The sequence below is a fragment of the Tachysurus vachellii genome, chromosome 13 (assembly GCF_030014155.1).
Source record: "Tachysurus vachellii isolate PV-2020 chromosome 13, HZAU_Pvac_v1, whole genome shotgun sequence".
NCBI classification, from domain to species: domain Eukaryota; kingdom Metazoa; phylum Chordata; class Actinopteri; order Siluriformes; family Bagridae; genus Tachysurus; species Tachysurus vachellii.
The window spans coordinates 8439886-8571519 of NC_083472.1; the positions used below are offsets into that span (position 1 = coordinate 8439886).

The window sequence follows — 131634 nt, forward strand, 5'->3', positions numbered from 1 at the left end:
ATCCCATACCTCTGCTGTTATAATAACCTCCATTCTTCTGGGAAGGCTTCACACTAGATCCCATACCTCTGCTGTTATAATAACCTCCATTCTTCTGGGAAGGTTTCACACCAGATCCCATACTTCTGCTGATATAATAACCTCCATTCTTCTGGGAAAGCTTCACACTAGATCCCATACCTCTGCTGTTATAATAACCTCCATTCTTCTGGGAAGGCTTCACACTAGATCCCATACCTCTGCTGTTATAATAACCTCCTAACCTCCATTCTTCTGGGGAGGCTTTACATTAGATTTTGGAACTTAACTGTGTGGAGTTGTGTTCATTCAGGTATAAGAGCATTATGGAGGTTAGACACTGAAATCCGGTGTTCAGTTGGTGTTCTAGTTCATTCCAAAGGGTTGAGATCAGGGCTCTGTGCAGGACTCACGAGTTCTTCCACTCAGACCTTGTCTTTATGGAGCTTGCCTTTTCATGCTGGAACAGGTTTGGGCCTCTTAGTCCCAGTGAAGGGACACTGTAACTATACAGCATACAAAGATAAAATTTTATACAATTGTGTGCTTTCACCCTTATGGCATCAGTTTGGAGAAATAGTATATATCTGAATTTCATGTATCTAAAAATATGGCCATATAGTGTAGCCTCTGAACACCTCAGCATCTGAAACATCTGCCACTTGGTGTTGTTTAAAACAGACTGGAACTTCTGTTGGAAATTTACAGAGGCTGATGGTTATTTTCCCATAAAAGTTTTATGCTTCCAAATTATACAAAATAAACAATAAACACAAAGCAAGAGGGTGCAAATACATTCATTCATTCATTTCTGAATCATTCAATCATTCCTGTGCCTATCTCAGGCGTCATTGGGCATCAAGGCAGGATACACCCTGGACGGAGTGCCAACCCATCGCAGGGCACACACACACTCTCATGGTGCAAATACAGACAGTTGTAATTTCATTCATTCATTTTCTACCGCTTATCCGAACTACCTCGGGTCACGGGGAGCCTGTGCCTATCTCAGGCGTCATCGGGCATCAAGGCAGGATACACCCTGGACGGAGTGCCAACCCATCACTGAGCACACACACACTCTCATTCACTCACGCAATCACACACTACAGACAATTTTCCAGAGATGCCAATCAACCTACCGTGCATGTCTTTGGACCGGGGGAAGAAACCGGAGTACCCGGAGGAAACCCCCGAGACACGGGGAGAACATGCAAACTCCACACACACAAGGCGGAGGCAGGAATCGAACCCCCAACCCTGGAGGTGTGAGGTGAACGTGCTAACCACTAAGCCACCGTGCCCCCCACAGTTGTAATTTAAAGGACAATATTTCTATGAAAATATGTGCTCCAAAGTACACAGTATAGGTACACAGGTACAAAACAATGAAATAATGGAATTAATTATTTATAAGGGACACTGCCTGTGGGAAGGGACACTGCCGAGTGACATGATGTCTTGGTTTATTTAGCTGCTGTGAAGCATTTTCCAGAGTGTAATCACTCAAAGAGATGATGGACAGGATGGGAAGGGTCTGCCATGATAGTCTCTGAGCATTTTTGTAATCTACTATCGTGCACTTGTCTGATAGATGGCAGGCATTACCCGATTATCTTTTCTGAAGAGCCAACGATGCACTGCATTTTCCTCTTGGCCTGAGCAGAAGCAGCACCAACCAGACAGTTCTGGAGAATGACAAGATTAACTCAGTGATAGCTGTGTAGAACTGGACCAGTACTGCCAGGGGGAGATTTAATATGTTCAGTTGCTGCAGGAAAAATTGCCTTTTGCTGAGTCTATTTATGATACTTGAGGTGTTTCTGTCCCACTTGAGACGATAGTATTACGGTATTTGTATGACTTGACTACTTCAACAAAGCACTTAGAACAATTTTGGGGATGAAGGGGTTGTTTTTTAGTGAAATTGATAATTCTCTATTGTATTTTGTATTTTCTGCCTGCACCAGGGGGGCACGGTGGCTTAGTGGTTAGCACGTTCGCCTCACACCTCCAGGGTCGGGGTTCGATTCCCACCTCCACCTTGTGTGTATGGAGTTTGCATGTTCACCCCGTGCCTCGGGGGTTTCCTCCGGGTACTCCGGTTTCCTCCCCCGGTCCAAAGACATGCATGGTAGGTTGATTGGCATCTCTGGAAAATTGTCCTGATTGTGTGAGTGAATGAGAGTGTGTGTGCCCTGCGATGGGTTGGCACTCCGTCCAGGGTGTATCCTGCCTTGATGCCTGATGACGCCTGAGATAGGCACAGGCTCCCCGTGACCCGAGGTAGTTCGGATAAGCGGTAGAAGATGAATGAATGACTGAATGCCTACACCAGGTCACCAGATTTATATACGGCGAAATATATGCAGCATTTGAGAGTTGTGTCTGTTGCAGACTTGAAGAGCACGGCGGACGGATCCTTGAGGTGCAGTCATTTGTGTCTAGGGAGAAGAATAGGCAGGAGAGCACACATCAGTGAATTGCACCAGTGCTGAGGGTTATTGTGCCTGACATGCAATTTCCAATCCACACATTCTGCTGTCTGTCTGTCAAGTACTGGATGATCCAATAGCAGATGGAGTTTGGCAGATTGAGCTGTGTGAGCTCTTGTCCTGCAGCATGTCCAGCAGCTCTACAACGATCGGATTAAAGGCTAAGCTGAAGTAAACAAACAAGATTCTCATGTAGGTGCTAGCTGTGTTGAGATGCTTGTGGATGAAACATAGGGCTACATTTGATGCACCTTAAACTGAAATGTTGTCACTCTAAGCAAACTGAAGATGAAGAAGCATTCATTTGTCACACATATTATAGTAGAGGGAAATTCTTTTTTTCCATTTATTCCAGGTTAAGGTCAGAGTTCAGGGTCAGCATTCATATAGCAGTCCTGGATAGAATTAAGGGCCTTTCTCATAAATGGCAGCTTGGTAGTGCTGGGGCTTGAACCCCTGACCTTTCAAACAGTAACTCAGAGTCTTGACTGTTTGAATCACTACTTTAAGCAGGAACTAGAGGGACTCAAGGAAGTCCTTGGTGGTGTTTTTGAAACGTCATATAAAAAATGGCTCAAAAGTCTTTATTTCAGTAAACATTAAAATGGCAGGTCAGAACATGTCGTACACGTCAGAGATCTTAAGCTTCTTTAGAACCAGGTTAATGATGGATGTCTCAAAGCAAGCAGGATCAAAACTATTTAAACACTGGTTATAATTTTTTTGCTCACTGCATGATCATGGAACAGGAGAGGAGATCTGGGCCTGTTACATTCCTGATATAAAGAATGACATCATATTTTTAAATCCATTTAGAGTTATGTTTAATGTTGTGGAATGTCAGGGAAACAAGTTTTCTCTCTTCACTTACATTATAACAAATATAGTCATTCTTGAATACTTTCCAATTTACCGACAGAAAAAAATGCAGCCCTCATGGTACTGGGAAACAGCAAAGATCCTTCATACTGATGTTTGATGCTGTAGAGTCCTTACATAAATGATAATCTCCTTACAGAGATCTTCACCATAATAATGACATATCAAATTTTTTTATCATGTTGAATGAAATAGTCTGTTAGTTTTCTTTTTTTATGGAGCAGCTGTACTGTGAATCAGAGGTTCCCACAGATACAGTGTACTGCCAGGACTATCAGAGCTGCTGTAATAGAAAATAAATCAGTCTGACCAATCAAACAGATTTGAGAATTCAACACCAGGACTTGGGAATAAATATATCAAACCTCATTGCTTAGATACAGCAGGATTCTTTAATGTAAACTTGTAGAACAAAAGGTACATGTTTAGATTAGAAGTTACTTAGATTTCAGATAGGTACTTAGTTAAAAATATACTGATGCCTTTTAATATCTAGTCTCTAAGCAAAAGGGTATGCGGTTGCATATCATGTTACAGGCTTTTATTAGGGCACTCCATCTGTTCTGTGGGTCAATGCCAGCTGAGGAGGACATCTTGAGCTCATGTGGGTCATGGGGTGAAGACTCCAGCATGTGCATGTGATGGAGAAAGGCAGTGGTCTTTCTGAATACTAATTTCACATCACCTGCTGACACATTCACCTCTCGCTGTTGTGGATTTCTACACAGCAGCCACCTACACTTCGCCTTATGAAGCACCTGAGTAATTGGATTAAGTTTTTGCTTTTTCTTTTTTTATTATTTAAGAGAGAGCAAAGATTTCATTACTGCTGTTTATAATAATTTTCTCAGCACATTTACATGGGACACCACCCTACTGTGTACAGGTCCAGTAAGTGGATTTGTGTATAGAAAGAATTTTAAAATCAAGTTACAGTTCCTGTCAAATTGTTTAATTAACATGAGCCTATTCCTAACCAGTCATTAAAAAAACCTGCAGCAGCAAAGTCGGGCTCCAAAGACTCTAATAAGCAGCATGATTAGGTCACAAAAGTAAAAATGATCACTCAAGGTATCAGTGTTAATACATTAAGTGTTGTGTTGACAGTGGTTCGAATTATCCATTTATACACCACAATTAAAAACTAAAAACCTTTGATGTTTTAACCTTGTGTGCAGTATGTTGAGCATTTCTGATTAACAAACCCTTGTTATGCCACCGAATGGGAGCAGAAAATTGGAAATTCAGTTGGACGAGCAAATCTGATTCGACAAGTGAACAAGCCAGAAATGCCAGTTTGGGGTTTTGCCTTGGGGATCTGCAAAGATGGGGAAATTGGCTTTTCCTCTGAAATAGAGAATTTTCCAACAACCAGGCTGCACTTCAAGAATACAGTGTGAAAATACCGAGCAGTGCATCGCAGAACACACAAGGCTCAAAAGAGTACATCAAGTTTATTCTGTTCTCTCATCGGCAGAGTTGTTAAAATATGTAATTCTTGATGAAGTGCAACAGTAGAAGGCAAACAGGATTCTTTACATGCTAGTCACTCAGACAACCATGATTTGACTTGGCGACAATTCCAAATAAAACCATATTTGCATTTTGACCTGACAAGCGGGTGCTAGCAATACACAGGATTGCCCGAGCAGTAAAAACACGTTCCTTTAAGAAACAGGGAGAGAACGTTAAAACAAAACAAAACGCTGGGTTTTTCCTTTTCCACAATTCAAGTAGTTTGTCTACAACAAATTTGAGTTCAAACTCAAATACAGGAGGAGTCCAGATAAAGGGGATGCCACTCTGCATCTCAGGAGCAGCATGGCAAACAGGATGAGGAAAGCTGTTACTCAGGGTGACTTGCATCAGCAGTGACTTGAGATGAGAGCTGCTTCACTGGCGTGGTCCTGCATAACGCCCCTCGCTGGAGCCTGCACCACGACCGGCACCGAAACTTGGTTTCTGAGCCATGCCTCCTCGAGGAGGCGGCCCTCTCGGCCCTCCTATCCTGTCCCTCGGTCCTCCCGGGCCTCTGGGACGGATGTGCCGTTCACCTTCACGTGCTGAACGAGTCTTCTTTTCCTCCACATTTAGACGAACATCTCCCCGAAGCTTAATGGGCTACGACACAAGATGATGAATATTAACATGACCTCATACAATCAATTATCCAGAATACAAAGTAATTCAATCAAATGCTCAGACATACCCGATTGCTCAGGATCTTCTGTACAGGCTCAGAATCATCAAAAACCACAAATCCAAAGTTGGGCAGCTTGCCACCACTGTTGATCCTCAACTCCAGTACTGTTCCATACTCTGAAAATCAGGTGAATACTCAAATCACCACATCAGCACACACAGAAGCTTATGTATAATCATGCCTTTCCCACTGGGTAGTAAAACTTACGTTCAAAGAACTCTTTGAGCTCAGCCCTGTCCACATCATGCGGCACGTTTCCTACAAAGAGCTGCTGGCTGTCAGGATACCGGACCACCCGCCTCACCTCAGGCTCTCCACTTTCTCCTTCCCGTGCTACAAACACAAATGCAGTTTTAGAGACCTAGCTGTGATGAACACCATTATCCCTGCCACATGCAAAAACTGCTTCTGGCCAATTCAAATTTAAAAACTTAATTTGGTGGGAAGAGATGCAATTTTATTTAGTGAGGGCATAGAATGGGTGTTGCACATAGTTAAGCTTGTTGAAGGTAGCTTTAAATCGTGCCAGGAAAAAAAAAAAAAAAAAAAGCCATTTACTCATGAAGCCTGAATCTTATGTAATTACTTTGATTAAAATGGCCCAATTACTTCTGGCAAAGGCAAACCCTTGAGCAGCAGACAGCATTCACATCAGTTGTGAATGAACAATGAAATCCGAATGGATTCAGAGCGCATTTAGGTTTACACATTACGCCTATATGATGGTGAATACCTCCTGGTCTCGGGGCTCTCTGTGCTGGGAGGGGTCCTGGTCTTTGGTCACGTGGTCTCTGGTCTCTCGGAGGTCTCTGTACTGTAGTCTGGGGTTCTGGCTTTACTTCAACTCTGGCCTGCTGTAACAAGATGCAATCAATATACATCCATAGGAACAACAAAAAAGTACACAGCAGGTTGTTCATATTTTAACTATGTATAAAATCTCACTGTTTAGCATAAATAAAGCTGCTATTACAGGAAAACTTCAACCTGAAACAGTATTTAAGTTTTTTTAAACATTCTTAGTAATTCTGGTGAAAGCATGTACCATGATTAATTTGTAATATAACTTTTTACCACTTCGACATGAACTCAAAAAAGTATAAAACTAAAAGGCTGAAGATGAGGTCAGGGTTAAATCCCACTGCCTTCACTATAAGAATTAGATAAGCAAAGCAAAAAAGGAGCAACGCGTTGAAAAACTACAAAGTCTTCAAGATTTACAAAGTAAAATTCAGGACCCTGTTAAAGAATACATATCAATAGTAATTAGAATACAAAGACTAATATTCAGGGTTTTTATTTTGTTAATGAGTGAACCCAGCAAAAGATTTGAAACAAGCAGCTGTTTATGACGGCACACCTGATTTGCTGGAGCTTTGACTACGTGAGGGGGGATTCCTGAAGCAGGCACCACTCCTCCCTGTGGGAGATTCTTACTGGTGACTAAAGCCCATGAGAAAGGCTGATGGGGAAAAAAAAAAAAAAAGAAAGATGTGTTTTAAAGTCCACATTCTAAATTGTATTATATTTTATATTTGTTAAGCAAATCTGCATGGTAATAATTAAAACCAGAAGTTAAATTTGTCCAATCAAACCATATAAAAGCTCCACAAGAGCTTCCAACCCCCTATGTGGAGGCTAGGAAACTAGTATGGGCACATACCCGGTTTTCGTCTGGTATGGTGGCTGCAGACTCAGCAGGAGTAGGTGAGGGAGGAGCTCTTGGGCTTTTCTCCACAGTAAGGGGCTCAACCTGGCTTGCTGACTCCTGTTTCAGCTCCACAACAGCTGCCTCAGGCTCCATCTCAGGCTCAGGTTCAGGCTGGGGCTCTGGAGTTACAGATACTTCCTCCTGAGGAGCCTCTGGTTCCACACTGAAATGATACCATCAATGTTATACTTTAATCTCTGGGATAAATAATTGATGGCTACACTGCATGCTAAACTGTAGACTGCTAGACATAAGGAAAATGACAAATTGATAGAATTTAAAAGTCATGGTAAATAGGACAAATTTATCAAGCAGCTGATTAATTTCAATACCAAGAAAAATTAACCTGGCATTTAAAACACCACCATAAACCAAAACCCAACCCTATCCACACCTACAGTATAAGTCCTATATCCTAATGAATGGTTAGACAAAAAATACCTTATTGCACGGTGTTGGTTAATGTTGCTGTGTGCAAGTGTGTGACTACGCATTATATACAGTACACAAAAAAAAACCTGACAATTCAACAGCCACACTTTCCCCATGGGGATAAATTAAAGCACAGCCATCTACATTCAATTCTGGCCATCAAGCTTAACTACTGTGCTCATGACTTCTTTCCTGTTGAGTGGACGAAAATAGAAAATGGGACATTACCAAGGACTCTGTTCATAGAACGCAGCCGTCTCTTCCTGCTGCACCTCAGGCGAGTTCACCCTATCCTCTAGCTCCTCCACTTCCTCCTCAGATTCTGGAAAGATAAGAGATGGATGAGGTCATCTGCAACACACAGAGGCTGCCTGCATGAAAGCCCCTTAATATAACACGCAAGAGCTCACCTTCAGGAGGTTCAGAGTCAGAGTCTCCAAATACCTCATCCTGATAGCGGAAGATGTCATTGTGTACGTAGAACTTGTTTGCAACAGTGCCCTGAATAATAGGATATTTGGAGAAACATGTAGATAACATGATAGAAACATCATACAGTAAACAGATGAAAGCAAATAAACCTCTAACAAGACTAGCTGCCTAAACAGACATTAACAGTTTAGATTTTAAATGTATAAATCTATTATGGCAAGTTCCATTTCTAAGAACTCCACCTATGCAAAGTGTTAAATGATAGTAACAGCTTTAAAATGCTGGTGTTGTACCTCTGGGGCCAACACAAAGGTCTGCATGAACTTCCTCATGGGCTGCATGTTGTTTGAGAGCTCTCCCATCACCTGCACCACAACCCCCTCATTCAGAGTGGCATGAGCATCAACATGCCTGATCTTGGTGTGACAGTCATTGAAGCTCAGAGCCATCACCTTTTTATGTATTTCCTATACAGAACAAAAAAAAACCCAATTAAGACAATTAATCACACTATTAGGGAACAAAAAAAAAAAAAAAAAAAGGAGGATAGTAAAGGGGAGTTGGCACACATACCGACTGGCCATAGACAGCCTCTACAGGTTTGCCATTGCTGTCCAAACCACCATGCACATAGGAAGAATTCTTGCCATAAAACCTGTACATTTAAATGTCAAAGAGAGACAATTACAAAAAAAAAATAATAATTAAATTCTAAATAACATTTAAACCACAGTATTACTTTGCTACTTCAAATGGTTATACCAATAGATTCATTTCACAAGGATTCTTCTGAGAAATTAAGTTCTTTTAGTAACATTTTGCCAACACGATAAACAATTCTGAACCAGTTTTATAGTAATTTTTAAATGTCATTTTAAAATGTATTTTTAAAATGCATAATTATTCATGGTTCAAAGTAGTATCACTGTCTCAAGCCCTTGAGCTCCTTTCCTTGTGATAAAACCAAAACCATTTTGAATCATTATTTTTATTTGAAACTTTTTCCAGTTTCTTCTAATGTAGAGAATGAGGGATTGAATGATGAGAAGAGATTTATAACCAAAGAGAATCTGTATCTGTTTAACACAACAGCCATAAAAAAGGTGGTTAACATTCATAAACCTGACTCTCTACATGTCACCCACCCTGAGGTCCAGTCTCTGTGTAGAATGAACCAAGGTAAAAGAACCAAAGCAAGAACCCTAACAAAGCTGCACAAATATCAAAATCTTTGCAAAATTAGGTTATACCACATGACCTCAAACCTGAAGCACAGGGAGCCTACAGAAGGAAAAGACTGAAACATTACCATTTAAAATGATACAAACACATGGATTGATCAGATTTACCCAGATATTTAAAAGTAAATCCTGAGTACCGGTTTTAAAATAAAATAACTAAATGTTAACAATGAAGGAATGAGCCGAGTGAGTCACAGCTACGTGTGCAGTCTTGTCAAAAAGAATTGCCAGTAACATTGCACTACAAGCGATCGACTTATTTCCTCCCACAAATGGTTCAGGTGTTAGTTTCCACATATCAGAACCTAAACTGTTAAAAATTACAACGACTATATAATAACTTCAAATTATTTAGTCAACTAAAACTCCTGGTTTTCTAACTTTGTAGAAGACACGGCACACTCTTAAGACCCTAATTGTTTGTTGTAACCTACTTTATTTCAAATAATGAAAATACAGATGGGCTGCTGGATGGATGCGAGGTCATTTACTGCAGGGCAAGAATTTAATATCCAGACATAACTAGAGGTTTTATTTCAACAAGAATCAACACCAATAACATTTTTCTGAGCAAAGAAAGTGGTATGATGTTTCTGATGTCAATGTAATTTAACACAAGTGCTTAATATCTTATTTCCTCCCACAAAAAAAAAAAAACCATACTATTGCATCAAAAATATTTCAAGCATCAGTGATGTTCGTGTAAAATCACCCACCCCTGAAAGAAAACAGGACATTTTGAATATTTAACATTTACCTGTGCAGGTAGTCAGGAGCCTGGTTCAGAAGGGTGTAATACTGTCGGACAAACTCTCGCCCGACAAGCTGGGCACTTGGCTTCTCCATCACCATTTCTTTGGTCAGCTGGTTTAAACTGAAACAGAAAAGCTTTAGATCACACCTGCTGGCAAAAAAAAGCCCATCTACTCCATTACCAATACAAGTAAATCCTTTGTAAGCCAAGATGGAGGCGCATGGCGTGCTCTTATCTAAGGGCAACTCAACGCCCCATCACACCTGTGCTGCCGACCTTCAGTAAACGTCTGTAACCAGGGCAACACAAGACGCATCCGGTTGCTATAGTATAGCGGTTAGATAAAACATTACCGTAGAGACAAACGGTTTTCTTACCAGGCCTATGTGAGTCGGCCATGGGGCAGGAGGATGCCTTGTTAGCACCTTATATATATATATATTTTTTTTTTTAAATCAGCGTGGTTATAAAAATAATAATCAGCTACCTAGAAACAAAATCCGGTTCAAAGACAGCGTCAAGAGATTGGATACGGATACATTTTAAAACACGTGTTCTCCATTATTTCAGAAGAGAGTGTCAGTGGCTAATTAGCTAGCCACTGCTAATGGCTAAATACTAGCCACTGCGTCGGATATCTAACACCGACGATACGAAGTACGTCACGCTCGATATCCAACTACACGCGAGTGAGACTATAAAAATGTCCCGACGCGTAGATAAAGAGAAAGCCACAAACAACGACCCGGCGAGTAATTTTACACAGATATGCTACAGCTAATTGTGCTGTAAGTGAATGCGGCGGCGTTGCTGCTATACAAAGGTTTAGCTTAGCATAGCATAGCATAGCTTAGCATTGCTTAGCCGTTCTCATGGATCAAACAGCATTTCCGATGTAGTAAAATTCAATTATACTAATTAGAAAAAAGTCATAATAAAAAAAATCAGAGCTGAAAATTAATTTCACATAATCAGTATTAGCAATGAAGCTAATTAGCCAGGTAGCATTACACGGCTAGCTAACACACTTGTCGCTAAGACGCAATGTTAGCCAAAACGGCTAACTAATACACACTGCGTTAGTATCGTACATTTCCCCCCCACAATAAAACACCACAAATACAATTTATTTAACTTCTCTACCTATATTTACACCACTCACCGGTAGTAAGATGTTATAGTTATTTAGAAGAAACCTGGTGTAAGCTGAATGAAATCACCTCAGCGCCGGGTGGAGTAAGAATGGCAGCGCGTGCTTTGCTTAGCCGGTTTCAAATTGGCAGTAACGGCGTACAAACACTACAGCGGGACGCAATTAATGAGGACCAATAGACTGCAAAGACGGTATCAGTTCGACCAATCGATAAGCCAGCTGTAGAAACGTCTCGAGTATTAACCAATGATATCTATCGTCCTCATTTCCAGCATCCTATTAAATTCAGTTCAGGGCGTGGTGTAAATCCACAAGCGAAGGTTGTTAGACCTGCGCTCTTCAGGTGGTGCTAAAGACGACGTGAGAAGGACTCAAGTCTAAATATATTACACAAAAGATATTTAATCAGGGACAGGAAAGGGGTGCTTGTGATAAATGACAAGGATTTGACTTTTTTTTTTAATTTAGTTTATTTTAAGAAATGAAAATGAAGTGGAATCCTGTTTTATTTCTATACAACCAACAATAAAGTTATATAATATATTCAACAATAAACATTAGTTACTGTTCCATCCTGGAAGTTGTCAATTACCCTGATCGAGTAATTGACTGTTATCACTTACGTTATAGCAGCTATATACAGTCACTGAGCACTTTATTAGAAACGCTATACTAATAATGATTAGGGCTCCTTTCAAAACAGCCTCGATTCTTTGTGGCATGGATTCCAGAAGATGTTGGAAATATTCCTTTGAGAGTCTGCTGCAGATTGACATGACACAGTTCTTGCAGAATTTCCAGGTGAATTTCCAAGGTGCTGTTCTACTGGATTCAGCCCTGGTGACTCGGAAGGCCACGGACAAACACTGAACTCATTGCCTTGTTCAAGAAACCAGATTGAGACCGCTATTGATATGTGACACGGTACCTTACCATGCTGGAACAGTCATTGGAAGATGGGTAAATTGTGCCCAGAAAGGGATGCACATTTTCTGCAATAATATTTAAATGGGCGGTGGTGTTCATGCAATCGATGATGCGAAAATATGCCAAGAACACGTTCAACAAAGCATTTGCGCGGTTTTCACCAACCTGGACTGGTGACACAGGCACGTTTAGTCCGCAGATTCATTATTCAGTAGAGTAGTGTGACATATCCCAGTTCTAATGCTAATTGTCATGTCCAGGTTGTTTTTTTATGGTTTAAATGATTATGATTTTCAGCGGGGGGCATGGTGGCTTAGTGGTTAGCATGTTCGCCTCACACCTCCAGGGTCGGGGTTCGATTCCCGCCTCCACCTTGTGTGTGTGGAGTTTGCATGTTCTCCCCGTGCCTCGGGGGTTTCCTCCGGGTACTCCGGTTTCCTCCCCCGGTCCAAAGACATGCATGGTAGGTTGATTGGCATCTCTGGAAAATTGTCCCTAGTGTGTGATTGTGTGAGTGAATGAGTGTGTGTGTGCCCTGTGATGGGTTGGCACTCCGTCCAGGGTGTATCCTGCCTTGATGCCCAATGACGCCTGAGATAGGCACAGGCTCCCTGTGACCCGAGGTAGTTCGGATAAGCGGTAGAAGATGAATGAATGAATGAATGAATGAATGATTTTCAGCTCAAATAACTAACAAAATCAAAATGTAATGAATGTAAATCATGAAAGTAATAATGAACACAATAAAATGTCTAGAAATTTACTGCTATGGCACATCATATGACAGGGCTTCCTCACAATAAATGGTCACAGCGGACACTATATTAGATTGACTACACACATGCAATGTTACACCTACTATATAGGAACACTTTGTACATATAAAATTACTGGATGAAGTTGCACCCTCTTTTAACCTCTCCATCAGATACTATAATAACAAGCCAGGTTGGAAATATTGCTTTTAAGGGTTGAATGCACATGACCGGTACTGCAAATTTATAAATGCATGCTAGAAACTTTGAGTTTCTGAGATGGGGGCGCGTCAGTAAGGAAACCTAGTGAAATCAAAGGATGCGATTTCTCTAGTTGATGGTAAATTTGTTAAAATCGTATCAGATACTGAGGTATAAGGTATTATAAGCTTAGGTATTCTTAGCTTTAGGTATTATATAATTTTCTAGAAGTAGAGTTAAAAACACTTGCTGTATATTTTGTAGTTAATTAAGAGATCCATCTCCATCTTGCTCCACCCAAAGAAACATGAACACACTTGACATTGTAATTATGACTTCCCAGGAGGACTTGAAAACAGTAAGATCACCATAAGATATTTATTTGAATGTGCTGGTGCTAGCATAATTGTCAACACCTCATGGCAGCGCTTGGTTACGGAACATTCCGCCAGCCCAAAAATATTCAGACAAACACAGTGTTGTGGTCAAACTGACAGTGATCAAAGACCCAGAGAATGGGTAACACACTGTGAATGATTAACTATATTTCTGAACTGTACACGTATAGAGTGCATGATAGTAGTACCTCATACTCTCAGCAAACCACTATATCATGTTATTCTCAAGGATGTGCTTAGAATGATCCATCACCTAAAAATTTGGTCCCTTACATTGAATGGGAAGAGTAGAGGGTGCTGATAAATGGTGCATAGAAACAAATAGGCTATAGTCAGGGATTATATACAAACTGAATACAAAGTAGGTGTAACTAATAAACCCTCCACTCTGTGTATATGCTTTTAATTTAAATAAGCCATACCATAAGCTTTGTAAACCACAGAATTAGAAAATTAGTTTTGAAGCATCTGATTTATTGAAATATAGACAGTAGGTCTTTTGTGTTTAAGCATTTAAGATTAAATCAAGAACTCTGAAATGTCAGGAGCTCGTTTTTTTTTTTCAGTTGTATTTTCTACCCCTGCATTTTTGTGCAAGTCACAGCACTTGCGTGTATATGTACAGACAGGCGGTTGCACAGGAAATGGGGAACTTTACAAAGAAATGCATCATTCAACCCACTGTTTGTGTTGTCAAATATGTTATGTTAGAAACTGATTGAATCTGTCTGATGCAAACTTCATAGCTTGTGTCTTCCAACTACAATATATACAATGCATTATGGAGAAAGCAAATATTTGTATCTCTGAACACTAAGAGCTTTTTTTCCTCTGCAAATCTGCATTTTTTTTCTAAATACATTCTAATATATCTCCTGCAAAAAGTTATATTTTATATATCTTATCCAGCCTGACTTACAAGTTATTTCAATTTATACAACTGAGCAAATGAGGGTTAAGGGCCTTGCTCAGGGGCCCAACAGTGGCAGCTTGGTGGACCTGGGATTTGAACTCATGACCTTCCGATCAGTCCAATGTCATAACCACTAGTCTACCACATCCCTATTGTTAAAAAGTCCAATTGTGCAACCACAAAATGAATTCTAGTTTTAACAGGAAGTATATTTTGTTGAAATTGTCAGGTGCTCACTGATAAAAGCTTCAGTGCAAAACTGTTCATATCAATTGCAGTCTAAGCCATTGTCATGATTTCTAAATGGTACCATCCACAGTAATGTCATGCATCTTTAGCTCATCCATGTGGTGTCATCCCTAGCAGCAGTGTGCAGCGATTGCAGTGTGCAAGTGATGAGAACTCCAACCAGAAGTAGAGCATCCGAATGGATCAGCCAGGTCCAGGCCGCAGAATAGGCCAAGATCATTGGTATCTAGGAAGTAGCATGTGTAGCACAACAGAGAAAGCGAGACAGGGAAAAAGTGTGAGGGAGTGAGGAGTTTTTTTTATTACGAATTATCACTAGATCAATCTTATAGTTTTGCTGACTCACAGTTCTTCCCTGGTTCTATCAAGAGCAGGAGTTAGTGTTTGTGCAGAATTTCCCTGTCCAGTTTCTTCCCATGCCCCAAAAACCCACTGCTAAAAACTGTCTCTAGATACGGAGAGAATGAAAGTAATATGTGTGTGAATGGGGCTGGTGTCCCTGTCCATGATGAATTACCTCCTCAAACTATCCCCAGGGTTTAGTCCCTGAAGCCACAGTGTCCCTGACCAGAAAGTGTTTTGAAGTATACATTCATTCATTCATTCATCTTCTACCGCTTATCCGAACTACCTCGGGTCACGGGGAGCCTGTGCCTATCTCAGGCATCATTGGGCATCAAGGCAGGATACACCCTGGACGGAGTGCCAACCCATCGCAGGGCACACACACACTCATTCACTCACGCAATCACACACTAGGGACAATTTTCCAGAGATGCCAATCAACCTACCATGCATGTCTTTGGACCAGGGGAGGAAACCGGAGTACCCGGAGGAAACCCCCGAGGCACGGGGAGAACATGCAAACTCCACACACACACAAGGTGGAGGCGGGAATCGAACCCCGACCCTGGAGGTGTGAGGCGAACGTGCTAACCACTAAGCCACCGTGCCCCCGTCAATTCAATTCAGTTCAATTTAATTCAATTAAATTTTATTTGTATAACGTTTTTAACAATGGAAATGGTCTCAAAGCAGCTTCACAGAACATAAGAAATATAATATGAAAAAAGTTTAATATTATAGAAAGATTAATTTTATACAAAAGTTGCAGATTAATATCAGACTTATATTTGTGTTTGTATTTATCCCCAATGAGCAAACCTGAGGTGACTGGGGTAACTGTGGTGAGGAAAAACTCCCTTAGATGGAAAAGGAAGAAACCTTGAGAGGAACCAGACTTAAAAAAGAACCTCATCCTCATTTGGGTGACACTGGAGGGTGGGATATCTACCTTTGATTCCTTTCTACAGTCATATACAATTGTGTATTGATTAAAAGGTTTTTGTTCTCAAAGATCACATGTAGTTGACATCCTCTCTTTGAATGTCCTGGTACACCTCTTGGTGCCTCGGAACCTTTGCAGGGTTGGCCTCTTCTCACTGTTGCTGCATTAAGCATTATTATTTGCATGTTTAACTAGCCTACTTGTCTAATTTGTTTTTGTGTGTTTATGCATGTCCTGTGTGATACAGGTACACAAAGAAATATTCTTGTACTATTCAAATAATTACATAATCATAATGGAAGCTGTTCTTCCACTAGGGGGCGACACTTCCCAGGAGAGCGAAGTCTATGAAAAAGTCTCAGAGCCCTAACAAGGTTAACCATCCAGTCAACTAACTTTTGTCTAATTAGACAATGTATTTGTAATGAATACAGGCAACAGTTTTAATTATTAATGGGTCATAAATAACTTATAAATTCACACGAACAATATTAGACCTAGATCTACACTAATTAGCTAAAAATACCTTTTAGCAGCGTTCTCTGATAATGTATTCCTCTCGTATAGATTTGCATGCACATACACCAAGAATTTTTCCATGAGCGGTTTGCTTATTTGCTGCTCTGTAGGAGGAGGACTGGAAAACTGAGGCTCTCTCCTCCCTGTTATGTAAGGGGATGGGCCTCTCCGTCTCTGTTTCTTTGTGTTTGGAGCTCTGCCATTGTTGAAGATTCCTGACCGGCGTATCTGGTTGGAAGGGTAAAGCTGGAGACCGGGTGAAATTGGTTCCCTCTAGAGCCGGGCCATTCCCATGCCTGCGTTGCTGCACTGTAACTCAACACAGAGCTGTGGCTCACATTTCCCATGATATGGTCTAACAGACATGTGTTCAAAGAATAAGACAAGGACTTAGCTTTTTAGCTCTAGGGAGAAGGGGTATTTAGATTCTGACTGTCTTTAACAATACTGACCACTATATATAATATAACTCTCAAAAGCAGTTATGGTTGTTTTGTATATGTTTGCCCTTACCAGTCAGTGTTAAACTGTGGGACAAGCAGGAAGTTCTGTTTTAAAAATAATCTCTTAAGTATAGGATACAGAAATACACTCTCTGCCTAAGAGATGTGAAACACAAATGCTCACTCCACCCTTGCTCACAAAGGAAATTGCACAAGTGCAAACCTTTACTAGATTTTGTTTTAAACACAGGTTCCTAAATTTTAAATAATTTACTTTTTAATTTCCCTTTTTTTCTATACAGTAGCCCACTTTTATGTAGTCCAATGCACAAAAATTAAACAAGAACAAAAGCTCATTAACGCTTCTAACACAGCTTGTTCATGGTGTTTTGGAAGCTGTGCTGGATATGAACAAAAATATGGGAATTATGATTGCAGAAGCAGAAAGGAGACAGTCCAGATATCCAGAGAAGTAAGATGAAACATTGAGAGAATGCATGCAATGTTTGGGTTTGGACACTTCAATAGTTTTATTTATGTAAAGATGTTCCAAGTGTTCAAATCGTGGCAAATACTGCAAATGCATGTGAACATGTTCGACAGAGTAGTTTCTCATCCTGCAAGATTCTTTCCTCTTTGAGTTCTTTTCTTGTCCAAAGTTTTTTTTTTTAAAAAACACTCAACATTTTGCACTGACAAGAATCAATAGGAAAAACACATAAACCATTTTTCTATTTTGGGCTCAAATATGAAAAAGCTTGTCAAATCTAAAAAGAACAGAAAACAGTGTATCCCCCACCAAAAGAGTGCAACAAACAAAACTATAAGGTTTATAAAGCAAGCAAAAAGGACATTTATTTGGAAACTTTATTTTTTTCCTTTTTTTACAAGTTCTCCTCAGTATCTTTAAATTGACATTAATTTCAAGCCCTGATTCTTTGAAAAATATTTAACTCTTTGTGCATCCAAGTCCAAAAAAAGTCTTCCGACGTACAAAGTCCATCGTGTTTCTCGCCACTGTCTTGTTCAGACACTTGAAGCGTCCACCCTGTTCATTCAGTTAGCTTTACCATTTGTGTGTTTCGGAAAAAACAATGCCAACAGGAAATAAAAAAAGGGGAAGCTGTTATAACTTACTTTGATGGTTAGTGTGGACTGTGCATTTTTCCTTTTTTAATTTTTTTTTTATTTTAGTGGTATACATAGGTTACTGGAAATTGCAAATAGCACCATTAATGTGAATTGTTAGCACCTCGTCCCAATAGCAGGCTAACTAGAAAGCATCAATGGTAGCCAGTTTTTAGACGATAAGGTCCTTGTCGATATCCTCTGCAAACAGAAACAAACAAAATAAATCAAGTCAATAAATCATTTTTAATGCATAAGGAATTATCCTACAAACATGTTTGAAACTCACGATCTTTAATGCCGAAGCAGCTGGCCCACTCCTCAAGAGCGATGTATTTGTCCTGGTCAGCATCACATGCCTCGAAGAAGCTGGTGGTGCAGTGCTCCATGGGAATCAGAGGGGCACGCAGAGGGGACAGCTCAGTGTGGGACAAAAAGCTGAAACACATCATTCACATATTTGTAAAGAAGCCAGACTTTTTTCTTTGTCTTTTTTTAATGCCAAAAATCCAAATATATGCATTGTGACATATCCAGTGACATATACTTTTGATAGTGCTGTACCTGTAATATAAGCAAGCACTAGGTTTATCCGTGAGCAAATACTAAAACCTGTGAGAACATACCCATCAGAGGGGTGCTGGTCGAGCTGGCCGAACTGCCAGTGAACAGGGAAGATGTACATGTTGTAGTTCTTCTCAAAGTCCAGGGCCAGAAGATCCAGTGAGTGGTCACCAGCCTGCAGACGCTTCTCGTTCTCGAAGATCTTCTTCACCTGGAGACAAAACAAAATGAGCTTTGTGAACATTGTAAGAATGTTTATTCTGAAACATCATGGTCTGACTATTAAACCTGCTGAATACCTTACTAAATATTGAAAAATGTTCTTTGTTAGCTGGCATGTTTGTCTATATGTAATACACCTTGAGGAAATCTATAGTTCTCTCACTGGAATTCAAATATTCTGTCAATAAACAACATAAAGTCATGTTTTCTATTGACTTCATTGACTGTAGCTCTGGTGTTTTCAAGCTAATTGTGTACAGTAATGTATTATTGATAGTATGGAGACTAATATGGTTCTGAAGGAAGGGGTTTAATGAGACAGAGAGAACTTGGTTCAACCCTCAGCTTCTGTTTCTCGTTCAGCAGGTTGTTGTCCTCGTCACGTTCAAACAGAGTGACCAGCACGTTCTTCAGCCAGTCCCTCATACGCAGTGGGAACTCACCCAGCTCGTTCTCCAGGCATGGACTGATGTCTGGATTAGAGATATACAAACAAAATAATTAACATGCTTTTGCACACGCACTCTATATTAAATGTCATGACAGACTGTATACCAAATAATTCTTAATGAATCTGCAGCCATGCCCCTGGTGCTTAATATATCATTAAAGCATGGCTTACAGCCCTGGGGCTCTGGAATGCATTAATGCTATTAAGTAATGTCAAAACACATTTTCCTCAGTTCATCTGTAACTATGCTGCTCTGCTTTTTTCATGGCTTTGCTAGAAGAGTAGCTCCATCTGGACCCTTCAGGCCAGACAGTCAGGTGATGTGACTCTGCGGATTTTCCTTGCTATTTGGGGTGGAGTAACGCAGACTAGTCAGGACCTGCCATGTGTGTGGAGCCCTGTTAGGGAAGCCTTGAGCCTGGAGCTTATCAATCACAGTGAATCACTCAACCTTTTACAACTTTTATGGATGATGCACGGACTGGCTTATATGTTAGACATTCTCTGAAGGAAACAGCTCAGATTGTCTGTAAAGTAAAGGTATAGTGTAATTTTTTTATGTCTAAATCTTTGAGGGTCACCAACAACTGTGTGTCCTTGTGTGTGTAAAAAAATACTTGGCCAATAAACCTGATTCTGATTCTGATTTTGGCACTGTTTCATTTTTTATTAAATCTGCAATGACGTGCACTTACATTTGCAGGGTCCGATGTAGTCCAGGTGCAGCTTGTGGCCCTTCTTGGTGCCCTCCAGAGCGCACTTTGTGGCAAAGAAGTGGCAAGAGGAGTCATAGGTCTTGTTGTCAGTGCCACAGACCTGTTGTATTCAAGGAGATAATTGTAAACATGCATTGTCATACATGCATACATACATACACACTGTGAACTATATATATCTTGAATTTTTATTATATTAATTCTTTATACTACTCCTTATGTTTATCTTTTGTTCTATGTTTATGTTCTGTAAAGCTGCTTTGTGACAATGTCCATTGTAAAAAGCGCTATACAAATAAACTTGAATTGAATTGAATTGAATTAAATAGGAGAGCATGGCAGGATTGATACTCCTTAAAGATCTGGGAATGTCTGGAAGAGGATTGGCTGGTTCATTTACTGAATGCATGGAAATAGATATATTCTTTTTTTTCTTGAATTTTATCCTTCTAAAGAAATACAAAAGAATGACATGTGGCTCAGACTCACTGCAGTAAAAACTCACATGCTCAAACTCTCCTACTGGGGCAGGGCACGTCAGGGGGTCCTGGCACACGCACATGGGCTCGTTGCTTTCATCAAGCTCACACACCTTACCCTTCTTGCAGTGATGGTTGAGGCAGGGGTCTGGAAGAGGAAACGAAAAAAAGTCATTTTTTTGTGCCCATTTCTCTCTGAGCTTAAGTAAATTTTTCTAAAGTACATTTTTCTGGTTAAGCCATTCCATAACTGTGAGAGATGCTATGCAGCTGAATTTCCGAAGAAACAGTTTAATGCTCTCCATAATTATAGCTAGTCTAGTTTTGGCTTAAGTGCAACCTGTCATTACCAAAGTTTCCGTGAACTTGCTGCTATGTAATTTCCTCATGTTATCATCACACATGGAGAAATAAACACATTTTCTACAGTAAATAATTTAGGCTCTCTTTAGAGAGTGTTCTGACATGCATCTGTACTCAAGTCTTGTACTCATGTCAACCCCAAGTCCTGAGTTTCTTTAGGTTACTTACTCTCTGCAGCAACATCCTCCACAACCTCAATGGCTTCATCAAACTCTCCAGTCTCCACTTGAACTGGGTTGGATCCTACTTCTACCTGCTGGTTTAGGCGATAAAGAGCAGTGTTGGAACAGTGACTTGTTATTTGTCAGAAATATTCACTATTAAAAATATTCTCTAATATTATTTGCATACTGAGTTTTATTTGAATAACGATTGCATGAAATAATTGCAGATAAATAACATATTTGAACTAGAAAGGCCAGGACTAGAACTGGACAATATCTTTACACACAAAATAGCTGATCCCATATAGAGGATGTTCCCAAAAGCCAAACAAATGAACCGCAGGATATCAATCTGATTGCTCTGTTTTATATCCAGATTAAATAGCACTTACCTCATCAATGACTGGCTCCTCTTCGGCCTGCAAAATAAACATACACAGTATGATGTTTTTTTGTGTGATTAAATGCTCACTTTTTTTTTAATCCTTAATGCTGACCTTAGAAACTTGGGCTTAATTTAATTAGCTTAAGCAAATAAAACTCCTTGTAAAACCACAGAATCATCAGCTTCACTTTTTTTATTAGTGAGGACACTTTCACCTCCAAGTGTGTGTACTTACTTACTACAGTATATTATGGCCCATCAAATGACACAATATTTAATGCAGCTTACTTGTGTTATGCTACACTTAAATCTAAGCCTAACCTAAACCTTAGTAAACAAATAAAACATTATGACTTGCATGTTTTAATCTATTTGATGTTGTGCATTTGTTTAAAAAAAGCTGTTCTCCTCATGATGACCAGCCAAATATCCCCAAATGGAACATATCCTAGTCGGACACTTTGTCCCCATCAGTGTATTAAAACATGCTCACATTTGCACAGAACTGATGTGTAAAGTTAACTTACTGGGGCAGCCAGGGCCTTTCCAGCAAGGCACAAAAGGAAGACAATCCACACCCTCATTATGAGATTCAGCCTGCAATTAAATAAACAATATGTCTTAAATAAATCAAAGTGGTATAGTACATACCTACATATCACAGATGTGACTATATCATCTGGAACTTGTTTTAAGTGTTTTCACGTGACCTTTATTCTGTACAACCTTGACGCATTCAAAATCATGACTGTGACACATCAAACACAAACACGACTCATATGCTGTCTCTGTCACAGTCTTTGCTGTGAGATCAATATCACTCTCCATTTTCATTCTTATATAATACTTATAGCTGCCTCCTTATTTCTTTATCCAGACCAGATTCCCTTTATGCTCTCTGAGATGCAATTATACACACAAATCAGTCAGCTGCTTAACTCTTCACTCTCACATCTGGGACTCCATTGCCAGGAGGTGTTTGAGTTCATAACACTGAGTGCCTGTGTTCTGTTTGCTTCATTTACAGGAAGATCCCAAAAAGAGATGTGCTCTCCTCATGAAACTGCATGCATGCATGCACACAAGCACACACAAGATACACATTTAAAAATAAGATTTTCTAACATCCCAGAACTCCTATTCACAGTATGGTAATTCTGAATATTTAGTATTCTTTGAATACAGGAATAATAACAAGGAAGTAACCTTATGTTTACTGTACTGTAATAATTTATAATCCCACTATCCAGTGGAACCCGGAAGAGAGCGGATTCCCTTTTGAATCTTCATCTTCATCAGGAAGATTTCCCTTAACACTCTCAGCTCTTGCTTATTCTATAAGATCTAAATCGGATCTGTTGTTAAAGTTCTATACAAACATCTTTCCACAGCCAACCTTGGCTGTAAGTATAAAGCACGATAAAAGGTTGTTCTTCCTTGGTATCCTCTCTCCAGTCAATTTGTCAATCAAAGCAATGCTAGCCAATCAGAGTGTCTGTGTATTTTATGGTTATGTATGTGGAAGAGGGCAGTTTGCACTTCCCACTGTGCGTGTTCAGCTGTGAATGAGCGGCACTTTCAAAAGCTGTGGTGGAGGAAGAGGAGGAGGAGTCTGTTAGACCTCCCTCTCCCTGGCTGGTAGTTGTTGTGTGATATTTATGAGGTAGGTAATGAGCAGGAACTGGTGAATGACTAAACTTAGAAAAAGCGGGGGTAAAAATAAGGGAATAAAATAAAAGAAGACATTATTTTTTGGTTGGATACTCAAAAAGGCCATAAGGCTGCTGTGCTGTGCTAATGCCATCAAATGATCATGGTTAAATGTTCTAAAAGTTAGTATCAAAGAAAGCTTCCTTGCACATTGAGAAGCTTTCTCATGGGGCTATGACACAACAGGCATTCTCTTTTAAATGGAAACAGAGACCATTCAAGTGTTCAAGCATTCTCTGTGATCTGTGTAGTGTATTCCCATTGGGAACAAAAGACGCATGTAATCCTCAAACTCATTTTCAATATGCAAAAGCTATACTGTAGAGTATTAATGATTACATGCTGGGGAAAAGCCTTGCAATTATGTGATATAATAGTACAGAGGGATTATCTTGCTTTATGTACACGTATATAATTGCTAGAACTGTACCATTTTTCAGAGGATTTACAGGCTCCTTGATTAACTCAGGGAATAGCAAACTTTTATGGTGCATCGCCACAGACAGAGGAATCCTTGTTCCATGAACAAAGTATTCACAGGGTGTCACACATTCTTTAGGGAAATTAGAGCAGTGGGATGAAATTCAAGATGTGAACGAAGCTTTGTGTTCTTTGTACTGTTATGTCTTACATATTATATGGTAATTAAGTCAAAAATATCCGGCATCTCAATAACTTAATAAATAAAAATAATCCAAATAAATAAACCTTTACTATGTATTAAAATGTGCAATGTTGAAGGAATAGCCCATCATTAGTGTTTAATTTGATGAACACTCCTAATGTGCCTTGACAAGTCCTTTAGATGCAGATGTTTGCTCTTGTGTTGATGTGGCACAATCTCACATTTCTCCAAGCAGCTGCCAAGCAGACTTGCCAAATGGTGCTTTGATTTTGACCTGTCAGACCAGCCAAACTCAAAACAAGCCCAATCCAGGCTCTTCCCCCATCTGTTTGTGTTGGATAGGGTAAAAATGCTTCTGCTCAGGAACTGATGTCAGCCAGCCATGTCTGATGGATTTAGTCTTTGGAAAACACCGAGTAAAAACTGACAACTCCAAACATGGCAAACAAGGACTCTTCTCACCCAGTTGCTCAGGGAGTGGAAAAATAGTGCAATTTCCATAGGAATACACTGTCCTGTAAGAAAATTAAATACTTCACGTATTATGAACCTGTAGTATTTGGCTTGGAAGGGTCATTCTTTTCCCTTTGAGAGACATTTGTACATAAATTTGCATGTTTATTTTCACAGATGAGGCAGAACGCTGTTAGTTCATTGGACTTACTTACGTAAGAGCAAAACAAGCTGTTTTATTTGGAAAGTAGTGCTCATACTCAAGCAGGCTTGAAATTAACTGGTAGAAGAAGCATAAAGGATGCCTTTTTTGCACTCACTATTTGATTTAGAGGTTAGTTAGGTAAGCAAGCTGTGAGATGAAAACAGAGACACAGTGCTGTGCTTTTTCAAAGTCACCTTATTTTTCCAAAGGATCAAAATTAGGAAATACCATCTGCTTTTTTGAGAATGACTTAAACAAGTGGTCTGGAAAAAACAGTGGAGTTGACACACTGTACAAATGCACAAATAAATGGAGTCACTCTTTCTCACTGTCAGAGCAATCTGGCCAAAAGGAGCTTATTTGTTTAAATTTGAAGCAAACAAGTTTATCCTCTAAATGTGAGAGTCCAAAATAATTAGGAAAGAATATTTAGTGTCATTCATGGCCTCAAAATATCCATGCTAATATTTAACCTTCTTAATGAGTCTTAATCACTGTAATTTCTGCCTATTTCTGCATCTGTGGGCACAAAGGGTGGCACAAGAGTTCAGTTTTTGGAACAGGAAACCACTGAGCAAGCCACCTGTCCATTACCAGGTAATTACTGTGCTTCGTCTGCATAATGTTCAGTGGTGAGCACTGATATCTCCACTGCGTTTGCAGAACAGAACACTTGCCAACAAGGCAGCTGGTCAGAAACAAAAATGATCCAACCTGACAAACGCCAGGAAGGTTTTTGAATGAGGTACAAAAACGACCGCAGACAAAACAAACTTGTTTTGGTTTGGCTCTAATGATGTGCAGTTTGCAGGTAACGGATATTTCTCTCTCCTCTTCTCGCATTTTAAGACTATCCTTCAGGTAGCCTACAGAGCCTCTGTTTTATTGTAATTAAAAGTCAACTGAATGAAGTAGGCTTTGTAGTAAATCCCACCCTCTATTCAATGGATTGATAGAAACAAAGCATTCTGATCCCAGGGAGCTCAGACACGGACAAAAGATAGTCGGAGAAGAGCGATGTAACCTGAGTTTCCAGTCAGCTGACCTTTTGGAGCCCTTTCGCCCTTCCCCCAGTGCTGCTAGGACATTAAATGTCTATGTTATTTACTCACTGCTCAAATACTCACATGCCAAAAAGAGCAGCTGTGGAATCTGTGGAAATGGAAAATTTACCACTAAGGAGATCCAGCATTTTTTTAAGAAGTACAGTTTATGCTATGACCCGTCTCTGTATCCCTCAATAAGGTTTAAAGGTGAATGATGACAATGATGACAAGGACAGACAAAACAAGTGGTTGCTGGACCTAATTGTTTATTCATTTTATCTATGTCCCACACCTAGCTACAACGTTTCTAAAATAGTTGAATTTAGACTATGGGAAATATGCATTTTTCATTCTGGCTCCATGCCATGGGATTGGTTTGCTCTACAGGTCAATGTCCCTTTGGGGATTATAAAGCAGAAGCTCTTTTTGCCTTCATCTGGACTTAACTCCGAGAAGACTTCAGGTCACGCTGTTACTTGCTGTTGCAGCCTAAAAACAAACGTATCGTTCCAATTCACAAGACAGTGTAACCCAAGTGAAAAGATGATGGCATGTGGAAAAGCCCTCTCTGCCCTGCACAACAGCTTTACTATACAGGAATTTAGATCAGGATTTTGCATATATGACTGTTTCATATTTGCAGCATAATCATAGCTTTCAAAACATTTATTACTCTTAAGTGACAAATACGTTTGTTTTTTATCCAATAGTTTTTTTACAGTCTAACAAAAACAAAAAGATAAAAATGTTTTTTGGTGCTATTATTTCCTCGCTCATAATACTTTGTACAACATCTGTGCAAGTGTCTAAAGTAAGCTTGATGTTTCCCATTAAATAATAAATGAATATCACATGGACTAAACCGGCTGCTGTGTGATATTTCTTTTTTCCATCATCTCGCTTCCATGGTTTTTATCTGACAGGCCATCCGGCAGCTGTGGACATTCAGTTTGTTCTCACGGCGTTGTTGTTTGTCAAGAGAATTGACATCTGGACAATTTTAACAGCTGGAGAGAATGGCCATGGTAACTCACATTCCTTTTGATGGGAGTAACTTGGAGGGGAGGGAGCTATGTGAAAATTGACCTGCTTTTTTTTCCCCTCTGTCTCTTTCTTTCTGTCTCCCTTCTTTCTTTGTACTCCTTTTTTCCCCTTCCCCCTTTCCCCAAAATCTGTGGTCCCTCCTCCCATTGCCTATGTGGCACACAATGCTTTAACTCTGAGCTTGCTCCTTAGTTGAGTGTCAACAATAGATTGATATGTTCTCAGTTCTGCCAAACATTTTTATTAACACGTCCTCCAATGGTGCCTTTTAAAAGTGAGTGTAACATTGTAATATTTGGATACACAATGTTACATGATACCTGAAATCCGCAGAGATATAACACTACACTGGAACGATGAAGCTGTTAGTTCTCAAGTAATCTATGACAATAACAAAACTGTTTATCTGATATATATGATTTACATATAAAAATAAGTCAAACGGTGCATCATAGCAGTAATGATGTTTGAATGCATGTATTTCTTTTTCTCAAGTTAAAAACAGAAGAATGATGGAGTGCGTGATCTTACCTTAGCTTCACCAAGCAGGCAGATCAAGGGAGAAGTCAGCTGGAGCAGGGGTCTGGAACTATCTAACAGCAACACAAGTTGACACAGAAGACATTTGCAGTGGGCAGGCCCAGTCGAACCCCCCTTGCAGCCCTGGATTGGGACGTCCCACCGTTTAACTCTGTGTAGCCAGCTGAAGCTACAGCTCAGGTCTGCTGTGCATGTTTAGGCGGGTACAGCAGTGGATTATATGACTTCATATAATACTCTAACACTCCATGCCTTCTTTTAAAGCTTTGCATATATTTTTAAGGTTCAAGGTTCAAGGTTTAAACAGGAAAAGCTAAATTATCTTTGGGACATAAAAAGTAGAGTTTGCTAAACTGTTTTTTTTTTCAGACCTGAAAGGACCAGATTTGTTGTTCTTTGAGTCACATGGGTTTTTTTTTGAATATGTATGTGTTTTGTTTTTATTCTACAAATATCTTTGCAATTAAAGACCTTCCAAATAAATGAATTCTTATCTAATATTTCTGTTATTTCTCGAGACTATTATATAAAAAATATAAGGACACTAAGCTTATGTCTAAATTTCTTAATTCTTTAGTTACAAATTTCAAGCTTAAAAAAAGCTTCTGTCTAGTAATGAATCCTCAAAATAAAAATAATAGTCAAATAATTAAATAAGCAAATGTATCTGCCAATAGAATAACAATAGAATACTAGAGCATTTCAAGCTTGTCAGTATTTAAAAATATACTTTTTTAAAGGCTTTGTTTTAAAAGAAAAATGTAACTTAATTTTTAATGTTAAATTTGCATATAATCATGTATTTGTTTGTTATTTTTTGCTAAGATATAGGGTTTTGCAGAGTGATTCTTAGTGTAGATTTTTTAAAGATCTGTTAATTTTTCTAAAATGAAATATTAGGTAAAAAAGGCAGAGGGTGTGATATTTATGAGAAAAAAAAATCCTAATTTAGTCTGGAGTCATTAATGGAGTGTATACTTCCTCTAAACTTGCAAATTTATTTCAATGCTACATTATGCTATTTAAAACCCAGTTGCAATAATTCTGTGTTTCATAGAGAAAAATTTAATACTTTGTCTTTGTTCTGTCTGTCTGTCTTTCTCTGTGTCTGTGTGTGTGTGTGTGTGTGTGTGTGTGTGTGTGTGTGTGTGTGTGTGTGTGTGTGTGGTGACTAAGTGTACTGTGGGTTACTAAGAAATGATCAGGCTAAAGTAATCCTTTCTGCTCTTCCAATCAGTTTTAGCCTCTCTGTCTCGGAGACAGCATTCAGAGACTCTCTGCTCTGGATTGCTAATGTCTGTTGAGAAGCATGTAGAGAAACATCTGGATGTGAAAAAAAAAGGCACGGAAAAAAGTAGCAGCTATGCAACGTGGCATTCTGGCTGCAACAGACTCAGAGAGTCATAGCATATCCGACCAAAGAGAAGATGTAATTACTCACTTCTCCCGAGCTGCAGACGTGGCATTGTCTACAGTAGCTTGACAAGTCTTAACATAGCCATAGACTCAGGGGAACCCAACCATTCAATGCCACCCATTCTCTTCTCCCCTGTCCCCTATCTAATTACAATTAAGCCTAATTATACCTGCTTTCATCTGCAAGCACAAGCACAGGGCTGTGTGAGGTTATATATTATTGGACACTTTTGATGTCTGTTACTTTGATGCTCTCAAAATTTCAATTGTGTTACCATATATAGATAAAGTTTTAGTGGAATCAGTTGTTGCATCACCATTGTAAGGGCTTGATTTATTTGGAAGGTTGCCCATTCATGGTGTTTATGGGAAATACCTCTGTGTAACATAGCTAGATTCTGATTCACGCAGCAAATGGGACGATGTCGACCACAGTTTCCTAACCAGAGTCTTAAAAAGATCACAACCTCAGCTGAACAAGGCTTCTATTCATTCTGGTTCCTGTTTTTGACTCTGTGTAAACTCTGGGCACACTGATACCCTGCAATAGCAAATAACCTAATATTAACATGGGCACAGAATAAACTATAGCACCTGGGCTTATAGTGTAGATAAACCAGCCATACTGTGCTTCTGTTTGGTAAATAACCATATAACTTCATCTTGATCTTTGGTAAAAGATTCTTCATTAAGAATCTTGTAGGGTTATACAATATAACATGAAGTTCCCCTGGGATATGAAACATTCCTGTCAACAAGACATATGATTTAAATTTACATTCTCAGTATTAAACACACGATATTTAACTTAAACACTAATACAAAAAGGCTATAATTTATTGCTGTATTTGATTTAACTTGGAAGTAGGAAATCAGAACTCAGGTTTACACTGTTTTCAGCCTCCAAGTTACAAAGTGGAGGAAAAAAACAGCCTCTATGTTTATAATAACATAATAACAAAGTGTTAGTTTGTTTGTGGTTGATACTCTGAGCAGCCATGTTGATTTGACGTCACATGCTGTACTTGAGGTTTATGTCCTTCCCGACTTTCTTAATATATGTCCTGAAGGTTCTTTGGTGTTTTCTTCTTTAAATCACAATGGGAGTTAGTAAATGATGTGTCATTCTTTAATATGCCACATAGATTGAGTGTTAGTGAAGTGTTTAATAAGTGACTAGGTCTGGAGTCTTCCTTTAAAGACATCATATGACATTTGACATTCTCCTCCTTTACCTCTGCTTAAAAATCAGCCCTTGAAAAGTCTATTTCAGGATTTGTCTTATCACTGTCTCAATGGCTTTCATTCTGAAATGGCCACAATAGAGCTGGAACATTTATCTGCCATTTAGGATGTGATTGAGACTGGCAAATGAAATATCGTCTCATGTTCGTCATGTTTACGGAATAACAACTCTTCACATAAAATAAAGCATCAATGGAACAATAAATTAAAAAAGATAAAGGTGGGACAATGTTTGTTTTGCTTGCAGGACATTTATCTGCTGTTAATGGAGAAAGACACATGAACATACCCAGGGTAACACAATGGCTGCTCATCCTTTCCTTCCCCTGTGCACTTTCCTATGAGGATTGACAGCGGTGAAATGAAAACATCTGGAGAATCTATCAAAGTAGAGAATAATGACTAGGAGCCAGATGGAGGATATGAGCAGAATAGTGAGCGTGGCGGGTTTGCGTTGTCGGTAGCTTTCTCCTGCAGCTGTTAAGTGGGTGTAATAGCAGCAGGGCGGCACTTCTTTTGAAAAAGAAGAGTGGATGAGTGGCATGATGACTGTAAATGCAAGAACTTCGCTGTTGCAGAAGAGGTGACGTGTACAGCAGACACGCGTCCTGTTGCAGCAAATGGGCCACCTGTGCTAAATTAAAGTTCAGATAAAGTCTTAAATCAACAAGAAATACTGACAGTATGCTAGTATAATGAAAGCAATTTTAGCATCTTTAATGGCTTTAAAGAATAATGAATTTGAGATAACGTTGCACAAGGTTGGTTTGGAACAAATTGAGTTTTGAATGTGTATATTTTAGATGACATTTTAGTTTTCAAAATGATTTATAGATTTCTGTTTCTCTGTTTTATTTAATGCCAGTTTATAATTCATCAATTTATTGGAAAATCTGAGATAAGCAGTCCTGAAAAAAGCAGCAAATTCTTTGAAATATATCACTCTTCTAGATCAGCAATAGGATTTGACAGATTGAAATGTTATTACAGGAATAGGAATAAACAGTTTCCCATTTAGCAAATGAAAATGGTTTCGTGATTAAAATGTTAATAAGTAATAAACAGTATAAAATGTCACTTTGCCATCAATCATCAGTCTAAGGTCTAATCTGCATAAATATAAAAATATGAATTAGTGTAATATTGTAGAATAGACACACTTTTGACTTGCTGGTGATTGTAACAAGGAAACATTTCATTTAAAACCTAAACAGTGAAATGTAAAGAGCTTTGAATGTAAAGATTTTAGATGAGGGAAAATCCTTAGGCTTTGCATGCTGAGGAGAAAGAAGTAGTAGTAGTAGTAGAAGAGTCTCCACTGCAGGATTGCACTTGCCTCAACCTGTACAACATGCCTAGATACAAACTCTGTCCTGGAAGATAGGATTTTTTTTTTTCATGTTGCCCCTGAGCAGTGGGCAGGTTTATCAACTAACACTTTCTCAAACATTTACGTTTTTAGTTGCAGCAAAGTGGCTTCAGTTGAAAAGCTGAGGCTGTGACACCAAAACGGAAAAATGAATTTCCGACCCTTTTGCCATGTCATATCCTTAAATTCAAGCTCACGCACACTTTCTGTCAGTTTCCTTGCTGCTGTCTTTTGAAAGTGACTAAAGTGAATACACTTTTATTTATCCTGCCAGTTGGTAAATGGGAATAATGACCTTTATTATCTCCAAGGTGGAACAGATGTATACTGTATAAACATTAGCATTCTAAAACTGCAGCAGCAATAATAAAGCCGGTTAATAAAAATGAGAGTAATCAAAATACAGTATAGAGTATATCAGAGGTGAATGTCGTTTTCATGGTGCAGCAAAGAATGTTAATGTTATCTGGCTTTTTTTTTTTAAGTGTCTGTATCTCTCTGTCCTGATGTTGAAGCCCAACTCTGATCTCTTGATAGCTGTAAAAAAGACAGACTGATTGAACAGAGAGAACACTGTTACAGCATGTCTGTGAATGCTGCTCTTTCCCTTTTCAAAGATGGAGTGCTGATTAATCTGGAACAGAAGGGAGACTAAACAAGACACTGTTAAGACTTTGGCTCCACCGTCTAGTTATCAAATACAATGATCTACTGCAGATTAATTGAGATTAATCATATAGTAACTAGAAAGCAAGCTGAATTAGTGCTATGCTGTGTAGTTTTCTTTATCAGTGCAGGTACAGCCTGTCCTTTAATTCTGCCAAAGTACATGCAATGTGAGTGGATTTTTCCTCTTTGGCTACACACTGCTACCTGCTGGTGAGACAAAGTGTAACTTATCAGCAGCCATCTGCTGTATATCAAATCTCAAAGCGAGGTTAAGGCAAGACACTACAGGTAGATATGACAATTTTGTCCATGTCAATAATTTTAATATGTTTAGTTAAATTACATCTAGATCTTTACTCTTATAATGTAGCAATAGAAAAAAAGACAAACTGTAACTGAAATATCAAAATATTGTTCACTTGTCCATTATCTAAAGGTTTGCCCTGCCTACCTGACATAACTGGATCATGTTATATATCCTTGAAGAGATATTAATAGCATAAATTATATTAACATATACAAGTCATGTTAAGTGTCACTGTGACACAACATGTCAGGTTTATTTATGAGGATACTAGTGGTTAGTGTGTATGTTGGCATTTGGGGATTTGATTCCCATCTCTGTATGTGTGGAGGTTGCATGGATTGCTTGTGTTTCAGGGATGCCTGCAGGTACTCATTTTTCCTACACCAATCCAAAGAGGTGTGTTGTAGGCTGATTGATATCTGATTATGCCTTGTGATAGGTTGGTTATCCCCTGCTATGTGCATCAAGTTCCCACAAAGAAACTAAATTTTCCCATGAGGTTAGAAAATGGATTGATAATTTTTTATTAACGTAAGTAAACCTTACGTACTCTTGTGAAATCAGATTTATTATTAAAACTTATTTGTTTTTCACCAATGGATCCTACAGATCCTAAAAGAATCTCCATTTCTAGGTACCCTGAAGAGTTGTGGATGATATCTTGCTCAATGATATGGCATAAAATACATTTGAGATATTTTATAACATTGAATGATAAACAAGTGATATTCCAATAAACTGTAACTGCAAAAATTAATAGTTCTGGAATTGATTTTTGCTTTTATATCGTATGAAAATGCATAAATATTTAATTACTCAAAGCACATTGCAAAATGAATATTTTGTTTAAAAATCCCACATTTAAAAAACAAAACAAAAACAGATTGTGCTTTCTGTTGTGTACAAAATTGACCCTGTTCACATGAAGTGTCTTGGCTTAAAATTGATTATGTATGAATTCGCCCAATGTCTAATGTCAATGTCTAATGTCTTATTTGTCTTATGATATAGAGTTAGTATATATTTCAAGACCAATTTTATGTGCATAAAAGGTGCATTCTTCCTTTCAGATGGAAGAAAGTGCATTAATGTGTTACTATCATCTATGCTGAAATGTATTAAAGTGTTATAAATAGTCTGTTATCTAACAAGTTATTGTCCTCAGCCAGATAATTCACAAAGGCCATAGAGCAGCGTACATGCAGTATGTGTTTGCAGTGTGTCAATTTGATGTGTCTGTTTGCTGTAAAGCATAAAAGCAATCATGTTTTATCTCAGCTTGTTTACACTCAACACACTCTCTGGATTACAACCTGTGTGACAAGAGCATTAGCACCATTTGCTACCACATCATCAGAATTATTCAGTAAAAAAAGACGACAAGGTGACAATTCTCTTCAAACAGCAATTCATCTCCGGTTGGATTGTCAAGGAACAAAATACTGAAGTCAGCAGTCTCTAAGACAGAAACATGATTAGGATGGTGATGGATTGACTTCTAATTCTGAATAGTCTGAGTTTTGCAGACATTGTCTCTTTGAGTGATCATGAGGAATTCAGTGAACGTGATGAGTTCTCTGGTCTGTGTGGAGTTCCTGTTGTACACCCTGAGTCTTTGCACTCCACAGTGGTTGGTGGAGCCAGAGGGAATGTGTGAAGGCCTCTTTGTTATCTGTAACACTTATGAAGGTTTCTCCAGCTGCGCTACATTTCCAGCCTGGATGGGTGAGTGTGCGTTTTGCATGAATATTGTATATTGCATCATATGTGTAGATGTTCCCGATAGCAAATATCCTTGACAACAAGGAATTCTGTACTGCCCAATCATTACTGTAGCTTATAGTTAATATGAAAAACAAACATGTAAACACGTTTTTCATTACTTCTCCTGATTAGGCTCATACAGCCTGACGTGGATGTTCCTGACATGTTCCTCCATACTCTCCCTGTTCACACTGTTCACCATTAGACCAGCTCTTAGCAACGGAAAACGAGCCATTTTAGCGTTACTTTTAAACATTTTTTCAGGTAAGAAGCATCACATCTCCTGCACATTCTCATTTCTCTTTTGTAATTTCAATGATTCATTGATTTAACAAAACTGCATTCAGGTTTCAGTGCTGAATTCCTCCTAGACCTAACAACATCTGATAAACACCTAATAAAAGAAAATAACGATCATAGACGGTGTCTGTGCACAGTTGCTTAGTTTCTGTGTTGTATATACTCTTTATGATTCACTCTGAAGTGGGTGTAATGAGATACCTGTATGACAGCAAATCTGAAATGGTTTATTTTCCTGTAAAAGCACACCCTGTAGTGTTTGAACCATTATGGAGGTTAAGATTCAGACATCACGAGGACACCACATATACCATGTGACAGTGTCTTGTGTGATCAACATCCCATGAAATTAGTATACTTATATTTATAATATATAATACATATATATATTATATAATATATAATAATATATATATAATACTTATAATATATATCATGTGGTGTACTGACTGAAATGTTTCTATTTTTTCAGTTGCTTTTTGTGTCAGCGCTCTCATTGCCTTCATAGTGTCCATCGAGGAACAGATGCCTGAGATGTCCAAATTCCTTGGCTGGGCTTTTTACATCTGCTGTGCTACTCTTGTCTATGCCTCACTGCTGTCTGTGGCACTGGGGTTTGTGGAAGGCTCTTCCAGCATCGAGCCAGTAAACCCAGATGGAGGTCAGGGCTTGCCAGCACCAGCTCTATCACCAGATCTATACTCTTAAATAATCACTGCACATAAGCCTAATGATTTTATTGCACAAATGAATGACCCAAAGAGACTGGATTTTTGGGTGTGGTCCATTGTACTGCATTACAATAAACTGTCAATATATAAAACAGAAAAGAATTTGACATTGTCCTTTATTTTATTCTAGCAGGAAATATAGTTTGTACCAACCTAGTGTGATGAAAGTGTAATATTGCCCCCCACTGGAAGGTTGAAGGTAATTATATTTATCCTATAATATGCATGAGCTTCGAAGGCTCAGCATATATGCATTATTTAATCTACTGGATTGCTTATATTGTATTCACTCAGGGTTTATTGTTGAGTTTGAGGATGCTAGACTGTAAAATGTAACTCACTGCACTATCAAGATAAGTAATACTTTGTTGTAGTTTGACAATTTAAGATTAAACTAAGAACTCTGGATATCTCAGCTACAAACGACTCCAAACAATATATACTAAAATGAACAACAAAAAGGCAGAAAAGCCAATGTAAAGCATTTAAAATATCTGCATTTAGATGTTTAATACATTGCCTACATTTTCAGGTTACAAGTTATAATGTATGTTAAACTAGCAGGAGCCCAAGTGTCATGGTTAAAGATGTAACACAATCCACCAGCAATATATGTCAACATAACGAACGGATATAATTCACCAATATATAGAGTAGTTACATTGCAAATATTTTGCACAAGGGATTAATATTTCTGTTAGTCAGCTTATGATTACTTTCACATACAACCCCAAAGTGCTGGCCCCAAAGTAACTATTACAAAGGAGTATGACTGAACTAAGCTTAAGGCTAGAGAAAAGAAAAACTGTTATTCCAAGTTACATTTTTATTCCATAGAGTTAGTAGCATAATATGGATAATGTGCAACTTTAACATGTAAATCCAAATCAAGCAGACAGAAGGGTTACTAATGCTTAGTGACAGGACCACAATGTTCCATATGGACAGTTCATGTTTAACATCTGGTCTATTTAGGACCAATATACGTGACAGTTTTTCCTGTTTTCTTCAGGGTTTCCAGCAGGATGTCTGTGTCTTTGTCCGACTCTATAAAGACCTTCTTGTTAGGAAGATCAATGTCAAACTTTACATCTGTTCATAAGAAAAAAAACACATGCAAACGTTTAGAAATGAACTGTATCGTGTACACTGCTAGGCTAACTTCACTACACTGCTGGGGTAACTTCACTTCACTGCTAGGCTAACTTCACTACACTGCTGGGGTAACTTCACTTCACTGCTGGGGTAACTTCACTGCTGGGGTAACTTCACTTCACTGCTGGGGTAACTTCACTGCTGGGCTAACTTCACTTCACTGCTAGGCTAACTTCACTTCACTGCTGGGGTAACTTCACTTCACTGCTAGGCTAACTTCACTTCACTGCTGGGGTAACTTCACTTCACTGCTGGGGTAACTTCACTTCACTGCTGGGGTAACTTCACTTCACTGCTAGGCTAACTTCACTTCACTGCTGGGGTAACTTCACTTCACTGCTGGGGTAACTTCACTTCACTGCTGGGGTAACTTCACTTCACTGCTGGGGTAACTTCACTTCACTGCTGGGGTAACTTCACTTCACTGTTGGGCTAACTTCACTTCACTGCTGGGGTAGCTTCACTTCACTGCTGGGGTAACTTCACTGCTAGGCTAACTTCACTTCACTGCTGGGGTAACTTCACTTCACTGCTGGGGTAACTTCACTTCACTGCTGGGGTAACTTCACTGCTAGGATAACTTCACTTCACTGCTAGGCTAACTTCACTTCACTGCTGGGGTAACTTCACTTCACTGCTGGGGTAACTTCACTTCACTGCTGGGGTAACTTCACTTCACTGCTAGGCTAACTTCACTTCACTGCTGGGGTAACTTCACTTCACTGCTGGGGTAACTTCACTTCACTGCTGGGGTAACTTCACTTCACTGCTGGGGTAACTTCACTTCACTGCTGGGGTAACTTCACTTCACTGCTGGGGTAACCTCACTTCACTGCTAGGCTAACTTCACTTCACTGCTGGGGTAACTTCACTTCACTGCTGGGGTAACTTCACTTCACTGCTGGGGTAACTTCACTTCACTGCTGGGGTAACTTCACTTCACTGCTAGGCTAACTTCACTTCACTGCTGGGGTAACTTCACTTCACTGCTGGGGTAACTTCACTTCACTGCTGGGGTAACTTCACTTCACTGCTGGGGTAACTTCACTTCACTGTTGGGCTAACTTCACTTCACTGCTGGGGTAGCTTCACTTCACTGCTGGGGTAACTTCACTGCTAGGCTAACTTCACTTCACTGCTGGGGTAACTTCACTTCACTGCTGGGGTAACTTCACTTCACTGCTGGGGTAACTTCACTGCTAGGATAACTTCACTTCACTGCTAGGCTAACTTCACTTCACTGCTGGGGTAACTTCACTTCACTGCTGGGGTAACTTCACTTCACTGCTGGGGTAACTTCACTTCACTGCTAGGCTAACTTCACTTCACTGCTGGGGTAACTTCACTTCACTGCTGGGGTAACTTCACTTCACTGCTAGGCTAACTTCACTTCACTGCTGGGGTAACTTCACTTCACTGCTGGGGTAACTTCACTGAGGTAAAAAACTAATTTTACAGATTAAAAACTGCAGCATCTTAATGACACTGACAAAGAATGTTACAGTTATTATTAGTTCAGCTGTTTTGAAACATGGATTTAGGGAACATTCATTAGCTACAATGCTATGGACACAGTACACACAGTACACACAGTACACACAGTACACACAGTGAGTTTAACGTTAGGTCTAGGTTTTATTCAGGCTAATAAGATATCACATTAGCTTATGCTGCATTAACTTAGAAGCCTTACCTATTTTATTCAGGACCCGAGTCACTGCACCAGAGCATCCTTCACATGTCATATCAACAAAAAACTCGTGGGTCTGTGCATAAAAGGAAAGAAAAGAAAAGGAACAAATCAAATACTGAATCGAATCTCAGTAGTTACATATAAACTACTCACAGTAGCTAGTTGCTAAATGCTCTAAATGCAATATAAAAATACGCACTTACTGTCATGATCCGTTATCGTTAATTTGTTTTAAAAAAGAAAAAAGACACACGGCGAAACTACACAAATGAATAAACTCTGTCACTGAACTGACTGTAGCCGTGTGACTCAGGGATGATTTAGGGATGATCGTTAAATTCTCAGAACTTTTCAAAAGCGTTTATGAAAACAGAAACCTGTTTTAGTTTACATGAATATTAGGCTTATTATATAAGTATTATTGATGAACCTATTTTAGATATTTTCAGGTATAAATGGACTGATTATATGTTATCATTTATACCGTGTGGAAAAAATAAACTTAATTTCGTAACACTGCCTAGGCGCTTGATTCGTTCTGCAATAAACACGTGAACAATGACGTTGAAGCTCCGTTTCCTGTGGACACTGCTTTGTGACTCGGTTCACAGAAGCACAAACCATAGCGGAAACAGCGGTTTGTTTGCGTATAAGAACCTTTTCTAAATAGTTTCACTGGCAAAAACAACAAGCACAAACAAATCCTCATATTTTACAAACCACGTAAGCCCACACTTTCCATTTAAAGTAACGAGTCTGGAATCGATTCAATAAAAACGATTCACTATAAATTCATGCCTCCAATGCTATGAACGTCATTTCAGCTCTATTGTTTTTTTTTCCACATTTGTACAGCATTACACGTTTGCGTATTATTTTTTTATTGTCCAAAACCAGCTAAAACACTTGAGTTCCGAAGTATTTTGAATGCATATAGTAGATGAATATCGTCAACAATTCTGCACGCTGAACTAGCTGACAAGTTTTACACAGACGCTCCCTGGTAGTTGTACCAGCTGACCGAGTAGATCATGTGACCGGCTACAAGAAGACTAACAGGGAAAAAGCATAACGAGGAAAAGACAAGGGCTCGTAGTGGACTGAGATGGTCAGCGTTCAGGGTTAAAACAACACCTGATTAACAATGCGTATAAAAATGTGCAGTTTTCTGTAATATTTCAAGCTAGTTACATAATAAGATTGGACTACAGCTGCTCTCGGCCTTGGTAAGTCTGATATAATCAATGCAGTTTACACAGTAAGATCCGGTGTATTTACTGATGCCTTCAAGAAATAAGAGTGACTCATTATTTTGTGGGAACGGATTCAAACTGTAGATGGTAGATGTTGTGAAACTCAGAAACATGAACCATATGCAGGTGAATGATCTGAATGTGTTAATGTGCTGTTGTTTTCATTGTAAAGAAAGCATTGGATTCTTCATTCCTTGAATGAATAAGAGAAGATTTTTTCATTAAACATAACTTGTCAGTCTTGGGAAAAAACTGTTTATATGCTGTCTCAGAAAACCACAGTGATCAGCAGTTTCTTGTGGTGCAAAAAAAACCAAAAACAAAACAAAACAAAAAAAAAACCCTCATTTTTTGTAACTGTTGCATAACATAACTAAGCAAGAAAATATTTCAAACTTTGTCATTTTCAATTTCACTTGCACAATTTCATGGTTAACGTATGCCTTTTACACCCTGACAAAGCAACACATGATTGTATATTATTTATATCATATAGTTCAACAAGTTAATTGTAGATGTTTAAATATCCTTCAGTAGACGGTTAGTCATTTAAGATAGTCAAGCATTAATAACAGAGCTGTTTTTATTCTGAAATACTAGATCAGATTTGTGATATATTTGATCCAACTTTCTGTCGTATGAATGTTGCTCTTGCCTCTGTCACCACAGCAAATCGTCCGATCCACCTATATTTAATTTGGCGCAGGTTTTATGCCGGTTTCCCTTCCTAGGGACCAGCAATGAGCCCCTCAGTGTCTGAGTTTGTTCCCTGCATGGGAATCAAACCCCGACTGTGGCAGTGAGAGCATGAGATCCTGCCATTGGACCACCAGGGACCCAACCCACTGTCATATAAATACTGGTTAATATTTGTATGATAGTGGGTTGAGTGTCAGAATCATTAGACATGTTATAATCTGAATCATCTTTGAAGTATTAGTTATTGCACTAGAAAGACAAATAGTGCATTAAAAGAAAAGCTATGAATTCACTTAAAATAAAAATAAAAAATAAAATTCAATTTGCTAATGATGTGTATTGTATACGTTACAGTAGGCAAAGTGTATATATATTTTTTCTCCATAATTTAATATTATTGGCATTAAGACAAATAATAACAATTCAATAAATCCATACTTGGGGAGTTCATCATGTTTGGGGAATGAATTGCAGTCAGTTTATCTGTCTTGTAGGTGATATAAGTTCAGTCCCTACGATTCATGATAAATTCAGAATGTATGTACCTTTACATCTAAATGCTGATAAATTAACACTTTTAATTGAGATTGTCCCCGTGACCCGGCCCCGGATAAGTGGTAGAAGATGGATGGATGGATGGAATTTAGATTGTCTGTTTACATTTTTTTAGACATTTTTTAAGACCAGGGCCCAAAAAAATTGTGCAAGAAAATGAGTTTGAATTTTGACTATTAAAATTATATTTTAAGTAAATAAAATGTTTTTTTGCTGCTATAAGTATCTTCTAAATAATTGCCATATGACTTACATTTAACTCACACTCATTTATTTTATTGATCAATCACTTTTATTTTAGATATTTTTGCTTATTTTGTATTGAAAATTTGCATTAGCCATTGATGATGATGATGATGATGATGATGCACTATGCATATGGTTGTTTTCATCTAGATCAAAGTTAAAAAAGCAAAACCATTTCTACATGTTCCTGCTTGTCTCACACACAGTAGTCTTTTGTCCTTTCAGCAAATGTTACGTGTACTGATTCTCAACTGATGTGACGTGCGCAGTCTCTGTGTAGCAGATGGCTTAATAAAAAATAATCATATTTGATTTGTCTTTGATCTCAGCGACCGTGGACGCAGGATCTCCACAGTGAAGCTGCAAAGCGGTGAGACGGTTTGAGAAAAGCACAGCTGAGCAGCACAGCCATGGCTTCAGATATCAACTATCAGGACGGTAATTGAACTTGATGTGCATTGGGAGCCGGCTTATTTTAAACATGAGCTGTTTTTTGGGCTTGTTTTAAAATGTGTTTCTTTGTGACTGTTTGTTTAAAGTGTTTTATAGAGATTTGAAAATACACATTTTTTCCACTTCGAAATGTCATTTTAGTTATGCATATTTGTGCAATCATACATTTGTTTTTCCTGTCAATAGGCCCAGTGTTTCCTCAAATAAACGAGAGTCCAGGAGATAATGACGATGAACCCATCCACCCGAACAGTCCAACCAGCCGGCAGAGCGAGTACGAGCGAATTGGAGGCAGAGACGGATCCTCGTGAGACTCTTTCAACTTATTATTCTTGTGTTTACAGTTGGACAGTGTTCAATGTGCATCGCCCATCTAAGGTCCTTCTTTGTCATCTTTGCAGTTTCTTACAGACGTTAATTCATTTACTGAAAGGAAACATCGGGACTGGGCTGCTCGGCTTGCCTCTAGCTGTGAAGAACGCAGGACTTCTGGTAGGATACAGCAAATCTCAACTGTTACTTTAAAAGATGCGTTTTCAGCATCTGTGAACGGAGCTTGTTTACAACCATTTCAGAATCTATTCTGTTAATATTCTCTTTAAATTCTTTTTGTCAGATAGGCCCTCTGAGTCTGCTGGTGATGGGCATCATAGCTGTACATTGCATGCACATCCTTGTGAAATGTTCACATCATCTAAGCGCAAAGTAAGACCAATGATCCAATATTTAAATAACACTTGGACATTAATGTGCCATTCAGAGTCTGTGTGAAATATAGGTTAAAATGAAGAAAATGTAAATATAATATTGTGCTAAAAACAGTGGCTGTAAAAAAATTCAGATTTTATTGGCCACATTCAAAATCCTATAGATTGTGACATGCAGTGAAATTATTTTTCTGACTGTCAGAAATAGTACAGGCTAAGAATAAAAAGACTGGACAGGTAGGAAAGGGGAAAATATATAGTATAGCTGTACAGAATACCAAAAATATTCTGACTGAAATGTATGTTTAAGTATGTTTAAGTCTAGACAAACTACTGCTCAATGAGTGGTCACATGATTGACATGTGCAGTGATCAGCAGTTTCCTGTGGGAGAGCTGGATTTCAAGTATGTGTCTGGAAACCACTGATGACACCAGGAACAAGCGAATTGTTAGCTTTGTCATATTCAGTTTCACATAGGACCAATATTTTATTGACCTAAAGATAAGACACATGGTTATTAAGTCTTATCTCTGCAGCAGTGTCAGAATCATTAGGAATGTTCCAGAATGTCACCGTCAGCGCTGATAATGGACTGAAACACAGGAGCTGCAGTGAATCGATGCGACTTGTTTGATTTTTACGGCCATGTTTTATGCCACGAGTTGAGCTTAATGTTTAGTAGCTTGTTTCTGGAGGCTTAATAACCATCATAACAGTTGATTTGTCTTTGGTCTTGGTGGATATGGATGCAGGATCACCACAGTGAAGCTGCACAGCCATAAAGCAGTTTGTGCTAAAAACAGTCAAGCAGAACAGCCAGATCATGAAATTAAATATAATGTATCTGAAACGGAAACTAATATGTATCTGAAGAGATGAGATGTAAAGGAAGCAAAGCAACGTCTAACTAATTCCCATCACTTACATATATTGTCTTGCTTCTCACACTAAAATGTGTCTAAGTTTTTACTAATACACTGGCATTCTGTGCTCAGTGAGCAGAAATGGGGACCATTTAGTTTGAAGATGGGCAAAAAACCGCCAAAAAACAACTAACTAGATTGCTTTTTTTGGAACCTTCCCAAGAACATATTGCCCCTAGTAGGCTCAAAAAACAGAAATACTTATGAAAAACTGCCAATTCTTCAAGCCCAGACTGTCTAATTTCATATGCGCCATTAACCACCACTGAGAACTGTGACATGAACTCAATAAACACAACAAAACAGGAAGTAATTTCATTTATAGGCCTCTGCGAAAAAGATTTAAAATCTATTTTGAAATAGTGTTTAGAGTTAAGTAAAAATATTTTGAAGTATGGATCATTTAATATTTAAAATGTTAGTGAAAATTCAAAGCAGTTTAGTATGTCAAAAAAAAGAGATGCATAATAATAATAATAATAATAATAATAATAATAATAATAATAATAATAATAAAACAACAATAATAATATTATTATTGTTGTTTTATTATTATTAAGAAGAAGAAAATACTAAGTTTTCTGATAAATTAATTCTTAGCTGTTTTGGATTTTATTCAGTTCTTTTTAAGATTTTAATAGTTTGTACTTGTCTTTTGGTCAAGTTCAACAAGTTTGATTAAAATATTTAAAAGGTCTGTGTTTCTAGTCATTTATACAAATCCTCAAATTAAAAGAAAATCTGATTTGCTAATTTATTTTCCAGGTTAGGGAAGCCATTTCTGTCCTATGGGGAAGCAGTGGAATATGGGATGGAGAATGTGTCTTGGTTAAGAAGGCATTCTTTATGGGGAAGGTGAGTGATTATACGTCAGTTTTATATTTTGAATACATGATACATGAAAATATATGATGGTGTTGTATATCCTCTAATACTCAATTTGTTTATTTTGTGTAAAAGTAAAATGTAATATTAAAATCAGTTAAACCTTCATAGGAATAGTTTGGTGAGAGGTCAATGGTGCAGAATTTCCCAATTTGCCCAGTTGTAGTGGATCAACGAAGACATGATTGGTGTCTAATGCACTGCTTTTGCACTTGTTCTACAAGAGAATCTTCATATACACTCGCATGCTTAAAACTATACAACAATACTGCTTTAAAACCTAAGCTGTGCAAGTTAATATTTTAAAAATTGGAGAATATAGATGACAGGATTACATGAGCAGATTTACTGGTGTTCAGAGTTTCCAGAATTGTCTCTGGATCCACTACGACCCTGACCAGTTACTGAAGATGAATATTAGATAGAATGTCTATTAAATTAATGTTTAATGTGGAACTAAAGTGTCAGACACACAACTTCCAACTGTTATGAATAAGAAAATGATTCTAATAACTTTGCACCAAAGTGGTATATAATTAACAAGCTGAAAACAGTGTAATTTTGTCCTGCCAAATGGGTCTGAGTGCAAAAATAAAGACTTTTAGTTTAACACTGTTGGGACCAGAGCACAGCATCTCTATTTAATCACACACAAAACACTAGTTTAAATAATGTTTCTTGCAATATACTTCCACTCCGAGGTGTGTATCAGGACCTGGTCAGGTATGATGGTTATGGGACAGAAAGTTAGACAGATGTACATTAATATAGCAGTCTGTTAGTGTGTTATTATCAGGAGTTTAGTACTGATCTTAGAGAGGTTTAGCAGATATATCACCTGAGTTTTATATAGCAGACATTTAACAAATAGGAAACAGTAACATTTAATTAGATAGTGTGATGATAAAGAATTTTACAAATGACTTAAAAATGTGGATCGTGGGTGAATTTGACAAAGTACACAAACACATTCAAATTGTTTTTGTGTTGCTATAGACGTTTGGTCAATTTATTCCTGATCATCACTCAGCTGGGCTTCTGCTGCGTGTACTTTGTATTCCTGAGTGACAATGTCAAACAGGTGAGGGACTTTTCAAATGTACTTTGAAAAAATAGAGAGCGTGTGTCTGTGTGTGTCTGTGTGTGTCTGTGTGTGTCTGTGTGTGTCTGTGTGTGTCTGTGTGTGTCTGTCTGTGTGTGTCTGTCTGTGTGTGTCTGTCTGTGTGTGTCTGTGCGTCTGTGTGTGTGTCTGTGTGTGTCTGTGCGTCTGTGTGTGCGTCTGTGTGTGTGTCTGTGTGTGTGTGTGTGTGTGTGTGGGTTTTCATTCCAGTCACACAGGAGCCACATCAGATACTACTTGTTCAATCAGTTGATCTAAACTTTCAATAGACTTTCAATCAGAAGTGGCTTCTGCGTGGTTGGAATGAAATCCAGAAGGGGTCACTGTTGTTGCAGGGTAAGATTGAGGATGTACAGCCTTAGCAGCCATAATCATGCTGATCTAACCGTGCATCGTGCATCTAACGTCTACAGTTTACATTTACATTCCCTAACTATAATAATTTGTCGGACTGTATATTTATAATCACACCCTCCAGTGTCACCCATATGAGGATGAGGTTCCCCTTTGAGTCTGGTTCCTCTCAAGGTTTCTTCCTTTACCATCCAAAGGGAGTTTTTCCTCCCCACAGTCACCTGAGTCACCTCAGACTTGCTCATTGGGGATAAATACAAACAAATTTAAATATATCTAATATTAATCTTGAATTTTATTATGTTAACATTTATATTATTCTATATAATAACCTTTTTTTATGTTTATGTTCTGTGAAGCTTCTTTGAGACAATTTCAATTGTAAAAAGTGCTATACAAATAAATTTAAATTGAATTGAATACGGGTAGATTATGTAAATAGCTGAGTAAGAATTTAGTTTAAGAATAATCTTTCAATTCGTGCATTTATTTAATTTATTAAGCATATTATGGAGTATGTTAAATTTAATAGTTATGTTGTTCTCTTTCCACAAGAGGACGATGGTGCTCTTTTGTTTACGCTCTAGTATTTCTTGGCGAAGAAGTTAGTCATCAACGTACTTACACAACACTGTAATTTCTGTATCGATGCAGAGTACAACTATTTCTCTTTAGCAATAATTTGTTGCCTAGAAAATTACGCATTTGTGTAAAAAGTGTAAAACCTGTGGATTCATATGGTACATATTTAAATGTGTGACTATTTCTTTTTCTTCTTTAACTTATGAATTTATTTTTGAATTACTTGTAGATGCACAGCATCAATGTATTTGTTTAAAATGCAGAATTTCCCCATGCTTTGGTCAGGTAATTGAGGCTGCCAACAGGACCACGATGAACTGTGACACCAATGAGACAGCTATTGTTGTTCCCAGCTTTGATTCCCGCATTTACATGGTTATCTTCCTCCCCTTCATCATCGCACTGGTGTTCACACGTAACCTAAAGTTCTTGGCCCCTTTCTCCTTTATGGCCAACGTGGTCATGTGTACCAGCTTGGTGATCATCTACTACTACTGCCTAACGGTACACACACACACACAAACACAAACACAAACACAGGTGTGCTTTTAAGCTTCTGATAGTGATGTTCAAATACACCGGCTTTTAGCACACTTTGGGATGTGTTTATATAAAAGCTTTGGGATGTGTTTATATAAATGAATTCAATGTTTGCTCACTATAAAAGCCTATAATATGACATGCTTAAGGCAGTAAACATGCGCTGAACTAATGATATTTGAATTTTATTACATCGTTGTGTTTTCTAATAGATCCATTTAATAATTATAAATGTAAAGAATAAACCATGGCATAACATGATGTACTTTGAGCGCTTGGGTTGAATATTTTTCAAAAACAGCAGGTCTGAAAGTGTGTTATTCTGCCATGAAATGGCAGATTTTTTTTATTCATGAACAACATTGTGGTTGTTTACAATTTACTCTTAAAGTTGTGAAATATAGTGGACGTTAGTTTCTGTTGTCACTTACATTATAACAATATGTTATATAAATTGTCGTTCTATCATCAGTCCTTTGTTTCTATAATGTAATTAATTAGACATAAATCTGTCATGGCTGCTTTGTGAACCTCTGTGTCATGAGAATTTCCATTAATGGTAAAGAAATAGCTCCTTTCATACAACTTCACCATATCAACTATTGTTCATTTTTCTATGTTACATGTTCTTATTAGTTCCTGTGAATGAGCTGTTAATGAGCATTAATTCAGCCTGTGATTTGAATTGCAGCTGGCACAGTTGTCAAAGGTGCTGTTAAAGAAAAATGTTATCAACACCCTCTGAATTATCAGATTCGACAATTCAACACCTCTGGAGTATAATTAAGCAATATAACAGTTGCAACAGTGCGGTAATACTGACACAATATGGGCAAATGTTTTGTATATTTTTGCTCCCCTGTAACAGAGTAAGCATCATCCTGCTGTTCCTTAGACAAAAAGCCAATAGGCTTTTTCTGTTGGTTTCTGGATTATTGCAGATAAGAACTACTTCTGTGACCAACAAAAGATTGATTGTTACACTTTTTGTTCATCACAATAATCTTTACAAATGAAAACAACTTTTAGGACTTTTGAAGCCTAAATACAACATCTGGAATAAAAACATCTGGAAAGGATCTGCTGTCCACTTTTCAGGGACGAATCTGAATGAATGAAAAGTTGAAAGTTTTCAAGAGCAGCAAGGCTGTAGCAGTTTAACCTCATTCAGACACTGCACTTTTTTAAGACATGAAAAAGCTTTAAAAAATATCCCAAGTAGGGTATTTCTGGAGATGTGAAAATGTCTCAAGCTTGTAATAAGCACATGCCTTATTCCAAGCATTTAACCACTCATGGAATAGCACTCGACCGATCAGATGAACTCAGACACAGCTAAGTGTTGAATAAATATACATATTATTTACATACTGAATATTAGCTAACCAGCATTTATTTTATTGCATTTTAGTGTAATTTAGCATGTATATAATGTCACAATAACATAATAACTGTAAAACTAGGTGCAATAGTCTTGAAACATCTAGTAGTGTAAAACATCTACTGTAGTAGTGAGTGTGTTCATGCCAGTCCTCTCACACTTCTTCTGCTTCTTGATTGTTAGTGAGGCTGTTCTCTCTGAAGTAATCTGGATGATTTCTTTCTGCCATGGTTGATTTCTTAGTGAAGGACCAGAAGCAATTTTGCCTCACAGACATTTTCTCCCTTATTAAGATTCAAAGGCAGTACACTCCTCCTCGCTACAACATGCTGCAACACACCGTTGACCTTTTCTCCTTGTTCAGTATTCAGATGCCTCAGATGTGAAGGCTTGACTCTAGAATGTGACAAAGCAAAGACCATAATTGCATAGACTTAGCTCAGGAGGTGAAAAAAGTGACCTCATTGTTCTTCAGCAAGAAAGGAGAATTTACATTATGCTAGCAGATAAGCTCTAAATAGGGGAAATAAGCCTCACGGTTTGTGAATAAAGAAGTGAATCCTTTCTCTGTCACAATGTGTCCCATTTTGTTGCCTTTCAGTTTTTGCAATTAAGATTTGTTTTTCTCAGTGCTGTCTTTCTGCCTGCTTATGACACTCCTCATGGGGCTACTAGTGAGCCAGTCTGAATCTAGCTCTGAATTATTTGACCAGCAGCTGCCTGATTGTTGTCCCAAAGTAGAATCCACTCTTTGTTTCATTTGTACTAATCATATGCTTTATTGACTAGATTTGTCAATATATTTAGGTTATTTATTTATTTTATTTATTTATTTATTTATTTTTCCACAGCATATCCCACACCCTGTTAACCTCCCTTTGGTTGGAAAAGCTGTTGACTACCCTTTATTCTTTGGAACTGCTATATTTGCATTTGAAGGAATTGGTGTGGTGAGTGTTGATTATTTGACAGCTTTTAATCCGTTATCTTGCTAGAATTATTCCACCAACAAAAGAGGCATGTGTAGTTTTAAAGGTTAATAGTCTCACATGTAAACCCACAGATCCTGCCACTAGAGAACAAAATGCAGAAGCCTCAGAACTTCAGCAAATTGCTGTATTTAGGAATGGGTATCGTCACCATGCTGTACATCTCCCTCGGGACCATCGGGTACATCTGCTTCGGAGGGCGCATAGGGGGCAGCATCACACTCAACTTACCTGACTGCTGGTGAGTTTCATGCATGCATCTTCATTTTTTCCCCCCAATCTTCCATCTGCTCTTTTACTAGATCTTCAGGGACTCGTCACAGTCACGCGTTCCATCAGTGCTTCATTTCTCACATGCTGAAATGAAAGCAAAACAGTTGCCTGAATTCCTGCTGATGAAGAAAGTGTGATCTTTGTATATTAATCTCCTCCAGACTCAAGTGTGCATTATATTATGTTGTATGGCACAGACAAGCCAGGCACCGTCAGCTGAATGAGTTTTCAGGTGTTGAAGCTGAACCGATTTAGACTTTTTGATCAATTCAATTTGCAGGACCGCACCAACTGCTGCTCTTCGTAATCGAGTTCAACAACGTAGGCAGGAGCTTGCACTCAACCTCGCTCTAGCCAGCTGTGCCAGCATGTGGCCTGAAAGGGTCAGTGAGAATGAGCTGATCAGAATAGCTAGTGCAAAACCACAGCATGTGGCTCAGGATACTGTCGCACCTCTCAATCCGGTCTGTGTGCTTTTTTTAACAGGCAATGATGAAGATGTTTTTTTTTTCACAAACAGATTTGCACCCATCTCCATCAGTAAACAGCTGATAACTTCAACAAGATAGACATCATGTTACAACTTGAACATTACTACATTTTTTGACCACGCAGTACACAGTTAGAGAAAGGAAATTATTTATAATCACACCCAGATGAGCATGTGTTTCCTTTTGAATTTGGTTCATAATCTGAGAGTTTTTTTTTTTGCCAAATTCACTTTTAGCCTGCTCATTAAGGATCAGTTTAAAATGAAAGATTTATAACCTGAATTTATATAGTTATATAAAGCTACTTTGTGACAATGTCCATTGTCCATAAGATTATTATACAAATAAGACATAAACTGTTCCATTCAAAGCCCAGATAAACTTAGAATATTGTTCGTGAGCACTCGTATTTCTGTGTTCCTTTGTATATTAATATTCCTGTTCATCATTTAGATTTGATTTATATTATCAAAATTCGATTTTTGTTTTCCATTCCAAAGTAGAACATGAGTGGCATTGGATAGTGATGTGCTGTCACAAAGCACTAGTCATGACATAATACAAGGTTTTAAAAAAAAAAAAAGTGGAATAAAGAACGGATTGGATTTCAGCGTGCGTGGGATTAAAAAAGCCATGCTTATTTCTTATGCCTTTCAAGGAATCAAGTCAGTTGTGGTTTATTGAAGCAAAATTTAAATAAAATAGATTTGTTTATGTAGTCTTACATAACGCATACTTTACTGTAGAATTGGCTTTATCTTGTCTGAAATAGTTTTGAATATTTTTTATTAACCCTCTTTCTTTCCTGTCTGCCTGCACTGACTGATCGACAGCTCCTAACAGTGTCGACCAATAAATGGACCAGTATGTGTAATTAAAAGCATGTGCCAAATGTTGCCAGGTTTTTGTTGGTAGCACATTTGCTTTGTGATTTATTGAACTCGATTTTCTAAATCAGTTGTTTTTGTGTTTGTGCTTCTGTAGGCTGTATCAGATCGTGAAGCTGCTGTACTCATTTGGGATCTACATTACGTATGCACTACAGTTCTATGTGCCAGCTGAAATCCTGATTCCCCCGGCAGTGGCGCGGGTCAGGCCCAGGTTGGCGCTGCTTGTAGACCTCAGCATCCGAGTGGGCCTCGTCCTCCTTACATGTGAGTTGTAATACAGATCACATAGAGCACATATCAAAAGGCTCAGCACATTCCCACACATAAAATCCCATACATATTATATTTTGTAATATCTACTTATAGAATCTATCTATATTTCTTAGCTTACCTTTGCTGTCTGTCTGCAAATATTATATTGGGAAAGAAGCCAGTTTTAGTTACACAGCAGTAATAACAGTCCTATTGAGGGTGTGTAATTTTATCAAGACAGCAAAAGCCATGCTCTGATCAAGTTGTTGGATAAAACAGAGACAGAACAGAACAGAAATGAATGAATGAATGAATGAATATTACACCTCGGATATATAACACGATAATTCATACCTAATTGAACCTCATATTTGAACTACGGCCAAACTATGGCCAAATGTTTGTGGACACCTGAACATCATACCCATATATGCTTGCTGAATATGCTCACTTCTTTGCTGCTGTAATAACCTCCACTCTTCTAGGATGGCTTTCTACTAGATTTTGGATTGAGGAATTTCTGCCCATGTAGCCACAAGAGCATTAGTGAGGCACTGATGTTGGGCGAGGGGCCTGGGGTGCAATCGGTGATACAATTTATACCAAAGGTTGAGGTTAAGACTCTGTGCAAGACACACGAGTTCAGCCACACCTTCCTTGTCAACATGGAGCTCAGTTTGTACATATTTCAGTTTGCGTGTTATGCTGGAACAAGTTTGGACACATTAGTTGCAGTGAAGGGAAAGTGAAATGTTACAAAATCATTCTATACAATTGTGAGCCTCCAACCGTGTGTCGTCAGTTGTGGGGAAAAACAACATATAGGTGTGAGGCTCAGGTGTCCTCAAATCTTTGACCATATTATGTATTCCATCTCACTACACCATAAATCTACTATATATTGCTATATATCACGTCACACCTCATCAAACCTTGCATAGGAGAATATAGAATATATCTGGTGAGAATTTCATGTCAACAGCAACTTTAGAAATTTATTTACTGAAAAAAATGGTGACGTGTTTAATACTTATTTTAATTGCTGCACATTGCACCTTGAACTCATTAGATCTCACACATTCCATGCCTCTGTGCAAATACTGCACACATCTTCTGCAATCTTGATAATTGTGCTTTTTTTTTTCTGGGGTAAAATTAAATCTGTCTGTTAATGTACGCCGAAGGAGCTAGAAAATGTTTTTTTGCTTACTTTCTTGAAGGGTTCCAATAATTCTGGACTTGTCTGTATAAATGAAGGGGAGAAAACCCCACCTGTCTATAATGGATCACGTTATCTTCAAAGAAATCTGTATGATCAGTTTTCAGGTAGACATCATGGTGGTACAACGAGTTTGATTCTGAGCTCATGGGTTAACTGTCCGTGTGCAGTTTTGCATCATTTCCTTATGTGCTGGGTTCTTCGATCTCGTCCCATCTCCCAAAGAATACTGGAAGGTGGATTGGCTACTCCAAATTAGACTTAAATGTGTGTGTTTGGGGGAGTCTCCTGTATTGGGTTGGTGCTCCAGTTGGGTTAAAAATATATTAAACATATACAATTGTGGATGTGAGCGTAATGATTGTATACCATTGTCCTGAATCTTAAAAATATAAAATGTGAATTGTTCAGGAGTAAATTTTGCTTCAAGCCAAAATCACATTCTGAACTTCTTTGTGTTATGAAGGCATAACCTTCAGAAATATTGTCTCAAAGCTTGGGTCTGCCATGCATCTGCCATGCATTTTTGTGGTCAAGGGTAAAGCTTAACACCTAACTTAATGTAAGGGTAGTTTTTAAATGAAGGACAACTGAATTTAAATGTCCTTGGTGTTGTGTGAAGTTTTTATGATGGTTTGTGGAGTGTGTGTTTTCTCAGCATGGCGCTGTCAGTTACGTTTGGTCTGTGAGTGTGTGAGTTGTATTGTCTGAGTTAAATAGAATCACACTCAGTTCTTCTAAAAACACAAGATTGGTAGTGATTAGTGTGGCACATGTGCTCTGTAAGTGTGTGACAGCCTTCTATACCCACATGGGCCCATTCCTATTTTTAAGAAACTAAAACTCTAAACTACTCCAAAGCATGACATTTTATTTTTATTGGGGTTTCTTAATGCCAGTCAAGCTGTGAAATGTTCACGTTAGCTCTGGACCAGGCTATATCATGCCATGGCAGCTCCTATGGACCATAGCATTAGTAGAAGGCAGTATTGTGTCTCCAGCTGTCAGTATTGTAAATGCTTTTAAGCTATTTACTTTTGTTGTTCCATTCTCAATTTGGTGGGAGTTACAAAATAAGCCTTTTGTAACCAATGTATAAGAAGTCAAATTTCATTGCAAATGATTTCCACTTCCGACGCTCTCTGATTCATAAAATTGTTAACATATTCACACTTGGCATAAACAGACCAAAAATATAAACATAGTCATTTTGTTAAAAAAAATTGTTTTTGTGAACAGATGGCTAAATTGCAGGAAGTGGAGACACTGAATGTAAGACAGTCTCCTGTATTTTTTTTCATATGGACTGTAAATTGTTTCTGTTGCTTTGTGTACAGTTCAAGTTGAAAACCTCTAGGAATAATCTGTCTAATCAAACCTTGGAGCTACTGAGAATTTTAAATTAGATCCCCAGTAGCAATTGCAAACTCAGGGATCCACAGATTTGCAATCTATTTAAATGTAAATTGGAATAGAGAGCGAGGTGAAGACCAGAGCACACTAAATGTGCTTTAAGATACCAACAGCACCAGATGTGTAATGTAGTGTCTGTATCTGTAATTGTTTAGTGGTCCAAACATTCATATTTTTATTTAGACGTGCAGCTGGCATGGTCTAAACCATTTTTAGATAGATAGATAGATAGATAGATATATGCATACACACATACATACATACATACATACATACATACATACATTCTTTATTGATCCCGGAGGAAATTCAAGCATCCAGTAGCAACATCAATTAGCTACGTCACAGTAAGCCCCCTCCGACACACACAAAGAGAACATGCAAATGAGGTAAATATATATTTTTAAAAATATTTTATTTTATTAGATTTTTTTTAGTTTATTAACCCACCACTATGCCTCCAAAAAAAAACATTAAAAAGCAAAAAGTATAATTGCTGTGAACATTGTGTCAATTCTCCTTACTCACTGCTCTTTACCTCATCAAGTTTATATCAAGTTTATATCTCAGTTTCAAATTACAGTTTCATTGGACTGTTATTTTATATTTATTCTTCTGGATTTGTTATTTTTGTTTCTACCTGTCTGCGATATTTTCTAATTGGTTTTATAGTTCTTAAAATAATAATAAAAAAGAACTTAAAACTGGAAGCCTGACTAAAACCACCATAACCCAGTCCAATTGCTGAGGACTGCCGCGTCTCTGATTGCATTGTATCTGAACCTCCCATCTGACCTAACCCCAACCTCATAGCTTTCTCACACTTTTAAGGTTAAGTAAAAGTACAAACCTCCTGCTCCTGTGACATTTTTCCTTCTTGTTATCCATAGGATACATAGTAGTGTAGTCTCCACCAAATTCCCTGTGACTCTCAAGCTTTTGTACTAGTGCACCTCTGTTTAGTAACTGTATTTGTATCTGTCACACATTGGCTGTTTATTCTCTAATATGGGGGGTGTGTGGGGTGCTGTGTGGGGTTGGGGTGTATGGGTGTATTTAAACCACTAGGGGGCAGTATGCACTGGTTGATGGGCCAAGTGGCTCAAGTCAAGGGTTATATAACAACAGATTGATTACTGATTAAGAATCTATTAACTCTCACTTGGCGTTTGGATTGGACTGGGTTGGCTGGATTTTAATGCTGGAATGAATCATTACCAGCATGGACTATATTCCTCCCCCAACCAATGCCACCATTATTATTGATTTCACCATTATCTTGTTGATTTTAATGAATAAATTGGCAAGACGCCTTGGTATGCTTTGCGGTTGTGAATTCCAAATGACTCCAAATCTTGGTTCACTGAGCAACAATAAAGGGGAACATTATTAAGTCCAATAGGCATCATTGTACACTTAAAGAACTTGTTAGACGTAACAAAAGTGAAAATCTGCTGTACAGTCTGTTAAAGCAACATTCCAACGCTTTTAATATCTTCTATTAAAGCCTTGGCTTCTCTTTGGTGCATTATAATGCAGTACCTTAGATTTACTACTAAGTGCACATTATTATTTGGTTGGTTGATGGTTATCTGTTATGAAATATAACGGTGTGGAATTCACTCAAATATTCAGGGTTTCTTTGAACTGACAAGTATGAAAAATGCGACTCCAAATATTTTGGCATTACAAAAAGCAGAACACTTTGCAACTAGAAGGGCAATATTATTATTAATACAATTTCAAGGAACTTTTCAAAGAATCTCGAAATGTTAATTTGTTGATTCACCTGAACCTTACAGTACATTTTTTACTTGACAAGCATACAGACCACTCTGGGACAGATGTGCTAAGCTGCTTCCATCTGCTTTTTGTGTAATCAGGATGCAGTCTGTGTGACAAAAATTACTGAACACAATCACGAAAGTGGTGTAAAGATGCACAATTTAGCACAACTCAAAAAGTGCACTTATCTCCTTCATACATATGTAATGAGAGACGATCGCAGATAAAGACGGAAGACAGCATTAGGGGTGGAGAGATTGGAAAAGCTGTTAATTATATCTTCTGTTTCATGTACTATAGTTTCCACCTGGTTGAAATGAGTAACATTAACACAATTAGGTTGTTGTTCTTCCAAAATGATTCAATCAAACCCATGACACTGGTGGTTTGCAATGGACACAGCACAGCTATGCTATTCTACCATGCATGTTTTAAATGGCAAATTTTTTTAATCACAATTATATTTCTAATCAGCTCCCACATCCTCATGAGCTTTCACAGAGTAACTGGTTTATGTTAATGCTACATGAACTGATCATGCTCATGATACATCACTCAACCTTGTAATTAAGAATATTGTTTAAATTACTTTTGGTATAAGCAAAAACACCATCAAAATTTATTTGAGAAGTGTAACAGAAGTCATGTTACACAGTTTCCTGGGGACTGTGCAAAAGAGTGACCGCTTAATACACCACAACAAATCCATTGGCTAAAACAGCATTATCACCTACAGCCATGATTGTTAATACAATCTACCCTAATCTACCCTTTCCAGCAAGCCATGCTTAATGTCTTCTGGGATTATTAATTCTCCTCTGTTTAACATGGTTATAAATCATGGCTAATTACCCAAAACAATTTTTACACAAGCCTGATTGGAGGAGTTTGGTAAATTTTAAGTTCAGATTAATTTCTGGCAATAGCCAGAACAGCAGAAAAAGGTGTTAGAGACTGCACTTAATACAACACCAATTTTCTGCCCTTCAAAAACTTTTTCTATTCATTAACCAAACTTTTAATATGTTTTATACCCCCAGGAATGGTTTGTCATTAAAAACCCACTTCTAGAAAAAGAATCCCTCATCATATGTGTGAATATTCACAGTGTAATAACAGCACTGCAAGTTTATCAGGCTCAGCAAAGTCTGAAACCAACATCAAACACCAAAGACTCTCCACTGCATTAATCATTGCAGAGGACCGCTTTGAGCTGCTTTTTTTTATCTTCTGTGGAGATGAGAAGGAGGAGGGAAAGTATACTGGTATGTACTACAGAATCTTCAGAACTGCTGAAAATGCCACAGGGCTTCATCTGGCATGTGGTGCTGGAGCTCTGTTCACACCTCAAATGGCCACAAGTGTACAGTAAAGAAAAATCTGTGCCTGGGATGTGCTGATACTGTGCAAAGCAATAAGACACATAAGGAAAAAAAAAACTCTTTATAAAGACCTGGATACAGGATCGGCATATTGAGGGCTTTATATTGAGCAGTAGGGTTGCTAGCTGACTTACAGGTTTCACTGCAACTAACAATGGAACTAACAATGCAATGCAAAATCATTTTGACTTCACAAGTCCATGTCTTTTGCCTGTAGATGGATCTGCAAATTAAAGCAAAAAATGCAGTTTTAGCAATGATGTCAAGAAAATGTACATCAGGAAAATAAACTGTGCAATACAACACACAGCTACAGTACAACACCCAGTGCACACTGCTTAATATTCAGCCTCAGACAAAAAAGTGAAGGTTCATTAAGCACATGGGTCATTAAGCAATTTTATATGAACTAAATATGTATGTTTTTTGAGTCTCTAGGGGAGTAGGGAGTAACCAATTTCAATTTGTAGATGTATCCTACAAGTGTGAATTTTTATGTGTTAAACAAAAATATTACTTTTTATGCAGTTTCTAATACCTCAGTATCAGTGTTGTGTAATTCTGCACATTGTGCAGAACACAGTGATCGATATGTTTTAGGGTTTTGCTATAAAAGAAACATAATTGATTGTCTATTAGACCCGACGTTATGTATTTCATGCTTTGACCATGCTTCTTCATGGTGCTCTGAGGTTTAGCACCTGAGGTATGCCTGAGTTGTCATTTTCACCTGCAATAAAATGTAAGCTTCTCACAGTCGTTGTAGCACATGGTTAAACTGAACATATATCATATGACTTAAATGTCTTTCCCCGGAGTTACCAGTACTTGCATGCTGAGTAGCCACCACTTTATTTACTGTTCTTTTGTGTTTGTTAGCGGGTTAAGCCATGGTTAAGTTAAGTCCATAACTAGTGAAAGTTTTTTAAGGTTTTCTGCTGTTTGTCAGGTCTGTAGTGCGCCTCTGAGCTGTAATTGGTTAATCAGCATGGAGCAAAGATGTTTATTACCACAGACTAATGAACAAATAAGTCTTGATCTTCTGCTCTACATACAAGAGAGAACTCTGATAAAACCAAAGCTTATCAAAATGTACAGCTAAAACAGGCCAAAGCCAGAGTTTATCATTCTTCCTTACATTTCAGTGCTCACAGGTTGAGCCAGTTTAAGGCTTTAAGATGAAGAGATGGCTACAGCAGTAGTGTAATTCTCCAGTTGCCAGTGATGTCTGACCTCTGATCGCAGTAGCACTTAGTTGGCTTTACAGATTGGAACAATGTATTTTCTCATGCATTCTCATTACTCTCCAGGTTCTTTAATCAACCCTGCTGTTCCCATGTACACCAAGAAGGACAGGTTTTGTTTGGATGGTTTCTTGTTTGCAGTGATGCAGGCACCCAGAAATTGAACAGTGTTGTGCCTCATATCACATGCTTTGTAGTCAAAGGAACCCTGTGTGTTGTGTAATCAGAAGTTGAGGGAAAAATAAAAAAAATATTGATAAGATGAGTACAGAGCAGTAAACAATGATGCTGCTGTACAAGTAAGCACATGTTTAAAATGTTCATATAATTTTCTTCCCCGTGTTTTCTTTCTTGTCTTTGTATTATTGCCAAGGAGGAGTAACGTGATGACACTTTCTTATTGTGAAAGCACAAGACACATGGTGCACTGCTATATAGGTTCTGGTGCGTGAGCTGTTATTATAGAAATGATGACATATTAGAATGAGCAACTAGAGTTAAAGTTGCCACTTTAATGCTCAATCCATTAACGCATCCAAAAGGGGTCTTTCCTCATATAGATCTGTGTGTATGTGCATTCTGTTGATGGAAAATGGAGGGGACGTTTCCCGTGCCCCACTCTTGTCAGGTACCTAGTCCTGGATTATACAGTCATCACCGGAAGAACAGTAACAACTGAGCACCTGCAACACGGTGTGTCGTCTGCCCTGGAGCTGGCTGACTGACCTCCTGTAGATTTTTCCCTTCGTCACAACTGAGTGCCATTCAGCCATGTGTGGATCTAAACAGACGAGTGAAGCTAGAGAGCCTCTGAAAATGGCAGATAAGAACAGGTGAACATTGCTGAAATAAATACATCCTCCATCAGATCACACATTAGGCACAAGATGCACACCTGTGTGCTGGGGATTAGTATGTTTTTATATCTTGGTGGGGACCAAATATCTCTACAACATTGAGTTTTGACATTGGGTGGATATTTGGATAATCATTCAATCTTTTTCAATCAAAAGCCACAAAGTTTCCATTTGGTTTCAGAGGTTTGGTTTTTGGTCTAGGCCTAGGTGTAGGTATAACATAAATGAGCTCCATTAACAAGTAAGCCCATGGAAGACAAATGTATGTGTGTGTACACTATGACCCATGGCTGAGTTTGCAAATTCGAAACTGTCCCAATGGAATGTACTTCTGGGCAATTTAGCATTTCACTAACTAAAGTCCATTTGCTATTTGTACTGTACTCAACTATCTAGTGTAAGAATATTAGAACGGTAGTATAGTCTACCTGTGCTTTTGTACTTATGAACTATATATGTATATACCCTTTTCTAGTCAATGGCAAAACACATTAAATGCATGTAATGTGATACCACTATCTTTAGCAGAATACAGTAAATTTTTAAAATGTTTAAAAAATAAATTGCACAATGTGGGCTAATTGAAAAGACATTTGTAAGTTATCTTGTCCACTGGAGTGTTGGTTATCTTTAATTTTAGCCCTGCCCCACTGCTACCCCAAACCCCCCCATATGTAAGCAAAACTATGACTGTTGATTCAATTACACGTGCATCAGTTATTCATTCCCAATCTGAATTATTTGATTACTGCAGTTATTTCACTAGGATGTATCGACCAGAATGTAATTCCTCTCGTATGTTTCTCAATTTTCTTTTACTCTGTTTATAATTGAATTTCAAGTATTTACCATTTTACACTATTTGCTTTGCGTTATTTGTGTTCTCTCCTTAAGTTTGAACATGCTTTTTTAGCTTTCATTAGCTTAGCTAATAGTAGAGAATCATTGGCTCCATAACGCCCTGGCTCCTTGAACACTAACATCTGTTTTCACAGCTCATAGGGGTGAAGGTCATAGGTATAGAGAGAATTGTTGTGGCTGGAGCTGAGAGGGTTGATTTTGAATAGAGCTGAGTGGGTTAGTATGGCTGAAGATGAGCGCATTGGTATACATTGTTGGTGTCTGGACCCGAGAGGGTTGGTGTGTAGCTGATAATATTGGTGTGGTTGGCGTTAATAGGGTTTGAGTGGCTGGAGTTAAGAGGGTTGTTGTGTATCTGGCAGTAGTATTGGAAGGTGAAGCTGAGAGTGTTGGTGTGAATGGAGATTTACATTTACATTTCCAGCATTTGGCAGACGCCCTTATCCAGAGCGACATGCATTATCTCATTTTTTATACAACTGAGAAACTGAGGGTTAAGGGCCTTGCTTGGAGATGATAGTGTGTTGGCGAGGCTGAGGTTTTTTCTAGGTTTGAGAGGGGTAGCCTTGCTGGTATGGATGTAGCTGAGAACACCAGTCTGTAGGTTGGATGATCAGATGTGTAGTAGAGCAGAGTGGAATGCTGGATATAAACTTAGTCAGACAACCTTATATCCACTGTATAGCCACTTTGGAGTTCACCTTCTGAAAGGCTAATAAGAGACAGAAAGTCTTGCCCAATTATCTCAAGACTGAATGTTTAAAGACAACCCCAGGTTTTGTTCCATCTCCAGCTTATTGAAAGTTTCTGTTGCTGCCTGCTTTTTTTAAAGCACTCCAGTTCATTTTACTTTTCTCTAAATTGAGAGTGCTTTTTAATGTATAGACAATAGGCATTTGGAGTACTTTCCAGAGAAAATGGAAATGAAAAAACACCTGTTGGAATTGGTTTTTGATCAGTTTTTTTTTTTGGATGTTAAGAGAATTATTGTTTTTGTGAGTTCTCGCTATTATTAAACATTTCATTTCTTGTTTTTTATCTAAAGGGATTTTCACAGGTTTTGAAAGGTCACAGGATTATATTGTGTGTATATATAGTCAATATATTGTGTGCTTATATACTGTATAATATATAATACAGTATTGGATATTTTGTCTCATATTTTTGATTTTATTTTTATTAATATTGTACTACTTTTATGGGTTTTTGTTATTAAAAATCTACTTTGTTGAGGAAAGAATATATTCTTTCAATTAGAGAAATCGGTCAGTGTAGTGGTTTAAGCTGAAGCATTTCAGGCTCACCAGTTTGATAGCTTCTTTACATTTTAAATAAATATTTGATTTTGCAGTGTAGAGTTCATGCTGAAAGAGAAAAGCTGTGTTTATTAAATTGTTGTGATCCATTGTATTTGCCAGTAAATCACCCATATTATATCATGGTCACCTATGGGCAGGGTCATTTCAGCTGAGTACAAATATCTTTTGCCCCAGATAAATATATATTATATATTAGATATTATATTATAGATATTATAAACCAATTCTTCAGTTTAAGTCTTAGTTTATTAAGTGCTATACCATCAATACCATTGAAAAGGTCGTTTCCAGTCTCAGCCACAAAGGGACTGATGTTCTGCCTGGACAAATACATTATCAATGTTTATTATTTACTATAAAGGCAGCCATTTATTACAAAGTTTGTCATATTTCAGTATAAAAGGATTCTGAGTATGTAACATATTCAACAATGAAGTCTTGACAATTTCAGCCTTCTGTCTTCTATTTAACAAAATAGTGAAACTGGGAAATACAACGGATATAAAAGGTCTATAAAGCATAGTTAAAATGATGAACATTTCCCAAGAACATACTTTTTTTTATTTTTTTTTATGTAATTGTTTTGTTTGCATTCATTAATTTCACATTAAGGGTGAAAGAACTTCTGAGATGATTTGGCTGTTTTTTTTACAGCACAAAATCCTGACTTTTTAATGTGGGTGTGTAATTTTTTATTTCCATAGTACATTAATCCTCTAACAGGAATGAATTGTACATTAACACCCAGAAAAGCAATGCTCATTTTTACACCCACATGTACATTATATTATGACAGCCTAACTAGTACATCAAACAAATTCTCTTGGAATCTCCAGGATGTTAAATTACTTAAATAATGTTTCAATTTAATGAATGTAGTGTTTCTCCATTTTTTTTGCCAGGTTTGCATTTTCTATTCTGATTATTAAATTGTGTTTGTGGTCTTAAAGCAGAGATACAAAACATACAGGATGATGAGTCAAGTATGGAGGAAAACTTACACACACAAGTTGTTTTCTGTCTGGTTGTTATCAGATGTTTCATCAGATGTGCATCACCGTTTTCTCTGTGGTTCTTTCTTGGCTTTATTTGGTGTAATTCCTTGCCAGCATTTCAGTCTGCGTAGCACATGCAGATTATGTTCATACCTACATGTAACAAACGTGCAGTGCATTGAACAAAAAAAGTTTTTTTCAACAAAATGGAAAGGTGCTTTCTGAAGTATCTATTCTCTACGATTTTAGTATTTGAAAGCATTTCAATGGCAATCAAAAGTAAACATACTCACACTTGTATACGTAGGGGGTCTGAAATCTATCTACAATGCTGAATGGCTAAATGGAGGTGTTCCAGCAAAGTATTTATTATAGTCGATTTGCTAATACAAGTTCTTATGCGTCTGTTAACAGTAAGCTCATTAGTTCATTCCAGGATCTTCATGCATTAGATCGATGGCATATGATGTATGTTGGTAGTGTTCCAGTAAACGTCTATTATCTAGAAAGACAATATTGTATTCCTAACCAATGACTGGAAAGAAATTCATTTCTATAGCTGTGTTATCCTTGATCATCTGAATAGTTGTTGACAAGTTGATTGCCATGAGATCATCTTAAATGTAACCGTGATAAAGGGGCAAAGTGAAATACAGACAAAACTTAATGGATCAAAAGAACATAAAGCTGTAATTTCTATCATAGATTTAGTGTGACAGGAATGGGCTGAGGCATTGATATATCTCTTTTTTCAACTTGGCTTCTGTTCCTGGTGAGGTTTGATTTAAGCTATTCATGGTCATTTTAATTATGATTTGTGCCCTGACTTGTGAGTTCTCTATATTCAAATACCAAAGTAAATGGTATTTGAATGCTTGTTTACTGTTATCATGTTTGTCATGAACCCAGGTTTGCAATTACTGCAGCAAAATAAAATCATTTTAATTAATATACAACAGGTATGCAGCAGTGTGGCTGTTAATCACATGAGAGTTCTTCCCCAAACTTTTACTACAATATTGGAAGTGCACAGTTATCTAAAATGTCTTTGTATGCTTTAGCATTACAATTTGCCTTCCCTGAAACCAAAAGACATAAACCTGCATGGTTTAACAAGCATGGATTAACAAGGCACAAAGCCCTGACCTCAACCCCACTGAACACCTTTGGGATGAAGTAGAACGCAGACTGCATGCCATAGCCATATTAATGTCCATGGTTTTGGAATGAGATGATCATAATACACACATGAGTGTGATGGTCAAGTCCACGTACTTTTGTCCATATGTTATAAGATTAATTGTTTTAAGTGCTCTCACAAGAACTGCTTTTGAGTCACCTTGTTATTCAATTACTTCACGACCGTGGCCCTGTGACTCAAGAGCTTTCAAAGTGTCAGGAACTTAAAATAGAGTAGCCTTTCTCTGCTTTCAATTTTCCATGCACTACATCTGACCGGCCTTTAAAAGAAGAGATTGGTATGGGCAGGAGTTTCATCACAGATCAGACTCCTTGACCCAGGAAGTGCAGTTTTAGTTCATCTTTTCTGTGTCCCAGTAAGCTGTGGGCTTTGCATTTGGTGCAAGTTGTGTATTTACTCATTTCTGTGATGCTACATACGCCGAGCTGTATTACTGTAAAGTGATCATTGTTGTACAGCATGCTCACTGACCCATATCCACAGAAATTAGTGGCTGCTTTGCACTCTAGGTCTTGTACTTGCTTCATTGACTGGGAATATACAATAGACGGCATGACAACTTTATCTGTCTGAATAGATCTGAAAATCTAAATAAGTCTGAAAAGACTGAGACAGACAGACAGATATCACTAGAATATTTGTAAATGGCTTTAAGCACAATAAAAATGAACCAGTAAATTGTCAAAAAGTTACTGTACTTAAAATTTTAATAATTAAAAGTGATGATGCATTCTACCTTATTTACACTCCTATTATTCCATTATTAAATTGTGTGTAAATATGTATTTTCACATCACAGAGGCTTATATTAGTATTGCTACAATTCTTTATACTGCAAACTAAAAAATCTGATAGAGTGAGAACTAGTACCAAAAGATCAAATAAAACTTTAATAAGTAGTTAATTTCATTTCAAAAGTTTATTTATGGTATCATTATCAGTGATCATGTGAAGATTTCGGCAGGAACGAATTAGAGTTTGGTCTGTGGTGAACTGACCCATCAGTTTCTCAGGAGCTCTTGGTTGCACTATTATAAACTGTTGTAGAAAGGACATTATTTACATTTACATTATTTCCTGTCCAGTGTCACCCAAAAGACGATGGGTTCCCTTCTATGCCTGGTTCCTCTCAAGGGTTCTTCCTCATATCATCCGAGGGAGTTTTCACCATCGTCTCTGGTTGCTCATTCGGATAGATGTTAGAGAGATATATACTAACTTAATTTCACACTTTTTTTATTCTGTTTCTGTAAAGCTGCTTTGAGACATTGGGAATTGTTAAAAGCGGCATACAAATAAATTTGTCAAAAGAAATACAGCTTTTAGTGTTACCATACAAAATAAATGTGCAGAAAGTGCTGACAAAGGAGACTCCTTTCATAAATGCTAAATAAACCAGTCCTTACACAAAGCTTATAAGAAAATTTGTTTGATTATAACTGTTTATTGCACCACTATCAAAGCTGCTGTTATACAAATTTAATCAACACCTTCTGACCATTCAGATTGGATTTTATGGTATAATCTTGCACATGTTAACACCTGATTTATGTGGTATGAGGAGTAATTCTTTGAGAAGTACTAAATGCCATATATTTGTGTGTGTCTGTGTCTTGACCATGATCCTTCTTTGTTGAGCACAAGGTCCTCTGATTTTGATGTCAATATCCACTTAAGTAAATAGACAGTAAATTGCTTGTTTTTTCATGAAACAAGAAACCTTGATTGAATTTTATTGATTTTTATGTTGATGTACCCTCTCTTTCAGTTTGTCTTTTTGTAAGGAATGAAAATGTGATGACACAGACACAAACTGTTTAAGTGACTCTACAAGGTTAGCCAAAGCTGTGGAATGGATGAGTACAACTGAGCCCAGGCAATCAAACAGAGTATCTTTAATGCTGTTGGATGGTTTGTAGTCAGGGTGTTGTGTAGTTAAATCAGTTAAGGCTGGTTTTGTAGGAAAGCCTAAGTAATTGTGAAAGTGATGCAGATCACAAAGAGCTAATACGATGTAAAGTGACTTGTGACTGACAAGTAGCCAGATATGGAAAACGAAAGGTCGATTTCATGAAGTTAAACAAGCCATTGTGAGCAATAATAAAGCTGAATATGAAATTAATTAACTATAAATTTTAGATGCTATTCTCTGAAGAGTAATTCAGCCACTGAATATACATGAGCTTAGATGCCTTGGTAAGGAAAAGAAATTGTGACTCCTCACCCAAGATGCAGAAACCCTCCAGATTTGCATCTGTTTTTGCTCAGTAATGTGCATGTAATTTCCTAGAAAAACCTGAAGCTTAATTGAGAACCATTTTGCACTGGTTTTATTTGATGGCCTTGGGCAAGCTTCCATTTTCTGGCCACTTATCCTACACAGGATTAAGGTGGGGGGATGATGCCAACCTGTCACAGGGCACAATCACTCACACACAGAAGACAGTTTTGAAATTGTGTTTAATTCTGCATGTCTTTGGACAGTGGAAGGAAGTCAGAGTATCCAGAGGAAACCCCTGAAGAACAGAAAGAATATGCAACTTCGCATGCAACGGCACACACACTGGGTGGAGGCAGGAATCAAAACCTCAATTCTGTTGTGTAGCACACTTACTAACACTCACTAAGCCACCATACTTCCAGAACATAATTAAATTCGTTTTTACATTGAGTTCATTTTACACTGCCTTTAAACTCTGTGTAGTGCACCTTGTATTGTCCACATAGGGATTCAGTTTTCTGGATAAGTTTTCTAAGTACCCTGGTACCCTTGTCCAGCAGACCGCTTCTTGACCGTTTTCTTGCTTCTGAGCCCGGTGCTAATAATTTGGCCTCATACTTTTCTTACACCACCACAACCTTAAAGGTATACATTAGATTATGCAGCCTTAAGGTAGATTCCTGTGTGCTAAATAAAGGGCTAAGCTTCTATCCCACTTCTGCCTTTTTATTTGAGAAATTGTCTGAAATTGGCCACGGGCACTAGAGCTAGCACCTAAGTGTCTTTCATCAATTGTGCTAAATGTGCCGGGTTTGCTAGACAGGTCTTTTTACAGGCACTCCAGCAGCAGGTTATAAGTGGCAGCGATGCCCTAAGCAGCTCTGCATGGTTAAGTGCAGAGGGCAAGCTATGAGCACTTGAAATTATGCTGTGGGTTTTCTAATGAGCAAAGGGAGAACCTAGTAAAAGAAGAGCAGCATGACCATAGAGCCCAATTATGTGTAAGCTGCATGATTATACTTCCTCCTGCCTCATTAGTAGTTGTAATGCATTTGTAGTGCATATCAGAATGATTTAGATTATTTATGTATTATTTCTATATGATGTCAGATAAGGAGGATTATAATGCTGGTAATTATCAGTGGGTGGTGCAAAGAGCATTTCACATGAGCTTTCTTGCAGCTAAAATGAAGTAAAAGTAAAAGTTTTAGTTTGTAAAACTAGTAAAAGTTTGTAAATAAAATCCACCGCTATATTTATATACACATCATATCAAAGGAAATAAAGGAGCTCTTTGCCATGGATCATGTTTATGCTACTGTCCTGACTCCCTTTGGTAGGCACTACACCAAGTCGCTCCATATTTGCATAAAGTTCAAATTTCCTCAGCTTTGTTGTTCTAGACAGTGGTTGCTTTCTTTAATGTCACAAGTCGCCAGTTCTCAGTGGGAAATGGATGAACTCCGGTCACTGAGTTTCACTGTGTGTGAGAAAGTAGCTTTACACACAGTGATGTGTGTAATGTGAGCATTTTTAATTGTGTAAATATAAATACTACAAGTACTCTCATGTGCTCATACCTTCTTTGGTGTATAATCATAGAGATGTGATTTTTGATGTTTTTTTTAAGTTAAATAGAAAATTCCAAATAACACACTGTGAATTTCTAAAGTAGTAGGCATATCATTTGTAGGAACTCTTTGCCACTAGGAATAATTTGTTGCAGTCATAAGAATCTTGAGCTCTTATAGTGGGTTGACAAAAAGCTTGAGAACACCTGCTTTGGAAAGCCCACAAATCATATTGTCATCAGCATGAGAAAATAACTTCCGTGCCCTCATTTTGTCCTGCAGGTGCGTTGGCTATCCTGATTCCAGAGCTGGACCTGGTCATCTCATTGGTAGGTTCGATCAGCAGCAGTGCTTTGGCGCTCATATTTCCTCCCCTGCTGCAGATCCTCACCTTCCACACAGAGGGCATTTCAATCTGGCTGCTGATTAAGAACATTGTCATCAGCCTTCTTGGTCTGTTGGGCTTCATCACCGGGACCTACATCTCTATCGTGGAAATCATTCACCGCAATCATTCTAAGCAAAGTGGCACCTTTCAGGTCTTTTGGTGACAGTCAGTCTATAATTTATAGACTGGTTGGTCCGTTTCATATCTGCCCAGCCGATTGATTTTAATGTAATTTATGCTTGAGATAATTTGCGAACTAAAATAATACCTCAGTTTTATGACAAAGAAGCTATTACAGTTGATTCATCTTGAAGCACCAGTGAGTGGTTTATATTGTAATATTCTCCACAGCTGGAATACATTTTATAGTAGTGTTTTAACCTTGGGGTATTGTTTTTTTGTTATTGTTGTTTTGTTTTTATACTTTTCTTTTATTTCATTTAGTTTACTAGATTTTTTTATATGATCAGATTACAAATTACAAGATTTAAAAATACAAGTACAAAATTTCTCATTCTAGAAAAAATAGCCAAACTGAAATCAGCTAGATTTTGAGCTACAATTTAAATGTCACACAAAGTGCTAAAATGACCAATTATATATAATATAATTAATAAAATAATATATAATTATATAATATAAATAATATATATAATTAATTAAATAATAACCATATATATATATATATATATATATATATATATATATATATATATATATATATATATATATATATATATATATATATATATATATATAGCCAATGACTTGCTTTTACATTAACACTGCTTGTTTACAGCTTATGGCACCAGTACCAAATTACTGCTGCTGTCGTTATTATTTACTCGCTTGCTGATTTTTTTTTTTGCCAGTATACAATAAGCCAATTATAATTTTTAACTCTCTCAACTTTACAAACATGTCTTTTCAGTGTTTAAGTTTCTATGGTAAAAGATGATTCATTGGAGGAGACGAGAAAAAAGGTCTTTTATTCAAATCCTCATCTGGAAAAAACAAATAATAGAAATTTAGAAAAAAACAAATGTGTGGTATACATCTTATTTTTCTATACATATAATACAATCACTGAGTATGATCATGCAATGTCAGTGCAAAAAAAAAAAGATTTTCTTTCAGTATCTTGTTTGCTGTAATATATAATTTATATTGCACTACTGTACTGTTTGTTTTTGCTGTTCAGATGGGTTAATAGGTTTTATGGGATGCATATTCATAAAATTTAATTCTGGATGAATGGATTAAATAGTTTCATAAAAAAAAAAAAAAAAAAACATAAAAACGCTGTTCAGCTTTGGTCTAATTCTCCCAAAACTGCAGTGAAGTCTGTTGTGTCTGAATGTAGCGCTTAGTGGAGGATGTGTTCAGGTTTACCAGCTACAGCAGTATGAGCAACTCTGGGTATTACCATTGGTCTTTTGCTGATAGTGAGCTCAGGTTATACACAGACATATCTTATGATTTCAGTCTTCTTTAATGCATGAACTGGTTTAATATGTGACTTCAGTAGACAGGTTCAATATGTTAAAAATGACCTTGTGTGGGTTAATAGTGGATTAATATTAATTTATTGTTGGTGACATATCTGCTTGTAAAGAATTTAAAATATACTTCTCACGTCTTGGATTTTTTCTTATTGTATTTGTGTATTTGAATATAAAGAGTAAGGTCCTAGGGTTTGTTATAAACATATCTGTATACCGTGGATTACACCAGTATTTTAGAAACCTAGCACCACTGCTGAACCCAATGCACACACCTTTCATCATCCACTGGAATACTTTTAAAAATAAAAAACATTCCTGACAAACTGCATGTCAGTTTTTTCCTACTGTTATTATACACTAATATGAAAGAAGACTCCAACTGACTCAAGCCACCAGTGATATGACCTGCTGTAAAAATCCTTTATCCCTTAATCCCATTAGCCAGCACTTTCATAGGAAAAATATTTTTCATTGAAAATATATTCTTCAAGTTCGGTCAGTATGTACACATTATTTAAAAAATAAATGTAGAATCATTGAATCATTGAAATGATGACTCTTTCTGTTTAAAGCTTAACGTGTTGTAATATGTAGTAATAAGGTAATAAGCAGTAATAAGGTCCTGAAATGTGTCATTAATAAATTAAAATATAGAGTTGGCAAAATTCTGTACCCGACTCTTAGACCCTGCTATATGTTCCCTCATTGATATGTAGCTATCCTGCATTAAATGGTTCTGTCCACAATCCAGTGGTAGCTTCAGTGGTTAAAACTGTGGACTACTAATAAGAATTTCGTGAATTAAAATCCCGGCACATCCAAGATGCCACTGTTGGGCCACTGAACATGGCTCTTAACCCTCAACTTCTCAGTTGAAAAATTGTACACTGATATGGATTAGTGTGTCTGCCAAATTATGTTAATGTACATATTAATATACATGAATTGTATAGAAGGTCATTATTTACTCAGTATTACAATCATAGCCACTTTCACCAAAAAGAATATAGATGAGTATAAATCACCAAGTGATACTCTATACATTCTGAAATAACTCAAGCTTCAGTTGCTAATTTGCATTTAGATAACTGGATATGCCTCTTCACACTGGGTTTGTATGTTAGCTGCTTTAGCTGTAGATATAATCTGCTGAATTTTTCCCACCTGTCCCAAGGCATGATTCTACAACCAAAAGGGATCCTACGCTGACTAGATGTCATGTCAGAGATTTTCTTATTTCTGTAAGCTGTCTTGAAATTTGCAGGTGACAAATTACCATTCCACACTGAGGTAATATGTATATCAGAACATTGCACAGTGATGGCCATTATTTTATTCAACAGTTTATGGACAAAGAGACATTGAAGACATTCGAAAATGACTCTCTTAATTGTTTTAAAACTGAAATGATCAAGATTTGCAAAAGATGGAGAATGATATAGTGCTTTTCTATAACTGAAACTATACTATGAGTACATGGATTAAAGTCCAAGCAAAAGCATAAAAATTCTTTCTTGCTTGTGCATATCAAAACACTAATTTCACTAGTTTTTGGGAAGCTGGATTTGGGACTGGAATTTTGCTTGCAGACTCTGATATCCATTTATGATTCTACAGGTTGTCCCAAAAGTTCCCCACTGAAAAATTAACACTTTTGATTTCTAAATTTTTTGATACATAGTGTAGATTTTATGAAGATATACTTTAAGCATGCTTTTGACCAAAGTCAAATTCATATAAATCATTCTTGTGGCTGGACTTGGACTGCGAAACATGGCCAGCACATCACACACAAAACTGCTGCCAAACTTATTCACAAATTCAAAAACACTGGAAGTGTTGCAGACCAACCCGTAAATTGGGCATCCACGAGCATCCACTGATGAAGGCACAACTGACATGCTGCTGGTGTACAAAGTCCTCTATTGACTATATGGAGCCTTTTAGGACTCTTCACCTCAGGTTGTATTTTAAGAGCTCATTATGACCATTTTCAAATGTAAATAGAAGATTCTTACAGATTAATCATATAATTAATTATGAATTTTTTAAGGAAATAAGGTCTTTAAAGTTCTTTTAAGAAAGCTTTCATAATATTAGGTATCAAATCAATGCTCTAATACAATCAATACTAAAATATTTGCCATCCCTTTTGTTATATATGCATATTATATCATTAAGATTAAAAGTCAGTACTCTTTCTTGTATGATAGAATATGTAGAGTCTTTATGCCTACAGTGGATCTACTAATCTTATGCCTTGTTCATCTCTGACTTGGAAACATCTGTGTTTTCGTAGGGCTAGGTTGACCTGAGAACAGTCTGAAATGTACATGTAAAAGACAGCCGTAGATAAAATAGATTTGATCAGAGATACAAAAACATGTTTGATTAGATGTCAGTAGATCTATTTAAGTCAGGAATAACGTGATCTCTTCTAGAGAGAGGTAGACTGCCAGGGTTACATTTGTTCTGCAGGTGGCACCCAACAAAAAAGTCACAGGAGCAGGTGATTTTTACTCTCATGTAAGTCAGGGTTGGCAGAAATGTATGACGATGGTGAGAAAAGTACGGCTGCATTCATTATTGTATGATTAATGTACAGACTGATGGGTTTACTGTGCTCATCTTTTGTTAAATTCCTTGTCATAATTACTGAGGTTTAAATTCATTCTATTTTTAATTTTTTTTTAAGTGGTAGGGGACTAGAATTTTTAATGAACTTGAAATTAAAGTTCGTTGAAATACTGAGGATGTAAGTGTGTGTGGGATTGGTCGTAATGTCTGCAGGAGGAGGTGGATATGGGATAAAAATAAATAAAACAGTCCCTCGTACACAATGTTTTGCTCATCTGAAAGATTCCTGAGAGATTTGCTGCTCATTTTGAGAGAAAAGACTTCTGACAACACTGATCTTTTTTTTTCTTGTTTTTTTTTTTTTTGTTTGTTTTTTTGTTTTTAGAATAAAAATAACAATCTTTATCATAAAATAATTTTAATATTGAATTTTCAAAACCTTCAATTTCAAAACAATTGAAAGACTCATTTCAATACCTTTAGTCAAATTATGGAATATTTATTTGACTGAAGCCACTGTTTCTTCAAATGAAATATGTTTGTACCTGACACTCACTTCACTAATGAAATCCCAGAGTTCTAGCTGTCAGTTTCTGAAGTTGAGATTAACTAAGACATTATACTAACTGAAACTATAATTTGGAGATACAGTTGCAATTCCTCACGTCACAATTGTTTATTATTAGTTTGAGTTATTTCTTGTAGTTCTGAGTATATTGTAAAGGGCCAGTTGAATTATACAAAATCATACAAACCTATATTATATTTAAATATCCATGATTGAGTCTCTGTCCATGTGATTTTTAAAGAAATAGAAAACATTTTAAAAACATGAGCCTATGCAAAACAATAAGTCCACCTCTGTTTGGCTGAATATGATTTGTAATGCTAATAATTCACAGTGCATGTCTCCTCTTTGAAAAAAAAAAAATCAAACCAAAACTTAACAATGGAACTTAAAAAGACAGAGCACAATTCTTTTGTACTCATTTCGAAAATTATTGTTGAGTACACCATAGATAACTGCGTTCAAGCAGCTGTTAAAATAGGCCATAAAGTAGCTGGCTGTGAAGAGCCACACAGGAATGGCCTGGCCCAGCTTGGGCTGGATTGCCACTGCCAGGCCAATGAAGTTCAGTGGAGCCCAGCACACAGCAAACAGCACAAACACCACAAACATCGTGAGAAAGTTGCGAAAGTCATGTGGCTTGATCTTGAGCCGGTTGTCAGGTTTGACCCGTTTGCGCACCTGGATGACCAGAATCCAGATGCGCAGGTAGCAGTAGGTGACAATGCTGATGGGCAGGATGAAGTGCACCACCACCACCATGATGGTGTAGAGCGAGCTGACTGACTGGGCAAATGTGCATGAATAGACACGGGCATCATACTGCAAAGACTCCACAAACCAGTTGGGCGCAATGGCCAGGATGGTGAAGGCCCACACAAGCACCACGTAGCACACAGTGTTCTTTTTGGAGAAAATCTTGTCATAGTTAAGGCTGTGGCAGATGTAACAGTAGCGGTTGATGGCGATGCCAGTGATGTTAAAAATGGAGCCGATGACGCTGAGCCCCATCAGGAAGCCACTGATTTGGCAGTGGATGTTTCCTGCTATCCAGCCATTGTTGAAGATTGCAGTTAAGACCAATGGGTAAGGGTAGATGGCAACTACAAGATCTGCTACAGCCAAACTCACCACAAAGGCATTCCCTAAGGAATGGGGAAAAGGAAACAGTTGTAAATGAATAAATTAAACATCAGTTACTAAAGTACTAAAATGTTTTTTACACTTTCACACAGTTCTGAACCAATCTGCTCCAGCAGTGCAATCAGATTTATTAGCAATCAGCACTACAAAACGTCAGGAAAATCAATTTAGAGAAGATCTAACAAGCATCATTAAGTAACCACTGGTTGCCACACACTCTCAAATTCAATATCTTTTTTTCTTGCTGAGCACGTTCACCTTGATCCCAAACTCTTAATTTAAAATAAATTTCAATTAAAACTTTTTCCATTCCGGAGGCTCTGCTTTGAATTTTCAAAATTACTGACTATATATTTCACACCTAGTCATGGCATGGCTAATCCATCAAAATGAACAGGATAGACTGCTACGTGGACTACATCACTAACAATATATTTACCAGTTCATAAAAAAAAACATGCTGCGGAACCTTGTTACATTTATATATCCAATAAAATGAAAAAGAATATCATGTGTCACCATTTTGAGTTCAGCTGTCTAAATTATTTTTCCAATCTCCACCAGAAGAGACGATTGTCTTTTTTTAGCTATTAGCTTTAACTAACAACTCTATACATATATCGTTACTGAAACTGTAAATATGGAAGATCAGGTATGAGAAGGTTTTATGGCTTTCAAATAAAATGCAGGACAAGTTGTCCTGGGTAATACCTGTGAGCCACAGTGTGAATTTATCATTGATTTAAGGCACTGCCTGAGGTCAACAAACTGAGTTAATGAACAGGCTTGTTGCTGAAGTGCTACGTAGGTCAGAGGTATCTGATTTCTGCAAGAAAGCACTGAATATGAATGTGTCCAATTACCTTTGAGGAAGCAAGAACACAAATCTCTCGTGTTGTAAAAGTGTTGTAAGTCAGATCTGGAATACAAGCTGAGAGAATTTGAATTCCAATTAATTATACAGTATAAGCTATTAAATACACGTTTGTCGTCGGAAATTGAATCATAAAGCACCCTCTGTCTTTGTTAGTTCTGATTTTACATGGGCATTTCACCTCTCCTGCTAGAAAAAATTAGATTAAAAATAAATTTTGAGTTAAGATGTGAAGAGGTCAGGGCTACACGGTGATCATCACTTATGCAGGCAGGCTAGGGTTTCTTTGAGGCAGGAATAATAATAATGGCATTTGAGTATTGTTCCTGACCATGTGCATCCCTTGATGACTACAATTCGCTCATGCTATAATGAATACTTCCGGCATGATACACCATGTCACAAAGTACAAAGTGTTAATGTTATAAATATACCTTATATACCTGCTCAGGGTACAGTGCTCAGTGTACAATGGCTTTTGGTAGAATGAGAGTTTCAAAGTATAAATGTGTCAAATCTGCAAAAATTATGTGACACATTCAAGTCAAAATACATTTTGGAATCCATGCCATTAAGAACTGAGATTGTTCAGAATACAAAGTCGGGGTCCTATCGAGTATTGGTATGAAGTTCCTAATAAAACTTCATACTAGGGGTATATAGAGAGAGTGAGAGAAAGAAAGAAATTAAAATACAAATGTATATAACACGAAAGTGTCTACTAGGAAGGAATAGTACAAAACTGAAAGATCTTTACATGCAAAAAATCAAATATATGCACAGAATTTGTACTGAATCAAGTCTGAGAAAATAAGAACTGAGAATACAGTTCAACATTTCAGCAATGATCTGGTGTAATAATTTGTAATATGGCCAAGAAGATATATGATCCTATACAATATTATTAAGTTATTATTAAAAATATAGTATTGGATTAGTATTAATCCTGCTACTTTTTTTTATCAATATAGCACTGACTGTGATTGGCCAGTCTTATAGCCTCCTACTTTACTCACAATGCACTAACAAGTTAGGAATATTCAAAAACTCATCTTTTGTCACTACAGTAGATATGATGGAAATTAATGGCGATTGATTGTTAGTGCTATCTCACAGGAAACAGCTTTTCTCACTATTGCCAGTAAATTGAAATCAGATGTTTAAAATGGATTTGTAAATTAACATAAACAATTTGGCAGAAGAGTCAGAAATCCAAGGTTACTGTACTTGCCCATTATGGCTATTTAACTGTATATACCCACAATTTTAAAGGGCAACCTGAATCATTGTATTGATTGCACGACTGTGTGATCAATCTGAAGTACAAACAACGCTGTCCTCAGCACTTACAGTAATTCTTATAGCTCTGTATATAGATCCATCATCTGTACTGGTGATGTTTAATATTACTCCTATGGGGTTGCTGATATCATTCAAGATCATGTTTTAAAACCAGTCTAACAAATAAAAAAAATGCAGAGTACAAGCACTCCATGCACAATAGCAGATCGCACAGGCATATGTAACAGGTATTATGATGATAGCACAATGTCAGTTATATATAAAATGCCCTCTGAAAGCTGATTGTGATTTTTAGTCCTACACCCTATGTATGAGCACCCCAAACTGTGCAAAGCCTTTTATTTTTTTCTGTTTATTTTGGTGAAACTGTGAAAGGAATCGTGAGTTAGCTCTATTTGAATAACATAGGATCTGCCTTCTTTGAATTATTTGACAAATAGTGATCATATTATTTATACATTTCCACAGGATTTGTTATTGAGGGTCACTGTTACCTGAGTATTTTGACGTCAAGATTGTAAAGAACGGACCCAAATCCTAGGACTAGTCCAAACTAGCAAAAACATCTGAGTTGGTGGATCCAAATTTTCCTTGAGGCATTTTTTCATGTTTCCATGTAATCGGTGGAAATAAAATTGTTTGTGATACTCACAGTTCATGAAATATGGACCATATATTAAAACCCTGCAGTATAGTGCCACCATTGGTTGATTGGGCCCAAGAAAGAAGAAAGAAAATATCCTATCAATTATAATAAAGTTCTACCTTTAGTGCTTGGACCCCTAAATAAATCTTCAGTATGGTAAGACATTTCCTCATTGGGCAAAACGTATTTAGCAAAATAATTTATCAACATACTACAAACAAAATGCATAGTGCACCTTAGTCCAGGAATACCCCCTTGTCATGCACAATTTATTCACTTTCCTTCTCTAACACACCCATCAACAAGTCAGGAAAAGCTGTTAATAACCTGATTATGCAGGACAAAGTGGTTCTCTGACACTGTTCAGTCTTTAGAAAGATTACTTGTTATTGCTCTTGTTCATATTTCTTTTGCATATTAAATACGGAATAAGCATAGAAAAGAAAACTACCTGTTTTCCTGAGTTTTCTGTTTCTGAAAACCGACACGATGACCAACAGGTTGCCCAGCACGTCTACTACTATAGTGGTGATGAGCACGCTGGCCAGGAGAGTGAGCCTCCAGAGGAAGAAGAGACTCTCGTCGTTTCCACGGGAGGACGATGCGTTCCTGAGAGGGGCGGCCGTCTCCTCCACCATCCTCACTTCATGCTGCGAGCGGCCAGAAGGCAGCACGCGGCACAGCCCTCCGCGCCACCGGCACATAAAGGGCGAGACACCGCTCGGTACCAGCCTCGGACAGCGCGCGCGCCTCACTGCGCTCCGGAAAGCGCGCACGGCGCACAGCTGTAACAGCCCCAGAACACTGTATCCATGAAGCCACACGTGTCATATCACTACAGGAAATATTCATTCAGAGAGGACTCAGCGGTAAGAGCGGCAATTATGGTCTGTTTTAATTCTCAAGCTAGTTTGCAATTGAAAAATTAAAAAATAAATAAATAAATAAATAAATAAATAAATAAATAAATAAATAAATAAATGATGTCCACATAAGAGTTGTGATATTATTTATAAAGATGTCAGGTATCTTTTAGACCACTGTGCTGTGAACGGATTACAATTGATTAGTGTATTATTTATAAAGTTCATTTACTTCATGAAGCTAGGAGAAGTGCAGCGCTTTCCATTCACGACATTGTGTCAAAAAACAGCTGGATGGAAAGAAAAAGAATCACGGGGGAAAAAAATCACCAAATGTCCCGGTTTCTGCATGTCTGCATGTCTTTTCCAGATGTTGCTTGAGCTGATGCTGTTGCTCACTCTGAATGTGCTTCTCGCGCTCTCAGTGCTCCGCAGCCCCGTAATGCAAGTTCCCCTGACTCACACGCTTCCAAGTGATGCCCGTGCTCACAACACCAGCCTACAGAAGCAGCCTAAGCATTGCACACCTACCTTTTAATATTTACATCTACTTTAATACACTGTATGTACTATGCACAACTTGGCTGTACACCTAGTGGCTAGACATAGAATGTGCAACTGACAACAGCTGTTTTACATTCATGCAAGTTTATCGTAGTGGAAGTAGAGATAGTGCACAAAAAATATCGAATTCCTGTAGTTTATACACGCTTATACCTTGAAAGAAGTGTTTCAGAGACCACTCAGAGAGGTCACTCACATCAGTGTAATTTATTTAGATTTTATTCCAATATGCAATTTTATAACAATTCGATGTGTTTTAGTTGTTAGTTACATTCACAATATTTATAGACATCAAGATTTACAAACCAGTACTTTCAACATTTCGTTCTCACCTTGTTAGTCTGATTTCAAGTGCCTGAAATAGAAGGTCTAAGGGGATGCCCAAACAAATGATAGAGCAGTACATGTGTCAGGGAGTTTAATTGGTGTCCCCATAGTATCACAGAGAGCTGTGGGAGCATCTCCCTGTAAATTCCATTGCTGAATAAAAGCTTTCCATGGAAAAAGTGCCAACCTTGTCCTCTAATGTCATTAACAGATGTGTCATTTGCTTTTTGCATTATAATCCAGGACAGGTGCACTCAGATGAGTACGCAAGCTTGTGCACCACTCCCTCATGATCTGAGGTCAGAGTTGCATTAATAATCATAATCATTTATTTAAATAGAATGCTAATGCATGCAAAACAATGCACAAGACATATAGCTTGCACCGAGAGTCCAGATGTGACTGAGCATCATCACATTTTGCAGTGATATTGCAGGTGCAGGTCAGTGCAGGTAAAGGAGGAAGGGGGGGGGGGGTATGAGAAAGAGAGAAAGAGAGAGATAGAGATTGGTATACATTGGGGACGATAAATTGATATACCCATATATGATTAAAATAAGAAAACCTGATTTCATTTCATTTATTTTCATGATTTATGTTATTTATATATTCCTATATTAGTTCTAGTTTGTCATTGACAAGTTGTGTTTGCTTTAGAATTTTTGTGTAAACTGAATCTCAGACAGAGTAGAAGATCAGAAGTGACATAATACACTATTTACTGTGGTAGGCCTTAAAGGGTTTAGTGACAGAAATTATTAAAAAGTCCTAAGTGACAGGTCAGGTGCTGTATATAGATGTTCTGCTTTAATGTGGTATGTGACCTTGCAGTGAGTCACAATTTTGTCATCAGTCTAAATGTTGAGCTGCACCAAAAACAGTTTACTAGAACAACTGCTGCATACCTCGACTAACAGATTTCATGAAATAAATTAAATTAGTAGTTTGTCAAACATTATGCTGGCTGTGAAATCAAAGAGTTGAAATGTTATTCAATGTACAATTTATCAATCATTAGTAGTCAGTGGATGAAAAGCATCTGGAGGGATTCAAGCTTGCAATCTCCTGACTTGCCTATGAGTCAAAGGGAGTAATATTGCCTGGGTTATTTGGCGGGAGGGATGTTGTTACGCTCTACCCTGTCAATCAGAGCAACATTAACCAATCTGTGAGCCCATGGTTGTGAAAGCAGGCAGTTAGAACTTTCCTTCAAGTTTGTTCAGCAGCTCATGTTGCATGATCAGGAGTTTCAAAAATCTTTGCAATGTTTCTTTTGCCTTTGCTGGTTTGCTGATTTGTTCAATTTGTTATGTTTTATTCTATTGTATTTTTTAATTTGTTGTGTTTTCTGATTTGCTTTTTGTTCTCAACTGTTGTGCAGTTGCAGAACACCGTACATCAGTCATATTACTTGAAATCAAAGGATTAAATAGGAAAAAACTGAATCAATGACACCTTTTGCCACACATTAATTAAACATGAACATTTATTAATATAGCATTTATTCATATTATATTTCCAGTGATGATGAAAACCAAAAGGAAATTATTCTCTCACAGAGGAACAGATTTTAAACATGGGATTCGTCCCACATTGCATTTTGAAAATACAAAAATTATACATTCTTTTGTGAACTCACTGGACCACTGCACTCACTGTATGTACAACAAAGACTTTTTGGACAACTGAACTGAGACAGCTGCGATAAACTATGGGCCTAGAACATTTTTGGGGGTCCAAACACTAAGCACAATCTGGCACAATGAGTCATTGATTAGTAGGAGAGATGAGAAGGACATGCAATCACTTTAATGATGGCTCAGCCTCATGCATGTAGCTCTGTGTGTGTTTGTGTGTGTGCACATCTTTAATTCCCTCATGTCCACATCACAGAGTTAAAAACCCAGTGATTCTGTATGGGCTGCAAATCCCTAATGACAGCATTTCACATGTAAACAATTTGGCAAATACAGGACCATACACAACACGGCACAGCAGTGACAAAATTGACAAAGTAACACAATTCTGAAATACCAAATTTTTCGCACAGCACAGAAATACATTGTACTTTGTCTGCCTGGTTACAAATGATTCGTTTTATATTTGAATTTGATTCTTTTTTAATCCTAAACCTCTTCACACTTGCAAACATTAAGGAAAACAAAACAGTGCATGTTTTCACATTCAGAAATACTGCATTAAACTGATAACTATTCACAAAGCACATTTTATATGCTTGTGATGAATGCAAGAATGTATATAGGTCACTTATAGACTCAAAAATTCAAATCTATTTTGATATAGTATATTTTTACAGTATATGTAAATATCCAAGGACCAGCCTCAGCTTCAGTCTAAATAAATGTAATCTACTTTTTACCAAAAAAAAAAAAAACAAACAAAAAAAAAAAAAGGCTCCCCAAAATTAGTCAATTAACAGGTGGTCCTTTTCCCCACAGGTGAAAACTAAAAAATGCCTGACACACAAATTCGAACAATACACTGTTTCAATCCACCAAACACACAGCAATGTCATATCAAGGGCTTCAACATTACTGAATCCTTAGTTATATACAGAATGGGAAAAAGCTCAGATAAATCCTAATAGCAGGGATTATTTCACAATGCGCATTTTACTTAACATCAGTTGTATCTGTGCATATATGTATTTTTTTGTTCAATATGTTGCCTTAATATCTTGCCACTATTTGTGAACTCCTAAACAATGTAGTCTGCTGGTTAGCAAAAGCACACATGAAGCCAAACATGCTCTGGGATTTATGTCTCACCAAAAAACAACAAAAAGAAAAACGTGCATTTTCTTAACAAGACGAGGAACAAACAAATCATTCATTTTGCTACAGCATTATCAAATTAGCGATTTGTCTGTTTCTGGTGCTAAATAGAAGCACTAAAATAAATGCAACACAGGAGAGTTATTTATCAGTTCAAGCACTAGAATATGTCCCTTGACTTTTAAAGTCATGCAACATATAGTATATTACATATCAGTACATAAAACTGTAAACACCGACCACATTTAAAGGTGTGGATACTCTGCTGCCACACAGCTGCCAACATCCCAAAACAGCACAGAACAACATTTGCAATTCTTGGTTGAACATATACAAGAAAGAGTTACTCAACTTAAAAATAATAAGATCATAAAAAATGAATAATAATACTGTTCAGTACAGGGAAATCTAGTGCCTTTGTAGTATTTAGTTGGAGTTATTTCCTGTCAAAAAGTAATTGTAAGTAAATACCTTGATGTGATTGATGAATTGTTTCATTTTCTGAATCTTGAGTCGGTTCTGATTACTTCATCTCCAGTCTACTACTGTGATCGTGTCTCTAAAGATCCAGCTATAGCTAACAACTATGCTAAAAGTCTGTTATAGCATAAAGGTTGATGTGAGAGGCAATTTACAATGAGCATACACTTAAACATTTTTAACGAGTTGCTAAACAAATTTTGGTTTTTCCAATGTACTATTAGACAGGAACTAACTCGTTCAATTTTATCTACCTCAGATCTCCCTGAAATTCACAAATTCATCATCTATTCTTAAAAATCACAGTCCGTAAGGGAGTATTTCGAATACATGTGCTTGCTAGAACATGACCTCTTCACAGCTGCCATAGTCACTCTCCACCATGTCTGAGTCAGCACGACCTCGAGAAGAACGAGTGGCTATAGCAGAGCGTGTAGAAGAGCCACAGTCTGCATACGAGGGCTGGGCCACACTCAGCCGCACGCTCAGCCGTTTATACCCATTTGAGACATTGTCCATGCTCCGTGTGTGATGTGTGGGGTAATAACTGATGGCTGTGTACTCATTAGGACACTGAGAGCTGGGCAGCGGCAGGCCATCCGGTCCTAGGAAGTCATCCAGGTTTTGATGGCTGTAACAGGGTGGCAATGGGGCTCGACGCTCACTGCGCTCCAGTGGAAAGGGAAAACCTCCAAAACGAGAGTTCCGCCGAGAGTCTGTGGCAGGCAATGTGGGGTATGTGCTCTCTACAATGTCAAATTGCGGGAACTCCTGAACACTGGGGCGTCCATAATAGTCAGGATCAGCAGGGTACACTGAAACAGGGAGGAGACATGAACAAGTGAACTTGCTTGCAAGATCGAGTACTACAGTATATACATATGTTCAATACAGTCACCATGTTGGTTGTAAAAAAAAAACTAGTTTTACCAACTTGCTGATTCTTTTATTTGGCAGAAAATAGTTTAATGTTTCCATACTCACCTTCATAGCCTGGATCCCAATTGTTTTTTCTGATGGACTCATTATCTGAGTTGGATGATGGTGGATGAGGAAGGTTAGGAGCTACACTGCACACTACAGGGCCCTGAGACTTATGACCCCGAAGCTTCATCTCCCTCTGCTCACACGGCTTCAAAGAACGGAAAGGGCTGTGGTCCAGGTCGTTCCCAACAATTAGTGTGTTCATTTCCATAGGAGGCGTGTCTCCTCCGTCACGTAGCATAGTTTTGGTCAGGCCCGTAGGGAAGTAACCATTTGAGTCTTGCACGCAAATCGGCTTGTGCTTCTTGTAACTGACGTAGCGTTTTCGAATGTACACAAAAGCAGCAACGAGTACGATGAGGCTGAAAACACCTGCACAGATCTCAGCAATCTCTACATATCCAAAACTTTTTGATAACTGAGGCAGAGGGTTACAACGGATGGAGCCATCTTCCATTACACAGCTAAATCCACTGAGACAGGTATCTGGAGAGCAATCCTCCTCCCTTGACTCACATCTGTATTTTAACAGAGACAAGGGATATATCTGTGAGCCAGAAAGCCTCACAGTTTCAACTTCAACCTCAAGCCAACTTATACAAGATGTTCTAAACAATGTAGTGTGAATGAAGGGTTTAGTTTTATTTATGACTTTATTACTTTTTAATCTCTCAAATTCACTATAGCTCATTAGAATTTTTGAATTTTCTATTCATTACACCTCACTGACTCTCATGACTGATATAAATGTAAACACTGAACACAAAGCTCTGCAACATGCACATCATACCTGCTTCCAGGAATTTGTTCAGAGCAGTTACACATGTAACCTTCAATCTTCGGCACACACAGGCTGCCAGGGCCACAAGGCTGAGTCGCACAAGGGTTATTCAACTCACAGCGTGGACCCATAAACTGCGGTGGACAGCTACAGCTGAACTCTGTGTCAAAAACAATCACAATCATTCACACAGATCCACAAGATATTTCACCGCAGATCAAAGACGGGGCACAGAAATCACTGAGCATGGTGTTCTGATTTTTGAAGGGGAAGTATTTAAAAGGGTGTTTTAGTTGAGTGTCTTTTTAGTGTTGCAGAAAGTAGTGCCAATGCATAGAAATATACATAGAAATTTGCTGAACAGAAAAGAAACAGATGCTTTGATGCTAATGAAATGCAATACTAATTATGTATATAACATTTACATTATGCAAATATGCAATAGTTTGAATCAAGAAAGCATCTTATCAATTGGTAAGATACGTTTACAGCATTTTGGCAGACTCCCTTATAAAGAGCAACTTACATTTTATCTCTTTTAAACAACTGAGAAATTACAAGTTAAGGGCTCAGCAATGGCAGCATAGTGGATTCAAACTTACAAGCTTTTGAATAGTAGCTCGAAACCTTAACCACTTAGCTACAACTTCGACACAAGGGAAACAAGGCTAAGATAGCTGACCACCACACCAGTATTACACAATATTTGCATTCATGTACTGAGATTAATCCTTACCTCTGTTAAACTTTTCCTGACAAGTACCTCCATTCTCACAAGGGTTACTGGCACAGATCTCATCTTTGCAGCATTGGTGCTTTCCAAAGAGTCGGTTTCTCAGTGAGCCCTCATCTGTTCTCACAGTTTGCCCGTTAAAGTATAGTCGCTCCAAACAGCCCTTAAAGCCTGGCGAGTTGGCATTAGGGTTGGCATTGGCAAGCAGCAGGACCCCGTGGGATTGAGTCAGCCTGCAAGGTTCCTGAAGGTCTCTGGAGATGGAGTGTATGTGGTCCATAGTGAGCCTCAGGTTAGTTCCACTGACCTCCAGGGAGATGTCGTGCCATTGACCATCAGCCACCAAATGAGTGCCCAGATGCAGGACACTAGGATGCAGATTTCCGCAGCTGTACTGGAACTGGATCTTCTTCTCCACCAGCTGCACAGAGGTTAAAAATGTTTTTAAAAATACTATATTTTTATCAACACTATTTTTATCAACATTATTTTCATACTGTTTTTTATTTGGAATATTGAGCACCTATTGAATTTCCAAACCAAGACAATAATTATTCAATGTTCCTTCCATCCATCCATTTATCCAATCACTAAAAATAATGTGTATTAAACAAAACATTTGTGTCATAGTCTAGGAAAAAAGAAAATAACACTCGGAAACCTTGGCCTGTTTTTTTTTTTTACCAAAACCACAGTTTCAGAAAATTGGCCGCTGATGCAGCAGCCATTCTTCACAAATAATTGGAGGTCAAGAGATATATATTTTTAAAATGTGCAATGAATAGAACACAGCGTTTCACCCTAAAATACATTAAACTTGGCCCTGACCTTTAAAACACTGACAACCATCAGTATAAGGGTTTAAAGTTGTCATTGTAATCTAGAAGATAATTTTCACGATTAATGTGGCCTTGACACACATACAGAGATTTACCAAATGCAGAATTTGTTCAATATGCTAGTACAAACTAAATGAATACAATGTTTAAAATGGAAATTTGCTGCAAACAATCAAGCTTTCAAGTTGATATGTTTTGCATGGAGTTTTATCTACAACTATAAGAACCACTAAGACTACACTTGATGAGAACCAATAAGACATAAACATATTTACCGTGTGAGTGCAGGGAAGCGAGTTAATTCAGTATCACATGCCATCATGCTAAACAGTATTCCACCCTAGCAGTATGTGCTTTAAACTTGGAGTGTTACTGACAGCTCATGCAGCTTGAGCTCAGAGGAAGCTGACTTTGAACTGTCATGTGCTACTAGGATGATCCAGGTGGTTTAATGGTTTTCAGGCCAACAGCTGCCAAAAAGCATATAAGCCACCTGAATGATTTGATAGTTATTAGACAGTTCACTGGTTAAATAAACTGCTGAGAAGTGTAGCTGTGTATTAAAAAAAAAAAGTTAGGAGGGCAAATAAATTGCCTCTTATTTTTGGATGACGTAGGCCTGAAGGAATTGAATTTTAGTTAAATTATATCCATCCATCCATCCATCTATCCATCCATCCTCTACACTGCTTGGGCTACTGGGTCACATGGAACTCTGAGCCTATCACAGAGACTAAGGTCAAGGCTGGGTACACCCTGGACAAGATGCCAGTCTATCACAGGGGACAATCATACACAAACCATGCTACAGACAATTGTAGAAATGCCAATCAGCTAACAATGTATTTCTTTGGGCTAGGGGAGGAAACTAGAGTACACAGAGAAAATCCCCAAGGCACAGGGTGAACATGCATACTCCACATACACATGATGGGGGTGGGAATCAAACTCCACAACTCTGGAGCAGTACAGTAAGCATGCTAATGACCGAGCTACTGCGTCCCCTGGTTATGCTATGGTATTTCAGCCATCCAAGCATTTTTGGCGTTCAGAAGCCAAGTAAAAGCAACACAACAGTACAGAAAACCATCCACTTCAGCTTCACAAAGGTCATGCTGAAACCAGGACAATGCACGTTGACTGTTTTTTTGCCTCCTAAGCCACTGCATTTATAAATAATGAAGTTACTCGGGTTTGCACACGCATACGCTTTATACCATATTTTAGCTTCTTTGCCTTTAATTAAAAATGCAAAACTTTGCGAATATGCATGAAATTTGTAAGCATAACACTGAATTCAAAGCCAGTCAATGTATTATTAATGGCAATCATCTTGATGTCAGACTTTTAATTGCCGCAGCAGAATTCTCACTGAGAGTGAACTGCGCTTTGATGTATCAGCACTAAGCCTTATGGGATTTGTCCTTCGTTCGCTTTCATTGCGCTGGTCGTTCTCTTTCAGTTCTGCTGTGTTATGTTAGTGCAAGTTGGATAAGCAGTTTTGCCCCAGAGGCTTCATAGAGGAGGGGTATGTTTGATCAGACTTTAAGCTCTTTGTGGGTGCTACTGAGATTGACAGGTAAGAACTTTGCTTTGTTTCCAAAGTCCGCATTAATAACAACAAAAACAAAAAAAAAGTGCTTGGCTTCAATGGAATTGCTGTCTGCCTACAAAATAGCCTGTAGCTTCAATTTTACAAGTTGTAACAGAGAAATCTGCTGCTGTGGGTGCACGTGTGGATGAATGAAAATGACTCTCAATTCACTTAAATTATATAGCTAACTTATTATTTTACAGGAGAGGAAGAAAAGAAACTGATTACATCTCATTGATTCAGTCAAAGCAGATAGTTAGCCAGACTCTGAGCTCTGAAAATCATCAGTGTCTTTTTCATGAAACACTTTCAGATTAACTCACCTCTTGTTTGCTGAATGAATCAGTTAATGAATTAATTTTTCTTTTTTGTAAGACATCAGAAATATGCTTTAAAGATATTAAAATCTAGCTGTCTGTTTTTATATATGTTACAGCTACAGGAAGTTTGAATTGACTGCAAATATTCTGTCATCTAATGCTGTGAATGTCTAATAATTTGCAAATATACTCCGGAGCTTTACCACTTGTAACTTATCACAAATTAGTAGTAAATAAGAAGAAGCTATGGAAACTAGAAGCACTCATTGGAAATGCAGAGACCTGTGACACGCACTTGAATGAAATATACCATTATGATCTTTAAATAAAGGGCCATGTGGGTGAGGTTATATTTCTTTAAAGTGAAGGTTATAATTTTAAGGAGTAGTGCTCTGGGTATAGCTAATCTTTTCTCATGTGTAGAGATGTGGGAATCTTCGATGTAATTTAATCTCTAAACACTGTCAGACCCGCTACATAAATTCTTTAGATAGAAGAGGTGGACCCGCATCGGACCTCTGAGAACATGGAAGGAAAGCAAAACTCATTACAATTTAGCCATAACATTGATTCTATAAAAATGTATCAACTTACTGATATATCAGAAGGTCAGATTGACTGATATGGACCCAACAATAACAACATACTAATCTCCATCTGAATTTTCTTCAATTCAAAAGATTGCCTTAAACAAACCATTAGCAGCAAGAAAATGGACAATAAATGTGAAGACTAAACTCAGCAGACCAGTGTCTCTTATAAACCTCCTGTTGTTATCTTCCCTTGATTGCAGAATGTATTGATTTCCCTCAAATTTATGTCTTTGAGTATAGTGAAGATTGTTGATGGTGAACTGTAATTGAGGATAGTTGATAGTGAGCTGTAACACCTGTAATGTTCCCCAGTCAGAAGCATTAGTTGTCATCACTGTGCCTGCCACGTCAGATGTTTTGATACGAAGAGACAGGTGGAACTTGTCTTTTTCCTCTTCAGTCTCAAAAAGGTATTTTAGATAACCATATCCATCAAATTTCATGGCTGAATCTGAAATGCAAATAGTGTAAATAGTGTAAGTGCAATTCAAACATTGGCTTAAGTAGGAAAACATAAAAAATGCATCTCTTGATAATGTTGATAATGATCACTAAAAAATGTTACCATACAAATAATTATATTTTCATGCTCAATCAGGAACCTGTCATACATGGATTTGGAGACAATATTTTTATGAATTAATCGCATTGTATATTGCAAACTATATATGGACTTTATCCTCTGTTGATTAATCATATTGCAAAGAATATGGATAACCTTTATATAAACATTGTCATGTCTTTTGAATTTATATTTTGACTCAGAATGAATATAGCCCATGATGATTTTAGTCAGTCTGTTAATCATCATAATAATGTGTGTTGATGTTTTGTTGCTTTTCTCCTACCATTACAGCTGCATACGCTCTCCCAGCTATGATGTGGAGTAAAGAAGCTGGCCCGGGCCGTGCTGAAATGCCGCACCCTCTCCTGGTTCATCAGTACAGTACGTCTGCATCCTGGTTGAGGGCAGCCGTCCCCCACACAGCCATTGCCCCTTACTTTGAGAATGCTCAGTCCCAGAGAGGCATTAATGTGCTCCAGTGCAGCCATTAAGCGCTGGCCATCCACAGGCCAAGCTGAGTTGTTCTGAGCCTTGTTCACCAGCAGGACCTGTACCTCCGGGCTGTGAGACAGCTGTTCCTGCTGCAGGCTGGCAATGTGCAGCTCCATTTTGGGTATGTCCAGATTGCGCTGAAGTATCCTCCAGTACTCGGATACAAACTCCTCCGGACTTAGGCCAGCCAAATGCAGGGTGAAGCCCTGATCAAGCTCTTGCTGAGATGCAGCCCATATATGTACTCGAACTCCAGAACGGACAGTGAATTTGCCATCTGTTACACTCACGTTGAGAAAATAAACGCCTGGCCAAAGAGCCTTCTCCGCTACAATCTTTCCGTCCAAAGAGTCCATAGAGAAGTGACCATTGTGTGTAGTTTCTAGCTTGTAACTCAGTACATCCTGGGGGTCCTGGTCAGAGGCATGTAGCTTACCAATTACCTGCCTGGAGAACATTTGCTCAGTTGTAGTTATGAACACATCCAGTGGGGTAACTGCAGGTGGGAACTTGCTCTCTTCTGTAACGTTGATTTTAACCACACATATGGAGGATAGTGGCGGGTGACCACTATCAGTTACCTACAAATACAGATATTCCAATTATTAGCTATTATAACACACATCACTGAATTAGTAGCTGTGCAGCTGGTTGTTTTCCTTTTCTCTCCCACTAAAATGAGTGACGTGAGTTGTAAGGATTTTTTTATAGGCACACATCAAAAATCGATTTTAACACATCTTAATACCTGAATTTTGAGCTCGTGCTGAGACTTTCCTCTATTCCTAAGTGAGGAGGCCAGTGAAAGGAGACCCCCCTGGTCTACATGGAAGTGTCTACCTTCATTTCCAGAGACAATGTGGAAAGTAAAAGGAGGTCCATTCTGAGGTGTGTCCCTGTCGGTGACCAACAGTTGCAGAATGCTACTGCCCACAGCTTCCTCTTCCTGCCACACAATGAAACATTATTAAAAATATAAGCATGTCTTAAACTAGCATAATGTACCTGAGATGTCTGTTGTTAACACTCCATTCAGTATTCCTCTTATTATCTACTATTATCATCCAAAAACAGGAACATTGTGGCTTATTTATAATTTTACCCTGACCAAATCAGTCCTTTTATCCCTAGAGGACCATAATGTAAGTCTGTTCATTTTGAAATGTTACATATTTTGTTAACACCAATATTATAGGCTTTGAAGGGAGAAAATTACATTTTATCAAAACTAGAAGTGTGAAAAAAATCTATCTATTTTTCAAAACTCAACTATATTATGTTAAGAAAGAATTTTAAGGGGATCTCACATGTAATGATCTCTGCTAAGAACATATTGTCCTTCTACATATAGTGTAGGTTTCTAAGCAAACGCTGAATCACACACAGCGTGTTAACAAATGTTTTGTTAGATAGGGGTCTCAGTCCTGATAATGTGAGATGTGAGCACATACATGCATTCAAGTGACATATGAAACACAGCCAGTTCTTAAGCTACAGGACTGCTGTAAAAAGTAGAATAGTCAATACTGGCTACAGTACAGTTTCTGTAGATTTTCTGGATTAAATGATAAAAGTGCCATGCACAACCTGTGGATCTTGGGTTTGACACCTGTGGCTTACAGTATATCATAACCAACAATGCAAAACAACTAGAATTCTTGAAAGAAAGTGAAGAGTGTTCATTTTCTTGTCTGCTTTCCTTTTCAACACATTGTCATAGTAGGTAACTATTCTCTAACGCTACATACTTTAAAAGCATAAATAATATTGAATTAAAAATATCCAAGAAGATAAAGAGGAACACATGTATCAAAGTGTATGAATGTACTGTTCAGACCACATGCTGTAGTTTAGCTTCAATATACTGTATGCACATCTTGCCTCAAGCTAATACAACTGGAGCACCTAATTGAAACAGAGTGCCCTGCTGGCAGAGATGAGCCTCACTACTCCTAACAATCCCCACTGTGCCAAATAGTCTGGATACACAAAAGACACCTTATGTGGATGTAAATATATGTGAGCACGGTTAGGTCTATGATTAGATCACAGGAATGCGGCCGCATCCAAAGGAGTTAACAACCAGAGTAGATATTTCTGCAGACAAACTGACACAGGAGCAGGTCTGTTGATTTATTAGTCTTGGTTGGTTGTCTCCTCAGGCTGCTGTCTAGTCCAGTGTATACAAAGCTTTAAGCCAGTAGTATGTCAAGACAATGATAAATTCCCCCATACCTGGAGCACAAGGCTGTGGCTGGTCTGAGAGAAGACAGGATGGTTGTCGTTGACATCAGACACTGTGACTGTCACCTGGACTGCTGAGGAGAGAGGAGGCTGCCCCTCATCAGCAGCCTGCACAGTCAATGAGTAGTGTGTTATCTGAAAGACATGCGTCAAAGGGATTAACATAGCCGGTTTGTGACATTGCACTCATACATGCTCCAGTGTGTAGAGTGAGTCAGCTTAAGATTAAAATGTATGGCAACAAAAACCAACGGAAACAAGTCTTTACTTGTTAGGGACAGAAAGTCTTTCATTACTTCTGCCTTCTTTTAATTGTAGCATGAATGTGCTCACCTCTTCCCTGTCCAGCGTGGAGTGCACTTTGATGTGTCCTGTCTGGGGATCAATGCTGAACTGCTGCCATGGGTCACCACTCACAATTGAGTAGTGGATGATGTTGTTTTGTGGTCCATCAAGGTCAACAGCAGTCACCTGAGAGAGAGGGAGGGGGGATGTCAGTAAAAGAAAAGTGAGTATGACTAAGAAATCATATACAGGATGGCTGTTTAAATGCACTGCTATATGATAGTTTAGTTCATAATACCACATTATCACAAAATATGTTTATTTGCAATTCCGGAGTACTCACACTTCCCACATTATTGATTCCAAACAGTAGTTTATTTTATGAGATCAACAAGTTCTTAGGATTTAATTAATCACTCCCACATGAAAATATATTAGCATTTAGTTTGAATTGAGTTGTCAGCCCTTATTTATGGAAAAGTGAGGAATTAATGCCACAGTGGGAAATAAGTGAGATAGATGAGACTCACATACTGGTTGAGCATGTTCAAGTGAATTTAACTGTCACTAAATCCAGAAGCGTGAAAAAAAGGCAGGTTAGAGCAGGAAGCTCTGGACCCTGGCCTCATTTGATAACATTATCTTTAGGCACCAGTGACAGGTGAGGGAGCCTTGCAAACATACCTGCATCACTGTATCTCCAGGCTGAAGATTTTCAGCGATTTCTGCGCTGTAGTCTCCACGACTGAAGATTGGTGGATTGTCATTGATGTCAGTGATGTTGACAAGAACCATAGCGATGTCAGCTAATCCTCGGCCTCGTGCCCCCTCCACAGACAGGTAATAATCACGACGGAGCTCGAAGTCCAGAGGAGCGTTCACCCACAAAACACCTACAGCATAGAATACAAAATTACTGCTAGTGGACTGGAGAACAGTGCATTGCTTCAGAATCAAAGGAAAGAGATCAATTTGCTCCCTCTGTTGGATTAAAACTACAGTGTGTACAGTAGAGTTTGTGCATGCAAACCTATTGTGCACTAAGATTAACACAGCAGAGCAGCGGGCTGACACAAAACAAGGCATTAACTTATCAATTTTCTAGCTATGACATCCAGTTTAGGATCGGAATGCTATAAGCCTGAGAAACCCTTTTTTGATGCATGATCTTGGTTTTCAAACAAGCATGAAGATATGCAAGATCTAGATTTCGGATATGTACAGACTGAAATGTCTTTACGGGCAAGTCAGAACAACTTTTACAGATAAAATTCACTCTACAGGGGAAGGATCATTGGGGATTTCCTTGCTCAAAGACAGCTATTAAACCAGAGACACTGCACAAAATCTGTTCATTATGTAGTGTGTTTAATCAGGTGTCTTTAAGCAGAGAAATTCTGCTGGAGTCCAATTTTGCAATACTAGAGTTAGGAATATCTGGAGTAAATGTTAACTCTTTCCAGTGAACCACAGAATTGAGCAATTTTGTGCTTCAAAGCAGGCTGTAAAACGATATTTCTAGAAAGTGCGAGAAAATAAAAACCAACAAAAATACACATTTGATAAATTCATTTAGTTTATGCTTCATATGTTAGTAATGCGTCTGTAATAAACTGCAGTATTAACTTCCATATTAACTTCCATACCACTTGTCCTTCAGCTTAATTCTTCCTCACCTTGCATGTTGAGTTGAGCATTTTTACTCTTGTTAAATCTGATTTAGGACAAATCTGAAATCCTCTCTCTTTTCTCTCTTCTGATCATGTTATATCTGGGCATCTTCACTCTATTCTAACTTATTATTAAATTCTGCATATTACAGTATGTACCAAAAACGGTCTAACAAATCAGTTGTATAACAAACATCAGATGTGGTTGATGTTACAGTTTTTACTATCATTTAGCACACACTGAGCAGCACAGCCATGTATACAATGAATTAGAGTAACTGAATACGATCGAATATGAAGAAAGAATATGAAAATATTCAAATGAATAATGTACATACAATTTAGGTGTCTAAACAATGTTTAGAGTTGGTTAACCCTCTAAATCTGCTTTAGTAAATCTCATGTCATTAGGAGAAACTGTCTTGACATAACAGAATACATAATGAGAACAAATGACTCATGTAAAATGACAGATCCATAAGTCTAATAGGCAAATCGTCAAAGCCACACAATGAAGAAAAAATGTTTTCATTGTGTTCTAATGCTCATTTTAAGGATTATGCCATTTTTGAAATCACACCCATAGCGTCATCTGTGTACATTACACGGGACCAAATGCAGCAAAGATAAAAAGACAGAACTGTGACATCTACTGGCTGATGCCAACTTGCACAAAAGCACAAGCTCATTATTTATTTTTTATATTTTAAATTTAATTAATAAAAACAATCCAATGAGTTCTGCATGATATATTCAGATAATTTTGCATTTCTGAATTGTTTGCCGAATCGCATAAATAATAAATATAGAATAAATAGAATAAATAAATCTAGAAAGAATGTAAGAAAAAAAATTAAAATTTGAGATAAGGAAAACCTAAATCATGTTAGTACAGGCTCTCTAGCTCTGCCCTTACTAATCCTCAAGCTTGGCAGGCTCTGTAGGTGCAGCGTAACTTACCTGTGAGGGCAAAAGTAGACAAAGAGTCTACACTCCCTATCGCTTTTGTGTTTTAAAATCCTATTTCTTGTTGTTGTTTATGCAAAATACCATGTAATGTAATTACAGTGCACAGAGCAGAGGCTGGATTATTATCCATTTACATGTAACACAGTATTTTTGCTGTTCAATTCATTACATATACATCATACAACACAGCAATATAATGTAATTTCATTTATTATTAGTTTTGAATTTTCTAATTGAAATAAATTAAAGATCTACTTGCTGTGGGCTACAGCAATAAATTAAGTATCTTAGAAAATTCTTGAAGCACACATGCAGCATGTCATTAAATAATAATCAGATGCATCAATCCTAATGCATTTCTAAAGTTATATTCCCTTTTGTTGCTCAGGGCACTATTTCATATTTTATGTTCATTATGCTGACCAGCCTATGCAGATTAATATCAGACATACATGAAAGATCAAGTAGCCTCACCTGTCTCAGAGTTCATCTGGAACCTTCCGTCCTCATTGCCAGAGATGATCGAGTATCGGACAGGCTCGGTGCCAGTGCCATCTCTTGTTTGGGCAGAAACACTAATTACCTCTGTCCCCACAGGCAAGGATTCTGGGATTTCGGCCATGTACTCAGGACTCTGGAACACAGGCTGGTAGTCATTCAGATCGACTACATGCACAGTGATGTTGGCTAAGGAGAAGAGGTGATTAGGAAGACCCCGGTCCGTGGCTTTGACTCTCAGATGAAAGGTGGATTGAGCCTCATCAGCCAGAGAGTGCTCCAGGCGCAAAATACCCGAAATCTCATCCAGAGAGAAGAAACCGCTGTCTGCTCCTTGTAGGGAGTACCTTACCTCTGAGTTTATACCTGGTAAAGTGAGAGACACCTTAGATAAAGGACACAAGTTTCTTCTCCTGTTCTATTTCCTGTTCTATCTATCTAATAGAAATAGAAAATACAATTCAATCAGTGTGTCAATCAGTGCATCCGGAATTTGGGTTTCAATCTGTGAACATGTTAATAATCTAAACTTGTTTCATTATATTTAAAACAAAACAAAACAAAAGTGTTACAATTGTTTTTTATGCGTATAAGGTCAGGTAGCTCAAAACAAATAAGAGCCCAGGGCAAAGAACTACAGTAGATCCTGTATCGTATGCATGTTCCCACACACCAGAAGGTGTGTCCTGACACTCCCTTAGTGTTTCTCTGTCCAACTCTGAATCCCAGATCAAACACAGCACACCTTCACTTTGCTTCATTCTGCTCTGTCAAAGATCCATCAAATAAAAGCGTTCAGCAAACTCTAACTTTATAATTTTGGTAGTGGAATGAAAGACAATTTTGATGTCTCATGAGAGAACTAGTTACATTGTGCTTTACAGACATTTTTCATGTACAGTAGTTGTGTGTATACCTGTGTCTGGGTCTTTGGCATAGATGACTGTAATAGGTGTTCTAACAGTGGTGTTGTCAAACACCATTATCTCATAGTGGTCACTGGAGAACCGTGGTGGATTGTCATTTACATCCTGAACCTTAAGTATAATGTCTCCTTGGCACGAACGCCCTCCTCCGTCAGTTGCCTTGACGACTAGGTTATACTCTGTTTCCTTCTCACGGTCCAAGACAGCAAGGGTAAACAGCTCACCTGTTTATGACAAAGACATAATTGTGTCATGGCATACGTGGTAACAAAGAATGAAAACACCTTAAAGGATTTTTTCTGAAACACATACACTTACATTTACATCGTTCGGCATATGCCTTTATCCAGAGCAACTTACATTTATCTTATTTATACAACCAAGAATCTGAGGGGTGAAGGCCTTGCTCAGGGGCCCAGCAGCAGCAGTTTTGTTTCCTTGGGATTCAAGCTTACAACCTTCTAATTAGCAGTCATCGTCACCCCATACACATAAATGAATACCTCTAAATAAGTATTTTAGGTTATTTTGGAAGCCTATATTGCTATATCTTAATTCAATGAAAAGTCCTTCATGCCCAGGATGAACTTTAACATAATTCCAAACCATTTAGATTTGATCTTGCAAACCTGCTATGCCATTCCACAGTGATAATGGGCTTATCCAGGAAGCCCTGAAACCGGTCAGGTCAGATGAAAAAACCTATACAATAACTGATGAAAAGGCTATGTTTTTAAAGGCGAAGGTCAATTTACACTTCCCAGCCTTTTATCTAGTGCACACAACTAAACCAGACAATATATAATAATGATTTTTACCACTTTTGGGGTGAAGATGAAACTTGTCTGCATTTGGACCATGAAGAGTAAAAGAAACTTCTCCATTTGTGCCAATGTCTGGGTCAGAGGCAGAGATCTTCAGGATGAAGTGTTCTGATGGGGAATTCTCCATTACTGCTTCAGTGTAAAGCAACTAGAATAATCACCAAGAGGATATGTTACATTAAATTGCTTATATTATATTCAGTATATAACAGCGCACACACATTTCAATTTCACTTTTAAACATTTCAGTTAAATAATTTTAAAAAATGATTAGGTTAAACAGAGTCATTTTTGGTACTTTTAGAATAATAAAGCATGACTTACTTGTTCACACAATGGACTGTTGTCATTGCTGTCAAGAACATGAACTTCTACTGTGGCAGCACTTTGAAACTTTCCATCTGTGGCTATTAGTTTTAGGGTGTGTTTGTCTTTCATTTCCCTATCCAGTGACCCTTTTGAAACAAGTCTGCACTCTTCTCCAATAACAGTTATTGAGAACTGTCCCAGTGAGTCTCCATCTTTAAAGAATTTAAAGGTAAAGATTTAGAATACAAAAATATTTGACTGAATAATTGAGCGGTTTCACAAAGCAACCATTTATTAAGAACTTGTTACACCTTCATATTCATGCAAATATCCAATCTGTCAATCATAGGGAAGGAAAACAATGCATAAAATCACATAGATAGAGGTCAAGAGCTTCACTTTGGGAAACAAATTTATCTCAGCGACTTTGACCATGCCTCGGGGTGGTTTGAATATTTTAGAACCTTGTTTCCTTGATTTTACATATAGAAAAAATACACAGAATGCTAAAACAATCCAGTGGTTCTGTGGGCCTTATTAATGAAGTCAGAGGAGAATGGCCAGACTGATTCATTCATTCATTCATCTTCTACCGCTTATCCGGACGACCTCGGGTCACGGGGAGCCTGTGCCTATCTCAGGCGTCATTGGGCATCAAGGCAGGATACACCCTGGACGGAGTGCCAACCCATCGCAGGGCACACACACTCTCTCATTCACTCACGCAATCACACACTACAGACAATTTTCCAGAGATGCCAATCAACCTACCATGCATGTCTTTGGACCGGGGGAGGAAACCGGAGTACCCGGAGGAAACCCCCGAGGCACGGGGAGAACATGCAAACTCCACACACACAAGGTGGAGGCGGGAATCGAACCCCGACCCTGGAGGTGTGAGGCGAACGTGCTAACCACTAAGCCACTGTGCCCCCCTCCAGACTGATTCAAACTAGACAATATTTTTCTAATCTTCACCTGTCCAGTTTAAGTAAGCCTGTTCCAAATCTACTCTCGGATTACTTTTCTTGCCTGCCAGGAGAGGATCCTGATTTGGCCTTCTGCTTTTGTAACCCATCTGCTTCAGCGTTTGTCATTTTGTGCATTCTAAAATGCTATTCTGCTTACCATGGATGTAAAGAAGTCATTATTTGAGTTACTATAGCTTTTCTGTCTGCTCAATGTAAGTCTGTTAAACCATTTTCATCTGAACTCTGTCATAAACAAAGCATTTACTATACTCCTAGAGATCTGCCATTTCTGAAGTACTCAAACCATCACATCCATATGCCATATATGGATACGTCATTTATTATACATTCTGAAGTTTGTTGTAAAGATTGTGCTACTGTCTGGTGATTGACTGGTGATTGTTTGAATGAGCTAGTGTAACATACACATTATTTTGTTGATTGCTAGACCATGATAGTACTCACCTGTTATATAGCATATGACTTGTCTGTTGTCAGGTGACACATCATTATCTGTAGTTGTCAGAGTGACTATCAGCTCCCCAGGCCTGCTGTTCTCAATGATGGATCCGAGATAGACTTCCTCTGTGAACTGAGGAGGATTATCATTTTCATCAGTGATAGTCACTTCCACAAGAGCTGATGAAGAAAACCTGATACTGCTTCCATGATCAGTAGCTACTACATAGAACCTATATATTTGTTTGGATTCACAGTCTGCCTCCTTCATGGTGGTTATCCAGCCAGTTTGTGAGTCAATGCTGAAAATATCACTGATATCATCCATGTCTGGCTCCAGAGTATATGTCACGTCTCCGTTAGCATCTTTATCTGGATCATTAGCTGTCACTTGGATTACTGTGGTGGCAGCAGGCAAATTTTCAGCGAGTACAGCTTTGTACAGGTCAGCATCAAAGTTAGGTTGGTTGTCATTTACATCCTGAACCTGGATGTTAACAGACACTAGCGAAGCTACACCTGTGCCATTGTGACTACCTTGAGCAATAACATCAATCTGATACCACTTGGTCTTCTCATAATCAATATTCTTCTGCACCACAAGGGTACCACTGTCTTCATCAAGAGCAAACACTTGGTCTCTGTTGCTTTCCACAGTGTTGCCATCTACTAAGCTATAGATGAGAGGTGTTTCAGCATCAGCCTTGACAGTACCTATCTCATAGCCAATAGGGAAATCCTCAGACACTGAGAATGTGTATAGTGGCTCTGTAAATCTTGGTAGAGGCACCTCTGGAGGGATTACTTTAACCTGGACTGGCACGGAGGAGTTGTAAAATGGAATCCCTCCATCTCGAGCCTTGACTTTGAAATTAAAGATCTTGTTTTCCATGCCAACCAGGCTCTCCTTGACACTGACCACACCAGTGAAGGGATTAATCTCGATCACATCCTCTGTAACCTCCTCAGCTTCATCCACTGTGTAAGTGACATCTGCATTCTTGCCTTCATCAGCATCATAAGCCATTATTTGAATAACGGGAGAACCTTTATTTATTGTGGACTTAATAGATACCTGGTACTGAGAGGCTTTAAACTGAGGCACATTGTCATTCTCATCAGTGAGAATGATCTTCACTGTGCAAAATCCTACTCTTCCCCCACCATCCTTAGCCATGACCTTGATTGCAATCACCCTTTGTTTGGGATTCTCTCTGTCCAATGGCTGAGAGGTCACAATTTGCCCTTCAGCATCAATATTGAATTTTTCATCTGCTAGCTTGTTGATAATGGTGTAATCTACGCTGCCATAAGGACCATCGTCAGGATCAATTGCAGCCAGGCGAATGACACGTGTTCCTGCCTCTGCATTCTCAGCCAGTTCGGCTTCATATAAATCATGGCTGAAGTATGGACTATGCCTGTTGCTGCCAGTCATGTCAATGTTTACAGGAGCAGTGGTTTGGAAAACACCATCCGAAACAGCAACGGTAAGATTGTAAAAAGGATGCAAATTTCTCTTGCAAACATTGGAAAAGGAGATCAGACCTGACGATTCATTCATAGCAAAGTACCTTCCTTCATTACCTGAGAGGATTTTGTACTGGAGATTGTCCTTGATGTCAGGATCTGAGGCCTGGACTTTGATCACAACATGTCCACAGGTGGCCATTTCATCCAACGAGGCTCGATATTGAGGCTCGCTGAAGTTTGGAGGGTTGTCATTGACATCTATAACATTCACAATAATTTGAGCTTCACTGCTGAGAGGTGGTGTACCATTGTCTGTGACTATGATTTTAAAATGGAATTCTTGTGTGGTCTCATAATCCAAGACCTCTGACGTTAGCAAAAGGCCAGTTTGTGGATCAATCCTGAAAATTTCTGTTTCATTTTTTCCTGTGTCAACGATTTCATAGGTTAAATCTTTGTTTCTTCCTGAGTCTCTGTCAAAAGCCGAGACCTGTATTACAGATGAGCCGACTGGAAGACCTTCTAACAAATCTACTTTGTAGGTAAGCTTCTCAAAAACAGGAGCATTGTCATTGATGTCCTCGACGTCTATCTGTACTTTGGACTCACTAAACGAGCCAGTTACAGAATCTGTGGCCCGAACAGTCAACAGGTAATTTGTCTGAGACTCATAGTCTAAAAAGTCAATGACACTTACCATGCCAGTTTTAAAGTCAATGTGAAAATACTGTGTGGCATTTTCTTCTTCCTCAAGGTTGTAGATAAGGCGATAGCCCTCTGGGTTTTTTGCTTGCACATGCAGGATGTTTGTAAATGGAGGAATGTTTTCAGGCAGTCGCAAAGGGTAAAATAGACTTTGAAAAATTGGATGGGAACGGTTTTGCACTTGAACATATAACTCCGCTACTGTTGACAGACTAGGATCTCCTTCATCTGAAGCTCTTACAGTAAGCACATACTTGTTCAAAGTCTCATAGTCTAGAGGTCGTTGTAGAGACAAATCTCCAAGATAAGGATCAATCCTGAAGAGATTGAAGTGCTCCTCTAGTGTAAATATAATAGATGCATTTTCGCCAGTGTCTTTATCAGTTGCTAGCACTTGGAAGAGAACATCTCCAGGTTCTGTCTCATCAGATATCATAAGAGTATAGGGAAGGTTTGATATGATGGGTGCATTGTCATTGATATCATCTACGTAGATTTTGACATAAGTGAGATCTATACGTTGTGGAATTCTCATGTCACGAACCTCCACAGTCACATTGTACTCATCCTGTTCCTCCCGGTCAAAGGCAACACCTGTCGTTTGCAGCACACCTGAAGACTGCACTATTGAAAACTTATCAGTTGGGTTCAGAACTGAGTAGATCAATGGTTCATTGAGGTAGCTGCCCATGGCTCTGAGTACAGTTAAAGTTTTTATAGATGTAGTGTTTTCAAGTACATTGCCTACATGGATCCTGTCCTCAAACTTTAAACTAGTCCTTATCTTTTGACTGATGCTGACATTTACTAACGTGGTGTCTTTGTATACACCATCTGAAGCTATAACCTTGAGCTCATAATACGACTGAAAATCGGATACATTACTCATTGTGATTTCTCCAGTTGATTCGTGTATTTTAAATGTATCATTGTGATTACTAATACTGTACAAAACCACAGAATCTGCATCATGGGCCATTACTTGGATGACTTTCATGTCTTTAAAAACAGGGAGCATGATGGAAGCGGTATAGACAGGTAGTGTGAATTTAGGAGGACAGTCATTAAAGTCCAGGACACGAATGATGACTTTGCATGGTTTGAAAGCATTTAAAGAGGGCTCTCCTGAGTCCCGAACCTGAACCGTGAAGCTAAATTCAGGTGTAGTCTCAAAGTCAAGTGCGGATATCAGAGAGATTGTGCCCATGCTTGGATCTATTTTAAATATTTTGTTTGCCTCAGGCTCTTGGATGTGAAAGATCAGCAGTGCATTAGAGTCCTTGTCAGCATCTGAGGCTTTGATGACCAGTGGGGTGTTGTTCTCTCCCATTACCATGCTGTTTATATGAGCAGACTCAATGATCTGCCCATAGTAACTGTCCTGAAGAAAAACAGGGGCATTGTCATTTTCATCTATGATGTACACATAAACAACTGCATCTGATGAGATTCCTGCTGTATTTGTGGCTCTAATTTGGAGTCTGTAAGAGGTGCGCTCTTCAAAATTGAGGGATTTTTGGACAGATAACAGTCCAGAATTTAAATTGATGTGGAAAGTTCCATTAGGGTCACCATCTTTGATCATATAGTTCACAGCAGAAGGACAGCTAGCTGAAACAGACATCACTGGAAAACCCAAACTACTAGTTTCACTTATTTCAGTAAAGTACTCATCCTTGGTAAACGTGGGTGCTGTGTGCTCAGACAGCCTGATATGGATGTTGACAGGGCAGAGGTCACTGCGCTGGGGAAAGCCCTGGTCAGTGGCTTTCACCACAAGCTGGTATTGTTCTTGGGAGAGCCTGTTTAATGACTTAGCCACACGTATGCTTCCAGTCTCCTGGTCGATGTTGAAAGCTCCTTCTGCATTCCCTCCTGAAAAATAGAATTTCTTTTTATACACTGTTACTAGGTTTATATGAAAATTCCAGTATGCCTCTGCATGATGCGTATGTTTTAATACCAAGGTCATATTTCTCTAGTAATCTGAGTTCAGTTGCTGAGGTATCAAGGATCTTCTCTGTTCAGACTCCTAGATTGTTGTACAAACTTTCCTTAGATGTCCAAACAGTCACTGGCTGTATTCAAATGACAACCTGACACTTCACAAAGGGCTTAAATTAGATTTAGTTGTTCTACCCATCCTTTTTAGGTACCACTTATCCTACACAAGGAGTCTGGAGTCTAACCAAGGGAACTTTGGGCACCAGAAGTTTACACCTGAAGCTCGTAAACAGTGTGCTTTTATTTATTTGTTTGTTGGGTTTTTTTTTGCATACCAACCACACAGCATTTCCAGATTAATAGAACTCTTACTCTATGACATAGTGAACTAATTTGAGGATGTATTTATTGACAGATACTTCAAAGCACTTCTGTAAGTCATTCTAGATTCTGCCAAACAGCATATATTTAAATAAATATAGCTTAAATTTGTTTTTAATAATGATTTTAGTTTTCTATTAGTACTTAAGCATTTATTTTATATGATGTGTATCTATGATGATACATTAGAACATTCACTATAGCAGACAATCCTCATATTTTACTTGCTAGCATTTAAGGCACAATAATTATAGATATGGATTGATTTCCTATAGCTGTTTACAGCCATAATATAGACCAGAGACATAAAACTGTAGCTCTTATATTCTTACCTGAGTGAATAGAGTAGACAATCTCAGCATTACTGCCTTTGTCTTTATCCAAAGCTTTAACTCGTAGCACCTCTGTCCCAGTTGGAGCCAAGTTACTGATGATTCCCTCATAAGGAGTGCTCATGAATGTGGGTGTGTAGTCATTACAGTCTTCCACATGCACTACCGCTTTCACAAAGTTCCTCTTCACAGGGATCTCTTGATCTCGAACCTTAAAAAAAGCATAGATCTTTTTATTTGTCTTAGAGTTTTGATGTAAGTCTTGAAAGTCTTGTCACCCAGGGTCGCTGCTGTATTTAAAGGTTATTTGTATTCGCTAATTTAATTGTAATTACCATTTTATGGCTTAAATATTCATACTACTGTGTTTTCTAATTCTTCCTATTTGTTCAGAAATGTTCTAATTAAATCCATAGAAATATCTGAGAAAACATTTTTCTCAATCTTTGTTTGACATATTTACCCTCACTTTTTTTTAAAAATAAAACCATCTGCATTTATGTGAGCAATTCTGTACCTGAATAGCAAGGCATCTGTGAGAGCTGCAGATATATCCATATGAATAGCAGATCAGCCCAATTTCATTTACCAGTTATGTGTCAATTACATATGGGCATGTGTAAAATCTGAGGAGATGATCAAGCACAGCAGGCAGAGACAAGACTCTGAATTGTGTGTAGACTCCAAATCATTAGAGAAATAATCCCTTATAAATAGCTATGACAATCCAAGATGTTTTTAACTGTCATTTCTGTACTGGTTATAGTTTAAACCTGTTTTATGTGCATCCACCACACACAAACTACATTCCCTGTGCATGTGCCTGGGCCCAGACCCAACATTTGTCACTGCCATAATTCCTACATTTTAATTGCTCAACTATCATCTAATATAACTTGAACAAATCTGCTCTGTAAGCTTAGTTTTAACATGTTAGGAGATAAAAATTATTTTACCATCACAAGAAGACTGTGTGTGGTGATGGCCTCATAGTCAAGCTCCTTGGTTAAGACAAGAACTCCACTCTTTGGATCCAGCTGGAAATGTTTAAGGCTGTCTGGATTAAGACTACTATGGATCGAATAAATGATCCTGCTGTTGATGTCTGAATCCTGGGCACTGATCTGCAGTATCTCCTTCCATGGAGTCGTGTCCTCTGGAACGCTCACCTCATACATACTTTTCAGGAACATGGGTCGATGCTCGTTCATGTCAAGCACTCGGATGAATGCCTGTGTTTGTTAAGATGGTAAAAATGCAATGATGGTTAGTTTGTTCAAATAGTTTCTAACAAATCCCATATATGTGAAATATATTTCAAAATAATTGATTTATTTAGTAGTATAAAAAATCTAAAACCATTCTTTTTGTAAAATTGACCTCTCTTTTGGAGGTTTGTAAGCACATTAACTAGCTGGTCCATGTCTGTTTTTTTTTCACAGTTTTTTCTGCGAAGTGAAATTTCTTCACTGTTCCTATGTTTCTGACAGATAAAAACTTTGCCAGAGGCAAAAAAAAATACTCTCTGTTTTGTGAGAGTGATAGTTATAGTGAGTTTAATGTTTTCACACATGATCTTACCTGAGTTGTTATGGTCTGAAAGCCATCCGTAACACTGACAGTAAGGTTATAATTCGACATTTTGCCAGCATCCAATTGTCTAGCTATCACAATACTTCCAGTGTTTTTATCGATGTAAAAGTCCTGATCTTCATCGCCACCTAAGAGATGATATCAGAATTGTGTTAACACCAGACCCATCAAAGACGTCACAGAGCATATGAAGAGTATTTGTCATTGTTTCTCATCATACTTTATGGATGACTGAAGTGTAAAAAATATTATGACAATGAGGCATGGGATGGTTTCCAGTCTTAATTGAGTTAAATAAAAGTAGAGTGACAGGTGGATTCTTTGTCCACAGTCCACACTATTGATGTTTAATTGACATCCACTCTAGTGTAGTAGACCTCAGCATTAACCATTATCATTTCCGTCATCTAAATTATGACCAAAAGATGTCATATACTATGCTCTCCATGACGTTCAAAGTGTGCAAGAAAAATATTTGATTCTGAAAAAATATTTGGCATGAAAATTCTCAGACCAGCCCTTTTAATCAGTGGGGGTTAAACTCATGCCTGCTTTGGCAGATGGTGTTTATTAAGGAATCCACCTTATGAAGGAACAGTGGTGTTATTTTAGTAAGGCTAAAGCTTCTGGATGGGTCTTTAATTTATCCCACATTATTCATTCATTCTAAATTGATTTCTGTAGAGTGAAAAAAAAGAACTCCCTTTTAGCAATTCTGTGACTGTGACAAATTGTGGTTAATGCTGAGCTGACTTATATCACTGGTGGCTTTTAGGGCATTTCCAAGGAAGGTATGTGTTTTGAAATGGACAATGTTTTTTAATCAATAAATAAGTATTCGCAGTATCAAAGTATTTCAGTAGCACAGTGAAGGCACACACTTTATAGAAAATAGAGTAGAGCACTAGCAGATTTCTGTTTTGGAAAATATATGACTTGGTTACATAATTTCTTATAAGATCATTTTATATAGATTTAAAAGTGACTGAGCTTAATGCATTTGGCTTCAGCATATTTCACTGAGTAACCTTTGATAACATACTTTGTTTGCTATATATTCACAGCATGACCTCAGTGTTAAATGTACATATATTGATTTACTCCAGCTTTTCACTTTTCTTTTCTTCTGTAGTGGATGTATTATTGTGTTTTTTATCTAGTAGTTTCTTTTATCACAGAAACATTACACATAAGGATAAGCATTGTTTCCAGCAGTTCCTTCTCTTGCTGCTGACTATTTTCCTGACTCTCATCTCTATCTGAAGAGTTGCAGGTGGTTGGAAGCTGATCATAAGCTGATCACTGGCATTTGGATGGCTCTGGTCACCCTGCTGTCCGGAGACTGGGGACTTTGGCCTGGCTTCTAAGAAAATATGTCATGGTTCAGCTCTGCTCCTGGTTTGGTACCTACAGCTAAGCACTCAAAAGCACATGGCCAGTAACCCTTTGCATTCTATATATGATGCGCTTAGCACAAATATCACAAGTGTTTAGGGTAAGGGCACTAAGAGCAATAATAGCATAATGTGAATTTGTTAGGAGCCTTTAACATTTGCTTAGCTAATATTTACATTACATAATAGAAAACTAGAAATCGGCATCTATGATCTTATTCGCACAGCAATTCCTGATTATCACTTTGATGACCAAATAATCACAATTCATAAAGCTGTTTCATAATTTACTATTAACCACAATATAATGTTAACTGATAAGTATGTACACACACACAACAACCACAACCACACTGAATTCATTTATATATATAGTAAAAAGGGTGATGACTGAAATATCTATTATTTAATTCTGATGTAAATATACAGCTGCTTACTGGACCTGAGGAGCAATGGTAGAAATGTACCCTGGATGTGACAGCAGTCCATCACAGGCAACCATGCACACACATTGTCACACTGCAGGGGGATTTAGTACAGCCAATTCACTTACTGGCATGTTTTTGTGAGGTAGGGGAAACTAGAGAACTCACACAGGCATGAGGAGAACATATTTCAATCCCCGAAATGTGTGCAATACTTTTTCACTGATATAAATTATGTTATAAATATGTGATTTTTCACTGATTAGCATTGTCAGTGTAGTGCAAACACCACAAAAGTCCCCATATAGATTATTATAATCCTTATCAAACATTATGCTTTTCTTATAAAGGAACAATAGGCTTCTACAACAATGACATTTGTTTTAGCTTTTCCAGATCTGGCAGCTGTCACAGACACAGGATTATGTTGACACAAACAGTGGACTGTGTTCTCGCCAGGCTGCCGTGTTTGTGGTTACTGAGGCATGTTGGAATAGGAAGACAGGATGATACCAGTGTACTTACCTACAATGTCGAACAAGAGGAGGCTCTGTGTGATCTCGGTGCTAATGATTCCCACCATATGAGTGACAGGATCTGACTCCATGACAGCAAAGGTGAAGTGGGCCTCGTCAAAAGCTAGAGACTCAGAACTGGGTTCTGGTTGCGGCAGCCATTCAACATGTAGACGTGCTTTTGAACTTTTTGCAGGACTGCCATGATCTGTTGCTTTTATCTGAGACACAAGAGACATAAAAACAGGGCAAGTTAGAGTCCCCTATTTAAAAAATAATTGTTAAATGTATAAAACACATTGTGAGTTTCCAATAATATAAAGTCTTAACAATATTATTATTTGTCATTTTGTACCGTTAGGATGCTGTAGTTGCCTCGTGCAAACACCCCCCTGACAGTCACCACCCCTGTGCTGGGGTGGATTTCATATCGATCCTCCACGCTATCCTCCAGACTGTAAGTGATCTGGCTGTTTGGTCCATCATCTTTATCACGTGCAATCATTCTGTAGACTTCCTGGGATAATACCTTGTCCTTCCATTCAGGCAGTTGGACCTGAGAAAGCTTGTGACTGAATTGAGGGGTGTTGTCATTTTCGTCTATCACCTGAATGACCACTGTAGCTGTTGAGCGCAGTGGAGGATCTCCATTATCTGATGCAATCACCTACACAAACAGAGATAACACCGGTGATTATAATCAAGGCTATGCATAACATGTAGATGATATTTTTATACTTAGGACCATTAGCTTCCATGGTCATTCTTGGTATATTAAGGTACAGTTTAAGTCCAAACAACTTCTTTCAAACTTCTTCTGCTCAGAGCACAGTGAGAGTTGTATCAGAGTTGTGTTAAGCATAAGATAAAAACATTTGCAGCTCAAGAACTCTGAATACCAAATTTAATGGTTAGTAAAATAGTCTACATATCATGAGTACATTATGATTTCATGAGCTCAGTTTACTTGGTTACGTTTGTGGCTAAAGCTAATTAACAGTGTATGCACTAAATATCTAGTATAAAAAAAAATAAAGAAATCATATTTCAAATGGATACCAGATTTGCAACAATAATGTGTTTATTACAACTATGATTACAGCCAGCAATAGATAGCCAACTTTTCTAGACTCTTGCATACTATACTTCATATTTATGGTCAAGACATAAAGTTTCCATTTCCAAATAAGGCCATAATCAGTAAAAGTATATGTTAAGCTATAAAACAAGAATAACAAGAGAAATTTACATTTACATTTACAGCATTTGGCAGGCGCCCTTATCAAGAGTAAGGTACAAAAGTGCTTTTAAGTTGTTTATTAATATACACGTCAAACAAACTGGGGAGAAAGCTCTACTTCAAGTATTTCATGAAGAAGTAGGTCTTCAACCGTTGTTTGATCAGAAACGATCAGAAATGATCAGACGTTTCCCAATAAGCGACAACTAAATAACAAAGATAGAAAGAACAAGCAGGGAAGATCACCTCAATAATGTGCTCTGCTCTTTGTTCACGATCCAGGGCTGAGACAGTGCTGATCACACCTAAGCAAACACAGGAAGAGGAAAAGAGCAGACAAGCTAATCAATGATATGGCACTCAGTTGGAAGGCACACCTGTTTGCAGTCCTCAGAATGAGGGTTTCACTCTCACTACCTACAGATTTGCTTTCAGTGTTTATCTTGCTCTGCTGTCCAAAGTTATTGCAGTTGCCAATGGAAAACCCAGGTCTTTCCATTAACAATAAAGAAACTTATTATTAATAGGGAGTCACATCAAAAAGCAGAGGTGTCCCAACAAGTACCACGGGCTGAACCGGCATGTTTTTTCAAGTAAGAAATATGCTATAAGGACACAGATACGGTAGTGCTGGAACTCTTTGGCAAAAGAAAAGTAAATGCACAGTCAAAAGTATTTTATCCAGCATTGCTATATGTAATTATCTTTGTAGTCAGGGTGTGATTTGTACAAGACAGAGGAGCAGTTACCAGCAGGGTGCTTCTGCCTTTACAGCACTCTAAACAAACCCTGCTGGGCTTTAACAGTACACTGTATTTAGGCAGATGTCAGTTTGGCATGGCTTTAGAATTACTATACACCTGTAAAATCACTTCAACTTCATTGTTTGCAGAATTTGGGAAATGAATCTAAAATATACAGGACTGCAAGCAAAGTTGTTGCTTAAATACAAAATCAGCCAGTTCAACCAACCATTTTCACTAGTATATGAGTCAGATTGAGTCAGTTGTGAGATGAGGCTCTAATCTCAATATACTCCAGATTTGTTTGTCTTTAGCAATTCCACTTATTACGCTTATCCGAAATGAGAAGATTTTGCTACACTAAGCCTTTAAGTCAGTTAGCTTCGTCACGCTGGTCTCTGTGGATATGAGTCATCTAGGCCCTGTTCTAGCATGGAGCTACTGGCATTGCCAACATCATTTGCCTGAAAAAAAGATCTGAATAAGATACAAGTTAAAAGTCATATTATTTAGTGCCAATTTGGCTTCAGACATCATATCTTTACATACAGACAGTTAACTTTTTTTATCCTTTGGTCTTTTGTACAGTGTCTACAGTTTTTTGTTTGACTTTTCCTTTAATCATTTAAACTTCATAACTTGGCAATGATTGTACAGACTGCTATACAATGCTTCAAAGTACAGTGATGAGGATTACTCTAAAATGATCAGCCCCAGAAAAAACAAAGCAAAAAAAGGATTTGGAGCCTTCCACCATGTGCAACAGACATTTGTTCGTTGAATTCACATTACAGGTTTCTCGTGAGGTGTGCGTGGTCTTGTTTAGCCCGGGGTGGAGCTTATGAAGCAACAAAGAAATGAGAAGCTGTGAACGGACATGTACAAGCTTGTTATGTTGGTTAATGTTCTTCTAATTTTCTAGACACACTTCAAAGGCTCTGACTGAGACCTGTTGTAATATTGCAATCATAGACCAGAGATAAAGTGTTTTAGAAACTTTTTTCCTGCTCCAGGGACTTGCATTACGGTTTCTATAGAATAATAGCATTTTGCACACTGTAATTTTTTTTAGAAGTCTACAGTATGTACTTCTTTCGGTACACCTTGGTTACACCTTGTCTGTGTCTAAACTTGTTGGAATGATTAAATGCTGCAGGTTATTTTTCGACTCTAATCGTTTGTAGTAGATCTGATAAAATACATTGTCTCAAAACAGACAACTTCTGCACGACTCATCACTGCAATTAAGTAGCTCATAGTGGTTAGCACGTTCGCCTCACACCTCCAGGGTCGGGGTTCGATTCCCACCTCCACCTTGTGTGTGTGGAGTTTGCATGTTCTCCCCGTGCCTCGGGGGTTTCCTCCGGGTACTCCGGTTTCCTCCCCCGGTCCAAAGACATGCATGGTAGGTTGATTGGCATCTCTGGAAAATTGTCCCTAGTGTGTGATTGCGTGAGTGAATGTGTGTGTGCCCTGCGATGGGTTGGCACTCCGTCCAGGGTGTATCCTGCCTTGATGCCCGATGACGCCTGAGATAGGCACAGGCTCCCCGTGACCCGAGGTAGTTCGGATAAGCGGTAGAAGATGAATGAATGAGTAAAAACTTTTAAGTTATATAATACCTGTCTTTGGACTGATGTCAAAATACGTTCTCTGAGAATCCGGGATTTGGAATGTTATCTTCCCCTCAGATGACTTGTCCACATCTGTGGCGGCAACTTTCAACACAAATTGGTCTCTAGGCAAGTTTTCTTTGATTGAAGCGAAGTAGATAGGTTGGGACAGCTCAGGAGAATTGTCATTGATATCCAAAACTTCAATATAGACTTCTGTCCAGGCCAGTTGGGGAATAGTGCCTAGATCAGTGGCATATACCGTCAACCAGTAGTGTGTTACAGCCTCCCTGTCCACTGGGTCTGCCAGCTGAATGACTCCTGCAACAGAGAATCGTACAGTTTCCAATTACTGAGGTGTATTATAAATAATAATATACAAACACATTCTCTGTCACTACTCTATGATCATCACAGTCAAACATGATATTTCGCCTGAGGTTTTATACCACTTTAAATTCTTTTGAATTTAACACAATGAAAACAATAAACACAGATATGGGTAAGCTAGGAGATTTATATAATATTTAACAGTATTGTAAAAGGAGTGTCCAGAGACAACACTTCAAAGTTTTCAAACACGGGAAAGTCTTCAGGACAGACAACTTGTCATTTTGTAATTTCTCAGTAACACAATACAGTATTCCATAACAAAAATGTAATTAAGCGTAGTTAAAATATATGATGTGTTAAACATTTTAATCATTGGTAAATTGCTGTGATATAAAAACAATCAGATAGAGATATAAGATGAATACAGTGAATATATTAGATTGAGTGGAATAAATTATTATGAATGTGACATGAATGTAGTAATCAACAATGTGTACCTGTTTCTTCGTCAATGATAAAGACACCAAGTCCTGTCCCATCATGAATGTGATATCTAACGACACCATCTTTGCCCAGATCTTTATCCACTGCCGTCACAGTCAGGACTGACGTGCCTATTTTGGCATCTTCCACAACTGAAGCATTGTGCACAAATGAGCTGAAAACTGGTGCATTCAGATTTTCATTGACATCCAGCACTTCAACTTCTATAAAACATGAGGATGACAAGGACCTGGGTTTTCCATGGTCCACAGCACGAACTGTTAGATTATATAACTGTTTTCTCTCAAAGTCCAGTTCCTTCTCAAGAGTCAGTAATCCTGTGGCTGTGTCCAAGAAAAATGTGCCTCGTTCACTGTTCTTTAGATTATAGCTTACAGTGCCTCCACTGCCCAAATCTAAGTCATAGCTTTCAACCCATAACAGGACTGTGCCTTGAGGGGCATCTTCAGGAACTTTAATCCTGTAGACCTTAGGTGTAAACACAGGAGGATTATCATTGATATCTTCAAGGACAACCACTAAATCTGCTGTTGAGATAAGCTGAGGGTCCTCTTTCGCTTCATCCCTGGCTTCAATCTTTAAGTCATATCTGGGGAAGGTCTCTCTGTCCAAAATGCCTTTCACACTCACCTCCCCAGAGATTTCATTAACTTTGAACAAGTTAGTAAATGTTAACAAGGAATATTTGATCACTCCATTGTCATCTAGGTCATAATCCACTGCATGCACTTTAAAGATACTTTTGTCAATCTCTGTGTTTTCAGGGATATTCAGAACATATCTTGGTTGAGAAAATAAAGGTGGATTGTCATTTGCATCTAGGACATTTACAGCAAGCAATTTCCAGGCAGATATTTGTGGAGTACCTAAGTCATACACAGTTATGTTCAGAATATAGAATTGTTTAGTTTCTCTGTCTAATGGACAGATCAGTTTTAGTTCTCCTGTGTTCATGTCAATTGTGAAACATCCGTCTTCATTACCACTTGAAATTGCATAGACAAGCCAGCCATTAAATCCACTGTCATTATCAGTGGCCTTAAAGTGTAATATGGACACATTGAGAGCAAAATCTTCCCTGACATCAATGGAGCTTGGCATGGTAAGAGCAAACTTTGGAGAGTGATGATTGATTATATGGACATCAGAGAAGGTTTCTTCCTCTTGGGCAGAGAGGACAGGCTTGATGGATTCAATCAGCTTCTCAGTCAGCTGCCGGGACACTCCAGTTTCCTGACAGTGGCTTATAACTTCCTTTCCTTTGTCTGTTATATCTACAGTAACGGTAGTGGACTCTGTGCTATACTTTCCATCAGTTGCTGTTATTTGTAGGTTAAATGAAGCGTGTTTTCTTGCTAGAATTTCATTGGGAATAGGTTGAGCTAGACTGATGCTGCCAGTAACAGCGTTAATTGTAAATAATTTATCCTCATTTCCTGACTGGATTCTGTAATGTATTTGCTCTAGCTCATCATAATCAACAGCAAAAATATCAACAATGCTGTTTCCAACTTTTAAATCTCGTGGTATGGAGACGTTGCACGCCACCTTTTCAAAAAGTGGAATGTTGTCATTCATGTTAATCATAGTTATAGTCACAGCACACTCATTTACACGATTAAAGGGACTTCCACTGTCAGAAGCCCAGATCCTGAGATGGTACCACCTTTTCATTAGCTCATAGTCAAGCTCTTCAGAGGTAGAAATGACTCCTGTTAATGGATCTATGACAAAAGGTAGTGGAGCTGTGTTTGCAATTGCATAGTTGACAAAACCATTGTTGTCCCTGTCCACATCGATAGCGGTGATGGTTAAGACGCTAGTTCCTATCGGAACATTTTCTTGCACAGTGGCCTGGTATGAGGGTGAGGTAAATGACGGAGCGTTGTCATTCTCATCAGTTACGTCGACTATAACATGAGCTTCAGTTTCACCAGGAATGACTGTGACATCAAACTCATAATGAGATTTCTTTTCGAAGTCAAAATGCTCAGTCGTGACAATAATGCCAGTTTTGGGATTCATTTTGAATTTGTGGCTATCCTGGTTATTTTTTATGTGGTATGTGATATTTGCTAATTGTGGCAGGACAGATACTTTAAGTACATGGGTTTTTGGTGGGGAAAATTCACTAAGGCTTACTTGATATATCCTCTGCTGGATGTTCGGTGAGGTGAATTGGGGGGACGGAATATAAATTTCCTTAATCGGTGTTAGCAAAGGGGGATTACTTCTGTCTTTCACCTGAAGGGAAACATTTAATCCATGTGTGTTTTCTGCCCAGTTAATCCGTTTTATTGAGACCAATTGAAAGCCATTACCGTGGAAGGCAGGTGGAATAATCTCAAAATCCTTCTCTGTATCTCCTGCAACTATGCTCAAAGAGACAGCCCGTGCTTTCACATGAGGCTCTAGCTTGATGTTCACGCTTATTCTTTCAGCATCCATTTGAGGAGCCTCTGAAGTCATAGGTGAAATAAGAGTAAAATTGTCTGTGGTCTTTTCAACATTTACGACCACCGTTGCCACATTTCCAAACTTCTGGACACCAGAGATTTTCTTCGTCCTGTCCTCAGCCAGAATTGTGAGATCATATCTGTTGCTCAGACTGGCATTAAGCATTTTAACAAGTATGACAGTGCCCGTGAAAGGATCCACAGCAAATGGATGTGATCTAGTAGTGAAGGAGTAATAAAATTCACCATTGCTACCAGTGTCAGCATCTGTTGCAGTTACTCTCACCACGGTCGATTTTACAGCAGTGTCCTCTCTAATGACCACGTTGTAAGAAGCAGGGTAGAACAGGGGTTTAAGGTCATTTCTATCAAGGACCTGGATCAGTACTTTTGTTCTGGTCTGATACTCATAGGAGTTCTCATTAGCTTCAACAGTCAGCGTGTAGGCATCTCGTACTTCTCGGTTGAGCAGTACAGGAGAGACAGAGCTGCCACTGCCGGTTGCGATCCTCAGAAAGCTGAAATCCCCTACGGTTAACTCCTCTGCCTTGAAAAGGCCATCATCATCACCAGCGACAATTTTGTACTTGATGTTCCATAAAGGATCAGAAACTACAATGCCCATTCGTATGGGACTCTCCACATAGGTCCGGGGGGCAGAGTTCTCATTAATGGTGGCATTATATAAGTGATGGGTGAACCTCAGAGGGGAGCCGTCTTTTCCAAGGCTCCCCTGACATCTGGATATGTGCAGTAGGACTGCTAGAAGGCTGAGCAGTTTAGACCTCTCTTTCAAGGCCATTCTCAGTGGCTCCTCATGGACCTTCAGACCTGAAAATACAAGAAAAATAAGTTTGTGTGTGCTATGTTTGTGAGAATTTCACTATGGTCAGGATCACAAATGCACATACACATACACACACACACACAAACACACACACACACACACACCAAGTGAAAGCCCACAGGCAGGTATTCGCACTCCTGTTCTAACATGCCTAGACAAAAGCAACATTTTATTGTGCGAGCTTATGAAGAACCATGTGTTCAACAGGTCTGTTCTCTTTGACTCCAATCATTTCACCATCTTCTAAAAAAATTATATAGACATTTTATTTCCTGTAGTCCCCCACCAAAAAAAGGTAAATATAATAAATACCCTTTCCTCTGTTATCTTTTTATCTCTCTTTTGTTTTCTGTTTGTGAAGTATATTTTTGATAACACTTGAGCGTTTGCTTGTTACTTTTGGCTGTGTAGTTGAAATATAAACTGTGGGCTGTATATGCAAAACTGTGCACCTCTCCAGGGCAATTTCGGGTTATAAAAGTGGCAGAGCGAGTGATTAAGCAATTGCACATATCTGTTTGTAACAGGATGTGTCTTGTGTCCTTACTCCTAGTCATAGTCTACAGTATCAGCTACCTGTAGCCACATGCTCAGACCAGCTTTTAACCCCATAGCTAAAGTTTGAAGGCATGCAGGCAGATATGAATAAAAATGGTGGTTCTGCTCCTACATATTGGTATTATATTAACTATTTGTATGTGAGAAGCTGATCTGTATTACCATTCTTATACTACACATCTACATAGTTCATCATGACTTTTAAATAGAGTAGGTCATAGCAAGGACTAATCTATTAACTTTAAAATAATTGTTTCTATGCTTACTCTGTATCCTCTTATGATATAGCTTGTGTATATAAAATATGTTCATATTATTCACTAAGAACGTTTTTTAAATAACAGGTTTTTTTTCATATATACTGTATAGAAAAAAACAATAGTAAATTACGATATTTGTTACTAGCACTATCACTAGTATCTAACAAATTCTGTTATAATACTTACAATTTGAGTGCTTTAGCATGATTTTTGATATATTAATACATATATATGCAGAACCTCCTGAAAAGTAAAGATGTAAAGCAAAAATGATATTCAGTAGTAGCACTAGAAGTATCTATCAAAATAATCTAAGACGTTAGTTTCAAATCAAACCCATTAGGGTTTGTCATTTTCATTTTCATAGAAAAAAGAATTCAGGATCTTTTATATTAAATATTATAACTAATTATTATAATAAATATTATCAGTTTTATTGGCTATATCATGCTAATACTTCGGAAGCAACAGGAGGCCATGTGCTTAAACCAGAGACCTACTAATATATATATATATATATATATATATATATATACATATATATATATATATATATATATATATATATATATGTATATATATATATATATATATATATATATATATATATATATATATATATATATACGTATATATATATATATATATATCAGATATTATAACTAGATTAAGCTTTTACATAACAAAATGAATGTAAAGCAATTTCATTAGCAACTTCATTCTGTTGCACTTAAAGCACCTAACAGAGCCTTATTTGCCTCTTTAACCAGTACCGTAATGACCAGTATGACCAAGAACAGACCACAAAAATGACACTTAGGACAAACCATTTGACAGATTCTTTTTTGTTTTGATTTGTTTTGTTTTATTTTGACCTAAAAAAAAGTGAGCAAATGATTTTATTAACCAAATACACCATCATATCATCTTTAGTTTTTAGTACAAAAGGACAAACCTTATTACGTTTTTGTTCAAATATATTTGGATTTTGTTTACTTTCTTATGAATGAGATGTTAAGAAATCATCCAAAGAATAACTTCATCCCTACTTTAGCCATAACCACTGAATTACATACAACTCAGGATGTGCAAATTGTTCTACATTTATAAGTGTTTTCTGTGAGGCCTATTTTAAATGAAATAAACCATGTGTCTGGATTGAAAGTGAGACAAGTGAGACATTTAAATCATTTGCAAAGCTGCTATCTGAACTGTGCATCTCAGGTCAGCTCAAACCTGCATATAGACTTGCATATAGACTTCTTACTTGCAGTGATAACGCAATCACTAACAGGGTAAATTCTTTTAAACCAAACTAAACACGTTTTGCATATTTTATGTAAATAAGAGACATTTATTGCAAGAATGATAACTATGCAAGTTTGCATAACGGTTACATATAATTTGTATTTTCTACTTTCAGATTTCTACAGCATCTAAACTTCTTAAGTCTATGAAGTCACACACTTATGAATTGCTTACTGAATTTCTCTTCACAAAACAGTAGAACAGTAGACCTGAACTTAATTGTCGAGAGGAATAGTCACAATATCAGTTATATTCGAGTCGATATAAAGTCTGAAAGCCACATCCACACCTACTGTGATAGTTGACATACCCGAGGTCCTGAGTGAAAACTCTTCATGGAACCTTTGCCGGAACTCCCTACAGCTTGGCTAATTTCAGATTCCAGTGTGGCGTTACAAGTTGTAATCTTTTGTCCATAACATAGTTTAAAATAATGTGGAAAAAATCCCAACAAATCCAACAGTTGGGCTCCTTGCACCGGCTGATCTGTTTTTACACAAATGAAAAGTGGTATAGAGTGCCGTGCTTGTGAGACACCTTCTTCCCTCAGGACGTTCATCCCTCCCCAATCTGTCCCTCCCTCAACCCCACACCCTCCTCCACTCTCCAACACCCAAGCAGACACCCAGGCACATGTCTGTCTCTCCCACTCTTTCTTTCTATCTCTCTGTGCCTTCCTGCATTTGGGCTTTGGGCTATGGGTGGATGAAACCTTTTTCAGAACAGTACCATGCTGGTAGTAAGGATTAAATTCATGGTCTGCTTTTTTATTACTTTAAGGCAAACCTTAACAGCGTTCACTCCTTGCTCTTCAAGATTACAATCAGACAGCTTAAGTTTCTTTAAAGGCAATAGACTGCTTTGTGAGATCCAGTAATAGCTTTCAGGACTGCCAATGAATAGTTAAAATTTTCAATGGATGTGATTTTTTTGTTTCATTAACATCTTTTCAGAATTAGTCTATATGTGTAACAATACTTAATAAAAATAAAACTGTCCCGAATGCTACTGGAGCATGAGTTTTTATTGGGTCCTTTGCTAGTATTTACACCTAAAGCTAAATATCTTCATTTTATTGTTATGTAAACAAAGCCTACTACTCCTGGTTAGGTTACTTGCCTAAGTGAGGTAAGGTGTGTGAGGCAGGCTCTAGTCAGTTAACTAAAACCTTCAGGTTTATCAAACCACAAGAAAGGCATGCTGATAGGATCTGTTTTACTTTTATCAGCTTCATCCCTGGCCGTTTTAATCTGGAAAGTCAAGTTAACCCCAGAGCTTTGCTGGGTGGTCTCAGTTTTTATCCCCACATATCAATTCAAGTTGAGATTATATTGTCACAGACCAGGAATTATGCCAAAACCTGTAGGAAGGTCACCAAATATGAATGCATTATTTGAAATAACAGATAATGTGTTATACACAAAAATGAATGGCAGATGCACTTACATACTATTTGTTTTTCTTTTTTCCAAATGGTTACAGGGCTTTAGGTTGAGAGTAGAGGTGTGCACCAGGACTATGATTCCCCCCTCGACAGAACAATTTATGTAAACAAGAGGTTTTTACTATCACGCTTGGAGTGAGATTTGGAGATTGAGGCATAGACAAAGACCACATTCATTATCATGCACTCATTCATCCTTAGTAACTGCTTGGTCAGTGATGGCTGATTTTTTGTTTAGATTTAGAGAAATAGAACTAACTATGTTCATAAAAATTTCACAGGCCAGTGAGAACAAAAATAATATGTGCATGGGCAGAGTTTAAAGAACAGAATTATTATATACCTATTTGGTTGAGTTACAGCTACACCACGGTGCTAGCATTTCTTCCTCTGTTTTTTCTTTAATTAAAAAAATTATAATGAAATAATAATGAAAATAAAATTAAATCTGTATACAGATTCAGCCATAGATATTTGTAGCACAAAACAGATTCTGATAGAGAAACCACGTCACTGCATTACTCCCCTATATTGGAGCGAAGTGGAAAGGGATGAGCACATGGACCCAGCAAGCAAGCACGCATGGCCCACAAATAAGACTCAACAGAAGGTGGGCAGCGGGCCACTGGCAGCAGGTGGACCTAGCAAAAGTGCACGTTGAAGACAGAGTGAAAAATGTGCATCCCTTAGGGCATGATAGGACAATTTAGAGAGAAAGGAACTTTCATGTCAGTTTATGCAATGCCTTTAAATGAAGAAAATATTTGGAGTGGATCAGAGCTTGTTTTCATTGCAGCATTTGAATTACACACCAATACAACAGTATCCTCCCTTGTGCTCTGCTGCATTTCAGTGATTTAAATCACAAAAAGCATTAGCTTGCTTGTTTTAAACCTCAGATGCTGATTAATGGATGAGCCATGAATCACAAAATCCTATTATTTACACAAGCAGTCATTTTAATACACCTTATAACTGAGAGGCTTATTGTTTGTTAAAAGAAGTCATTCTCTGGATTTAAAAAAAGAGTTTGAATGTTTGAATGATTCTCATTCTCATTCTCTGTTAGATGTCCTGACATGTCTTCCTACAAATAATACCCTTTCCTTTCAATGATCTATGTCTGGCTTTAGATTTGTCACATCAATAGATTAATACTATTCATTTATCATCAGTTGAAAACAATACTGTATTTGTTCTTCTTGTTTATGAAGTATCGTCTCCTAGATTATCATGATTAATCAACATGTGAAACATGTCGCAGTGGCATAAAAAATAAGTACATAATTTGCAGTGAAGAACATTTTTTCCAGTACCAGTTTATTTGTTAATCACAACTTGACATTATATATTTAAACTCAAAGCTCATTTTTTAAATGTGTAGAATATTCTTCTGGCTATTCACTGACATCATAGAGCTTTTTATAGCTAACATTATAACTTTTTACTCAAAAAGCACATTTAAATTAACATTATTTATTATCCTTATTGTTTAAGTTACTAAAGTTTGGATTAAACCCATTCAATTCAAGTAACCAGTCAAATCAGACCTAATAAATGAATGAATGCAGTAATAAACATAATAGCTTTTAATATAACGGGTTGCAATTTCCAATACTGCAATAAAAGAAAAACCTCTCAGACCCCCGACTATGTTTCATTAGAAACACTGCATAAGAAGAACAAGGTATATAAACACAATGATTAAAAGTTCAGTTCGATGCATAGTACGATTTTCAGGTGTCTGTCAGAATGAGAGTTGGTGGACACAGTTGTCTACACCAAATAAACAGCAATCATGTCCAACAATTATGACCACATGGCTATTATAGACAGGTCCCTCCCCCTGAAAGTAGGACAATTTACATTATTATCACTTAACATTGAATTTAATATTATTAGTTCATACAGTTCATAACTATGAACAGTGGGTATGGTCACAAAGCAGTTTTACAGAAATATATATTTCTTCAGGATATAAATTATAAATTTTATATTGATCCCTATTGAACAAACTATATGTGACTTTGGCAAGGAAAAATTCCCTGAGGTGGCATTAGAAGAAAATCTGACAGCAACCAGATTTCAAAGGGAACCCATCCTCATTTGAGTGGCACTATCCAGTATAATTGTAAAAGAATTTACATGATGTCTATCATGTTAAAGGTATCAAGTGCTTAAAAGTGTTCATTACCTCAAATAGTATTCAGTGTTCCCTCAGTGGCCTCTTTTTCTTCTCTATATCTGTATAATCTGGCCGCAATCAGCATTTCAAATGTCTAGCACTGAGTCGCATCTTTCCATGTCGGTTTGATTGTATTGCTATGAGAGAAGATTAAAAAATATATATAAGGAAAGAGAAAATGAAAGAAAAGCAAACTGACACTATCTATTCAAAGCATAACTTGCATCCTGATTTCTTTTTTCTAAGGGATAAAGGAATTGCAGTGTCAGACCAACCGAAACACTTATTGTGTTTGTTATTTCACTGCTTAGACGGATAGCATACCTTCATACCTTCCGTCATCAGATGAATTGTGGCCATCATGGGATGTAATTCATTTCACACAAAATTACCAAAAACACATATGGTCCATTATCAACACACCAGTAGTTTGAAAAGACAGACTTTATGAAATTTCTCTATAAGCATCTGGACAGCACCAGTTAGGAGATTGAGAAAAGAAATCCAGGGCTGTACATTTACACTATCAAGCAACAAAGCCACAGCTTACTACATATCTGCATGACACAGAGCTGTCATCTTCATTTACAACAAGTGAAAAAGCGAGTGCACAGCAACCGCCATTTAAATGAAGATTTTCTCAATTCTATGCAAAACAGGCAGGACGCAGTAAAGCAACAACTCCAATCGCAAATTTAGTTTCTTCATCCAGTTTTTCACTTTTGTAAAAAAAAATTATACCTTGGCTCAAAGTTACAAAAATAGAATGAGCCATATTGTTATAGTTTTTTATTTCATTCTTGCTTTGTTTTCTCAGCTTTGTTAGCAGATTAGCAAACAAGCTAAGCGTACCAGTTATTTGCACTCACCAGGTGCACCAAGAGCTCACCAGAGATTAGCTATAACATGTTGATGCAGTTTACTTTGATCCAAGGAATATTTTTTATTTCTCTCTCTCTCTCTCTCTCTCTCTCTCTCTCTCTGTGTGTGTGTGTGTGTGTGTGTGTGTGTGTGTTATGCATTATTCAAGTACAGTAGTTATCTGTAGGACATGAGCACATAGTCGCTTGCTCGTGTCAACGTTGAGACTTGAAAATAAGATAATAGGTAGACCATACTTTGATAACAGATTAGTAAAATCCATTGTTTACAAATTTGTTTCCTTCTGGACAGATTTAGATTCAGATTTTTTAAAATAATACAATAGTGCACTCCTACATTAATATTTTTCATTCTTTGTTTTTCTAACAGTGTAGTATATAAAGTTATATGTTTAATGCTTTTCACTGTGTCAGTAATCTTAATCCATTAAAATACATAGCACATATAATTCTACTTTCCCAAATAAGGCTCAGGGTAAAAATAATTAAACTATGGGAATTTTCTGTTCAGTTTGTTTTTACATTACATTCATTTTCATTGTAGTAATACTTGATGTAAGTTGATATATTTAAGAGAAAAGAACTGAAAGGTTATCGGTGTAAAATTTAAAGGTAAAATTTGAATAAACGTTTAAACGCTGTAAATGTTAATAATAAATATCTCAAGAGATCTGAAAATAAAAAGCCAGCAGCTACTGGCATGTGTTCATGCTGAACGTTGTGTCATTACCCTTCCTCCACTTCAATATGCAAATAGACTAGCTAGGTACAGTGGGGTGTCGACATGGCAGGAGTAGGATCAACAGACAAGAAACAACCATTTTCCTGCAGGCTTCTTTTTTAGTCTGTGTGGGCAGGTGCATTCTCTTTAATGCTATCCAGGCATGCCATGTAAACTATGCCTTACAGATGGTGAAAAATTGGGCCTAAATGTGTGACAAAAAATTGAGTAAGAGAAGTTTCAGTGGAACAAGGAGAATGCCAAGAAAGAGTTGGATTATCAGTGAATACAGTTTTTTTCTAAGTTGGTATAATTATTTCTCTTAGCATTTACACACCCACCTAGTATTTTGAGTCTTCCTTTAGTGTACACAAATTATATATATTATAAATATTAAATTTTTTTCCCCAAAGTCAGTGTGTGAATTCAGATATAGTACAGTATAACAGAGCTGTGTTTCTATCTGAAAAATTGCTTTATCTTTTGTGTAATGATATAATTTATGCTGAATGCATTATACAATATAAAGATTTATTTGTTTTAAACAATAAACGTGATCTTTGGATAGTGCTAGTTTTGGAAAAACAGGGCAGTGTTCAAAAAACTAAGTGACAATTATATTCATCCCTTAAATCAGATACATCCCAAAAAAGATTTTATAAAAGTTTAAATCAACAGATGTCATAAAGAGATGTTATCTCAGGTGTTCGATGTTTATCTCAAATTGACATAGTTTTTCCACAATACAAGGCTGTGTTAAGACACATTCTATATTAAAACACATGACTTCCTCTAGCAGGTGATGAGTTGAGTGGAGTATACAGTAGATTAGTTGAGTGTACTGCTGCTATGTCAGAATCACTTGATGGTGATATGACATGCCTTGTTGAAAGATTTTTCTTTTTTTAATGAACAAAGGTGACCTTTTCCATAAGATTTCCTATAGTGTCTCATAAACATAAACTTTCTACTACTAATTTCTACTTGTGCATGTATACATAAGACCATGTCATAATTCATACTGGTATTCCGTGGTATCTTTTCCTGAGTCTTTACATAAAATGCATTTAATTATTTTATTATTCCTGGTAGATACAGAGTCTGTCTCTGGAACCCTGGGTATGAGGCAGGGGCACACCCTGAATGGGACACCAGTCCAATGTAAACACACATTCACACATTCATTCACAACTAAGGGGTAATTTCAAGTAGTCAATTGAACTAGCAGCATGTTTTTGGATAGTGGGAGGAACACATAGAACCAGGGAAACACCTGTGGACACAGAGAGAACTGTGAAACTTTACACAAAGAGTAATCCTAGCTCAGGATTTACCCTGGAGAAGATTGCTTTGAAAACCAATGTCATCACACCATTATGACTAAGTAAAGCTATAGGATGATAAAGAGTTTGTGTGTTTCTGTGAGTAAGAACAATGTGCTTGTTGCGAACAACAATTTATCACTATTATGAAACAGTAATTTTCAAGAAGTGCACATTGTCAGCCAGTAAAATGTCATCAAATGTCCTCCCTTTATTCAAGTATAATGTCATAATAATGAGTATAATGTCATATATAATTAAAACTTTATATTTAACTTTATATTAATAGCTTAAAACTTAAAACTTTATATTATTACTTTAAATAAGATATATAATGTCATATAATGTCATATATAATTAAAACTTTATATTTATTATTATATATATTTTATTTATATTTATTCTAATAATGACCTGTCAATCGTTTTAAGCAGTTGCAATATTTATCAACAATGAACAAAGAAAACTTTACAGAAATTTTAAATGCCATCATGGAGTGCAAGTATACTGTATATGACACTCATTATATACATATATATATATATATATATATATATATATATATATATATATATATATATATATATATATATATATATATATATATATATATATTTATTTTTTTTTTTTGCCTAAAATGTTCCAAAATGTGTGTGTAAAAAAACACACATTGAACTATGTGGCATTGCACTTAATAGTCACGTTTGCATTTTGACATTACAAAAAGTATTTAAAGATGCACTGCCACACGTATTTTATTACTTTTGTGGTAATGTCTGAAGTTTACCATGGACTCTGTAACATTTTTTGTGGAAAAAATGCCTTGGTTACCTTGGCCATTACCTCAAGCCATTCTAGTGTGGTATAGAAAGCCTGTAGGAAGACTCAGCTCGATTTGCGCCAGTTCTCATTAATATTCAATGAGCTATGCTGCTTGGCTCCGATTGGCTAACCGCTAGGACATGAGAGCATGAATATTCATTCACCCAGCGCAATAAGTAGCCTAGCACTGAGCTACACGAATTCTGTGGGCGCGGCCTCAAGTGGGAGAGCTCATGAATAGTAATGAGCTCGATCAATTCCACGTCACTCTGAGCAGCTTTTCTAATTGACCTGATTTCTCCGCTTATTTCTTTTAGTTGCTAGAACTGACAGGGGAGGTAGCAGTTCATTTTCACACTCCCGACACAACACAAGCACATATGGACCTAACACATATAAAAAAATACAAGTAAAAACGGTTTTGTGTGGAAGGGCACATTTAAAGCATTTTACTTCATGATTAGTGTATATTGTAAATATAGGTATTATGATGTATGAATATGGGTTTCATATTGAAATGGCTTTATGAAAGGTGATATTAGTTGTAATAAATCTTTATGAATTTATGAAGTTTATATTAGTTTATGTCAGCTTATGAACTTAGGTCAGTGGACATGTGATCTCATGAACAACAGCCTGTTACACAAAAATGTCTATGGCTCAAGTGCAACTACTGTAGGTCATGTAGTCAATTCATTTCATCATTTCATTTCGGATGGTGAGAAATGTTTTGGGGTGGGATAAAGGACAAGGTTGAATATTAAGAAATGAGTAGTGAGGAAACGCTGTTTGAGATTGCATTCATACCTGCTAAAATGACCCCCAATTGCCCCTGGTAAATTTTTACTGGTGGTTGTTTCATTAATTAATATCATAGGCAAAATGTTTTCTCATTTGTAAATGGGGGTATTCAATAACAATTATGTATGTGCTGGATAATACAGCTCCAGCATTCCTGGTTTCAACTTTGAGATCAGGTTACTGTCTGTGTGGAGTTTATGTAGAATTATGATCTCGCCCTTGTCCAGGTGAGATTCCTTCAAGTTCTCCTATTTCCTCCCACCTTTCAACAACATGCCAGTAGGTGGATTTGCTTGTACAAATTGCCCCAAGGTTTTTAAGCACTCGTTGTAGATTTTGATACCAAACCATTGTTAAACTATTGTTGAATGTAAAGCCATGGGTAATCAGGACCTCTCTGTGTTTGAAGAGGTCACATTATAATCCAAATACTTGGTTATCTCAATAATGGTAAAAGCAATTAATGTACTACAGTATGTATAAGCTACTGCTTCTTATATTATCTCCAGACAATGCTTAAGTAAAAGGGTTTTGTAAAAATTTTTGATTCATCACCCAGTATGATGTGTTTTACAGCAAGTGAACTGACCTGACAGCATGCCTCTGTGCTGAGCAATTCAGGGAAGTTGGAGGGATCCTGGTGTCACATTGGTGCTGAGTGATCCACTGTCATGCTGATGCTGAGTGATCCACTGTCACATTATTGCCGAGTGATCCACAGTCACACTGATGCTGTCTGATCCACAAGCACAGTCAACTCTCCTGTGCACTCAGGTTGTCTCAACACTAATGCATTTGCTTGATTTGGGTTTTGTGTTAAGAGCTTTATTTCTTTATTGCTTAACAGGAATAAATAACAAATATTTATTTCAAACATGCAGGTAATTTACTTAAATTGTACACAAAGAGAGGCAAATGCTGTCACAGACGTATATAATCATTTTGATTTGTTAAAATATATATATATTTTTTTTTTTTCAAATAAACAAACAACATAGTTACAGACACTATATGTAAGGAATAAAAAATATCTACTGCTATTGGGAACAATCACTAATGTTTTGATGCTGTTACTTATCATGGGTTGTTGTGTAACCGAAGCGTGCCAGCAAGAATCAAAGGAAAGCTAGAGAGCTATGCTTTATGGGTTAGAGACTGTAGTATTGAGGAAAAGACATGACATGGAGGTAGTAGAGATGGGGACGTCAAAGTTATTTTTACAAGTGACAAGAATGGACAGGATTAGGCACGAGCACATCAGAGGGACAGCTCAGGTTGGCTGTTTTGGGGACGAGGTCAGATAGATTGAGATAGTTTCAACATGTACAGAGGAGGGAGATGGTTATATTGGTAGAAGGATGTTGGAGATTGGGCTTGGCAGGTAAAAGGTCAAGAAAAAGGCAATGAGGAGATATATAGATGTGTTGAAAAAGGACATGAAGTTAACTGGTGCAAGAGTAGAGGATGCCAAGGATAGAGTTAGGTGGAAACGGATGATTCATTGTGGCAACCTCTCAAGTAGTAGTAGTAGAAGAAGAAGAAGAAGAAGAAGAAGAAGTTTAGATGCTGTTACTACCATGGAGTTAATTGTTTTCCAATAACTGCATGCCCTGAAAAAAATTATTATTTCTCCTATGCCACCGCAAATTGCCAGTATTTTTCAATTAATGAAAGAAGGACACATCTTGCTTTTTTGTTGTTTAATAGATATATTTAATGTTAAGGTCTAGTCATCAGACAAGTTCCTGATGTCACTTATGCCTTAACAGCTATAAACAAAGATTTCTTTAGCATTTATTCTCTTAAATGTCTTTCCTGAACTTAATTAAATAAAATGTAGCTTACAGAGAAACTATCCTGAAGACTTTTCCATGATGAAATACATTAAGTTGCTCCTTTAAGCTGAATCATTGACTGTTGCGAAACTCTGAAACTGGAGCCTTTTTTAGAAACTGCAAAAGAAAAAAGTCACCATGCAAAAAACTTCAGTGTATAATCAAGTACACCTTTTAAACCTTTTCATTGGAGCTTAAGTCTAAGTTGTTACTCTAGAAACAATAACATTTTGGAACAATTGATCCACTTCTGAACAATAAGAATCAAGAATGCAGCAGCACTGTGGTATGCATTAATTCAAGTGAGGAAAACTTTTTTCCTTTAACATTTTGTTCCAAAGAACTAAAAAAGTATAGGGATTGTAGACTTTCCATTCAGGAGAATGCTGCTAGACAATCTTTTCTGTCTAAGCTGAGAGCAATTTTCTGTGAACGGGACTCTTTTGTCTGTCACTGTGCCAGGAATAGATTGAACTCTTTATTGTTAAACACTGTGACATGTGTTTGCTGACACACAAAAAAGTGAATAAAAAAATTAAGTAAAATGGAAATATATTTTTCTATCTCTCCTCGAGTCTTGTATTGTTGTCGATGATTGTGGTTGTATGATTGAGCCGAACTGCTGAAGGTGAAATATGAATCTTCACTGGGTTAAACCTGTTGATAAAACTTCAGAGAAATGTTCTCAGCCAAGCTTTGAAAACACAATCACATTCTGACTTTCACTTCTCAAAGAGCTGCTTTGTTGTTTGTGACTACAGACAACTGATCATTTGAAGGTTTTTTTCTCTAAAATCCTTGGCAATTATATGAACAAAAAAACTGTATAACTGGAAATGGAAATAGTCATATGAGATGGATAAACCTCTGCATGAGAAGCGCTTTGCTTTTAACATAATGCTCAATCAGCAAAACTGCAATACAATCGCAAACTGTAATACACAATATTTGCTCTTCGTTAACATAGACATTCATTAAACCTTTAGTCAGATTAGTGTATGGGAATGCAAAATCCTTCTCTCAACAAATATAAAGACTTTTCCACACGTGTACTGTGCAGAAAACTGAAAAAGATGTAATTACTGGATGTGAGTATGAATCTTTTTCTACCCAAACGACCATTAGGATAAAACCAAAGAGCAGAATTCCATAATCCATATATTATCCTCACTTGCTCTCCATGATCCTGTCTTACTATCAACCAACTAAATCCTCAGGAGTTCTGCTCATTCATGCAGGACTTAAGCCCATAATTAAAAATGTGTTCCAACAAGGAGGGGCAGAAAGAGCATGTAAGCTTAATGTTCATGCTTAAGAAAGTTTAGATTTTTTTTCTACAAAACATTTTATGGATTATTCCGTGCTGAGGCTGCCATGTGCTCCCACCAATGTTAAATTCAAAAACATGTATTTAAAGACGTAAAAGACTTTGAAAGAGTCCATATCCACCTATGTGCATATTCAAAAATCTATTATTTTTTCAATTTCTGAAGTATGAATTCTTTTACATTTTAGGACTGAAACATGTATGTATAAATATACAGTATGTCATGAATTCTTTCTGAGAGAATGCTGCCTGGCAGAAAGAGAGAATGCTGCCTGGGATGCATTAATGCATTTTTTAATAGTCAAATGTTTTTTTCTTAGATTCATGGTTGAATACAGTTTCATGTTAAAGAGGTACAAATACTATATGACACCCCAAAGGTAATATATGAGGTAATAATACATTTAATGGCAGTATTATTTATTATACCCACATGTCACTCAGTTGATTAGTGTGCCTGCTGTTTGTTTCATGTCCATCAGTTTGACACGTGAACCCCATCCATGTTTTCCCGTCATTCCACGCTCCAGTAACAAGAGAAAAATACCGCGGGAGGGGGAAGGGCAAGACAGAGCTTTCAGCCTGACGTGACAACACTATCACCTGCTCCTGGCTTAAGCAAGCCAAAAGGAGTAGGAGGCTCCTCTGTGTTGGGTGTAGGCCAGCATGAGGGCGAAAGAGGGAACAGAAGGAGGAGGGAGAGAAGGAAAGGCAGATGGAGGAAGGTAGGGGGAGAGGGGACGGGATTCAGCCCAACACAGTATGCACAGGAAACACAATCAAACTCCCAGCAGACCTGCTGGGCCTAACACACTCTCTCTCTCTCTCTCTCTCTCTCTCTCTCTCTCTCATCTTTCTTCCCCTATATGTGTTGCTAACAGATTATTCAGATTGCTTTGTTAGCTTATGGAAATATTGCCATATGCTTTTTGATAAACATGTTGATCACCAGGGAAACTCTCAGCATTCTGAAGTCATGTAATAAATGAGTGGACCAACTGGATAAATATTAAAATGGCTATGCTTGAATATGTTTCAAAAGGAAGCTGGTAAGGTTTGATAAGGAAAAAAAATACAAACTATCGCATTAAGATGTCTGACCACTACAAGCTGTCAGAAAAGCATCAATTTACATTACTGTGGAACAATCTCTGGAAATATACTGGAGAGATAAATGCCCAAAACCTATTTGCTCAATTGCTGGTTTGATGGAGAGCACTGTCTGACACATTAGCATCTCCTGTATTGAGCTATGGTGAATGTGAAAGCTATAAAATATGATTTACATTATATATAGAGACAAATAGCATGTATCAGAGCACAATGTGTACCTTTATCCAGAACAATTTCCTCTTTAAATTCGGAATTATAATTAGACTGAGCTGGTGCACAGGTGTGTTTAATGGCTCCGTACTGCCTTTTTGTTTTAGCCCCCAGTGTTTATTGTTAGTGTTGAAGACTGGTTTAAGCAGGAACTTCCACTTTCTGCATTTGCATTACAAGTTGATAACTGTTGATTTAAATTCTCAAGAAAGACTTCCTGAATCACCAGAGATTTCAATCTGTTTATTCACTGTGTTGACAACCTGTGCTAACAATGGGGTACTAAGTTGTTTGTAAATGTTTGTGTAAGACAAACCGAATTAGAAAGTTTTGTAAAGACTGATATTCTTCATAATCAGCTGCATATGTCGATTACATGTAATGTTTAGCAATATTTGTCAATCCTAGTGTTAGGAGCTTTGAAACGCACAGTTAGTGTTAAATACCATCACTGTAGTTTTCTGAAGGGAATGGCTCCCAAACAACCTTGGACCTAGATATCTGTTTTGCTTGCTAATGACAATGTAGCAGAGAGGCAGGTGGCCAGAGTGTGACTTATGTAAAGTCTGGATAAGATTATGTGTTACTGTTACTATTTGAAATAAAGAGGCTCTGTGTTGAAGCTATGTCTGATTCTTGATTTGCGAAAAGAGACTCCTTGGGGGTCAACCAGACAGATAAAGAGGAATGCACACAGCAGCACAGAGCCTGTGGCCATGAAATACCCCGGCATTCATATAATCTGCCTACACACATATCCAGGGTAAAAGCTCTGACAGTACATATTCAATGCCCTCAAGGTAGGGAACAATATAAATAAATATAAAAATAAAGCAGTGGCATGTGGACAAAAATCAAGTTATACACAAAAAATGTAAACGTTATATGGTGCATCTCTTTGTGCTCTTACAAAATGGAGTTTGCAATTTTATTCTTATTTGATGTTATCTTGTGTGTAAGTAGAATATTGTTTAGCTTTTCTCTCTTATCAGTATTCAAAGGCGCTGGCACCTACAGTGCACTTTTATTGAATGTACACATCAAATTACAGACATGTTAGAGATACCCAGCACAATAATTCATTTTCTACACTCTTTGCTAAATGTGATAACATCACAATAGTGCAGATTCCTGCGCTGGAAATGTATACACAGAAGTTCAACATGAGAGATGATATATGACTACCCTGATTTAGGGGAGAAAGGAATGTAAGCATAGATCTGTTTTCTAAAGTGAGGACCTTCCTTTACCCCCTTCATTTTTCAAACATGAACTATCAGATAATCTGCTTCCTCTGATGGTGTCAAACATTTGCAGGATCTTTGTATGGGCACATGCATTTCATGTTGGGTCGGTTTATCATGGACAATGTGAGCTTAGTCTGTAGAAATCCTTTCACTTTTAACCAATAACTTGGTGCACAAGCAATATAGACATCAGGGAGCTCATAATACCATGTAAATGATTTATAAATGCTTATTTATATGTATGGATAGATCCATTATTATCCATAAATAATAGCTGTAACTGTTTAACCATCCTCAAGTTCTCTAGAAGTGCTAGCATACTATTTAGGGGAATTGACTTTAGTGTCCCTTATGTGGCTACAAATGCATGAGCAGCATAGCATCACTGCAAAGAAAATGAGATTTTTATAACATTTATTTGCTAGCTGTACTAATACCAGTACACTCAGGGCACAATCATACACACACACAGACACAGACACAGTTTAAAGATGCCAATTACCATCACTGTGGGAGGAAACCATAGTACCTTGAGGAAACTCCCAAAGCACAGGCAACGCATGCAAATGCCACACAGGCAGGGTGACCCCCCCAAACCTGGACAAAATGTTCAACAACTAAGCCACTGTGCCCCCCTTCTGTTACAGCTACTATTACAACAAAAACAACATCAACAATACTACTACTACTACTAACATTTAATGTATTAAATTTTACATAAACACTACATTTTTGTGTACTTGTTTGTACAAACAATTTTCAAATAAATCTGTTATATCCATCTTGATTATGTGCGCCTTTATTAAACTAAAGTTCATGGATGAACTCTTGTTGCTCAATATATGCATACTGTATTTTTTTTTACAGATTGTTGGAAATTAAAAAGAAAATAATTTTCATTATTAGCAGTTGCCTATGTATTCAATTATCCATTAACCTTTTGCGTGGTTTTAACATTGTTAGTTTGTATCTCAGTTTACAGTGTTGCCTTCATAAAATCTGTTTTACATTGGGTTTTTTTCTTTTTAACTTCTGCAGTTCATCACTTTTTAGAGAATGTATTTTCTGCATTCATGTTGGTTAGCTGGATTTTTTGCATTCCGGACAAATAGATCTTTTACATGCAGCCTGATTTTCTGCATTTGGGTCAGATAATCAGGCTATTTTTGCATTCATGTGGGGTATTTGGAGTTGTTGCATCTTGCAGTGGCAAGCTAGCAAAGAATAATTTGCTATGTTTTAGGTCAAGTAGAGAAAACAAAGAACAAACTTCTTATTTTGTTCTTAATCTTTTTATTTTTTGAGTTTTGAATATATATTGTAAAAGTTAAAGCATGAAAAATAGAGTGTTAATTGATTTAAAAAGTAGTTTTTGATTGAAATCTTTTAAAACTGTATCTCATTAGCTGGTTAGCTATCAGTCCAGACTCCTGGGTAACTTCATCAGAAAGAAAGAAATCTTCCTTGACATTCCTGTTCAACCTGAAATCAAATTATAGTTAACCTGCCAAAAAGACATTGAGTAATATTGAGCAACAAGAAGAAGGAAATTAAATTTGAAGTTCAGATACATAAGAAATCAGCTCTACAGGCTACTTTGTTGCTGGTTTTGTACAATACCCATTATATTAAAACCCTGGCCATGCATTTTGAATGTGACCTATCAAAGGTGGATATTCTAATAAAGATCATCTGTTACATTTTTCCTCTATACTTCCTCCCACACATAAAGGAAGAGATCTAATCTTATCATAACCCTGCAGCTCCAGTTTTGCCAACGTCGCTCTAATGTAAATCTTTGAGAATATCTTTCAAAATCCTTCTGTGTTTTGTAACATCATCCTCTTTAAAATAGAGGTGAGGAGATTACTGTGCCCATATGGGCTGGCATTTACCTGTGCGCTCTCACGTGGCGAGATTAAAGGTGACTCATGCGCACGTGCAGTGCCATCATATGGCCTTTATAACGCCTTAAAACAACTTGCAGCACAGGATTTGTAAATGAATGAGATCGTTTTCTGTGTCGTTAAACTGGTGTCGTTAGTCTTTTTGATAGAGGGGGGCATATAATGGAGATTTGGAAAGACAACGACAGTTTTAGTCATGTCATATAAAAAAAAACTGAAATCCTTAACACTTCCTATAATTTATCAATTTTAAAGAATGCATTAAGCTTCAACCACATGGCACAATCACAGCATGTCATAGATCCAATATAACATTCTTCCTGATATTTTTATATATATGTCAGTAAGGACATATGAAAGTCTAAAAGTCTTAGACCACAGTGAAAATGAGTTTCATTTAAAACTGGAAATAAACAGAGGCTTTTAAAATTTTTGTACTAATTCTAAATACAAATTCATGTCAATATTTCAGATACTTTATATTGTAAACTTGATTGATGTGAAAAAACAAAATCCTGTTTTAAAATATGTTCCCAAAACATTTTTTTTTTGTAATATCCAGAAATAGTTTATTTTTGACAGGATGACAGGCATTAATAAAAATTCACATTATTCATTGAAAAGAACACCTATTCCTGCTTGTAATATGAATTAAATGACAGAGGTATTTCTTACCATTTTAAACGTTA

General features: G+C 37.6%; 6 protein-coding genes and 1 long non-coding RNA gene across 11 annotated transcripts; 2 read left to right on the forward strand and 5 right to left on the reverse strand.

The window, feature by feature from the left end:
- Nucleotides 1-4827: 4827 nt before the first annotated feature.
- Nucleotides 4828-11486, reverse strand: g3bp1 (GTPase activating protein (SH3 domain) binding protein 1). 4 transcript variants are annotated; one of them, XM_060885005.1, is made up of 12 exons: nucleotides 11328-11486; nucleotides 10169-10285; nucleotides 8744-8825; nucleotides 8464-8637; nucleotides 8149-8239; nucleotides 7967-8060; nucleotides 7259-7469; nucleotides 6956-7057; nucleotides 6329-6446; nucleotides 5803-5928; nucleotides 5602-5711; nucleotides 4828-5513 (listed from the first exon to the last, which is right to left on the reverse strand). In XM_060885005.1, exons 2-12 carry the CDS (start codon nucleotides 10261-10263, stop codon nucleotides 5286-5288), a joined length of 1431 nt encoding a protein of 476 aa, XP_060740988.1. In that variant the 5' UTR covers nucleotides 10264-10285; nucleotides 11328-11486; the 3' UTR covers nucleotides 4828-5285. The 4 variants fall into 4 exon arrangements, with proteins under 4 accessions (XP_060740988.1, XP_060740987.1, XP_060740990.1 ...); XM_060885004.1 differs by having other exon boundaries at nucleotides 6329-6449; XM_060885007.1 differs by lacking the exon at nucleotides 6956-7057.
- A 6030-nt stretch (nucleotides 11487-17516) lies between these two features.
- Nucleotides 17517-27184, reverse strand: sparc (secreted protein, acidic, cysteine-rich (osteonectin)). The gene is made up of 10 exons (XM_060886029.1): nucleotides 27098-27184; nucleotides 22011-22080; nucleotides 21491-21517; nucleotides 21103-21190; nucleotides 20598-20719; nucleotides 20072-20192; nucleotides 19265-19398; nucleotides 18766-18914; nucleotides 18429-18577; nucleotides 17517-18340 (listed from the first exon to the last, which is right to left on the reverse strand). Exons 2-10 carry the CDS (start codon nucleotides 22065-22067, stop codon nucleotides 18312-18314), a joined length of 876 nt encoding a protein of 291 aa, XP_060742012.1. The 5' UTR covers nucleotides 22068-22080; nucleotides 27098-27184; the 3' UTR covers nucleotides 17517-18311.
- An 8529-nt stretch (nucleotides 27185-35713) lies between these two features.
- atox1 (antioxidant 1 copper chaperone) lies at nucleotides 35714-38093 on the reverse strand. Its single transcript, XM_060885009.1, has 3 exons — nucleotides 37959-38093; nucleotides 37756-37828; nucleotides 35714-35999 (listed from the first exon to the last, which is right to left on the reverse strand). Exons 1-3 carry the CDS (start codon nucleotides 37962-37964, stop codon nucleotides 35875-35877), a joined length of 204 nt encoding a protein of 67 aa, XP_060740992.1. The 5' UTR covers nucleotides 37965-38093; the 3' UTR covers nucleotides 35714-35874.
- Nucleotides 38094-38748: 655 nt separating this feature from the next.
- Nucleotides 38749-67478, forward strand: slc36a1 (solute carrier family 36 member 1). The gene is made up of 12 exons (XM_060885572.1): nucleotides 38749-38981; nucleotides 40838-40946; nucleotides 41148-41268; nucleotides 41363-41453; nucleotides 41578-41666; nucleotides 43359-43448; nucleotides 44475-44559; nucleotides 45820-46038; nucleotides 48307-48405; nucleotides 48519-48685; nucleotides 50193-50362; nucleotides 66701-67478. Exons 2-12 carry the CDS (start codon nucleotides 40919-40921, stop codon nucleotides 66967-66969), a joined length of 1428 nt encoding a protein of 475 aa, XP_060741555.1. The 5' UTR covers nucleotides 38749-38981; nucleotides 40838-40918; the 3' UTR covers nucleotides 66970-67478.
- A 4353-nt stretch (nucleotides 67479-71831) lies between these two features.
- mtnr1al (melatonin receptor type 1A like) lies at nucleotides 71832-76062 on the reverse strand. The gene is made up of 2 exons (XM_060885573.1): nucleotides 75873-76062; nucleotides 71832-72601 (listed from the first exon to the last, which is right to left on the reverse strand). Exons 1-2 carry the CDS (start codon nucleotides 76057-76059, stop codon nucleotides 71832-71834), a joined length of 957 nt encoding a protein of 318 aa, XP_060741556.1. The 5' UTR covers nucleotides 76060-76062.
- Nucleotides 76063-78643: 2581 nt separating this feature from the next.
- fat2 (FAT atypical cadherin 2) lies at nucleotides 78644-115822 on the reverse strand. 2 transcript variants are annotated; one of them, XM_060884764.1, is made up of 24 exons: nucleotides 115441-115822; nucleotides 109695-112988; nucleotides 108874-109185; nucleotides 106755-106813; nucleotides 105624-105935; nucleotides 105279-105489; nucleotides 102923-103062; nucleotides 102298-102573; nucleotides 101342-101552; nucleotides 96513-100559; nucleotides 95092-95288; nucleotides 94762-94915; nucleotides 93934-94167; nucleotides 92994-93383; nucleotides 90565-90773; nucleotides 89929-90066; nucleotides 89587-89730; nucleotides 88100-88297; nucleotides 87143-87932; nucleotides 86591-86745; nucleotides 82952-83369; nucleotides 82225-82375; nucleotides 81435-81952; nucleotides 78644-81265 (listed from the first exon to the last, which is right to left on the reverse strand). In XM_060884764.1, exons 2-24 carry the CDS (start codon nucleotides 112957-112959, stop codon nucleotides 80790-80792), a joined length of 13005 nt encoding a protein of 4334 aa, XP_060740747.1. In that variant the 5' UTR covers nucleotides 112960-112988; nucleotides 115441-115822; the 3' UTR covers nucleotides 78644-80789. The 2 variants fall into 2 exon arrangements, with proteins under 2 accessions (XP_060740747.1, XP_060740748.1); XM_060884765.1 differs by having other exon boundaries at nucleotides 115424-115822.
- On the forward strand, nucleotides 83358-87162 carry LOC132855641 (uncharacterized). The gene is made up of 3 exons (XR_009649356.1): nucleotides 83358-83379; nucleotides 85250-85366; nucleotides 87151-87162. It is a non-coding gene; the product is annotated as an uncharacterized LOC132855641 (long non-coding RNA).
- Nucleotides 115823-131634: the final 15812 nt, after the last annotated feature.

Excerpts from the sequence above, each read along its gene's own strand:
- atox1 (XM_060885009.1), bottom strand. Across the intron at positions 36,000-37,755 it reads TCGGGTCCTGAATAAAATAG|ATGTAAAGTTTGACATTGAT; the intron begins GTAAGGCTTCTA and ends TCTTATGAACAG.
- g3bp1 (XM_060885004.1), bottom strand. The coding sequence starts at position 10,263 with ATGGTGATGGAGAAGCCAAGTGCCCAGCTTGTCGGGCGAGAGTTTGTC. Across the intron at positions 7,058-7,258 it reads CCATACCAGACGAAAACCGG|CCTTTCTCATGGGCTTTAGT; the intron begins GTATGTGCCCAT and ends TTTCCCCATCAG. Across the intron at positions 5,929-6,328 it reads GAGAGCCCCGAGACCAGGAG|CACGGGAAGGAGAAAGTGGA; the intron begins GTATTCACCATC and ends TTGTGTTTGTAG.
- fat2 (XM_060884764.1), bottom strand. The coding sequence starts at position 112,959 with ATGGCCTTGAAAGAGAGGTCTAAACTGCTCAGCCTTCTAGCAGTCCTA. Across the intron at positions 105,936-106,754 it reads GAGCAGAGCACATTATTGAG|GTGATTGCATCAGATAATGG; the intron begins GTGATCTTCCCT and ends CTGTTTGTGTAG. Across the intron at positions 94,916-95,091 it reads ACAGTCCATTGTGTGAACAA|TTGCTTTACACTGAAGCAGT; the intron begins GTAAGTCATGCT and ends TGATTATTCTAG.
- sparc (XM_060886029.1), bottom strand. The coding sequence starts at position 22,067 with ATGAGGGTGTGGATTGTCTTCCTTTTGTGCCTTGCTGGAAAGGCCCTG. Across the intron at positions 21,518-22,010 it reads GAAAGGCCCTGGCTGCCCCA|GCCGAAGAGGAGCCAGTCAT; the intron begins GTAAGTTAACTT and ends TTTATTTTGCAG. Across the intron at positions 18,578-18,765 it reads GACCAGCACCCCTCTGATGG|CTTTTTGTCCCACACTGAGC; the intron begins GTATGTTCTCAC and ends GATGTGTTTCAG.
- slc36a1 (XM_060885572.1), top strand. The coding sequence starts at position 40,919 with ATGGCTTCAGATATCAACTATCAGGACG. Across the intron at positions 46,039-48,306 it reads TCTACTACTACTGCCTAACG|CATATCCCACACCCTGTTAA; the intron begins GTACACACACAC and ends ATTTTTCCACAG. Across the intron at positions 50,363-66,700 it reads GGGCCTCGTCCTCCTTACAT|GTGCGTTGGCTATCCTGATT; the intron begins GTGAGTTGTAAT and ends TTTGTCCTGCAG.
- mtnr1al (XM_060885573.1), bottom strand. The coding sequence starts at position 76,059 with ATGGTGGAGGAGACGGCCGCCCCTCTCAGGAACGCATCGTCCTCCCGT. Across the intron at positions 72,602-75,872 it reads CAGAAAACTCAGGAAAACAG|GGAATGCCTTTGTGGTGAGT; the intron begins GTAGTTTTCTTT and ends CCCATTCCTTAG.